Consider the following 144,179-nt stretch of genomic DNA (forward strand, 5'->3'; position numbering starts at 1 on the left):
AATCCCAGAATGTGCAAAATCTCCAGTCTGTGCTTCAGTGACAACAGTGGAGGATCATTTCTGGGTGCTGCTGGAAAGGCAGATGATGACGAGTATTACTTGATTTGTTAATGCTAAGGGCACAGACAGTGAGATCTGACTGAGTGGCCTGCAGAGTGCCACAGGACTGCATGGGGAGAGCCCTAAGCACTGTCCACTTTCTGAGTTGTTCCATGTCCCCAGCCAGTGCCACTTTCCAGTTCAGTGGGAGCCAACCTACAGGTCTCCATCTCTAGAGCGTGTGCTGGTGAGAATGGTTGGACTGACAGCTTTTGTACACTTCCAGGTACAAATGGAAGAAAGCAGGCATTCACAGGAAGATCTTATTAATTATCATAAAATTTAAGCAGGTTTAGGACAAAATGGACTAAGTTTAATACATTTTTCTAGTCTGCTCACTGGTTTACAAGTCCCTGGAAATTGGTAGCTTTTCTGGCTTGGAATGGATGGATGTCACTCTTATAGTTCATAATTTACCTTTTGCAGGATGACAAACTTTCTGTTTCTCTCCTTATTGTTGTTGATTAGGTTCTTATTTTTCACTACTCGTTTATCAGTACTACTTTTGGAAAACTGGATTTTTGGCAAGGTCACCAGCAGCTTCTTACTTCCCTGTAAGTTTGATTATTGCCTCTAGCTGGGCTCTGTGGAAATGCTGACTTTCCTCTTCTCATTTCTTACTGGACAGTCTAATATATCTGGGTTTGTACTGTCTTCACAGAATACCCACCATGGCCTTTTGTGTTCATCTCAGCAGCCCCACTATATCTTCTCAACCCTAAATTGCAATTTTGAATTTTTTTTTGAAGTGTTATGAGCTTCCTTGAGCCCTGGTTTACTCCTGTAAACCAGGATAATTTTCCCAGAGTTTTGCTTGTGATTTCATGAAGTTGTGGACATACTACAAAAGCAGTTGTGCTGGCCAAAAGCCATGCCCTCCATGGTGGTGCAGACTGTTTGTTGCTGCTCTCAGTAGCCCAGTTTGTTCTTCCCTGGCCAGTTCCCAGCCAACTCCAGTTTAGCTCAGAATTAGACATAATTGTACATTTAAATGCAGGATATAATGGAAGTCTTTCACCCAACCTTTGTGCTGAACTAGTCATTGTCTTTTTTTGACATCCAATTTGAGCATAGACTACTCAAAATATTCCTGCAGTGAAATGAAAAGATATGGGGGAGTAATTCCTCAGATAAGTTTCATAAAGGAATTCTTTCTTCCAGTGGCTGTTGGCTGGCTTTAAAGCAGAAAGCTTTAAAACTCTACCACATCTTCCAAAGCAGTATTCATCTCACCTAGGTGGAAACACTAAAATGAAATCAGTAACTGTGACCCATGGCCACCCGAGGTCACTTCTGCAATTGGTGGGGGTAGGAAGGATTGCCAGAGGGTACAGGTCTTTCCCTGCCGACTGCAGAGAGCCTGGAGGGGCCAAGATTAGGTGGGGAGAGTTGAGTCCTGGAGATGGCCACATCACTTGATGAATGGCTGACAGAGAGCTTTGGATGGAGCTAAGGAAAAAAAAAAAAAAAGAGTTTACGACAATAAGGGGCAGGCAGCTTAGGAGGAACACTGGGATGTTGTGCTGTGATACAGGGAGAAAATTAAAAGGGTCAAATCCCAAATCAAGCTTAATGTGCTTACTGTTGTAAAAAATGTTTCTATAAATTCGTCAGCAAGAAAAGGAAGACTAAGGAGCATCTTGACCCTTAAGTGGATGTGGGAGGAAACATTGTGACAAAGGATGAAGGAAAGACTTCAAGTACTCAGTGCTCTCTTTGCCTCAGGCTTTCACAGTAAGATCAGCTGTTCTCTGGGCACCCAGCCCTCTGAGGTGGAAGACAGGAGCAGGGAGCAGAACGAAGCCTCCATTGTCCGAGGGTGGATGGTCAGTGCCTCATCACCTAGACACACACAGGCGTATGAGGCTGAGTGGGATCCACCCAAGGATACTGAGGGAGCTGGTGGAAGTGCTCACCAAGGCACTCCCCATCATTCCCCAGCAGTCCTGGCTAACTGTGAGTCAACTCTCCAACCTCCAGTCAATTGGAAGGAGAGTCCAACTGGGAAACTACAGGCCTGCCAACCTGACCTCGGTACTGGAAAAGGTTATGGAGCAGACCCTCTTGCATGTCATCACATGACACATCCAGAACAACCAGGGGTCTGGCCCAGCCAGGACAGGCTTGTGAAAAGCATGTCCTGCTTGATCAGCCTGATCTCCTTCTGTGACAAGGTGACCTGCTTAACAGCTGAGGGAAAGGCTGCTGTCTGTGTTGACTTTAATAAAGCCTTTGGCACGGTTTTTCCCAGCATTCACCTAAAGAAACTGGCTGTTCACAGCTTGGATGGGTGCTAGGTTATAAACTGGTTGGGTGGCCAGGCCCAGAGGGTTGTGGTGAAAGAGATACATCCAGTTGGTGGCCAGTCACTAGTGATGTCCCCAGGGCTCAGAACAGGGGCAGGCCCTGGTTAATATCCACTGATGATCTGGGTGAGGAGACAGAGTGCACCCTCCGTCAGTTTGCAGATGATATCGAGTTGAGTGGGAGTGTTGATCTGCTGGAAGGCAGGAAGGCTCTGCAGAAGGATCTCAACAGGCTGCATCAGTGGGCTGAGGCTGGTTGTGTGAGGTTCAACAAGGAAAAATTTTGGGTCCTACACTTTGGTCAGAACAACCCCACGCAGCCCTAAAGCCATTCACACAGCCTCAGAGTTAGGGATTAGCAAGTTTTTAGCATTACATCTGAGGCTTCTGCCCTGTGCCTCTTGAAGCCTGTGCCAAAACTCCAGCTGAGCTGAGCATCATCAGGACAGAGGGTTATATATAGGTCACACAAATAGCATGAGAAAATCTCTCATAATTTGTTGCAAGTACATACCTTTTGGTTTTTCAGCCTATTCTTCTGATTTTATAGATCTTTTTAATGCTTTTGGTGCAAAAGGTAAAAATCATAAAACTTTCAAATTATCAGAAAAATATAATTGGCCGAAATATTTTCTAAATGTAAATTGAACATCTTCCTTTTGATTGTGGGCTATGCCAAAGCTTTAACATACATCTTTGATCTTATGGCAGTGTCTGGAGAAATTATGAGATTCTAATATGGAATAATAGATTTTCATCAAGACTTCTAGCTTCAGGAAATTGTTTAATCTCCATTCTCAGTGGCTGTTTCTTTGATGCAGCTGTGACTGAAAGGTCCCAAGTGCTGGAAAAACAGCTCACCAGCTCAGAACAAAGCTGATTATGTAAATTGTGCATTAAGATTCAGTTTCAATTTAATTTTATTCTGTAAATAAATATCCCATTAACATCCATCTGTTAAAAGTCAGGTAAAACATTTTCAAAACCTCCATTGCTATGGCAGATGTGACTGTACCATAAATAGCAATGGTGTGGTGGTATGAGGATGTCAAAGTATAAACTGTGAAGCACGTTTTAAAAAGTAATGAAGGTGCTAATATTTAATTATTAAAAAAGAGACCATGTCTGATTGAGACAGACGGGGCATCCATTTGTGTTGTTCTGTTTGCATTATGCAAAATGCTTTCTCTGATCACCATCTCCAAGACCACTAATAATTACAGCTCATTAATTCACTTAAAACACAAAAACATTTCAGCTGATGAAGGTCGTTACTGAATTATGTCAAAGCCTTTTGCTTAATATATTTTTATTTCAACAGCTTATTTGAGAGCAGTCATTTTCCCTTGGTCTAGCTGGTACTTCACTGGCAGCGCTGCTAATAGATTGTAGTGATCAGGAGCAGAATGATGAACCCTGTCAGGTTCCTAAATTAGTCTTCAAAGAGTATGAGAAGGTTCAAGTGCTCTTAACCCATAGCTATTTTTAGCTATTTTAAAAGTCAGAGATTTCATATGCACTGCAAAAGAGCACTTGACAAGAAAGCAACCAGGAGATTGGAGCAAATTTCATTTATACTGGAAGTATAAAACTGTGTGTTAGTCAGCTGATTAGAAACAGCTTCCTTATATTTTCTTAAACGTCCTGAAGGAGGAATTGCAACAGTTATACTTTAATTCCATAATGAGAATGGGAAATTATTTTCTATGTCACACACTGTAAGGAATGGTCAGGGGTAGTGCATTGCTGTACCAAGATGGAACAAGCAAGGAGAAATTACAATTCTACATGGTACAATCAGACTTGAGCACAATCTTCCAGTGCTTTGCTATTCTACCTAAGCTCCTTGTTTATAGAAATCTGCACCATATGTGCAAATCTTCCCTGCTTGGCAGAAGCTGGCCTTAGGCATAAAATGACATGCTTGTAAATACTGAATTGTTGATACAACAAAATGCCATATGCCATGCAAAAGCTGGCATTCTAATTCCTGGCAAAACCAGCACTACACTGAAACCTTTTTATTAGAGCAAAAAAGCAGAGTCTGGTACCAACTTTCAAGAATGGTTAACTGCTCAGTTTAAGTGTGTTTGCAAATCCAAGACATGTCGTTCCGATTGGGAACGGCTGAAAAGAACGACACAGACTCTCAGGGAGTCAGAACAAGAGGATCCTTTAGTTTATTGCTAGCAGGCCTGCTTTATAGACAGATACGTGGAAAGTACAGAAAGGAAACTCTTATTGGTTAGTAAACTGCTACATTACCATCATTGGTCAGTGGGGTCACCACCCCCCTGACTTTCTCCTGCAAGGAAAACAAGGAACACATAACAACACCTGCAAGGTTGTTTTGTATTCCTGAGGATTGTTTTAATTCTTTCTTATGTCTTTCCCAGACTACTTTCTCAGGACCAGCCTGAGAAGCTGTATGGCCTGTAATATGTACAGGCACTGTCAGAATTTAGCATCCATAAAGACAGGTCCTCCAGGTATCAGATATCATGAGGTATGTCCTCATTCCTGTCCAGTTTTCCAAAGAAATTGTGAGGTCGTGAGGACTGTAGCTGCAACTGAAGAATATGGCTGATATCACAGGCTCTTCTCATGCACCACTATGCAGAAATTCTGTTTTGACTGTACATTTTTCAGCTATTTCAGGCTTTTATCATCAACTGGATTTTACAGTGGTGTGGGTGTTGGGCAAGGAGCAGAGGGCCATGCAGATTTGATCACCTCCCACAGGTGGAGCTGGATTAGAAAAAAGAGGTTGTCCCACCATGCCACAGCTAGAGTTTTGATTTGGCATATAGACATCCAAATGGCCCTGAGATTTGCTGTATTTCAGTTCAGGAAGTTGTTGGATAAGAGCAGTGAAGCATAGAATCGTTTGGGCTGGAAAGGACTTCTAAGGTCATTGAGTCCAGTCAAGGCCAGTATGGATCTCTCTTGAATATCCATCCATCTCTCCCCTCCTCCACTACACCTAGAGGCATGTCTTGGACAGAAACAGCTTCTCCATCCTATGTCCTCCAAGATTCCAGGCTGCAAAGATACCAGAAGTCTGGAGAAACTGGTCTGTAATAAGGGAAGGTACACTGAACATCATCATTGCCAGCAAAGCTTTGCTCAGGTGTGCTCTGAGACACCTGAGGGGTTTCTTGGCTCTAATACCTGTGTGAAATACAACAGACCAACCCAATCCTGCTCAAGAAGGTGTGACATTCCACTTATGACATTATTCAGGCTGATGTGCTCTGCTAAGGTGGCAGCAGGGGAAGCAGCAAGTGACACTGCTAGAGAACATCTCCAGAGCTTTAGTGTTATCCTGACCAAGACTGCCCAGAGAAGTGCTCTTTTTCTGGAACTGACACCAACTATTCTGCAAGTGGAGAAAGCTCAAACTCTTCAAGGGAGTATAAAAAAAAAAGAGCATGGATGCACATAGTCCATGAAGCTGCTCCAGGCAAATATGCGGTCACAGACAAAGCATTTGTTGCACAATTTCTTTTACAACATATCATGTGGTCTGGTTTTCAAGATTCAGACACAAAAGTAAACTAGTCTTAAAAAAAAGAAAAAACATCTCTCTCTTCCTACTCTTGACAGCCCATGCCACACCTTGGCTCTGCCCCTCTGCTCATGATATGATACAGTGGTTATCCATTTTCTCACTATATCCTTAATCTCTCCTCAAATCCTTGTCTTCCGTTAAACCTCAAAAACCTTACCTGGAACAAGTTACCCATAGTCATGTAACACACATGTTGAAATTGACATTTTTCTGAAGAAGGAGGTTCCTGGGGACTCTTGGATATGTCACTGCCATTGCTGGTATTGGAAACTGGGCTTGGATTTCACATAATTTCAGGAAGACAGTTGAATACAAAACTGATCAGGGCTATTTCTCTTATATTTATTTTTTTTTGTCAGGGAATAAAGACTTACTATAGCTGATGGGTTTTCCATCTTGTGGCACACAGAGAGCAGTCAGACTTCTGGGGCTGGGTGGGCTTGCTGAATGCCCCTCTTCACCCCACACTCCCAGAGGGACATTTCCAATTCATTACATATTCCCTATCCAGAATGAAAATCTTTTTAAAAGAGGATTTTTAGAAGACACATGTTATTCTAATCAGATGCCTCTGTGAACTCTGCAGCAGAGAGGCCAGGGACTGTTGGCAAGCTTTATTGAGTATGACTTATATGCATTAGATTAGAAAGCACCCAATTTAGCTGGTTGTTTTTCCTGATTTGCTTGGCTACTCCATCTTCCCCTCCCTCTGCTTCACTGTGATGCAGATGCCACGAGGCTGGCATGCAGAACAGGCTTCATGTCAGCATATTCAGGGTCCTAAAAGCAAGATGTATCTACAATTGCATAGCACAATGATGAACAGTATTCCAGAGCTTCCTAATTAACCTATCTAATTTATCTTTGCACCATGTGGAAATCTTAAGTTAAATACAAGAGAGGGGTAACTCAAGGCCTCATATTCAGAAGATCAGCCTTGCAGTGTGCATGGACACTTTCCACTTGGATTGAAAAGCAAACTCAGATAAAATTGTTGCCATCTTCAGCTATTTGCTGGGATAAATGGCAGTGGGGAGAGATGCAAGTACCCAGAGAAGTATTTTGCAAGTGCAAACATAGAGATACAAATTTTACAGGCCAAAGGGAGGGCCGGACCTTGCCCTGTTTGAAATGTTTCCTCTTAATCTAGCTTTGAGATTTCTACCACTTCAACTTGTGGAAAATCTGCAGGGTGAGTGCAGCCACAGGGCTGTCACTCCAACACAGTGGAACTTGATGTAGATGTAGCTCACAAGTGCATAGGTGTAGAGGGCTGTGCTATGCTAGTAAGACCTGCCACCTTCTTTTAAACTTCCTTAGTTCCCAGCAGGACAGACTTGCTCAGACATGCATCTCTAATTTTTCTGAAAAGAAAAAGCAGACAGGTATGGCTGAAGGCCCTTGTGTTTGCCTGAATCCAGCTGAGTTCTCTGTGAAAAGGGAGACCTCATGTTAGAAAAGTTGCTATGTTGTGCTTCACTATGGGTTGCAAAGAGTCTTTCCACCCAAAGACAAAAGACATTATTAGTTTTGGTCTTGCAAGAAGTGATTTGGAGGATGTGTGATGATGTGAGACATGGATTTAGGCAAAGGAACTGATGACAAGGCCCTTTCCCAGGCAAGTCAGCTCTCAGATTTCAAAACTTTACCTCATCCACTCCCTCCCTTGAGACCCGGACTGTCCCAGCACAGCAGCACCCTTAGGGCCCTCCCTAAGACTGGCTTCCAGCCCTATGGTTATGACAGATGGACAGTCAGTGCCCACTTGCTCTGGGAGAGATGGGGTGAAGGCAGAGGCCAAAAGGCAGATGTAAAAAACATTTTATTTTTACAGTGCTTTAATAAAAGTTATCCCCAGTAACAGTCTCCAGGAAAGGGATTTAAATACATGCAAAACAGTCTGAAGACCTATCTGTTTTACCTTAGGGCTTGACATGCCCTGGAATTCTGCCAAGCTCCTCGACAACTTCCTGATCTTCAGAAAGGGGCTTAGCTGCCTGCTGCATTCAGCCTTGGGAAATGAGTCTCGGGGCTTGGGATGCAGCACTGCAGCCTCTCAAAGTTCGAGCATCACTTGGGATGACCTTCTTTGCTGGGGGTTGTTCATCTGCAGCCATAGCTTTCCTGTCTGCCTGGCCTCTGACCCTCCTGTTAATAACCTAAGTAATATGTGTGCCACGTAAACACCCCAGGAAATACTATGGTTAGGGTTTTCCCAGTCATTTGAGCTGTCTTGCTTCCTCAGCACCGCAGCTTCACCATCCCACATTTATTTTACCAGGTTTTGGTTTGCACTAATGCAGGCAGTAAGAGTGGAAACAAGGGACTCAGGCAAACACATGTATCAGAGGCAAAATGAAGATGAAGAGGCACAGCCTGTGCTTCATTAATTATTTTTCTGGATCACCTATTTCAAACATAATTCCAATTTATAACACATAAATATATAAAATATATATGAGCCATATATACATATGTGCATGCACATGTGTACACACATACACACACACACAAATATATATGTATGGAATCCAATATAATTAATTTCCATATCCTTTAAAGGTGTCCAGGAATAAATAAATAATAATGCCCATACAAGACCGGGGGGGAGGTTTGATGTTTACAAAGTATAGCTGTGTGCTCAAGCATGGAGCAATAAGACTGGCAACAGACAGTCTTGAAAACACAGCCCCAATAATACTTACATGGCACTTTGAAGCTTCACAGTGAGCTGAAAACACAAATAAGTCCCATGGACTGAACAGCTTGGGAGAGCTACCTGCCTCTTTCAAAGGGGTTATGAAGGAAGAAATACCGCCACTATCAGCAAAACAGCTTCATTTTTTTCACTGAAGAAAGAAATCAACGTGCTCAGTGCTGGAAACATTTGCTTCTCAAGTTTTAAGGAAAGGATTGGCTTACCCTTGAGGAAGGCAGTGGGGACCCATCACTGCTCTGGTCTCCAGCATGCAGAGGGTCTGCAGCCACCTGGGGACCTGCGCCAGAACCCCCAAGTGCTTATTTCCTTAGGTATAAAGAAAGCCACAGCAATTGCTTTAGGTGTAAACATCTACATTTCTAAACTATAAAGCTGGATGAAACTTCTCTGATTCCTCATGCTAAAACATTTGCTGCTGCAAAGTCCAGCTTTCTGCATAAAAAAAAAGCTGACAACAGCAAAAAATTGAAGAGATTCACTATCGTTCACACACTACCATAAGTTTACCTCCTCTATAGGAAGAGAGAGCTTTAGCACAGACAGTTTCCCATCCTGAAAGTGTTTACAAGACATTCTACTAATATCCCATTGAGTAATAAATGCATGTTTGTGTACTCTGCTGATACAGGATTTGAAGCAAAAAAGTTGAGTCCACAAAAAATTCAGTGAGGGAAATCAAATTGAAAAATAAATGTGACTATTTATGTATACTTATCTGTGATAAGGACTAAAGCAAAACTCTGTAGGATGACATTTCACTAATATAATACTTGCAGGAGAGCTCACAAGAAAATGGCCATTGGATAATGGCACAGATTTCTTCACCCCTTTTGGCTCCATGTGCATGGAGAGGCAAGAGCTCTGCACAGCCCCACAGTTCCCCTGATACTTCTGCTGATACTGAAAAGTGTTTCTGAGTGATCCATGTCTGCTTGCCATTTCCTAATATGAAATTTGCTTTTAGGTAGAAACTGTTGGAGAAATTAAGTTGCAAACAGCCAAGCTCAAAGCAATACTGCAAATGACACTAAGGGTTCTTTGCAGAATGTTTCAGAGCAATATACTCAAGTTTTAATGGCAGATGACAAAATAACATCTTTGCTGAATTTTTCACTTCTTCTTTAGCACCTTAGATAAACGACAACTTTTCTTACACTTCTTTCTCCTCAGAGTAGATATTTAATTTTAAATTTCATGGTATGTTGGAAAGAAAAAAACTCAAAAATGAATGACAAAATTGATCCACTGGGAAAAATAAAATCATGGATGGTCCCTCTGATGACTTCTGAGTGTTAGAGGTGTCCACTTGATTTCATGGATAATGCAGTTTCGAAATGGTCAGAGCTACCTTGCTCTATTACGGTCACTGAAGTTCAGGTATGGAGGTTTGGCTGAGTTTTCACTTCAATCCTTTTAAATCCAGAACAAAACAAACAAACAAAAAAAGAAACCATAAAAAGAAGAAGAAGAAGAAGAAGAAAAAAAAAAAAAGAAGAAAAGCTCAGGTAATAACATTTCCTGGATTTTAGCCTGTCAAAGCACACGGCTCAGAAGAAGAAGAAGAAGAAAAAAAAAAAAAGAAGAAAAGCTCAGGTAATAACATTTCCTGGATTTTAGCCTGTCAAAGCACACGGCTCCCACACTGCAGACTCACACAAAGTTCAGCTGAGTGAGCAGTAAAAGTGGAGGCAGAACACTGAGCATAAAATTAACAAATCATTTCAGTCTGACAGGGCTGAAGTTTTCTGTTTATGCAAAGCATGACCAGTACTCAGAAAGAGGGCACCATAAATGACAGTCCTCCTGGATGCCTTCAGTCTTGTTTTCTCACTAGTGACCTCGGAAAGCATTTGGATGTTCTCCTAAAGTGCGTGCCACAGCTCAGCAAGAAGTTTTGAGCTCAGAGTAGTGAGTGAAATCAATTGGACCTTAATGTTGTCAAAGGGCTCATTCTAAGAGATTTGTTCCTCTCTTTCCCAAAAAATGTATGAATTTTGGACCAGTAGTGGCTGGCACCATCAGTTTTAAGTCTTTGTGACAGGGAGTTTCTTCCCTGGCTAACTACAAACATCCAGCTCTTTATGGGGGACCAGAGACAATATGTCTTACAGAAGAAGTTATCTCTGTAATTAGTGCAGAGCTGGAGAAGGATGAGAGGATATTCTAGATGTCAGACTCCAGGAACAACACTAAGTGTCTCTTTGAGGCTATGTCCTTTAAGATGCACACAGCTGCTACTCAGCTAATTTTTCAATCCTGCAAGGTTAGTGAGATGTGTTCCAAGCAGAGGCTCAGGGTGATGCTGTTTCTGTGTGACAAGGGAGACATTTTCCTGTCTGATCCTCCCTGCCTACAGGGTGTTAGAGAGCAGGCTCAAGCAACCTCACTTGGAACTGTAGGGTAGAAACCATCATGATCTGTCCGTGAAACACCGTCCCTCTTGCTCTCTCCTTGGGCTCCTGGGCATTTCTGGTGCCATCAGCAGAGAAGACTGATGTAGGTCTGTACACCAGCTTCACTACAGGAGACTCTTGGGCGGGCTGACCAAGTCTGTCTGCATTCAAACGGGAAGTTTCCTGTGGAGGTTTCAAACTCCCAGTTTGAAACAGTGGTATCTCAGTGAAGGCAAGCAGGCACCTTCAAGGTGCAAGGTCTCTCCTAGTCCAGAGGTCCAAAAGCCGTCAGGTGGGACAGATGCTAAATACACCCATTTCTCCCTGCAGAGAGTTAAAGTGAGCTGAGAGATGATGGTTCTGTTGGCACCCCAAGGCAGGTGAAACAAATCCTTCCAGATCAGCTTCACTGATGGACAGCTGTGATGTTAGCAAGCCCCAGAGGGGGGTGAAAGCACTGGTCACTTCTTAGCAAAGAGAAAACCTCTCTAATATGGGAATATGTGTGTAGGTGTAGTGATAAAATCCTGTGTCTTACTGTGTTTGTACTGAGTGCCTAATTAGGAGCACATGCTGCTGGAGGGCAGAGTGCACCACCTATGCCAAGAGCCTCAGCTCCAGCTCCAAAGGAGGAGGGTAGGTGATTCCAAATATTGAAACAACTGAATTGTGATATGGTGTGTCACCAGCAGCCAATGGACAAAGCAGGTCCAAGATCCCTCACTTGCTCTTTGGTGGAAAGGGGGTGGTCAGGCTCTAGGCTTTCATCCAGGCAGACAATCTTCTGTATATCAAACCATGCTTCCTTCCCAGGACAGTCATGGCTGTGACCTGTAGTGCATCATTCACTGCCCTCATGTGCACACCTTGCAAGGGCATCATACCAAAGACAAAGCTATTCAGGGCAGTCAAATCAAGAAAATAATCATTACCTGTAAAACTACTGCAAGCTGATTTTCTTATTAAAATTTCAGTAATCTCTTTGCTTTTTTTTCCCTGACTGTGCTAAATCCCACACTTTTAGAAGCATCTCATTCCATTATATTTCCATTAACACTAGCCACCATATTAATAGCCTGAAAATACAGGTTGGTACATTTGTGCTGCTAATGAGCATTGCCCTCCCCTTCTCAAAAGACTTATGCTGTGAAAAATAAATATTAATGCTAATGCTTTGTAGTCCCCCCATGGACATATTTTAAAGACATCAGCAGGGTTTCCAGTTGATCACAAAGGTCTCATCTGTGTTTGGTTTGGAAACCAAGACACAGAGACTTATTATTGTCACTATTTGAGCACATTCACAGCTGGGCTAACAAAAAAAAATTGTCACATCAATGCAGGCTGCTACTCTGTCATCTTCTCCAGGCTTTCTGAAGGGTTTGTTCACAGGCAGAAACTCATTCTGGTGCCCCTCAGCAGGTCTTACTGACCCCTACCGTGGTGGGGTTGTGGTGGTACCCCTGCCCTGCAGTGACTGCACTTCTCCAGGTGGGTTTCTCTGCTCCACCTTATACTCCAAAACTGGCCTTTTCCTGCTGAAACCCAGCAGCCCCATATGGAGACACTGGTGAGCACAGTGGCCTGAAAAACTGAGGGAAGGAAATTTGTCAAGGATGTGCCATGCTGTGAGGAGGAAGTGTTGACACCAGTGGGAGCTGGACAAAGCCCCTCTGCTCTGTACAGTCCTTCCCTGTTAGTGGCCTTGCACACCTGCCTCTGTTCTTGCCAAGGTGTCAGCCAGGAGAGAATGCATGGGGCTCTCACTGGACCTAAGGATGGCAGAGGACACCAGTGAGGGGAGTGTTTCACCATGGACCAGCTCTGAGCCTCTTCTGAATCTCACCCCACTGGCTGCCAGCTGTGTTATGGGGCTGCCTCTGTCCCTGTCCCCACAGGACACTGGCCATTGCAGGCTCTGCCATGGGCTGTGAGTGCCCTGTTACAGAACACATAATTGCATCCCTTCAGAGTGCTGCTGAGAAAGCTGCCTTCACAGCCTGTCCTGCTGACATTAAAGGCAGCTTTTAGGGATGTTAAGATTTGGCTGGATTGGGAGCCTCAGAGACATCAAGATCACCCCTGGTTATGCAGATCATGCAGAATATAATCCCACTGAAAATTTGCTCCTAAGGAAGAAGGGTTCTTCCCTCCTTGACAGAACCAAGGAGGCAGAGGGGCTGAAGTGCCCTGGCATGCTGGGGTTCCCCCTGACAGCATGCCCACTTGCTGATGATTCACACCTGTGTTCATGGAAACAAAAGTTTATGGATTGCTTCAGTGTTTTACAGAACACTCTGTAAGCCCCAAGGGCTGGGAAAAGATCCCTATGGTTGGGCTCCCTGGTGGTGCTGGTGGTCTTGGGGTGCTAATGAAGCAATCAGAGGACAGAGAGCTCTGCTCTGGCAGTCACTGTGCAAGCAGCAGTGTTTACTTATGGTTTTCTAATTAGAGGGGGAGAAAAAGCAATATCCATGCCTGCCGTCTCCTGAGAGGAGATTGAATTTTAACATGTAATTTAAGGAAAAGATAGAGTTATCTTTTTTCAGGACCCAGACTAATCTCCCCTTTCCACAGGAGAGGATTAGGGTTAGGGTGCTGGGATTTGCAGTTTTAATCAGAGGAGACTTGACAACTTTCATTGTCTGCTCCAGATTACTCTGGTGTCTCCATATCCTCCCATTCCTTTGAATAATGAGGAGCCATGGACTGAATCCTATCTTCGTGATACTGCTGGACTTTTATGGCTTTGTGAAAATTGGCAGTAACTTAGGCTGCTGCCTCTCCTTTCAGAGAAAAATGAAGGTTTTGTTGGCATTGAGGTCTTGCCCTGCTCCCTTCAGTGACCCAAATGATCTGGAAAACTTAATAAACCTTTTTCTGCTGGTGGTGAGAACAGCAGGTCCAATCCTGCCTGATGAGATGGGAGACTCGAGGAGACTTGAGGAGACTCGAGGAGAGGAGAGGAGTCTGTCTCTCTGACCTCATGATAGGTTTAAGCCCACAGCCTCAGGAAGCCCAAAGGTTTAGAGGGGAAAAATAGTATTATTCAGGACTAAATGATTTAAGAAATTGATTAATTATTATAAATGGTTTGTTTTATGTGCAATAGTAATTTTGTTAGTATGGGCCAATGTATTTTGGCAAGTATCTATTTATTTACACAAAATGAAAATGAAATCTCATCCCCCTTATTGAAGTAGAAACAAACCTGGCCTTTTCTTGCCTCAGAAGTCTGTTCTGCTGAGTTCTGTGGCCAAACCCAATCTCACCTCTGTCTTTGCATGGCCAGTCTGCCCTGCTGTACTGACTTCACTGCTGCCAGTGCCCTCACAGGGCGAATCTGAGGGATCAGCTCTTCATTGTGCAATCAGAAAACCAATGGCTCAGCAATGACCAAACCTGAGATGAAGATAACTGTCTTGGTTGAGGAGCTAACATAGTGTCCATCTACCTGACAACAAAAAGAAGCTTAATTTTTCTTTCAGCTGGGATGGCTGGGAAAATACATTTAGGCTAGTGGCAGAGATTTTTTTCTTTTTAATCAAAAAAATGTATTTTTTTTTACTAGTTTCTATTATTTTTTTTTTGTGAAGAAGACAATTTGTGATTATGTATTGATTTTGACTGTGTTTTGCCATTCTGTTTTAGTGAAGTTTGAGGTGGACCGTCTGGCAAAATCCTTGGAGGGGAGAAATACAGAAATACAGAAAGACCTGAAAACCCTGACCTTTTCAATCTTCCAAGGGACCTTTTCAATCTCCTTTGACATAATCCTCTGCTGTGAAAATCATCAGAAGCTATGGGATTCCTTCTAATGGGGAAATTAAAGCAGATTTCAGAACTTCAAAAGTTACCGTGACACCGAAGTGCATTGCCACCCTCCAGCCGCCCCTGTGCCGTGCCTAGCCAGGAGCTTTAACCTGACCTTCAGCTGGCCTTGGCCCTTAACTCCCCTCTGCTGGCCACCACTTCACCTCCTCCTACTCAAGAGCACTTCAGCTTATGAGTGGCAGGTCTGTCCCAAAGATGCCAATAAGCATCCCCCAGGAGAGAGTTGAAGAGAGGAGGATGTAGGGGACGCTTCTGTGTGGGGTGTGTGGGGAAGAGCTTTCCTTCTGGCTCTTGGAGGCAGGACACATGCAGCAGGACCCAGCAGCTGAGGGAACTCATGGCTCCAGCTCTCTAGATTGAAGCATGGTGAATAAAAGACACTTTTACTTTGAGCTGGGTGTGAGAGAATCTGATGTATCACATGAAAACCTCCTGCTTGCTCGGGAAAATAACCCTGAACAATTTCTCAGGAGCAGCAGTGATCCAGAAAGGGAGAAAGCACGTGCATAGTAAAAAGAAAATAATGATTCCCTCAGCATTGGTGTATTTACATGGATTAGAGACAGATGTGCCTATGTTTGAGGTTGGATACTCTTGGCCTAGGGGTACAAGAATCTCCATCCACTGTATTCCCTGAAGTGTCCTGATATGGCCCAAAATGGCCCTAAGTCTGATATTGTACTTCCTGTGAGAAAACACCAAAATTTGTGCAAGACTCTCTTGTCATTGTTTTGGATTAATCTCAGTCATGTCAGTGAACCTGCTGGCATGAAAATTGACCTTTTTCCTATTTCTACTCCTGACCTCTACTGCCTGATGTAGGACTGATCAGCTTTCAGTCAAAGCCGGTATTTTTATAAACAAATCTGGAAGCAAATTGAGTTTGCATTCAGTCTCTTGGTCTATAATGTAGTTTTCATTGATGCAATAAGCTTGCAGAATTAATTTCTTCTGAGAGTCTTTATTTGTTAACAAGAGCAAGGCTATTCCAGTGAAGCATTTCTACTATAGCATTTTAAATACAGAGACATTTTAATCTCTCAGATGCTCTCATTAAACTTAGTGGCTTAAAATATGTGACTCCATCTGGACAGTTTCAGGCATAAAGAATTTGTCATTTGTTAAAAACCACTCATATCCTTCCTGAATCCACCCTTGGTTTGTCTGTAGCTCTGGGAAAACCAATTTTTTTTTTTTTTTTTTTTTTTTTTTTTACAGATGTCTGCAGCCTCCTGCATTACCTTGTCACTTCCAGAAAATAGGATTTCTCACCTACAGATGGTGAGGAGAGAGGAGGGTAGCCGTAAACATTAGGTTGAAATTACTTGTCAAGTTTGATCAATTCACAGAAAGACAAAAATCCCTTTTGAAAAGGCACAGTTGATTTTTGAAGATTAGTGGCGGTGTCCTCTCAGCTCCTTTGTTTGGGTAAATCATACAAGGGTGCAGTTTATTACCTAAATAAGGGATACATTTGCATGTAGATGGTACATAAATTATTTAATTCTGTGCTGGACGGTGCAATAAACAACCCCTCTCCTACATACACACACACAAACACAAACACACACACATTCACCTACCCAGGACTTATGGCACAGGGGGTGTTTTTTTACTTTGTGTTTTCTTTTCCCTTTTATTGCCTTGTAAGTATTATTATTTGACAAAGCACTAGGGAAGGAGTACATGAATCTATTAAAGTTAACAAAGCTCCATCGTGACACAAAACTCATGAAAGTAGACAAATAAATCTTCCATAATGTGGAATAGCTGGTCCCTAGCTCTTCAAGGAATGAAGAAGCAGTTGAACACTAATCTGAGTCCTGCTGTTCTTGGGGTGACTTCTTGTTGCAGCAATTTCTCCTTACAATTTAGCCATGCCATGATGTATTAATTACCATCTGTGTGCTCTGTTTAATGGGAGCATTAAGAGACAATACCTGTTTTGTTCCCTCCCAGAATAGCGATTATTCCTATAAATAAGGAAGATGAGTGAGTGTGTGAGATGAGTGTGCCTGTGCCAGAAAGCACAGAAAACAGTTCTTGATCTGCTTCATGCTTTTATGGCCCACCAGCACAGACTGCTAACAGGCAGGCAGTTGGCTCTCTCTGACAGGAAGAAAAAAAAAGATACGTTTCCAGAGCACTACTCTTCCTGCTCTGATTTTCAGCTGGTTTTCCTTCAGAAATGTAGTTTACACAGGCCTGCATCATTCAAAGTCCTTATCATGCCCAAGCCATTGGGCAATTTTGCCTGGGTACACCAGAGTTGGGGATGGCTCTGCCTCCCCACCAGCAGCTGCATCCCAGCCTGGATCTGGGTTCTGCTCTGCCCATGCTCCTAACAGACATCAGCAAGTCTTTCCCTCTGCCCTGGCTCCCTCCCAGAGCAGTGGGATGTCCATTCCCAGGGGAAGTCTGTTTGTGAGCCAAAGGGGCAGACAAGGAATCAGTGGTATGCCACAAAAGCAAGTGTCCCAGGCTAACCTGCGGCTGCCAAGTGGGTTTTGGGTGTAGAGGTGACCAAGATGAAGACAGGGAACTCCCAGTGGTGCCTGCAACTGAGGCAGCGAATCGTGAAAAAGAGTCAAAGACCCTCTTCATAAAAAATACCCTGAACCCCTGTCTTGAGCTGTGTGGAAATCCATCTGAAGTGTTATGAAAGCCTGCTCTGACCCACTTTGTTTGCTGATCACATATGAACAGCCTCAGGAAAAATAAAGCAACTCTTGATTCTAGTTGTTTTCTTCTTTGTCCATTACAATTTCATTTTCCTAAGATTAAGGAGAAAAAAATTGAAGACCCAAACAGCCTCATGTTTCTGAATATTTTGCAGCAGCAGAAAGAAACAAAATGAAACAACCCCTGAAATTATTGCATTTTCAAAAAGAATCATCATCTCATTGTGCAGATGGTGTGCGCCAGGCCCTCATTAGCATCTTGCACTATTTTTAGTCCCTCTTCTTGCTGCACATGAAATCTGGCTGTGTTAAAGGAGTTACCACAATGCCTGCCCCAAACATCATTTTGGTCCACAAAAGGCCCTGTGCCCTTTCCTGCCTGAGGTTTTAAGGCAAAAATGACTTCTCTGCAAATCAGTGTCTGCTTTGCAACCAACAGTGTGTTTGTCCCTGGGTAAATGGAGGAAAATTACGTCTCACATCTCCTTCCTCTATCATCAGCAATTTTTTGTGTTGTGAAGAAAGTTAATCATGAAAGGGATGCAGCTGTCCTGTTTGAACTTTGGTGAAAGAAAGGCTAAGATTGCTCTGGCAGGCCAGAAAAATGAGGACAATGAAAATCAAATTCTCTGTTTGCTGCTGAACTGGAGCCCAGTGCTAACCCACAGCCCAAGATGCTCCTTTGGTAACCTTTTGTTATTGCCAGCTGGTAAAGGAGTGATCTTCCTTGGCAATTTTAACGTATGGGAAGAGTGCAAGCACAAAGTACCCTTTGCTCCTAGCCTATGGGGTTTGGGATAGGTTTCAGTCTGTTTTTCCTGGGGATCTGAACCCCCAAAAGAGTGGAGGTTGATGTGAGCAATGTAAGGATTTTATTCCTTGCCTCCCAAAGTCGATGTCTAAATACCTGAAATGTATCACATCCTCAAAATGCCCTACCTCCACCTTCCACAAGAGAAGCTGTAGGTCACCTGGGCAAATGCAGACATCTCCCACGTGTCTAAAATCAAAGGGGGTAACACCCATGCTTCGTGCCCAGTGGGAGAAGCTATTTCTTGTAGTCCCTTTGAGTCTACTTCCATTTGCAGATACAGCAGGGAGTTTCAGGTGCCTCCACTCTGGATCAGATGGAGTTCTCTTTCACTTTTTTTCTGAATTATTTAGCTTGATGTCCCTTTCAGCTAAGATCCAGAGGAATGAATGGTAATGAGGCAGTAATTTGTATGAGAGACAACAGGTCAGCTGAAGGTATCCTGCTCTGAGAGGAGGGTGGAGGTTACTTCAATAAACCATGAATATTCATCTTGCATGTCTGGTCAGTTTTGATCATTCAGCTGAATTTTCAAGCAATTTCTATCAAGCTTCATGAGTGCCTGAAACAGGTTTTGGCAATAAGAAGGAAAAGAAAAAAAAAACAACACATGTTAAAAGGGATTGACAGGCAATAGGGTTAGAGATCCTGCCCAAATCTGAACTTGAAATACCAACCTGAAATTAAGTAATTAATCTGTGAAGGTCTTTGATAACTTATGTGGTAATGCTAAAGTATATTCCCTGTTAATTGTCCAGAAGAAAAAAACCCAAACAGACAAAAATCGATGCCCAAAGCCTGCAAGAAATGAGGAGCAGATTCAAGTTGTTTCCATTTAATGAAATGACAGAAATATTAGAGAATGTCAAGAGTCCCTTTCTTTGTTTCCCCACAGGACCAGCTTTGGGCCATACATAGGTCCAAAACTCTGATTCTTATGTGAATTTTCAAGCTCCTGATGCAAATTGCAGGTGGTGCTAAATCCAGCTGATGAGGGACAGTGGAAGCAGGAGTACAGGGACCTCTTTTTTGTGTGAGTGATGGTGACACTTTTCTCTTCAAACCAGTTGTGACTGTAGAAGATTAAATGTAGCAAACAAATTGTAAGACGAGCTTTAGCAGGCAATGCATTTTGGCATTTTTTTCTTTTCTTCCTAGTATTTCATTTCAACTGTCTCATGATACACCACCCTCTTCATAAAAGTAGCCCTCCAATGCAAGCAGGTGATACAAGCTGAGAATGTCAAATAGGATTTGCATGGCACAAATTGTGAAATGTTTTACAGATACCCACAGAAAGCTTTATCGCTGCTCTTTCATGTGATACATCATCATACGGATTTCTAGGAGATTATATACATTGGTTCAGATTAAGAAATTCCCTCTGAGGTACCACTGCATGTTAAATTAGAGCACTTCATGCAATGTAACATGTTAAATCAAAGTCAAATATTTGCAGAAACAGTGGCATATGAATGAAAACAAATACAAATATATGTCAAAATATGTGTGAAGAAAAACACTGCTTAGGATTTGTACAGTAAATAATCCATTCCTATGCTACTTTCTTTACTGAAATTCCAATCTGGCATCATTTGCCTGAGTTCAGGCAGGTTATTTGTGCTTGTCTTCAAGTCTGTGCTTGACCAATGGCATCCTGGCCTGTGTCAGCAACAGTGTGGTCAGCAGGACTAGAGATTGTCCCCTTGTACTCAACACTGGTGAGGCCACAGCTCAAATCCTGTGTTCAGTTCTGGGCCCCTCACTATACGAAGGACTCTTAGGTGTTGGAGTGTGTCCAGAGAAGGGCAATGGAGATGGGAGAGGGTTTGGAGCACAAGTCTGATGAGGAGCAGCTGAGGGAGCTGGGGGTGTTTAGCCTGGGGAAAAGGAGGCTCAGGGGGAACTTTATCACTTCTACAACTGCCTGAAAGGAGGGTGCAGCCAGGTAGGGTCACTCTCTTCTCCCAGGTAACCAGCAACAGGATGAGAGGACGAAGCCTCAAGCTGCTCCAGGGGAAGTTCAGGTTGGACATCAGGAAGAATCCCCCCATCCCTAGAGGTATTTGAAAGATTTGAGATGTGGCACTGAGGGACATGGTTTAGAGGCGGCCTTGGCAATGCTGTGTTAATGGTAGGACTCAATGATCTTGGACATCTTTTCCAACCTAGACAATTCTATGGTTCTGTAAGGATCAGCTTTGCACTGTCTATCCAAAAAAAAGAATAGCTTCAATTTCTCAAAGGGTTCATTTTCTTGCCATAGTAGCACAGTGATACTGCTTGAATTTTAAAAGAGGAAATGGGCTTTTGCAATTCTGTCATTGATGCTCACAGATGGACACACCTCAGCGTCTCAGAGAATAATCTAAGCATTTGGATTAAGTGACCTGAACTGTCATTAATGATGCAGCAGTCATCTTCCAGAAAACCCTCTCTTTCCTAGTCCTCTGCCAAGTTCCAGGGGTGCTCACCTTGCCAGCCCATCTCCAAGCACCAAGCACTCCTTAGGGAACTCCTTGATGTCTCTTTCTAACTCACTGGAACTGGAAGGATGTCTCTCAGTCTCTTTCTGGTTTTCTGACTGCTGTGTGATTTGTGATGCCTTGTGCTAGTCTGCCTTAGGGTTCAATGTGTCTGTCCTGGGAAATGACACTATGCTATGGCATGTGGCATCTAACACAAGGCTGAGGAGAAGCCCAGGATCACCTAACCCTCTGGGGATATGAATGCTTGTGCAATTATCTTGACATATTACAAAGGTGATTTGGGTTCACCTTTTCAGCTGGAAAATGCTCATTTTAAGAGAATTAGAGAGAGGGCCTTTAAGCATTGGAAAGGTATGAGATTGCTGCCTGTGGAGGAACAAGGAGAGTTTTGTGGGGTGTTTGGGAGGGGGGCAAGGCTGCTTGCCAGGGAAGAAATGTGGGAGTGGGCTAATGAGAGGATAGCCAGCTTTTCTTGTGGGTGGTGACCCCATACCCCATGACACTGAGCTGGAGCTGCAGCCTGAAGGCTGTGGTCAGAGGGACTGAGGATCATGCTTGTGGTCATGCATCTCCATGAACACAATCAAAATCTCCCCTAGATGAAGTGATCTGAATGTGGTTATCACCACTGGATGAGAAGAGAGCAGTAAGCCATGGGGATTTTAGTGATAATGAAGATGCTTCCCAGCATCACCACTGTAATTTCTTCCTTTCCCCAGAGAGCCTGAGGCTAAAAATTTTTGAAGCTCTCCTGATCACAGCCTCACATGGGAGCTAGCCACAAGCAGTCACTAACTACAGAGCCCTTTTCTGACACACTCCCACTTGAGTACAAATAAGTCCCCAGTCCAGTTCGATTAGTGCTTCTCTGATCAGAGACAACTCCCATCGAGTCTTTTAACATGCAATTATACTTTGAAAGGTCACTCTGGGAAAACTGTGCCATGAGGCTCCATGTTTATTGACTCCCTTCCCTGAGCAATTTGCTCAGTTTACATGTAATGAATAAAAGCTGTTCTTGGCTGCTGCCCAACCTGACTGGTCTAAAAGCCGAGCTGTGTCAGCCTTCTGCCAGGGCATTAACACCAAAACTAAAGGTTGCTCCAGAAAAGCCTCTTGACCTAGGAGTGTCTTTTTCCTATCACCTTTGCATTTGGACACATTACCATAATCCCCATTTCCCATAATCAGTATCAGCACTTCTCATTCTTGTTCTGAGCTGCTGCTGAAGTCCACTAGTAAATGCACCCAAATTAAATTTTGCTATCATTTGTCCCACTGTCAATTTTCACCTGCATATTAACTTCTAACTTAACTGTGATGGTTCAGAGATGTCTCTAGAACTGGCTGATGTGTCTGTTCAAGGCAGACAGGAGAGGAGAATGGGGTTTGTTTTGTTAGACAGTGTATCAGCCTTGCAGATGGGTGTAATGTGTAGGGTTAATTTAGCTCCAGGATGGGCAGCTGGCCCACCATGGCTGAGCAAGTGTCTTAACCTGACAAAGTTGGGACTGCTACGGCAGGATGGCTTCTGATGCTTGTGCTGTAGTCAGACCACAGACCTCCCAGCAAAGGCAGGGTGAATGTAATAGCTTTTCCAAGTCTGGGGCTGGGAAAGATCATTCTGATCTCGTGGCCAGATGGTGCAGAGGGGGTGTTTGCAGCAAGTCTGCACCTAGGGGAGTATCACTAAGTTTGGAGAAGAGCTATGCTGTGCCCACAGAGGTAAGTCATGTCACTGAGGAACTGAGAGCCCATCTCAGCTGCCAGCCTTCAAGGCCAAATGGGGAGTGCAACCTCCACTGCATGTGGAAACTTCCTAAGTCATGGCAGGGCTTTCACTTAGGTTGCAGTTTGAGTGAAGATGAGTGTGTTTTGCAGAAATAAATCCTCTGATATGTGGAAACATGATATTATGGCTCATATACAAAGATTTCTCCATATTTGAGTCAGTGCTCTCTGGTGTTTCTCTCTGAGCACACCATGGGTTCTCCAGGATGAACCCCCCTGAGGTGTTCACTGCAGGCCTCAGTGCCTGGAGATCTCCATGGCTGATGATTCAGTTGTGGTTCATCCAGGCTTCCAGGGGAGAGAAGAGCAATCAGGAGGCATGGGTGAGGCGTGATCCAGCACAGACAGTGGTTATGGTTATGTGCTTGCCCTCAGTACACTAAGGACATATCTCATGCAGAAATCCTTTTTTAACATGACTTCTCAGTGACTACACAACCGCCAACACATGCCAGGCCTGTGTAATAGGCTGGAAGGCCAATGAGTTTGCCATAATCCACAGCCTGGCTGTCAGCATCAGCCAGTGCAGACATACACTGCTGGAGGGCCCAGGTTTAATCTCCACTGGCTTTCAGCGTGGGAGTTTATCACTCACAGTCACTGTACAATTGCAGCAACAATTTACAGTCTGCCAGGAATCCAGCCAGTCCTCCTCATACCTGGGGCTGCCCCTGTCTTCTGCCAATCCAGCAGAGGAGCTGCGTGCAGGCTTACCCACAGGAAGCCGGATAAATCTCTTTGGCAGCTCTCACACTGGTCATACCATCCAGTGGATATTTATACTCTTCTTTTGCACTCCTGATTAAGTATTTCTTAGCAAAAACTCTGGAAGTGACAGTGCAGTAGCTGTGACATGCTGAAATTCAACCCTCTCTGCCTACTGGAATTATTTCCCAACATGCCATAAGAAACTGCTGCCCAGAGGCAGCAGCAATGTGTTTCTGCTTCACTCAGGACTCTTGCAGCTGATTTTCTTTTCATTCAGTATTTCTTTGAGTAATCAGGGTAGTCCTGAGACTGTCAATCTTCTGGATATCTCCCTCCACATCTCAATTACACAGAAACACACACCTCTCCTGAAGCTCACTTTAAATTATGACCCCTTTCAATAACAGTTTCTACTTTTAAAGATGTTATCAGCCCTCACTGTGTTATTATGGTATGTTAGTATATTACACAATTATTCATTTGTGTTACTGTAGTTCCCAGAAATCGATCTCTGGATCAGAACCATACTGTGGAAGTTGCAGTAGCACCCAGCCATGTTTTGAAGTCTTCTGTCATTGTCAGAAGCCAGAGAGGAACCTGTATCCTGAAATAAGAAATATCTGATGGTGATAAGAATGGGCCTAATGTTTCTGATGTGCCGGATCCTGGTTTAATTCTCAAAGCTGAGGGAGAAATTCACATTGATTTTGGTTGCTGTTAAACTGAACCACTCTAGAATGGTAACATCCAGTTTTGTGGCCCAGCTATTTGCCAGTTTGTTGGGAAAGAACCCAGACCGATCCCTGTGGGTGTATCTAGTGGTCCTGCTGTGAAAGGCAGAGGCAGAGATGTAAGGCTTGCCTGCATCATGCACTCATGCTGAGGAGCCTTGCAGAGCCTCTGTGGAGCCTTGCTGTCTCCTGCCCTGAAACCTTCTCAGCCTAAAAGTCAATATCAGTAGATATTTAGGGAACAGTCTCAGAGTCATCAAAGGCTTCAAGCCAGCTGCTTGGCAGCTGCTGTCTTCAGTGTCTGAAGCAGAGATTGCAACATGAAGAAAATTTCTACATAGACTGTGCTTCCCAGTCTGGATTCATCTTGAACAGGTGGAAGATGTAGTGCTTTCCCTACAGTCTGCTCACCAGGCAGTCTGCTCTGAAAACAAAGATCCTTTCCAGACTTGTTTCATACATTAAAGTGCTTGCTTTACTTTTTAAAATGGTCTCACTTAGCAGAGAAAGAAAGAATATCTGAGATTTTCCTGAACTCAAGCCAGTAGGACCTGACTGGCAGTGAAATATCTCTTGCTATGCAGACATCCAGTCTCAGCAATAAGAAAAGTGCTTTTAAGATCACCTGGAAACTCTGCCCTAAATCTCACATTTGCATTTGAATAAGTTTATTTCTTTGTCTAAAAGCTCTGATTTTTCAGTCTGTACTGCATGGATGTTGAAGCATTTCATCACTGTTGCTATGAAAGTTCAAAGCCATTTATCTTCAATAAGGTTATTTGATGCAATTTCAAACAGGAAGAACCTCTCTGTCCTGGAGCTTTCCACAAGATTAAGTGATGTATTCAGATAGGCAATGTCTCAGGAGGATTTTCCCTACCTGGAAGACATAAAGCTCATTCTGGTAGATGGACAGCAGGCTTTGCAATTGGTGTTTCCCACTTGCCTTCCACTACAGCTTGTTAGTTTCTTTCTTGGGGGCTGGCATCCTTTTGTGAAAGTACTGTGAGATGAGCCATCTTTGCAATGAAAGCTAGTCCTCATTCTTTCCTTTAAGTTCATCACTGCCTCCTAATCTTTCACATGTATTTTCTGGAGTGGCATAGCCCAAAGGGAGATAAGAAAGCTATGCTTTAGTCTCCTGCCTGTGTGGAGAGAGGGAGAAAGAATGAGTGTTCGTAGTCCTAGTCAGGGGTATGAGGTAGAGGTTTAATGTGATGCTTTGCCAAAGATTTTTTTGTGCAATTTTCAGCAAGTAGTTTACTGTCCTAGTGGGATCTATGCAGGTGAAAGACAGCAAAACTGTCTGGCATCGGGATCTGGAGGAATCCTTATCAGCTGCAGGGAGCTGGGTACCCACCAAACCCAAGGGAGCAGGACTGGAGCTGGGTGTTTGGACTCCAGATGCAGCACCCTTGTGCAGGACATTCACATGCAGACCCAGCTGATCTGATCAGCTGCACTGCTCCAGAGACAAGGTTCCCGGGAGAGGAGAGACCCTTGTGGCCAGGTAGAAGGTGCTGATGAGGAATGTCTCTACACAGAGACTCCTGCTGTTTGCAGCTCCCAGGAGGTCCGCTCACTTTCCTGGCAGCCCTGCTGTGACTGCACTCCGAGGGGTTCCTGCTGAGTACTTTCTGTCTGGATGATGAGCTCAGCCCTCAGCTCTATGTGCACACCTCTGGAGCCTGCAGGTGCTGCCCTGTGCTACCCTGCTGTGAAACCCTCTCTGTTTCTGCAGGCTCATCTCTGCAGAAGATGAATCATATTTGTGTGTGAAGAGTTCTGGTGCTGACACATGGCAATCTTTGTTTTCCACCCTTCACTCTGATGGTGTGAGCAGGCAGAGTTTATTGAACTAAAAAAACAAAAACAAAAAAACCCAAATAAACCCCCACACAAACAAAAAAAACCCTTACACTTGTGTCTGAACAGTTCAAAATCTGCAGCTCTTCCGTGTGAGAAGATGTTTCTGATTCAATTGCAGATGAAGCACATCTGAGTCTGTTCTGACAGACTCTTCTCCAATCAAAGTGTTTCTCAGGTGTGTGTTAGACTAGAAAAACAGATAAATCACCTATACCACAGCACTGTCAACTGGATTTAGTTCCTCTGATGCACAAAAGAGAGAGCCATGCAGTAGCATCCAACAACTTATTTTAAGTGACTCATTTTGCTATAACCCTAGCTTATCCAGAATTTACCACCTCTTGTTCCTTCAGTGGTTTACTGGCCTGTATTCACAAGGATGGTATGAACCAGAGAGTGTGGTATCAAGTCCAGTGAGGACTACAGCCCTACTTCTCAACAAGCCCTACAGCCAGCACTGGCACAGCAAGATCCTTTGTCATCTTCAAGATGATGAGACTCAGGATGCTTCAGCTGATTTATAAGGAGTCATGGATATATGATGTGAGCTTAATTCATAACGGGATCGAGCTGAAAGCACTAATGCTGTTTTACTGCAGATCTGACATTTACATTCACACGGTGTCTGATGGATAGTGTAGAAGAACCAAAGTAGGTTTTCTAGTGGGTCTGGTAGCAATCCATCTGTCTCAGCCTGATGAAATTATTGTTCCAATTTGCTAAACTAAGCACAAGAAAATCCATCTGTGAACAGAGATATGTAAAAATCCTAAAAATAAAACCACAAACCCAAAGCAAATATTTTGTCCATGTAAAAAATATAAAAAAAAAAACCAACTGAAAACCCACCAAATCAAGGAAGTAACATCACTCTCAGATAGGTAGGAAAACAGAATTTTGCAACAGCTGCATAGCAATTTTGAAAGACCTCATTTTCTCCTGCTCCACATGAGGGGTACTTCCTTACTTCAAAGACATGTAAGGCTGTGTTCTTCACGGGAAGGCAGGAATTCAGATTTTATGCATTATAAAGATGCAAAATATTAGAGTTCAAAATTAGGTTTAGAAGCTCTGATTTCAGATCAAATTTAGGAAGCCAAGCTTCAGCTGCCTTTCAGCCATAAACCGAGATGTAAAAAGTGTTATACCATGAGCACTGAAAGAATGCTTGCAAACTGAATTTCATTGTTGATCCTACTTGCCAGTATTTTAGGATTTATGTCCTGCCATGTGGAATATTTGCTTCACCTTTGCTTTATGGCAGTAAAAAGTTGCTCATAGGCTTTGAATTATGACAGAATTAGAATGCGTTCTATGGTAGAAAGTCCTTAAATATACCTTAAAACATTTGCACTTCATGTTGAGACACTTATGAAAGCTGGATTTAGGCAACCATATCTCATTCTTCCCCAAAATATGTCTTCCTTGTCTTTACTGGGAGTCTTATTGGGTAGATTTTCATCAGTACTCCAATGTATCCTCATTTCTGACATCAGCTGGAGCTGAGTCCTTGCAGATGTGGAGAAAACTGATAAAGGAGGTTACTTGCTTGGCTTCAGAAAGCAGAGAGAATGATTTAAACAATGGCATCCAACAGGCACAAATGGGAGAAGGCAGGAGGTGCCATGGGCTCTGCAAGCCAAAGGATGAAACCACAGCTGAGGGCTTGAGAAATGGGCTGAGAAAGGCAGCTATCAGATGAAGGGAGAAGATTGAAAACAAAATGAAAAGCTGAACAGTTGGTGTGGTCACAAGAAAGCTCTGGGAGAGGAACACATGGGGTGTGTGGAAGGTAGTGCTGGGGAAGTCACATTTCCACTATGCCTCCTTCAAAACTAAGGTGCTGGAAAGAGATGGAGATACCCATTCCAGGGAGCTGATACTGTCACACTCATCCTGCCAGCAATACACTGGTCCTTTGGCAAGGACCGTGCCACAGTATACCTACATTTCAGTAGATATTTCAAGAAAGAAAGGTGCCAACTAACAAGAAGTAAATAGACTGAAAAAAATGAACAACTAAGTAATATACCTCCCCCTAGAACTTGTGGTCAGGCAACAAGAGCATCATTACATTTGGCCTCTACCCCAGTGTACAAAGAGCTCAGGAAATTTAAACTAGAGGAACTGGTTTTATTGAGGTTTTATTGCTTTTGCTTTGTTTTAATTCAGCAGCAGAATAATTGTTAAAGGAGCTAGAGAAGCCAGTTTCAGTCCACAAAAACACCAATGATTTATTTATTGCTATCATTTAGGGAAAGGGCAGCATTTGCTGGTCCTGAATATTTAAAATGATAGGGAAAAAGCCATCCGCTCTGAAACCTGCATGTTCCACTGAGGCAGTGCAGATCATTATGCCACCCTTGGCCCCCTAAATTCAGAGGTGGGAGAGATGGGAAGCTATGCTCCAGTGCCTTCTTACAGGGACTGAGACTTCCTCAGACCTCAGCTTGTGTGGTCATGAGCAGCCTGTTGAAGAGACCCTCATCCTCCTCTGACCTGCTATGAAAGTCGAGGTGCATCTATGGCTCAGAAGGCATTTACCTGCATGGCATTCATCTCAGGAAAAATGCAATTCATTTTTACTTCATGCATCATTAATAGTAATCCTCAGGAGAGCGATGGGTGGGAGAGATCAGCTTCAGTGCTTTTGCCTACCCAAAGCTAGAGAGAGAAGCATTTTGAAGCACTGAAGGACTGTTCTTAGCTTGTTTCCACCCCTCCCTCAGTTTTCCAAGGGGCTCAAGCTATGAGCCTCAGTCTCTCTAGCCACTAACTGACCCAAACCACCAGATGCTTCTTGAAAAAGCATTTGGGAGCAGCCACACACATACAGAAGGGAAAACAGGAAAAGACAGTTTCCCATGCTTCTCATGTGTCACACTATCTGCTGAGCCCCCTCCTTCAACACGTCACCTACTGCAGTGGGATTTCACTGCTGCTGTTGGCTATGGAGGAAACAGGCTGTATATAGAGGAATTCTGCAGATGGGAATGAGTGACAGGAGATGGCCAGCACCTGCCTCCAGCTCTACTCCAAGGAACCACCCAAGGGAGAAGCTCTTAGAGAAGCTTGTGTCTTTTTGTGACCATCACTGTTTGTGAAACACCCTCAGGAGAAAAAAGTGACAGTCACCCCTCACCACTGCCCCACCAAATATATGCAAGGGAAAAAACATTGAGGGATTTTTTTTTTCCAAAGGAGTGCATGTCAAATCTCAAAGCCAATTTACAAACAGGTGTCCTATCTACATTGCTGTAAATCAATATTTAGCAGCACAAACTGAGGGTCTAACTGGCACGGAATTCAGTAGCAAGATCAGTACCCAGCTTACGACTCTTCTTATGCTTTATTTTCTGAAAACCTCTTTTTGAGTGCTTAAGGAAACAGCAGCCTAAAAGATGAATGCCTCAATGGCAGGGTATGGTTATATCCATCCTATGGCCTGACCATCTAGCAGCCTCTCCCTGTTGTTTATGATACAAGAGTGAGATTTAACCATGCTCACAGCGACCACCCACTAGCTGTCATTCCCAATTTAATGCAGGATGAGGCTTCCCAGCCCTCTGCTCAGCAGAGGGGGTGACTTTTTCTCCTCAACTTTCACTGTTTGGGTGAGAAAGTTGTTTCCTCTGAAGCTGAAGGGAGCTCTGAAACTGCCAGCTCCTGCAGGGCTTGGCTGAGCCCAAAATATAGGAGTTAAATCCCTGTTGCTGACATGGAAACCCAGGTGCTTTTGTCGCATGGTGGAATACTTGACCTTTCATCCTGCACAGGGGACTCTGGTCCATTAGACAGGCAATGAAGGAAAAGTATTTGCGTAGCACGGTCAGACCAAAGGCTTGTGCGAGTCACCCTGGGTGCACTTTCCATTAGCAAGTGTTGTTCCCAGTGCTGCTGGAGGGCGACAATAAATTGATTAGCCTCTTTAAAATTTCTCATAAAATTGTATTAGCAAAACGGTAAATACATGACACAGGGACCGTAACCACGGGATGTTTACATAATGCCCAGTGTGGACGAGTACTAAATACCATAAAAGACCTGAGACCCACCCCCCCCCAAAAAAAAAATCCTCGAGTTCTGGCTCTCAGAAGGCAGCTAGAGCACCATTGTTGTTGCTGTTGTTCCTCCTCCTTTTTCTCCTCCCCCTCACATTTCAGCTTCGGAGCTGTGAACTTTGCTGGTGGTTATCGCAATTCCTATCGCCAGGCTTCCGTTGTCAGAAAAGAGTTGAGCCAGGGAAGTGTTCAGCACAAGGCAATCCCCGTCCGAAATGACCGAGTCAACACACTCCAGAATCGACCTGGGGGTCGCCTCCCACTTGAGGCGCCTCTGGTTCCTGTTGAGCTCCAGCCGATAGGTGAAGTTGTTGGCTTGGGAGGGCGTGCCGATCAGCATCATCGTGGCAAAGAACTGGGGGTGGCCCTCGTACTTCTCCTGCTTCCTGAGGACCAGCAAAAACTGGTGGCCAAGGCAAGAGTGCATGATGATCCAGTCCGTGGGTGCGGGCAGGTGCATGTCCGTGGCCAGGAAGACAATCTCCGCGCCCTGAAGGATGCTGATGCGGTGGGTCTGCCTCAGGTGGGACACCACCACCTCCAGGTGCCCTTCCCACGGGCAGGAGAAGAGCGGGCACGTGCAGGGGACCAGCTGGGGGTCGTGCACGGCTTCGTGGTGATGGCAGGGAGGAAGGATGCCTTGCTCCGTGGATGCCTGCGCAGCTGCACAGCGGGTCGCTGCATACTACGGGAAGAGAGAAATTAAATGTGAGAGCAAGTGGACCAGAAACCAATGCAGATATGCAAGGTGCAGACCCCACAAACATCAGTCACCCATTCTCCACCAAGAACAGCACCAGTGGGGGTGCAGAGACCTCAGCACACCGGGGATCAGAGGCGGTCCCAACCTGGATCTGTGCAGCACAAGGAGATGGCAGTTGCCTTGTTCTCCAGGAGAACAGATAAACTGTTTGAGTCATGATAAATCACTTCAAATGAAAATGATGTATGTGTTTAAAGGGCAATTTCATTAGTTCAGGGGGAAAAATCTGATTAAAAGGAAAAAATAACCCAACAAAGCAAGGACAGCATGGGACATTTTATACAGTTAAGACTCTTGCTGCTCAGAACAAGGGAATGAAATATGTATGGCATTATTATTCTTTAATGAAACATACGGGCAAATGCAGGCATTTTTCCTGAAACAATAGGCTTTATTACATCCATATTTTGTGAAATAAATGTCAGTTTTTATTATATATGATAGCGTCACTATTTTTTTGGTCAATGTATTTGTGCCTAATTGATGCCCTTACTGCCATAAATCTTAAATTGCTCTCAAAGGTGATTGGATGGCAGATTTAGGGCATTTTTATACTAAAGTAAATTTGGATTAAGGTAGGGCAGCTCACTGAAAAAGCAGCAGCTCTTGCAGAAGAATTCCACGTGAGGACTAAAAAGCAAACTGCTCTGCCTCTCTCAAGTGGATGTTGTTGAAGAGAAATAAGTCTTACTCAGCCAAAAGTGTATTCACATGTAATGTTATTCAGGAAGAGTAATGTCTCTCCACAGTAACTGTGTGCATAGACAAACCCTAAGGCACAGGCATGCTGGTCATGATTCATCTTACCCAATTTTAAGCATTTACTTCACCCACCCAAGAGGGAAGCCTGGTTACCTGGGACTGCCTCTGCAGCCTGTAGAGTGAGGCAGGTCTTAGAGTGCAGGATTAAGATCTTAGCTGGAGTAGTCCAGCTTCTAAAGGTGACATTAGCTGATGCCAGAGACACTGAAAGCCAGTCTCTCTAGTTGTGCCTAAATTTTAGCTGTTTAAACATTTTTTCCCTCTGAACTCCTCCTATAAAGGTAAATCCCTTACATGCATTAATGTCCCTTATAGTAGCATGTGCATATATGCAAGTACATTTTGCTTTAACATATGTCCTATGAAAATATGTTGAAGATTAATGTAATTCCCTAAATACTGTCCCACATCTCCTTATTTTATGTACCCAAAATTACATTATAGTTCTAACATTTAGCAGTTGCTCTCCTCCATGCCACATCCAACTCATAGCAGATTTGAGATTTTTGAGCAGAGATTTGTTTTATCCAGGGGCAAGCATAATCCCATATAATGGGTGGTAGATTTGCTGCAAAGGACATATTGTCTTGTCTTGTTATGGATACCATGAAGACTTTCATTACAGCCTTGCTGTAAGCAGTTTTTCCCAACAGAACTTGCACATTTCTTTACAGGATGTTTTGGAAGGCAATCTCTTGGGTAAACTGTCCTAACTCTCAGATGACCAGGGCTTCCTTGCCAGCCAAGATGACAATTCCATCTGTTCTCATTGTGTCAGTAGCTGCCAAAGGTTGTGATGGATAGAGCAGGGTTGTGATTCCTGTTGCAGTGAAATTCATGGCTATTCCCAAGGCACTGGATGTCAAAGGGAGCTGTTTCTTCTTCCTCAGGCATTTGATGTGAGGAATAATGGACAAGTTAAGCCTTACTATTGAAACTGGCAGCTTTTTCTTTTGACAATTATTACTTCAGTAGTACTGTTCTACTTTTTCCTTCCTCGTATTTTATTTGTTTTGCTGTATAAAATTCAAGAATATAAACTTTCCAAGAAGATAATGAATTGAGGACAGATAAATGACTATTATTGTCTGGGAAATAAAACAGGTCATTATAAACTAATCAAGGTTTGTGGCTTTAGCTGCCTGCTTATCGCAGTGGGATTACTGGCTCACGCTTAATTCTACATTAATTTTTGCATCCCATTACGATGAAAGTTATGGTTAATTTAAACTCTTTTTGGTGAAGGAGGCTACGGCAATGGCAGATCGTAAAAGCCTTTTTAAAAAAAATCCCTGAAATGCTAATTGCCTCATAAAATGAATTCTAATCTCCCAATCTAATACAGTGGGTGTGAGCAATTACTTTCTCTCACCAAACTGTTAATGCAACATTAGTGATTATACTAATTAAAACTAATGAACTCGTACTCACATGCTGATAAACCTCTCAACCACTTGACAAGTTCCAGCCTTCTATCAGTTTTATTTAACTCCCCTTTTGGAAGATGAATCTTAAATTAACCTCTTGACTAACATTCAAAATTAAGTTTTGAAATTTGAAGCTTTATAGTCTGTGTATAATTCTTCTCCAAAGATTACCCAAGTCAGAGAAACCATTTCCACTGAGGATGAAATTGAATTTAGAAATGCATTCTCCTAATTTGAGAAACATGGAGAACAATGGTAGCTCATCCATCTAAACTGCATCCAAGGTAAGAAAGTAGAAATTTCTTCAAAAATCATTTTATGACAAACATGTTTCTATGGCTCAGGAACTGGAAAAATAAATTACAATGAGCAACTTATTACTCTACATACCTTTCTTCTTTACTAAACTTGTGAATTTTTGTGTGTGTGCACATAATTATGAATTCCCTATCACAACTCTCATTTCTGAAATATTTCCATGAATCACTTCAACAAAGGACTTCTGGTCTAACTTTGTTCATTTCAGGTTTATTGAAAATTCTGGCAACTCAGCACAAACCACGAACCATGTGATTCTTTGACTAAAAGAACCGTCTTCAAAATCTGTGAAATAATTGTTTGACTTCCCTGTTTCAAAATTCTAAATTTGTAATATTTTGAAAGAAATCTTTAATAATTCCCTGACACTTTTTTTTAAGTCTCAGAGAAAAATATTATTTTACATTTACTTTTGAGGTACGAGTGCAACTATTGGTGTGTTTGTGTTCTTGTTGGTCATTCATATGGCTGTGAATTGAAATGCTAAAATTGAAATGCAAAACAGGCAAAAATTGGTCACCAATTGAATGTATTTAAATGCTTGAATAAATATTTATGAACAGTTTTTCCATGTTTAATCTGCTTCAGTATTTACTATCTATCATTTATTGCCTGATTACCTAATAAAAACAGGTTTATTATATTGTCGTATCAGTCCAGTATTATTCTCAATTATCTTTTAGTCCGTTGCCCAATTTCAGTCAAGTTGAACTGTGGGATGGAATTCTCAAATGCTTTAATTTTCAACCATTTCTGAGAGAAGAGGCATCAGGGTAGAGCAACATGACCCTTTCATGTCTCCAGGGAGGAACAGCTGGCCACGTGGGCATTATTACATTGACAGAGAGGAGAGAACCTAAACAATGTCAGTTTGATCCCAAATGGATTGTAGACACCAGAGAACTCACATGAGACAGCGTCTTTATGAACAGGAGAAAAGGCTTCAGCCAGAGTGCTCCTCATTAGATGCAACATAATCCCACCATGAGGCACCAAACCGCAGGAAACCAGGCTCTGCTGCTCACAGAAAAATTTCTTTTTAATGATGCAGCTTATTACAGAGCAGTTCTTTTTAAGAACAAGTAATTTGGCAAAGAGCAATTTATAAACACACAGTGCTTTTCTTATGGAAAAAAACCCCAACCAAACCATGACCTGATTTGGACTGGGACACAGGTTGTCTGCTAAAAATGCAGCAAATTGCTTTAGATGTGACACATTTGTCCTACATTTGATCTCTGAGGGGTAGGTCCCTAACTCTGAAGACTGTCAGCTCCTTTTGCAGAGCCCTGGAGTGCAATTCACTTGATTCCAAGAGGTGCTTGAAGGAGCACCCCCTGGACACCCTCTCTACATGCAGACAGCTCCAAACCCAACCTCAGCACAGACCCACAGAGACTTTTCTGGTTTCTAGACATGGAGCAGAGGAACAACCCTATTTTAGTCAGGAAAGAGCTGTACCACCATGGGCTTCTCCTGCTGTGCTGGAGACAACGCAGCCCATGGGGAGAGAAATGGAAATTCACATGAGGGTGTAAATCTGTGGCTCCCTACCATCATTACAACTCCAATGACCTGATAGCAAATTCAGAGGAAGGATGAATGGTAGATCCAAGAGTTAAAGACCTCCAAGAGGTAAAGAATATGGAAACACATCTCTGAGTCTGCAGCTGCAAATCTGAGGCACTCACCCAGGAGAAATGGCTTTGCTGTGGCTCCTCATGCTCTGAGGGACCTTTTTGTGTTTGAACTAGTAAAGTCTTTAGACCAGCTATGGCAAAAATAGTGGAAACAGAGGCAGAAACGCACAGTGCACCTCTGCTGGCTGAGCTCATGGCCCTGTGGGGTGCAGACACTGGATACAACACTGTTCCTCAAGCCTTGCTTCTCTGCTGTACATTGGCACAGCTTCAGTAGGGAGAGCAAGTGTAGCTGCTGCCCTGAGCAGCTAAATGCCCTGCTATTAAAGTTCTGACTTAAAATGGTGAATTTGCTCAAGATAAACCCCACAGGGTGAGGGAGAGTTGAAAGCAGGGCTCCTACCCCATGGCAGAGGGCCTGGACACTGATGACCTGGAGTATAAGGAGGGTGAGTAGCACCACCACGTTGCAGAAGAATAAACACTGCTCAGGTCTTCAGAGTAAAGATTAAGTGCCACTTTTCAGCACTTCCCAACATTCCTCGGTGTTATACTGGAAACCTGGATGTCTCACTCATACTTTTACTTGCTGTAATGCACATAATGTGTAAAAACCAGGCCTTCGCATCCCTGTGAACAGTGCCAATGTGTTCCAAGAACATCCCAAGGAGGGACGACAGGGACTGGTTCACTGCCCAGTAAATAAGTGTTTCTGACAGGAAAGCAGGTGCTGCAAATATTCCAGACACTTTTCCAGACACTCCACACCCATGCAACTGCATTTTCTCCAGTGGTCACGCACTTTGCAAACACTCATCAATTCACCCATTCGCTGGGCTCTTTGCTTGGGGCAGTGGTGGTGTGTTCTGAAGGCCACCATGGTGGGGCTTCGAGCAGGGCCACACAGAAAACTGCAAAGATGAAACTAAAGCTACCAGACATGCTAGCCAGCCCAAACCAGAAGACAGTGCTCCCTCTCTAACCCAGCCCAACCTCAGCACACCCTGAGACGTTGCAAACTAATCCCCCTCCCAAGAGGAAACCACCCCTTCCATGCATCCTAAGTCTTTCCTCTCCATCCACAGCTTTCTTGGCTGGATTATGGGAGAGTTGGTAGGAGCTGCACATGTTCGTGGCTGCTGAAACCTTTGGTGGGAGCCAGGGATTGAGAGGGGCTGTGCTCACACCCCCTGTTACAATCCCACCAACCTGCCTGTGACAAGGAAGAACAGGAGAGGCAGTCACCCTGTAGGTAGGTAAACAACTGGAAATGAGCTGTGAAAACTAGGTGTATTTTTTTTGACGTTGACCTAAAGATTTCCGCAGGCAAGGAGGGCCCTGGGCCTGCAGCTGTGAGGTTGCTTTGAGTGAGCAACTTCCAGGGTTTTCAGCAACTTTCAGCAACCACGACAACTTTTAGGGTTTCTGCTGAAACAAATCAGAATTTTCTTTGCCAGTGAAATGTGCGTTTTATTCAGTTTTCTTTCTGTCTTCATCCTGTTTCTTGGCATCTCAGGGACTGACTGCTTCTTCTCAAATGTATGGAAACTGCCTCCAAAAATTTTCTAATCCTCAGCTTCTTTCTGCCTCACAAAAGCTTTGCCACCCACTAACATCCACCTCCATGTTACTTACACCCACCTCACAGGGACAGAAGCTCAAAAGAACTATAAAGGTGACATGAAGAAAGTAGTGAGTCTTTTAATCCTGGTCTTCATTTAATTTATCTTCTGCTCTTTTTTAATATGTTAATGAGATTTTTTAAAGTCTTTCAGATGAAAGAAAAGAGAAGGAAAAAAAGAACCCAACCCCCTCAACCTATTTTGTCAAAAGCTGTACTTTCATATCTGAAATTAAGAAATCCAAGCCCGGGCTCATGTTGGGGATTTATTTAAAATTTTAATTACACAAAATCCTGTTCATTACAAATCCATCAGTTGAATTTCTTAAGTACTGAATATTAGTTGCAGCTTTGGCAGTGGAAGGATTTGTTTTCCCTGCTATCAAATGGTAGTGAGAGGACAACTTGAAGCTCATTTTACTAATCTCACTTTGCAACATAATCAGGCGTGACTTGGTGACACAGCACATGGGATGTGTTAATGGCTGTCCTCATGCTAATTACACACCTCTGACTATGTAGAGAAAATGCAGCTTTAGTACATGTCCACGCTGTACCTCACACTTCTCCCTATCAGAAGATCCCAAATTTTAGATAAATCCACATATATATAGAGGTTTTTTGAAAAAGAAACAAAACAACCCATTGGTTTTGTGGTAGATCCAGCAAATATATGATTCATTATTTTAAATGTATTCCTGGTGAAAAGAGAAATGTTATTCTCAAATGAAATCCCCTTGCTTTCTTTCAAAAAATTTTTTTTTTTTTCAGTATTAATTGTCATGCACTCTTGAAGTGCAAGCAACCTTCTTCAATATATTGAAAACAATGTAATTATAATGAAATATAGCAGGATCCACACTAAAACATTTCAGTCCATAGATGCTTTCTGAGAGACACCCATGTGGACACTGATAAGATGGAGCAAGGTCAAGCTCTCCTGCTTCAAACCTAAGTTTGATGAACCCTTCCAAGCCCCGATGGACACCAAAACTTCCCATATTTTAAACTGAAGGGAGATGCACCACCTTGCTGACCCTCAGCCAAAGGTGCAGCAGGGTCATGGACGCCCAGGGAAATGATCCAAATTTAGCTGCTGTGTTTGATGGGTCTCACCTGACATCACTTTCCATGCTCTCTTTGAGAAATAAAATACACTGATTAGATACAAGCAAAACCGTGTGCACGGGTTTCCTGTGGAGCATGTGGCAGTGAAAGTAAAAAGCAAGGCTGGAGGGTGGGACATGCCCTTGGGACCTGATTTGCAACTTGTATTCCCTCTGCTGAGCACAGTGCAGAGACAGCAAACCATAGCAGGGTGTATCTAATGCTGCATTGCAACTGCTGATGCACTGCGGTGTGCAGACATTTACCATCTTCTTTTTGGACCAGGAGATTTTATGCCTTGATTTAAGCAAGGGTTATGCCTCTAAATGCCATCATCCCCTTTGGCCACACAAGGCAAGTACCAGAAGCCAAGGCACACCCTATCAGCTCTTTCTCCACAAGGGCAGGGTGCAACCACTGTTTATCAGCAGCTTGCTCATGAGACGCTGCTGATCCTGGCTCTGGGTGAGGGAGTGAGCAGCCTGCATATGCACAATAGAGATAATCAAAAATGCAGAGTTATCTGAAGATTTTCTTCATCCTTTATCCACTTTGTATTTTGGATGAAGCCTGTTCACAAAATGCAGAGACATTATAGGCTTTAATTAAAAGCAAAGTGATAAAGCACTTCCAAGCTGCATCTGCTATGTCTGATAGGGAAGGCAGAGTTCACAAGAGCCTTATATCTGACCTGTTGATTTTATGGTTTGCATTCACACTGAAAAAGAAATTAATATGGAAAAGAATTAAGAAAAAAAAGGAAAGAAGAAATTATTGCCCACTGTGCTCATAAACTTAGAAGTTCAGACTGCCTCTAAATAACTCATCATCTGATATTCATTTACAAGTTACTACAGTAACAGCATGTCTCCAAGAGGAGCAGATTTGCTGGTGTCATCTGAGATAATTAGACCAAATCCACCCTGAGACAATTGAATTTCTCTCCTTCCACAGTCAATCTCCAGCTATCACAATTATATGACAAGTAAATCCATTAACTGCTCTTTCAGAGACCTACCCCAGGAGTGCCAAAGAATGGCACAAGCATTACTGGTCTGCTGGAAGGAGAGAAAGAATGAGGTGGTGGTTGCTGAACAAGCCCGCAGCCTCTCTTGGTGGGACCAGTGTCTCCAATCCCATCTGTCCACACCTGCTGGCCAAGGATTTGCTCTGTGGTCTATGTCACATTGCTCTGACAGCTCTCACAGGACAATGTGCAGCTAAGCCTGTGCCAGGCTGGTCACAGTGGAGTACAGACAGAAGGCTGGGGCCAGGCAGGTGTAGTGAGGAGGGAGTACATGGCTCTCAGTGCTGCCATCCCTGTCTCCCTGTCCTGTCTCATGGGCTCTGCTTGTGCCTACAGCCCTGTAGCATTCACTGAGTAATGTATGAGCCATAAAACACTCCACATTTTTAGTTAAAACTTTCTCCTGAGAACTGTTTTTGAGGAAATGGACAGTGTCTTAAAGTCACATCTGTCTCACTCTTACTGAGGCATTGCTCAACCAGCAGGCATCCCAAACTCACCCACAGTGGCCTGGTGTGGTGGGATTCATCCTCGGGTTATAGAAGAGGGGGAAACAAACTGTTTCTAGCTCAGAGTAAGTCTCTGTTCCCCTTCACATCTCTTCCCCTTCTCCACTAGTGACTTTCAGCTTGCCCTTGCTCTGGGTACCTTGCAATGTAAGTGCAGCACTGAAAGAAACATCTCCCTGTTACAAGACAACTCAAAATTCATTCTTTTTCCTCTGTCAGATGAAAGTGTGTCTTGAGTTTGTGTAGTCAGGCAAAAGAAAGGGAGGGGAAAAACCACAAAAAACCCAGAAAATTCATGTGAGCTGTTAGCTTTGGGCATGAAAAATAAACAGCAAGTCTGGGTAAATTAATTTAGTTTGTGTAATGTATGCAAATGCTTCATTGACATATTTTTTGCAGTAAGGAAAGGGACATTTCTCTGGGAACATTTGTCTTGTGTCTCAAATATTCTTTTAATTTTTTGCAAATCATAGCCTGTTCCTTCTTCACCCTCCCTCTCAAATTCTCAAAGAATAGTTCTTCTAGAAGTTTTCTTCATGTGGGGAGGATGAAGGTAAAAAGAAAGAACAGAAAGGGAGGCTAAGCTTAGCCTGGGAAGACAATGTTCCATTGCTATTAATAGACTGAAAATTTAAAAGGTTTTGTTACAAAAAAAGAAACCAACAAAAGAACGAAAACCAAAATCCACAACAATCTTCTAACACTCCTGCTTACAGAAAGCTACTGTCTATCCTACCCAGAAGAGGCTGAGTCAGTCAGTCTCCATGCTGTGCCTCCTGCAGCTCCGCTGTTTTGGGGAGAACCACCTGGCATCCCCTGGCCTGCTGGCACCTGCCTTCTGACCTCATGTGCCAACAGCAAGAGGGAGTGTAGGACCATCCTGTCACAGAAGGTTTGGGGTAGAAGGGACCTTTGAAGATCATCTAGCCCCAATGCCCTGCCATGGACAGTGACATCTATCACTGGACCGGGTTTCTCAGAGTCCCATCCAAACCGGCCGTCAGTAATTCCAGGGATGGGGCATCCACAGGTTCTCTGGGCAACTTGTTCCCCTGTCTCACTATCCTCACAGTAAAGATTTTCTTCATTATGTCTAATCAAAACTTGCCCTCCTTCAGTTTAAAACTCTTAATTTCTTGTCCTGTTACTACAGGCCCTGGTAAAAAATGTCTCTCCATCTGTTTTATCAGACCCCTTTATAAACTGAAAAGCTTCAATCTGATCTCCTTGGAGCATTTTCTTCTCCAATCCCATCTCTTCCAACCTGTTTTCATAGAACAGTTCCAGTCCTCTGATCACCTTCATGTCCCTTCTTTGGATCTGCTCTAACAGGTTCACAGCCTTCTTATGCTGGGAACCCCTAGAGCTGGATGCAGGAGTCTGGGCAGGGTCTCACAGGAGTGGAGTAGGCAGGCAGAATTACCTCTTCTGACCTGCTGGTCACGTTTACATTTATACAGACCAGGATAAGGTCAGATTTCTGAACTGCCAGTGCATATGTGGAGTCATATCTCATTTTATGTGGACAGGCACCTCCAAGTCCTTTTCCTCAGGACTGTTCCAAACCCATCCATCACTCAGCCTGTATTGATACCTGGGATTGTTCAGGTGCCGACCCTTGCACTTGAACTTCATGAGATTCAGAAGGCCCTGCTCCTCAAGCCTGTCAAGGTCCCATTGGATAGCATCCCTTCCCTCAAGTGAATCAGCTGCAGCACTCAGCTTGATGTCATGTGCAAACTTGCTGAGGGTGTGCTGATCCCACTGCCCAAGATATTAAATAGTATTGGTCCCAGTATGGGACCCTTGTGGGACACACCAGTCGATACTGGTTTCCACTTGGATATTGAGCCTTTGGCTGTTAGTCTTTGGATGCTGCCATCCAGTCAATTCCTTATTCATCTAACAGTCCATCCATCAGAACCCTACCTCTGTCCAACTTAGAGGTAAGGATATTGTGGGGGATTGCATCAAAACCCTTAGAGAAGCTGAAGAAGATGGCACCTGTAGCTCTTCCCCTGTCTGCTGATGCTGTCATTCCATTGAAGAAAGCTACTAAAATAATCAGGCATGAATTGTGAAGCCATGTAGGCGATCTCTAATCACATCCTTGTCTTCCACATGTTTTGATATCTTCCAGGAGGATCTGCTCTGTGATTTTACCAGGCGTGGAGATTAGGCTGACTGCTTGGATATCACCAGGGAATGACAAGGTTCTTCTTGGGGAAAACAGGCACAATCAGAAATGAGAGACCCATTACCCAGCAGAGCTGCAGTCCCTAGAGTCTAGTTATTTTTAAAGTCAGAGATCTATTAGCATAGACTGTGAAGCTCTGGCTGTAGCACCACAGGGTCTTTCTCTCAGCTCTGGTCTCTCTGGTTCTCCATTCTAAAATTTCCTATTTCAGTGCAAGTGGAGCACCAGGAAAAAGGGGCAGAGGACCACATTTCTTATTCAATGCCATCTCACTCTTTAATGTCCCTCCTCACACCCTCACTTGTCTTTTGGCAAGGTTTTATGTTTTAACTTCAGCCAGGTCCTCCCCATGCTGACAGCTTAATACATGTTCTTATAAACTTGTCTGGCTGTACAATACTCTATAACTTGCACATCACAAAAGCAAATAATTTTACAACTATTCTGATACACTTACAGGTTTTGAGGATTTGACAGTGGGATAGATTTTTAAAATATATTTTCAGCTTTCTATAGGAAAAAATAGCTTTTTAGAGAGCTTTCTGTGTCACACATTATTGAACAAGATGACAAACCACTCATTTCATCACATCGAAGGGGTTTCAGCCTTTCTTTCCCGGGACAAACTTCTCTCCTTCTTCCCAAAGGGCTGCACAGAGGAAGTGTGGTTTCTCAGGGATGGGATGGAGGGAACATCTGCTCCCCATCTCTCACAGTGCAGTGCTGCCTACCCGCCCCCGTGCAAGAGAGGGCAAGAGCCTCCCTGTCCTCCGAGGGTGCCCTCAGGTCACTGAGGAGCCTGCTGCAGTCCCTGCTGGGATGTGCCCCTGCAGTGAACAGCATGGCTTTGCTGCAAGGAACTGCAGCGGTCGGGGTGAGCAATAGATCCCCCTGGTTTCGGATGGGGCTGGGAGAGCTCCGGACACCCCTCCGGGATCAGGCTTAACAAGCAGGAATGGCTGTGTGGTGTTTTGTGCAGTCTATCTTGCCAAAATCATGAATAATGTGTGAAGTGACTGCTAGAGGGACACCCACACTCCCAGGAGGAGCCGCTCAAGTGTTTCTACAATTTCACCAGCAGCTACTTGCTCAGTGAAGGCACCTTTGTCCCCCTGTCAACAGAGCTTCCATCTGTTTTTATACCCCTTCATTTCCCTTTTGCACCCTATAAGTATGCAGTGATGGCTCACCCTGTAATTTCCAAACCACAGTGAGTCCATGCTAATTCAGAATAACATCTTTTAGACCCATGGGGTTTGCAAAGACTTCAAGGATAGAGATAATATTCAGTGAAAGAAACATCTGTGACAAACAACTGGCTAAATTTCGGGCAGGATTTGTCTCATCTAAATGTATGTGTCTAAAAGATCAACATGTTCAAATCTGACCCGCTCATCTGAAGCTCCCTTAATAACAGAGATAAGATGTACCTTCACAGAGAAATTTGTCATCCCTATCTTGAACATGTCCATCTTCATGAAAGATGGAATTACCATGAGCACCTGAAGGAGATGTTCACTTCTCTTCCTAAGCTAGAGGTGGGGCTGGGTCACTGGCCCAGAAGTGGGAATCAGGCTTGCAAAGTTTCGCCATGTTCTGTATATCAGGAGAGTCACTCAGACTCTGAGTAGCAAGGGTGTCAGGACACAGCCACTGTGACTGTTTAATGGGTGATTATGAGCTGCCTATTTGCCTAATGCAGAAAATCCCTTGAGCTGACACATTTTCTTCCCAGCTAAGGGATGGTCATCCTAATTTTCAGGCATCTAGATTTAACAGTGAAATAAAACTAATTTACAGCTCTTGCCATTAGGAGGACAAATCTTCATCGCTGTCCTTCGGGTGAGAGGCACTATAACAAATGAATGATTACTGACCCATGATACCTATTAGAGATCGCAGTTAGGTCATCTCATTTGTTGTTTTAACACAAGAAATTAAAAGCCTAGCAGGGCTATGACAAAAATTGAATTGATAATGAGACGAACACTGCCTTTACCAGAGGCACTTTCTAGAATTATATGTGGGAAAAGCTCTGTGACATCAGGACCTTGAGCTGTGGGTCCAAATTTTTTGAGCCTAGTAGGACTTTTCACTTGCACAGGCTTCCTCCTATTGCTACCTGGAAGTGCAATCCAGCTGCCACATGCTGGAAGTCATAGAGACACAGGAGCAGTTTGCCATGTTCTTGCTTGGCTCTTTTCCCTCTGCCACTGCCTGCAGTGAAACTCCCCACCAAAGAGGTTTTGAATCAAAAGGAGGTAAATGCATAGGACAGTTTGCTCCCAACAGCAGCCACCAGATTCCCGTGTTCTTGGTCTGATGCTGATTGAAGACCGGTCTCTGCTGTCAAGTAACAAAGCCTGTCTCCTTCAAAAGCATCCTCAGTGCAGGGAAACCAATAGATTCCAAGTTTTAGGGGAAATATTGAAGAAAATTGTGGATAACCTGACTTTGAGCTGTGTGAAGGCAAAATTAGACTCTAGAATTCTGCACAGTCTCAAACTCAAGATGCATACGTTTGGCTTCTGCTCAGCCCCTCCTGCCCCTAAACAGTTTGTGGGGCCATCACACCCGTGTGGCTCAGCAGCACAGCACCCATCCTGGTCTGAGTTTGTGCTCCAGCTGCACTCTGGTCAGCCTTCCCTGATCCAGCAACACTGCTCTCCTCCCTGCAACCTACCCTGACTCTCCGGCCCTTCCCAACTGCATGACACAGTGCCCTGGCCTTGTCTCATGCAGTGATGGAAAGAAAATTCTAATAATTGCCTGCCACTTAATTAACTAATAGTTAGTCTTCAGCTGACTTCTTGTTCTTTTCTTGTTTCTTTTCTGTTCCCGTCCTAAGATGGAAAATTGTCCCATTGTTTTTCACTCTTAGAGGTCTGTCCACACTCTGTCACAGAGTAAATCTGCAGACACAGAAAGTACCTTCTCTGCTTTGCTTTCCACATGAGCTTTCTTCCCATTTATTTCTGCTGCCTGTTTTACATGAAGATCTGCTTTAGTTTTTGGGCTTGCTCCAGCACCACTCGCTAAAATTATATCAAGTATTGATTTGTAACAGATATATTACAGGGCAATGCTAGTGAGGATACATTAAGTAAATGGAGAAGCAGGCCCATGCTGCTTTCTTCTTTTTACCAGAATGGCAATCAGCAGAAGCAGAGTTGTGCAGGGTCTGCGACAGCTGTGGATTGAACCAGCCAGAGATCATCCAAATTAATAGACTGTGGAGAAGCCTCAGTGCTAAGTGCTGTGGGCCTGGTAGTGCCCTTGGGTACAGAGTACATAGATGGTCTTGTGAAATGAGAATGGTTAAAGGAAAAAACCCTGGTAATTCAAGGCCCCTTAGCGTTCTCATGATCTGCCATACTGATCCAGGTTTCATTTTCACTTATTACTGCTCAATATTTAATTTCCTTTGTACTTAGAAAGGTGCCAAGCCCAGGTGACAGTGATGGCTGGCTACTATTTCTCAAGTTGTATAACTCAGGTAATGAAGTAGAAAGGACACTACGAGAGAGAACAGCAAAGGGGAGAGGCATAGTCACTACTGCAGGTGGTGGGCATTAAGTTGACACTGGTAGAAGATGAGAGGACAGTGAATGTTTCAGGATGAGAAACTGAGGTTAAAAAGAGTGTTAAGAAGAATTCTTTGCATTAAAATAGGGAGCAAGGTAATCTACAACTCTTTCTTAACAGTCACATGTGAAAATGAACATCGGTGACAGTGGTATTAAGCTAAACTGACTTGCAAATGCCCTTTTGCTGGAGTTCCTTGCTGCTGACCTTACACAGGTGACTGCAGTTAAAGGAATGCAGGTGGAAAATTTAGAAAAGGCTGCATAAAATGGCATTGGTATTGAGGTAAATCATCTGTAGCCATAAAGTGTCAGAGTTACAGCTAAACATATTTCCCAGTTTGGTCTGGCATTGCCCTGATTCTGGTTTCACTTGGCTATTTCTCTCCACTGCCTATAAGGGAACTTGGGGGTGACGAAGCTATGCTCAGATGCAGATATCATGTTTCCAGTTCTTACACTAAAGTGAGATGAATCTCATTTTGCTCCTGCCTCTGAGCTGCCTGGTAACCTTCAAGCCCTTTGATTCTTTTTCTTCCTGATCCATCTCTCTGGCCCCACACTGTCTCATCCCTAATTTATCAGCAGAGGCTACCTTTATACAGGTGAATAAAACAAATCAGGGGTCATTTCCTGGCCCTGAGATCAAGTGGAACATCTCTTGTCCATGTGGTTTAATTTACCTCTCACACAGAGTGGCCTCTGCATTGTGTCTGGTGGAAACTGTTCCTGGTCTCTCGAAGGCAATTAAGGAGAATGCTTGCTGGTATGTGCCAAATCTGGGGAGGATGCTGCCCATCACACTGCATGGATAATTGCAAGCTGGTGTTGAGGCCTTGGCCTGCTGTGGCCTTGCAGATAGACCCCCATTTGAATTTCCCACATCCAGAGGTGGCTCAGCATGTGCAGGCGAGAGGTAAAAATCCCCATGAGGGGAGTTTGTGTCCTGCTTCCCAAGCCCTTGAAGGTTAATGGCTGCACAGAGACTGTCAGCCTTCAGGGACTTCTTTCGACACCTTTCCTAAGCACTTGGTCATTTGAAAGTGAAATTAATAAGCACTTTCCTCTGAAAGGCTTTTTCTTCTGGCATCTTATGTCAAGATGCAGTTACATGTCAGGTACGTGTTTGTTTTCATAAGGCACTATGTAAAAAGCCTCTCTTCCTTCAAGTGTACATTTTGTCAGCAGCTTTTGGACTGATTTCAACTCCTCAGCCATACTGCAGCCCTTCTATGTCTAGAAGAGGGCATTCAGGTTTTACCTTCCCTGTCAGCTGCAGAGTCACACCACTTTGCACACTGCCCTTGAAATCAATGTGGTTGCTGTATTAGAAATACTTAGCGCATAAATTGTAGGACATGAGGCAGTGCGTGTAACAAGGCATGATAACCATGCACTGAACCTGCTGTACAAGCTCATTTCAAAATCTAGCACAGACTCCTCGCTCTTCCACTTGCTTGGTTCAGAGCTTGAAGGAAGGGCGTGCTTGTGAGCATGCATTGCTAACCACATCCCAGCTCCAGTCAGTCAGAAGTGGGGCTGAGCTTTCTCACACGTTGTATTTTCTAATGCTGATATGCCCACACTGCAGGCTTGATGTTAAAATGAGCTTTCCCACTTAATTTTTTCACTTTTGCCTGAATCTGAGGATGTTACTGGGTGGGCAATGGTTGAAAACAATGAAACAGGAATGGAAGTGTTGTACCCCCATTTCAGCAGATGCCTCCACAGGACTTGATGGTGTGCACAGTGATAAACAACTACAAAGGGACATCTTACCCTAGGGTAGTGAGACAGTGAGGGATAGAACAGGAGCTAACTGTGCCAGCTTACGTTTGCCCAGGCATTTGACCACGGAAAGGATTCATCCAGAAGGAGTTTTGGTTTCCAAACCTACCAAGAAAGGCTACATCTAAGCACGTAACATTTAAAGGTTTATCTTCTGTTTCACAAACCCAAGCCTATCAAAAGACAAACTCATTTACCAGGGAAAGACTTGCTATGCAGAAAAAACCTAAAGGCTCCTTAGACATGCCAAATTGGTTTCTTCATCTTCAGGCACGAATATCAATTAAGCAGAGGTTATGTCCTAGCTTAAAAGCAGAGTGAGATTTATGTGAACAACCAATTTCAGTTACAGGGAATTAATTTTGGCTGTATACTGTAGTCATAGGAAGGCATAATTTCCTTTTATGTAATTTGTTTCCTGAAACTGGCACTGGAGCAAGGGTATCTCAGATAAACTTGGCTTCTTGTTATATATCTGAATCCCATCCACACAACTACAGACACCTGGTGAGAGGTCACATTCAGTTGAACATGCTCAGCTGTGGGTAGGTGACATCATGATTCACTGGAGGCTCCTCAAGGTTTTGTAGACCTGGCTGGTAGCAGAGCTGTGGCTCCAGGGAGAAATGCAGGTGCTGAGTGGCCAGAATGAGTCTTGTTTGCACTGGAGTGGTACATTTCTCATTTGGCAGCTTTACTGTTGCACCATCCTCATTATTTCTGCTCTTGCTTTTTCTCCAGCACTGAGCATAAGAGGTTTGAAAAAACACTGTACAGAAAGGGTGAACCACTGTAAAACCAAATTTTTAGCTGAACAAAGCCAGGACAGCTCCACTGCAGCCATTCCACAGAGCTGAGCTGCTAGGAGCAGGAAGACATGGGGACAGAAGAGGCTTTCACACTTTGTGTGCTGACATGAAGGAAGATAAATTTAGGATTGAGCCCTAGTTTCTGTGGATTGTTTTTTACAAGAGAGAGAAAAACCAGGCTGTGGTTCACTGTTTCCATAAGAGACATAGGTATTGAATCATGTTTTTTCTATCCCAAGATACTTGTGTTTTTGCCTGCATGATGACCTTGCTTCAACAGAAAGAGTGGAAGGTGATCACTGCTTCAATCTGTTCCACCACTAGGGCACTCCTGTGGGAAGCAGCAGATGCAGCTCCCTCCCTTCTGGGAGAGACTTCTTACTTGTCAAGTTGCTCTGTAAGCAATGGATGAAACATAGACTGAAAGCTGCTGCTAGGGAGTTGTGTCTTTTCCTGTCCTCCAGACTGTCAGTCTGTGTTGGGTACACCCCCAAATTAAATACAGGATCAGTCCATCGGAACTGTCTGATTTTACACCCAGGGAGGTACAAGTGGGAGACACAGAGCTGAGCAAGATGGTCTGAGGGCATCAGCCCTGGGCAAAGAGGCACACTGGGTACATTTACACATTTTCAGTGGCAGCTTTGGTGTGCAGGGACTCCTATTGACTCTAAGTGATCAGGTGAGCCTTTTGGAGTCAGAGACCAAATAGCATCTAATTGTGTTTCAGGAGCTGGATCCTGCCCCGGGTCCCCAGCAGGTCATGTTCATGAACAGGTAAAGGAAATAGCACAATTTTCTCCCACACTGGTTAAGCCAGCTTCCCTCATGGGAACTTATCCATCCCCTACTTACTGGGGGACCCCTGAAAACCTGGAGTATCTCAGTCTATTGACCACTGAGAATTACTCTGCACTGTAGGGACAGGTACTTACGTAGCAACTACAGGATTCAAGAAGAAAAACACCATCTTGGAAAGAGATAAAATCCTAGATGGCAACGGAGAGATTTGGAAACTGGAAACTCAGCAGCACTGAGAACATGGCACATGTTTGCACAAGTGCAAACCTTCCTGGCCTGATGGCTGACCACTTGCCCAGCAAGGATTCTTCAGATGTCTGATGGAGGCACTGAGCATTTTAATGCTTAGCCTGGCAACACAATAAATCCCAGATATTCCTTGTTTGTTTCAACCAATAAGTAACTGTGTTATACATCAAAGTTGTGGATAACCTCGTTACAGAATCTCTTTGTGCATAGCAAAAGGTGCCTGAACAAAGTGACCTAGAAAAGGTTTACTGTTTCCTCTCTCCAATACATAAAGCCAGTATGTCCAGTAGAAGGAAATCTGTTTACTTTGTTCTCGTTCTCCCTCTGGATTGTCATCTCTCCAGCTAATGAGAATTAAACACTTTCATTGTTTGTTGGTGTTGAAGTTTACCACAAAAGCATATGGGTAAAAAACACAGCCAAAGTTATATTTCACCTGTACATAAGTGGAAAGTGATGTATGTAGTATATCATGGTGTGGACTCTCTTTAAGAGCAAAGATTCAGATTTTAGTAAGAGCCACAGAAAAACATCTTTGAAGATGTGAACCATTCTGGCAGAAGAAAGTGACAGTCTACTGGGCTAGTGTGTCTACAATGCCAAAAAGAGAAATCTGGTGAAAATTTTGTGTTCTGTGTCTCAATGTTTTGAGATCACTGAAGGGGTTCAAAGACAACAAGTTTGATGCACCTTACCTATCATCTGAGGTTCACAGACACCTGCTCATTACAGTCAATACGGGATCTCCCAGCTGCCAAAGCAGCAAGGACTCACCTTGTGATCTGCTTCAGCATCTGCTCTAGGCATGCCTATATCCCTCCACTGGGTAAAATGGGGCTCTCCATTTAGTCAGGCATCCTTTATATTTGGCAGCAGAAAAAAGCAGTGTGCAAGAAGGGAGGAGTCACTAAGGGTGTGGAGTGAAATCACATAAGGAGTACTGTGTCCAGCTTGGAAGGAATTAACTTTCTTCACAGAGGCCCTTATGGTGCTGGGCTTTGGACTTGTGACCAACAAATCTGTGATTTGAACACAAATCAAACTGTTGGTCAAATACAAACATTTTTGTTATTGCTGAGAAGTTCTCACACAACAAGGTTTCCGTTTATCACTCTGGTTTCCCCCAACAAGTTTAATGGCGTTGGTTGAGAAATTTGGAAGGAACACACAGGCAGGACAGATGACCCCAGCTGATCAAATGTATATTCTGGATTTTCATATTCATCAATAAATCAGGCAGAGGGTACTCTTTTCAAAGCAGTCTTTGCTTGGAGACCAGCTAGACACCGGTCTGCTGGTGGGAGGTGACAAGTGACTGTACTTGCATCACCTGTTCTTTGTTTTCTCTCTTTATTCTCTTATTTGATTATCTTTATCTTAAGATGTGAGCTTTTCTCACTCTGATTCTTTCTCCCATCCTGCTGGTCAGGAGTGAGCAAGCAGATTGCAGGAACTTAGTTGCTGGTCAGGGTTAACTTACCACAAAGTGCAAAAAGACCAGAGGTGGAGCGACTGCAGCAGGAGGGAAGTGGTAATTTACACCCCAGAGCCAAATGAGAGTGCCAGTAAGAAAACTTAGCGGTGTTTCTCTCCACCCAGGCCCTCTGTAGGTGAATGCAATAGGAGAGGAGTGATCAGCTCCTTAACCTTTCCATAAACATCCCTGCTATGAGGCTATCTCAAAACAGAGCAGATGTGGCGTGATCACAGGCACGTTCAGCATCGCTTATCTCACATGTATCTCCTCTAATGGGCTTCACCCTACAGCTCTGCCCTTCCCTCACTGCTGCTCCCTCCCCACTCTGTGGCACTGAAACTCTCATGACCCCATAGCCCACAGTGACCCTCCAGCCTGCAACTTGCAGCCCAGGATGTTCCCTGTACTTGCAGCCAAATCTTGGTCCATTGGCCAACACTGTATCAACATATCTTTAGATCTTTCTGCCTTTTTTGATCGCTATTGTTATTTCACACAGGTTCCTCATGGTGTGGGAGCACCCTGGTGTTTTCTGACCTTAGGCTAAACTTCCTTATGACTGCTTTAACTTCTTCTCTGGTTTTGTGTGACACGAAATGCTTAGGAGCTCTGGCAACCAAACCTGTCATGCCAACGCTTCTGCAGCTTACTCTCAATTCACCTGATGTCTTGTGGTCCTCCCCAGCACTGAGGTGAAGCTCTGATAAATCAGATGTGATGGGTTCAGCCTCAGTGACCAGGTTTGGGAGCCTCTTTTTGTACAAAGTGCACTTGTGGAAATGTGGCAGCCCACTGCTTCCAGATAAATGCAGATAAATAAGGAAAGACTAGAGCAGGTTGCCCTCCCCTGCCTTAGGATGTGATGAAGGACACGGCATTAACAAGTCTGCTCACCACCACGATAACATTTCTGAGCACGGAGCCAGCACTGGCACCCTCAATGTCTCCTTTCCCTACCTCCTCGGAGACAAATTGACCCTGCCTAAGTAAGAAAGGACTTTCCTAATCACATTAGGATCAGTTTAGATGGCAGAGAGGGTAACAAAATTAGAGCTTTTAAACCATTATCTCTTCTTAATGAACATCTGCGTTGATATAAGCCCGCGGAGAGTTAAGGAAAGCTGAGCTATGTCTGATCTCATTACAGCTTTGAAAAACAAAATATGTGATGGAGACCTGGTACATGGCTGTAAGAAAACCATCAGTCTTTCTAAAAGTGGCAAGAAAGGGCTCTGCTGAAGCACAGAGTGGCTATATTCTGATTCTTGATTTAAAAAATAAAATGAGCTTTGATACTGTAAGTCTTTTCCTAGGTCCCATACACAAACTAACATAATACCTAGTCGAGTAATGTGTCTATAATTTCATATTGTATGTGTCATGCCACAGTGTTTTAATCCTGTTGTCTGCATCTTGTTTGATGCAGTAATTGTTGTTGTATTTTACATAATCAGAATTAATATGTTGTATGGAGATGCCAGGGAGCGTGTCTGGTCTGCTTGCTACTACAGCAATAGCTGAAGCGATATTGTTATTGTACTCAGAGGGAAACATGAACTCTCCAGAAAAACTGGACTGGATGAAACAGTGAGTAGGACTGGATTTTGGCTAATGTCACATAGACACCTGTGTGGTGGGTCATACAGTGGTCAGGAGTTTTACTGTCCAGCATATTTTTCGTAAGAAGAGTAGATGGGAACTGCTCACATATTTGTTAGAGTCACAGGTTGTTTAAATTGGAAAACGCTTTTAAGATCAAGTCCAACCAGCATGGCCAAGACCACCACGAAAGCAGGTCTGTAAACACTACATCTACATCTCTTTTAAAGACCTCCAGAGATGCTGACCCAACCACTTCCCTTGGCAGCCTGTTCTGATGCTTGACCTTACCTTTTTAGGGCAGAAATTCTTCCTGCTAACCAATCTAAACCTCATCTGACACAACTTGAAGCCATTTCTTCTTATTCTGTCTCATGTTACCTGAGAGAAGAGACTGACCCCCTCTTGGCTCCACCCTCCTTTCAGGCAGCTGCAGACAGAGGTAAGGTCTCTCCTGAGCCTCCTTCTCTCCAGGCTGAACACCCCCAGCTCCCTCAGACACTGCTCATGAGCCCTGTGCTCCAGACCCCTCCCCAGCTCCACTGTCCTTTCCTGGACACACTCCAGCCCCAGCATCTTTCTAATGCTGAGGGGCCCAGAACTGAACACAAGATTTGAGGTGCAGGTCCACCAGTGCTGAGAACAGGGGTATGATCATGGCTTAACATAAATTAGAAAGAAAATAGGACTTCCTGTTGTCTTATCAAAGTATAATTTACTGTTAAGAACCACTGTCCTTTTATGCATCTATGTACATATGAAAATAAAACTCCTGATCATCCGCACACCTGAACAATTAGCTCACTGCCTGGTTCTCTTTGCACTGCCCTAGCTACATCTCTCCAAGGTGAAAATGCTGTGGCAAGAACTACCCTAACTAACTGAAGAAGCCATTTGTATTTATCTTCAGGAAAGAGGTTGCTTTCCATCCCTCTCTTATTTATACATAACCCACCAGTCTTAGATGTTGATACTGTGCAAACATCAATTCTGCAACACATTTATGTTGGTGTGTGTAAGGGCATATGTGCTGCACGCAGACACACACACACACACACACACACATCTCCTCCTTTCCTCCAATCTGCCAGAAACCTAAGTCTAATTTTGAAATGTCACACCTCACATATAATCCCCCAAGAGTTTGTAATGTAGATCCCTTCAGCAATCTGGTTCACAGCACATCCCTAAAGCAAGTAATACTGGTAACAGACTGAGGTGGGAGAGCAAAATCTTTTTAAGCCAGCCTCACCACTGAAGTCTTTTATGAAACTACTGTCTCCATGTACAGACATTTAATTGCTACCTAGCTTTTGGCCTCATTAAATTCCAGATAATTAATCCCCAAGTACTAGATATTCACTCTGCCCCAAGACATTTCGACAGGTTTTCTTAGCAGTGGCCCTGAAATTATTATTTCCTGCTCTCAGTGCTGAACATGCTGTCTCAAGCAGTTTGATGCATGTCCATTAACAGCACACCACTTGGCTATACTAAGAGCAAGAAAAAGACAGGAGAAAAGTACAAGCCTTGCACTATCATCAACTTTTCTGTGAATTTGGGTGATGAGAAAAATGCAGATTTGTCTACTTGCAGGACAATTACCCTGTTGCTCTCCAGGGAGCTCAGTTTGCAGAATGGCCAAAGAGCCAGGCTGAGCTCCAGAGCTGCTGCCATGCACCTCTCATGCCTTGGGATTGTTACCTGCCCATCCGTAGGGGAGAGAACAAAACCCAGCCCCTACATTTGGGCATTGAAACCACTCAGACTGTTCATTCTCCAGTTCTGATTCAAAGGTGGATAAAACCTCTAGGAAATGAGCACAGCGTTCTTCCAGTTGTTCAAAAGGAACATTAAACTTAGCTGCAATTTAATCCTAAATAAATTCCACCACAAACTTAATTTAATCAAAACTCCTCTCTTCCTCTTAAATAATCAGCAGAAGGCATTTGCTGTAGGTCTCCCCTGCATGACCAGCAGCAGCAGAGGCACAGCTGGAAGGCAGCATCCCACAGGCACTACCCAAGCACCGCCCTTGGGGACAAACAGAGGCATCCTGCATGAAATTTGCACTTTTGCCCTCAGGCATTCAACAATGCCTTCATTTTTTTCTGTTTTGTATAACAAGTTGAGTACAATCTTGAGATGATGCAGCTCAGACTTGAAAGTAACTTTCTTAATTTATTTTCTATATTGTTTGGGCTGACAGAAGCTGGGATGTTCTCACAAAGCTCATGGACTTGGGTTAGATAAGAAATAGTGTTTGTCCTTCAAAGGACACCTTTTCCTCACTATAAATGGTATCAGCTTACATTTACTTCTCTCTCTCTTTTTTTTTTTTTTTTTTTTTTTTTTTAAACACTGTATTGCTGTTTGTTGTATGAACAGGTGCCTGGGCTGATTATCTCCAAAACCAGAATAATTAATGGCTTTCTGTAACGCCAACATCAAATGTATTTTGATCAGCTTCAAAAGAGCCCCCTTCTTTCAGCTAATGGGAAGTGTGAACCTCTAAGTGCTGAGCCCGTGAGACTTTCTCTGACTTCAGAAGAGGTTTCATCTCTCATTCCACAAAATTACCAAGAGCATCTTAATGAAAAGAGACTGGAGTTTTCTCTTTTCTGTGCTGCAGATCTTGCTTTAACTTCAGAAAGGCCTTGGCTTTTCCAGCTCTAAAATGTAGGTGGCAATATTTATAAGCCAACTGGGAGTTTCTACTTGAGGGACATTTTATGGAAGCCTAGCTATTTGCCAAAGACAAGCATGATATTTTCCAGCTCAATGAGCCACAGACACTATACTGCATGTAAAAAAAAAAAAAATAGTACAAGAATATCTAGTACCAGTCCCCTGAAACAGGAACTTCAGTACTTAATTAGAACAGAAGTAGCATTAAGGCATTTTAATTCTGGTAAGGCTGGGCAAAGGAAGCAGAAAGCCCACAGCTGATCCCCATGCCATAGGGTGACCAGGGCTGCCTCAGGAATCTGCAGGAGCAGATGCTCTGCAGGGAGGGTGCTCTCTGTCCTCTCCTGGATGGGGAAGTCAGCTGGATGGGTCAGGAGGTGACTGGGGGAAAAGTAAAGGAGCAATCCAGCCAAATGGGGCAAGGGCAGGATGCTGCAGCTACCTGTGGGAGAGCAGTGGGGAGAGCTGGGACTCTGCTGGAGTAAGTGGTGTATGCAGACATCGCTGGCTTTACAGAGTGCTGAAGCATCAGTCAGGAGGTTTGCAAGCTGGGGTGACTTTCACAAAGCCTCAGAGGGCAGAAAGTGCTGATCCAGCAGTCAAGATGAGCTGTAACTGCACCTGTAAAAGCTGGTAGGGAGAAGAGCACAGGGAAAAGGGGCTGTGGAGGGAGCAGGCTGATGTAGTAAACATCGAGGGGAATGTAAGGTACTGAAAAGCTATACTAAATTGATACAAACTTTTGCTGCTATTTTGTTAACATTCAGGAAGAAGAAAACACTGAAAAATGCCTTCCCAGCTTTGCCAAAGCCTTCCAAGGTAATCAAATGTAGCCTTTTTTTTTTTTTTTTTTGTGCTGACAGTACCATTTCTAAAAATATCATATTTTGCCCATAGACCTGTGATCTCTATTGACTAAAGTAATTGTGTCCAAACCAGAGGACTTTCTAAAAGACGTCTGGGAGCTGAAGTTGTGGCCTTGAGCTGCTGAGGAAAGATGCTGGGTTTGGATTTGTTCAGCTAGTCTGGTGAGGTTGCCATAAGAGCCTCTTCTAGCTTTAAAGGATGTGAATTTATGTCTGCGAGGCATGAATATTTCACTGTGCCCTCACCAAAGCTTCACCCTCTGTTATGTCAGTGAAGTTTCAAATAAGAGCAGAAATGGAAGAGCCACTTAACATGTGCAATTTCCATCTCATCTGGGGAATTATAGCAGAAGGAACACTAGAAGGACCACGTTGTTGCTGGGTCCCGATGGGTGCAAATTCCCTTTTTAATTAATATTTTTTAGTGTGTATGTGTCACTTAACCCAGGTCTGAAACACAGAAATGTGCTGTTCATGGCAACCATCTCTTCTCATCAGATCATGACAGGCCAGCAGCTTTATGGAAGCTTTTGGTACCTGCTCTGTCTAGAGAAGAGTTGATTTATGGTTGGCTTAATGAACATTCTTCTATTACATATTGATTTTCTGCATGTTTAATAGTTTAACTTTGAAATGATGTGAAGGCTATAACTACATTAAGCCCATACAAACAGCAAAATGCCCTGACATAATAAAGCAAAAAATTGTTGCTGACCTGCAGCTGGTGCACTCTCCCTCTGAGAGCCAGCCTAAGCATCATAGCCAACATGTTCTCTCAAATAATATTTCTCACAGGTGTGCTCATAAGTGAGTTAATTAAATACCAAATTGGTTATTGTGAGTGCATTTACTGGGCATGAAAAAATAATGCATCTCTGACATTTCCCTCTGTAAATATGTTTTAAATCATTTGTTGGTAGTTAATTACCATACTGCAAAAGGCAAGTAGATATATTCAGGCAAATAGATATATTTTGGATGCTATAAGGCAGCTGCTTTATGGTAATTAAATAACACCAATTGATTATGCTTAGATAAAAATTGTAGAAAATCAGGAGCATCACATAAAGGTATGGCATTTATTGGTTCCCTGGTCATAGCTCCTGGACTAGTGTAGGCACAGAAGAGACACCCACGTTAGTGACAAGGGCAGCACAGAGCAGGAAGGCGGGAGCTGATTGCAGGAAGGTGTTTTATTCTGAAGATGACCTGTCCACACTCCCTGTTCCCTGGCCCTGAGGTCTGGGGTGTTTGCCAATACTGCAGAACACCACAGGTCCCTTACCACCATGGGTAGCACCCACATGTGAGCCACAGAGCACAGATGCAGGCTTGAGATATCAGGGGGCCCTGCACCCCTGCTGCTTTTGTCCAGAGAAGGATTTACCCCTTGAGTGCATGAATTTATTTCCTCCTTCACCTTAGGGACAGAGTTTGAGGGGTAAAGGCATCAAAACAAAAGGCTTCCTGCTCTTGCCCCTCTCTTTGCTTTACAGCTAGGGCAACCACCTCCTGTCTGGAGATTTGGCCGTGACACTGTGTTGCATCCCAGCTGGCCTTAGCCTTATCCTGCACACTGAAAGTGAAGATAATGCATAAAAAAAATATCATATGGAACTATGACAGCCTTGCTACTCATTTGCTGTGGTGGCAGGTATCAGGAAAATTGAATTCCCTGGCAAGAAAAAGGAAGATTTTTCCTTTGACTGTGAAGTACATGTCCGTCTTCTATTTCCTGATATGCTCCTCTATTCTCATTTGACCCTGTCCTAAGGCAGTGCACAGTACACCCTTGACATTTCTGCCTGTTAAGAACTTCTTGAAGATCACTGAGGTGACAAGCTTTTTTTTTTAATTTGCCATTTGATATTTGGACATATTGTATGAGAATTAACTCCCCATAATTAAAGCCCAGAGACTGGATGGCTGCATTGCTGACACAGACTTCCTCTTCAGGTTTGACAGCTCATGATGCTTAGGACTGAATGAGACATAGTCTTATCACTGTTGTGCACGGGAAACCACCAGGAAAACCCAAAGTGATGAAGTCCATTTTTGTTTATTGGTGAAGATAAGGCTGGTGAATTCTTCCACATATCTATTTTTTTATCAAGTCATTGCTGTGGTGAAGCCTAGATGATTTTTGATTGACCTCCCCAGGCCAGGGAAAAACACAGACACACACATTTCCAAAGCACTACCTTCAGCTTTGATCAAGGTGGCTGAATTTTACTCTGGTTGTGAGCTGAAAAAAAAGGTGCCACCTTTGCTGTCTTTTTTAGGGAAAAATTCCAGATGTTGGCAGAGATCTGGCCCCAAACCTCAACACACGGTGACAAGGGAGGTTAGGGGGCTGTGCATGCCTTGTGGCATCTACTTCAAACCCTCATTTTCTGACCACCTCTGTCTCCTCCCGCAGTGCCAGGCTGAGGGGGCATCCTCTTCCTCCCTCCTGAAGCCGGGCAGCGATGGCACACTGCGCAATGCTGAGGCGGCATGATTGCTCCTTTCCTTCTCAGTGGTGGCTGCATATCAACCATGGATTAATGAGCCCTCTAAGTATTACTTAATGCTCCTAAAATGCTTTATATTTTCTACTTACATTGTAATCATCATTAAGGGATTAAGGTAAAAAGAAAAATTATAAACTTAGATGCCTACAGTTAAGCTCCAGCATCCTCATTTTGTTTGTTGCCTGTTTACAGCGGTAAGATCAGTCGAGCATATCCTTTGGTCTTACTGACACCAAAAAGATTGGCAGCTTCACAGTATTTATGGCAACAGCATCATTTTTGCAGATGGGCCCTTTGCACTCACACAGAAAGTGAACCTACACCACCTGATTTAACTGCTTTGGCCTCCACCCCAAACCCCTTAACTGATGTCAGGGAATATTGTCCCTCACTAATTTACAGAGAGACAAACCAAAAACACAGATTCCTGCAGAGCATCCCAGCTAGATGATGGCTCCTGCAGCTCCAGCAGCACCATGGCGTGCTGTGGCACATGGATAGACCCATGGCCTGATAGGTCAGGTTTGGAAGGCAGATAGACCACAAGGCCTTGGCAGGATGCTGTGTTGAAGAGATCCTGTCTCCTGCAGGGCTTTTTATTTCAGGCACAGCACCCACCTGATGCAGTTATTTATCCCCTAGGCTCAGTCTGTCTTGTATCCAGCCTCTGCTACATCTCTGCTCCATCTATTCTTGCACCCCAGCTCCAAGACCTAGAGGTCCAGGAGACAGGCAGCCTGCCAGGGCTGTTGGTGTGCCCAAAGGTTCTGTTTGCACATGGAGGGGAAAGGCAGCTTTGGGTACAGAGGAAAACACAGCAAACTCTCTGTCGCTGTTCCCAGTAACCTGGGCTCAGAGCCCAGACTGGGTCAGTCATCGCTGAGGGATCTCGAGGGAGCTCAGGCTGATTTTGCCCATGAACTCAGGAAGAGATGGGTGGGTCATGGGGGAATCTTGGTGATACCCACCAAGATGTAGGGTTGTTCCCCACCAGGGAAACAAGTTACCCACAAAAACCAGACCCAAGTTGTAGGACTTCTTGGTGGCAGAGGGGTAGATTTTTGCTCAACTTCTAACATTCAGCTATTTGCAAGTACCAGGTAGCACAGGTCTTCCTGGAACACCTGAGCTGTCATTATGGGTGATCCAGGGCTGAAGGAGGCTGCAACCCACTGTGTGACTTGCCTGTAGAGAGCTTCAAGGTCCTTTTCCACAAAAAATAACTCAGAAGCTACTTGGTCTGCAAGTTTCTTCTAAAAGCCAAGAAGCAAAAGTTACTATTACAAAAAGTGCTGAAAGGCTGCTTTTGGCAGATTTTCCCTATGAGTGAGTAATGAAAAGATTTTCCCTTTCCCAACATCTGCTTCATCAGACTGAGTTCTCTTGCTACCGGCTGTTCATTGGCCACTGGCAAATTGAAGTTGCTTTAGTTAAAGCAACAAATAAGCAAAATATCCAGACACAGCCTGGATTTATCTGTGAGCTGGGATGTTCTTTTCTAATCACTGGTTTATTATTAAAAAATAATTAAAAGCGTAAAAATTATTAAGAGATACCTCACCAGTAAGCTCATGTTTAGCTGCAAGTATAAATTATCTCCAGTAGCCTTGCGAAGCTTCTGGCTGCTTTCAGATCTGTTTTCTGATAGTGCCTTCATCTTTTACCAACAGCCTGAAACAAAATTCAGTCTTTATAATCAGTTATTTACAAATCAGTGGTTATGTTTGTGCAACCATTCACGACCTTAATATTTTTGAGTCTCTTCTTTGAAATACTTTCTATGGCAGAAGAAACTCAGTAAAAATTTCATTTTCCTTCAAAGCTGTATCATTTCCCATGTGATTTAGACCCTTGAGATTCCAGGCAGGAGCAGTAATTGGACAAAGGGTTCCAGTTTGGCTGTATGGGGGGAGCCAGAATAAGTGATAGTGAATTACTGCAAACATTTGCATTTGTTTTCCTGACATGTTTTTCCTGACAAGTTTAAATCTTGACCTGGGCATAGCCATGAATTGTCTGCAGGTAGACACGTACCTATTTGTAAGGAATGTGCTCCTGCTGCATTGCTGCCTTCTTAGAGTTTGCACTCTGCTGAGGCTGGTGTGTGGCTGTGAAAAATTTGTATTTTCAGCCACTCCTTGAAGCACAAATAATGAAAAGTTTAAGCCAGAGTTGATGTCTTGAGGGAAATATTTAAATGGGAAATTGCTTGGCTCAACAGGGGTAAAGACATCCCCAAAAAGCGTTTGCCAGAATGATGACAGAGGAAACTGAATGAGGCAGACAATACCCTGACCACATCACAACTATTTTCTAGGAATGTGAGGAGAGAAAATAAGATGTGAACATATCTTCCAAGTCAAGAAACCTGATACAAAACATTTTTGAAGGAACTGTGTCTTGGGTTTCTGTCAGATACCTTCTGGTGAAGCTTGCTATGGTGGTCTAGGACATTCCTGATTCCAGGACCAACATAGCCAGTGCCAAGGCAGCAAATGAGAACATGTACCTGCATTTCAGCTGTCTCTCTACTCTGACATATAAATTAAAACTATTTTAATAAACCCACAAAAGCCTGTGAAATGGGTTGGGGGTGGCCTGAGGACCAAGCTTTGCTTCCTACTCTGCTGCCACTGCACCATGGCTATGACAGCTTTTAAGGAACCAACAAAGTCATGGGGAATGACAATATCTTCCTCCAAAAAAGCCTCCCAACAAAACACAGGTCATCCACAGACTTCAATACTGAAAAGCATGAGCTAGCCTAAAAAGGCTGGGAAAGTCAGCATTTCCTTACCTCTAGTGACACTATCTCATCCTAACTCACCAAAATCTGCGCTATACCTCTGGCTTTCAGTGATCTAAGACAAACAGAAACAGACTCCATTGAGCCTGTGAGCAGAAGCCAGGCAGGGAACAGAGACAGCACCACATAAGTAACCTCTCTGCTTTGTGCCTCTTTGCACAGTGAATTAACACAGCTTGCACAGCCAAAAGCAGGTCTGAAGCATCAGGGATTCTGCCATAGGGGGAAAGTAATCATGAAGCAGTTAATTGAATAAGCCCAGGATTATTTTTTTTTTTTCTGCTGGAAGCCATTCCATAAGGAGAATGAGAGGAAGATTTGTCCAAGTGGATTATTTTTTCATGTGACTTGCTCTATATTATTTTCTCCACTCAGCACTCTTCAGGAACATGTCTACACTTGTGCCATCCTGCAAAGTCTCTTCTGGTAGATTTTGAACAATCTGTCTTTTCATTCTCAGAATTTATTTAGTATTGCTTGCAATTACAAATAAGGGTGTTTGTCCCAAAGCATATTTTGGAGTATGTCTTTTGCTATCCCTCATTTGCCACAGTGACCTCCTTTCCTGTCCAGACTGATTTAATTAGCTGGTGATATCTCTGGGCTTTGGACAGCCATGAGGATTTGCATTTCTGATGAGTTTGAATTACCAGATACTTGTATAACTGGCATAGCTCCATAGTTTTTCACTGATCAATCTCCAGGGCTGAACATGGATTCCCAAGTGCATCTCACATGACTTTCTGCTTGCCTTCATTCTTTTCAGATACGTTTTTCTGATACAATTTTGGCTTGGTCATTGCTGAGGCAAACGTTCAAAGATTGCTCTCGACGCCCTTACACTACTGCACTTCCCTGTTCACACCAAGTTCTGTTCTTATAGAGTATTGCAGGGTCTGAACAATTCAGGTGGGAAAGGAGTTCTGGGCAGTTCTGGATGTGACCTCAGAAGTTGCACTGCAGCTGGTTTACAGTCCTGCTAACACAGCTCAGGATGAGGCTGGTCTTTGCCCCAAGGGTACCTTGCTGGCTCATGCTCAGCTTATCTACCAGGCAGGTGCCCTTTGTCCCTCTGGCAAAGGTAGTAAAATCCATGCTTTGTTCACTCACTTTGCCTGAAATTCTGTCGTCAACAAGTTCAAAAAGTAATTTCCTACTTTTTTCCTGGTGATGAGTTCCTTCCAGTAGAAATAAATTGAAAGTTCTCAGCATGCAGTTATATTTTTTTTTTGCTATATCTGAAATGTTCCCTGAAAGCTTTCTTTTTTGGAGTGAAAAGAAAATTGTCTTACCTGAAACTGTGTTAAACAGAAAGCATAGTATTTGGTGTTACTGTGCCCAAACTTTTAGATTTGTCTTAAGGAGACAGCTATCCTGCTTGGTTTTTTGGGTTTTTTTTGCATGAGTCAAAGGAATTGTAGGGTATCAGTGGGATCCATTTAATTTAACTTCAGCTGGACATGACAAAAATTACTAAAAATTACATATCCATCCCAAGTTAGTCTTAGAGCTTCTTTGAGGACGGGGAATCTCACTGATCCTAGACTCCTAAGGATGCTCCACCACAAAGAGAACCTCAGCTCTCAGGCAGAAAAAGCAGGGAACTCACAGTACTGCCCTCCATTTACAAGCAAAGCTGATCTTCCTGGACTCCCCTGGCCTGTGGTGTGCTTTTTCACACAGGGGAGTCCAACCAGCATAGATAGCACATCTCTGTGTGCAACCAGGTGTCCTCAGCTGAGCATTGCAATGCAGCACTCAGACATCCCTACTGAGGAGGAGGAGGATGTCTTCAGCCTGCCCTGAACCCTTCTAAAGGGGTGGGAAAGTTTGCTGAACTCCATCAGGTTTTTCATACGGTCCTTTGCTGGATCGAGTTTGATAATTTTCAGAATAAGTATGTCTGAATAAGTGTCTGATCCTGCAAAACATCCATATTTTTCCATCTGTCCCCCTGAGTGCTCCTGCTGAGGCTGGGGTACTGCCATGATCACCCCACTTCCCACCATCCTGCTGTTCCCATTTCAGCCTCTCATTTTCACAAAGGCTGAAGGTGACTGTAACCATTCCCTTACCCCAGCTGCCCTATGTAGTCCTTGTGTGGTGGTCATTTACTCCATTTTTACGCTTATTACTTTGCTTATTTTCCACATGGTGGTTCCCAGGAGTGGAAGAACATTTTCATCCTCTGCTGATGTGGTTTTCTGCTCTGTAGCATCCGCCTCCTTGCTCATCTATAGCATTTGTGTTCTGCACAAGGAGATGTTACCAATTTAACATTTTTCTGTCTTATTTATGCTCCATTTCTCTGTTTCTCTTTATATTTCAGCTGGCATTTGATGTGAAAGAGTGTGTGATCTTGTGTTTAAAATATTCAAAAGGACCTGTGTCTCTTCTCAGCTATGCATTTACTGGGAGCTGATGGGCACTTCATCAGCTACTCTGAACCCTAATATTTCCGTGTGTGAAATTCTAAAGCTGTTTGAAATGACTTATTTTTTACTGAGGAGGCAAATCTGAAAGTGAAAAAGGGTTTCAGTTTGGATCAGTTCAGAATGAAACTGCTCTGGAAGAAAAGACTGGAACTGAAAGCAGTGCATCTGGTATGGAAATAGGTGATTAATTTCTTCTCAAAATAGTTTCAAACATTTCTGTCTTTTAAAAAAAGAATGCCAAAATAAACATACAAAGTACTCAAAGGTCTCTGCTGTTCTCCTCCAGTGACGCTTTCATGGTATTGCTGAGACGAGAGGGGAGAGCTAAAGATAAATCCATTAATGTTATATAAGATGCTCAGAAATGCCTCTAAATTAATAAAAGTACTTCGAGTTGTACACTTCATATGTTTCAGGAAATTTATTAGCAGTGCCAAGATGCTCTTCCCTCTTTGGAGAATGCTGTGGGAGAGCTGAGCAGGAGCACTGCAGGTGGTTATTAGCAGCAGGTCACCCAGAGCAATTTTCAGGAAGTCTCCATGCTCAAGTGAAATTTTCCATTCAGCACAGCCCACAATAATCCCAAGGGACAAGAGCTTTGTGTGAGGTTCTGAAAAACAGCTGAGCCCCTGCCCTGCCGAGTTGCTTGCCCTTGCGGTGTGGAAGCAGAGGGGACGTGTGTCTACTTCGGCGGTGCTCACATGAAACCGCCAGCTTAAATCCTGCTGAAAGTGGATTTGCTTTGCCATACCAAAGCAGAGGGCTGATATTCTCTTTTGGAAGCTGGTGGGATCATGTCCATGCCTCACTGTGCTGGGTGGACAACAAGAGCTGTGGCTCCTTCAGTTGGAATGCTTGCTCAAGCTCCAGACCAGCGCAGGATGGCAATTAAATTTTTCAGGCATATAAAGCCCTTGGCTTCCTTGCCAGCTGCATCCATGGCTGGTCACACAATGTTTCACCACCTCTGGAAGATCTCCTGGTCTTGCCTGTGATCATGTTGAAGTGAAACTTCATCTGTCAATAGCCAAACTGGTAGCATCAAGGACTGAATGATTGTGCTTTCTTCTGAAACAGCTTGGAGGAAAATAAGACATCCAAAGTTGTGGTGAATGATGTTTTCCTTTCAGCAGGAGCAAGAAAAGCCCCAGATTAACTTTTTTAACAACAGATGGGGCGAATCTTTTGCTTTAAGACTTCGGTACAGCAGGGAATGGGAAGCACAAAAAAGAGCAAGAGCAGAGAAGAAAAGATACGTAACAAAAAGAGGCAAGCTAAGGAAAAAGAGAAAAATAATGTATTCTGATAAGGTGTTTAATGACTTAACATCCGTGCTTTTTTTCCCAAATACACCAGATGCATACAGAGGAGGGCTGGGAAGTTACTGTCATGTTCAGCTAGACCCAAGCAGCTCCCCCTAGCTCCATCAGAAGTTGAAATGGCTCAGTGCTGCTCAGTTCTCCTGCAAAAATCACAGCAAAATCAGGCCAAGTGTACTGCCTAAACCTTGTTCAGCTCTCCAAAGGAATTCTCTCCTTTTTGGTGGCTCATGTGCTGCCCAACACCTGTTGCCGCTGAAGATGAATAGATCACATGGACACAGGTCGAGGTGTGGTGAAAGAAAGAGGAGAGTTTATTTTTCTTCCCGGTATTTATAGGCTTCTGACCACGGCCAGGGATTGGATGGTCAGGATAACACTTTCTCACTGCACTGGCCATGAGAGATGCCCATCACAAGACGTGTAACAGAAAGAATGTACACATATCTATGTTTACAGTTACTGTCCTGGGAAAGTCTTTAGAAAACCATGTCAGCAAGCTCAGAAGCTGAGTTTTCAGGGTGACAGACACCCACCTCCAGGGGCTCTGTACCACTCTGTGCCATGCCATGTGTGCCAATGCCACGGGAGGTGCCAAGGGCAGCCCATCATGGCCATTGCTCCCATGGTCATGCCAGAGGAGCAGCAGGCCTCGACACCCAACCCCACTTCTCCAGTGGAGTATGGCTGTGTCCTCTCCTGCTCCTCACTTCCTCCCTCAGTTCCCAGTAAAGCTACATAAAGACTGTCTTCCCCCCACTGCCACCCTGTGAAATTATTGCAGGACTCTGTTTTTCTCTCAGTTGAGGGATGCCAATTTCCTGTTGTGAGGGGAAGACTTTGGAGGTGCCAAAAGAGACATGAAGTCTCAACTCTGAGCCAGGCAGAACAAGAATTATGGGCTTTTAAACAGCATAGGAAGCACCAAAGTCCCAGGAAGGCAGGGCACTGACACAGCAGCTCCTCTCCCTCATTTTACCAGAGCTCTTGGGATCTTATGTGTTACCTTTAAACTCAATTTCTTGCATTATTTAAGAACCTCAGATTGTTTCTGAGAAAAAAATGACGTTTTTAAATGTCACCCAGCTATGTATGCTGGGAGTTCTTTGCTACCTGGTGAGAATCTTAATGGTTAAACAAAAAAATTATACTCTCTGTAAATTCTGACTTTGAGGCAAAATTCATGGTGTCTGGGAACCTGACTGAGGACATTTTAGCACCTGGGACTTGCAGGACCATATTCAGTGTGACTGTTTTCCTGGGAAGCAGACTGAGACCTTGACACTGATTCCATGTAATCAAGCCTTGTATTAAAACACTGCTTTTTCCTTAGCACCCTCTGTGTTAGTCACAACAATTCTTTTGGGACAGTATTTCTCCCAAGAGAGTTACCTGGGCTATTACGTCTAACCCAAAGGGCTGCACTGAGAAATTCCTGATATACTGAGCCATATCAGAGTGGGTGGATTAAAAAGTAATATGTGGCAGTGTCTGGAGGCTACACCTCATGGTGCTGTCAAACACCTTGTCAAAGGGAAAGAGGTTTCTCTAATATTAAAATAACAGCTCTGTCTTCCATTGATAACATCTGACTTCAAATGTCCCACAACCAGGTCAGATTTAATATTGAATCAGAGAATCCTAGAATAGTTTGAGTTGGGAGGGACCTTTAAAAGGCTATCTACTTCAGCCCCACCACAATGAGTAGGGACATCTTCAGTGAGATCAGGCTGCTCAGAGCCCTGTCCAACCTGACCTTGGAAGTTTCCAGCTACAGGGCGTCAACCACCTCTCTGGGAACATTGCCAGTGCGTCACCACCCTTATCATAAAAAAACTTCTTTGTTATATCTAATCTAAATCGATCCTCCATCAGTTTTAAACCATTAACCCTTGTGCTATTGCCTCAAATTCAAAATCAAACATGGCTGGGAGAGGACTCAGTGTTTGCCTGCTCTATCCCACCTCCAGAGTTGTAACATAACACAAAGGACCAGCTAACAAGGGTAATTAACTTTCCACAGTGGGCTGGGGCTGGCAGGTGAGGGGAAGGAAGCCTGAGCCTATTAACACAGAAACTTCTGAGGTGGGGGCTCTTTCCCTCCCTCTCTCAAGGAGACACCGTGGTTGTGAGACCACGCAGAAGCTTGGAGCTGTCCTGCTTTGCAGCGCGCTTGCAGGGGAGCCCTTGCTGCCCTTCGCTGTATTCCGTGGTCGTGCAGGTGAATGCATCTGCAGGATTAAGGTTAATGGATTGCTGGAGAGGCGTTCCTGGGGCCAGGGAGCAGCAGCCAATGGAGAACTCTTGGGGAGAGCTGCCTGAGTGTGCTGTGCCTCCTCTCTGCAGGGCACCCTCCAAGTCACATCTCAGGACAGACCGAGGCTCCTGGGGTGCTCAGGGTATCCCTTCAAACAGGGCTGAAGGAGGAGTGACAAAGCCCTGCCTCTTGCTACCCACATCACCACGAAAGGATTTGAAATCTGAGGTGCCCAGTGCTCATACAGCCCCAGCCCACAGCTGGGGTGGGAAACAGGCACCTTGCCAGGAGCCTGGGTTTGCAGGTAGCAGAGAGTTTTACAAGTCCTCTCCCTGCAGCTGTCACAATCCTGCTGGACACTGGGGCCAAACGGCACTTTGTCCCCAAAACACAGCCCTGCATGGGAGATTTGGGGTTGCCTGGCTGAGACAGTGGCATGTGGGGGTTGTTAGCAGCAGGTTTCAGAGTTGCTCTCCTCCCTTGCACCAAATAGATTTCATGGGGGTGTAATGCACCCTAGCACTTTAATCCTCCTGGGGATAAAGTGGATTACAATGCTATTTGGCTGGCCACTGGGTGCAGAGCCAAATTGTTATAACAGGATTCAAATCCTTTCCCTAAGTCAGAGTAGATTTGCTTGCTGATTTAAAAACTAGCCAAAAGACAGCTTGGACCCATAAACCGTGTTATAACCCTTTCAGAATATAAGATTGAACTATTTTATGACCTTGTTTGAATATTCCTTTTTGTAATTCATCAAGTCCCTTGAAGTATTACAGAGGTGGAGACTGGTGTTTTTTCACAAGAATATTGTAAACACACTTTTTTATTATTTAAAATAACAGTTTTCACACTCCCCAAAGAGTTAAAAATTGTGTGTAAAAAGCTAGTAACTCCTTGAATAAGGAAGAACTGTTTTATCTAGCCATATGCAGCATCTCATGAAGCATCAGCGCCTGTCTGGAATGTGATTGCACTGCTGTCCCCTGCCATGTGAGGATGGCTATAGGGACTGGGACTGATGCTAAGGAGCGAGGATACCCCTCCTCAACTTCACCTTCTTTCCAGTTTGCAGTTCTGGGGAGAATTGTTATTGAGAGGGGACAAATGTACAGGAATTCACTGATCCTCACCCTCTGTAGGGTTGGAAAACCATGCCTGTTTCTTCCACGTAAGTGGGAGACCTTTAAACTTCCCCTGCTTGCTGGGACCTGCAGACAGCAGCATAAATATTGCTCCTTTAAGCTATGGTTTTGGAGGGAGCAGACACCTGGCTAGAGAGCTCTGTTGCCCAGCTGTGCCTGTCCAAGGGAAGATGTCAGGTTGACCACATACTTGAAGAAAGACAGGTTGCAAAGTAATGGATATAATATGATTGAGGACTAAGGTGACCTATAGAAGTGTGGTAAATAAGTGGTTTTCTCTGCTTGGCAAGTGAATTTTGATCCCATCATAGCACTGTGCTGTGAGACACTGCTATGTCTGGGAAAGCTTTGTAGGAGGACAAAGAACAGCAAGCAGCAACAAGGACAAAGGCTCCAAAACAAACACCCCCTCCCATCCATACTCCTGCCAAAATGACACAACAGAGTGGGACAGTTGCAAAATTGTCTTTCCTTCTTAGAGTCACCCATGTCAGCCTGTCAAGTGCAGGGAAAATAGCAGCAGATCAATAGAGGTGTCTCTGCTGACACTTTTACCATCTTGCCCTTTAAGAAACACAGAAATGTTCATCAGCCTTTCCAATTAATGAGCCTTTCAGGGGGTTTCTCCCTAAGTGTGTGCTTCTCTACCAATCTCTGTATCTCTAATAAAAGGAGAGGTAAGTAGCTGGCTCTGGTCATTGTCAGAGGTCCAGGGTGTGATGATGATGACAGCATTCTGGCATAACTTTACAGGAGTTCCCCTTTGGGCTAGCCCCCTTGTCTTGGTCTGTGACAGCAGAAGCTGGTGCAAACTTCCCTGTAGAGCACCAGGTCTCCCCTGTCCTCTGCTGCTCACTGAGTGCTTTCTGTGATGCCACATCTCTGACACACACAAATGATCACCAGCCACGAATCCTCCTATGTGGGCTGAATCCCACTACCATCCCTGAGCACTCCCTTGGGTGGAGGAGTGAAAATGGAGGTCCTGCAGCAATTGATTTTAATGAAGTTATGTGTGTTGGCACTGATTGAAGACCTGGCCTGTGTGAAGGATGTCAACGTGCATAATCACACCAGAGTGTGATGCCTGTCATTTATCATTTGCACCAATCAGCCAGGAGTCCCCTTGCAGCAGCACTGTGGAGATACAGAGTAAAGCAATCCCTTTGTAAAGGGCTTACAATTTTGGAGTAAGCACAAACATTTAAGCCTTGAAGAAAAGGGAGAGAAATGACATTGCTCCCAGCCCTTGTTTCCTAGCAGGTTTGTATTCATCGACCACGAACCTTAATACAGTTTTCACTCCACTTGTCAATTGTTAAGATAGATTTGGGGGCTGCCAACAAAATGTTACAGTTGAAAAGACCCAGCTAGAAATAATAGACTAAGAAACATCAAAGTAGTCATAATACTGTAAACCACCACAGAGGAATAAGTTTGGCCCTTTCACCTTTCATGGTCCCTTAGAGGTCTTTTGAGAGCAGCAACAGCCTCCCTGTGCATCCCTGGAGGAGAAATGGGCACCCTGAGAAGCAGGTTCACCTGGCTTGACTCTGACCCCAGGTTTTGGACAAGGTGCCTTGCTTGCCCATCACCAGCAGGCTCCAGCTGGCCCTCAGGCTGCTGTGGGTGGACAACTGTTTGTGTCATGCTGGGCACAAAGGGACCTGATCCCCACCTCTCCTCTGGATGCTGCCACAAAGTGGTGATGTGTTCCTGATGCAGCTGGAGGGAAGCTGAACACCTGGGGAGCACATCAGAGTCAAAGCCCACCATATTTATGTGGCTAGTTGTGAGCTGGGCACCCTGGGAGCACTTGCACAGCGCTTTTCATTCTACAGTCAGAGGGGTTTATCAGAGCAGAGGGTTTCTCGCAGCTTGTTCATCTGAAAAGTGCCTCAACAGGCTCCTGTGGAGACACCTGTGCCATTGGGTTCCCAACAAAGCCTTATCAGGGAAGCAATTCCCACCCAGGTCAAGCTGGGGCTTCACTGACACACCAGACCTTTTCCTAGAGGGTCCTGTTTGTTTCCGAGACAGTTTTGCTTTCAATGCTTGCATTCAAGTGCTGCCAAGGCAGTACTGAGATTTTTTGTCTTTCTGCCACGCTTTTGGTCTGAGCAGAGAAGAGCTTGGCCATGGGGGACTTTAGCAAAATGAAATGCCCTATGTGTTTAACACAGCTGCAGCTCCTACCACAGCAAACGCGCAACTCAGCAGGACCTGAAATGATAAACTTGGGTCTAGTCTTAGGTAACAGTGGAGAAATAGTCACCCCCCTGTATGCTTATGGGACTTTATCAGACAGTTCCAGTGGCACTGAAATTTTGTTGGGACCTGTTGTGTGTTGGCAGCCTTTTTTCTGTTTACCTTTTTTTTTTTTTAATTATTAAAATTATAGATGAAAGTAGCAGGAGACAGTCACATAAAAGGGCTGAGCACAGAAGAATTCACTTACAAAAGCTCAGCTATTCCTTTTACCCATTCAGACAACCAGACCCTGTCAGATGATGACAGGGCTGTGTGTTTTTAACTTCCCTTGTGAGGAGCGCGGTGCCGGGAGAGGCGAGCCCGCACCCAGGCGGTTCATCCCCCGGGAATGCCTGCCCCAGCCGGCAGTGCTCAGAGCACAGCCCTGCGGGAAAATCCTGCCGGAGCCGGCACCCTGCTAGAAACGCTCTTCCTGCCTAAGCACAGCCTGAGACGGGAAAAGCGGCTGTGGGAAACGTGCCCTTTTTTTGTGAGGTGATGCTGTTCTGAAGAGGGGTTTACTCCATCAATGGACTTCCCAGGGACCAGGAGCTCGGGAAAGATGCTTCCTGCGATCCCTCCAAGTACCTCACAGCGACCCTTGCAGAGCCAAAAATAAGTTGTCCTGAATTAAATTAATTTCTAAGCTTGCACCAGGATAGCGGAGCTACCTCGTAAGTCAGGTCAGCAAGGGCTTCACAAAAACAGAAGCCACTTCATTAAAGTTGGTCATTCACTAGTGTGATAAAGTAATTAAAGCCTCCTGATTGCTTTCTCCCCCTGCTGCTCCTTCTCTACTACAAACATGAAGGCTCTGGTAGAGATGGAGCTGTTGACACTTAGTCAGTAAAAATTCAGAACTGTGCAAGAAAAAGAAATGTTTTTATGGGGACTATAAATAGTTTTGCGTTAAAGCAAACGCGTTCTCCCTCCTAAAATAGATTAACCTTGCAAACAGCTTAAGGACAGCTTCAGCGCCAGAGGAATGCCTTCAAGTGCCCCCGGGAGACAGGAGCAGCCGGCTTTCCCCCGAAAGAGCAAACGACAGCGGGGAACATCCCTCTACTGCCACCCCCTCTCTTCCTGGTCCCCACTGCCTGGCAGCATCTCTCTGTGCTGGGGTGTCAGCCTGGGAGACCACACAGCATCCTGCTACTAGAAAGGGACGTCAATTCATCCGACTAACTTCTCCAATCATTTTTACCAAACGCTTGCAACATGCACGCTCGTTATGTGGGTGAAAAGGATGAGGAAACTTTGGGGAGGGGGAGCCGCGACTTCCCACCATGGCTCGGAGCAGTGGGTTGTTTCTCCTTTGCTCCAGAGGGAATCACGCATTCAGACAATGCAAACATCCTCCCTGCAAGGGCTGAGAGTGTTAACAGCACTCTCCCCTTGCTGCCAGAGCGTAATTTCATTCCCTGCGGAGAATCACGGGTGGCGGTGGTGGGGAAGACGAGGAGATGTTAGAAGAGAAAATATGTTTTTAACTCACCTTGAGGCTGTGTGTTGGGTTGACGACGCAGACAAGTTGCCCGGCAGCTGAGAAAACCCTCTTTGCCTTGTAGTGCTGAAACCGCAGGTGGATAAGATCTAAGACAGCCCCAAAGCACTGGGTGAAGAAAAGCATCACAACTTTTGGCGTTGCTGCTGCTGCTGCTGCTGCTCTGCTGCTGCTCTGCTGCTGCTGCTGCTGCTGCTGGCAGTGGGCAGGGGAAGCAGCCGGGGAGCTCTGGAGTCCTTGAGCCCGGGGTGGGAGTGTAGTCAGCGAGAGCTACTCTCCAGCGCAGCTTAGCATGCCTTCATATTCATCATCAAAATAAGACGGGAAGAGGCTTGCAGCAGCGGGGTGGCCAATGGAAAGGACAGGAATGTTATCCTTGAGGTCCGGAGACAGCCAATAACAAATGCCTCCCCTCCAGAAACTCCCTGATGAATTGAGCCTGGTGGAGAATGTATTATTGAACATTACCATACATCAGCACATTGCATTTATCTTGTGATTACAGCCAGTCATACGTACGGCTGTGGAGATATGCAGGCAAAATTGATTGCTTAACATCTCCATTTATTAATTGCCTTAATTTAACAAAGGAGAGCTTGGATAGCAAAACTACGTGTAAAGCGTAGGGAAGAACCCCTCCGGTGGAACTGTTAGAAAGTAGCAAAAATAGGTTAAGCAGACTATGTTTTACTGAGGGAGAGAAATCAAATATGCAAGGAGAGTTACAGTTCCTTGCAGGGGTTAAGCAGAAGTAGAGCTTGCTACATAAATAGATTCTCGTCTGTGCATTCACAGGCTTCAATTTGGATTTTCACTGCTCTGAAGTTTTCTAAATTTTATATCCTGCTACTTCACAAGAGTCCCAGCACACAAATAACATTTTCCCCATCATTGAAAATAGGAGAGGTCAGGTCTCAGGTCTGGTGTAACTTGGAATAACTCCATTTAGAGACAGCAATGTTTTCCTGATTTACACTTGCTGGTGGATCAGGTCTGTTGGACACAAAACATGGTAATTACTGGATGCTGGAACTATGGGAGCATAAAAAGGCACAGAGCATGCTTCTAAAAATAATGAAATACGTGATGCATGAGAGCACACACACACACACACAGAGAAACTTGCACTGAGGGAAAAGTGGCTTTTAAATCGACAGAATAATTAAACATGCAGAAGGCTTTTCCTTGTCATTCATCTGCATATCAGTGAGCAGGAAATTACGAATTAGCCATTAGATAGTCCTAGGCATTAAAAAGGAATTAGGGAAGTGCAACAAAGATAAACATGCTTTTAGGTATTATTACCAACGTGTATCTCCCTTGGTGGGCAGGGATCCTTCTCAAGCCATTGAGTCTCATTAAACTTGAGTCCCTGTAACCTGGTGTTCTGGGAGGTGACTGCTCTGAAGCAGCAGAGGGAATCAGAAAGCACATTCATTTCATGGGACAACCCTGTGTGATACGTTGCTCTGCTTGTTAATAAATCAAAGAGAGTTAATTTAATTAGCTCTCTGCCAGAACTTCCTATCAGGGTGCTATTTAGGCTTGCTAGCTAAGTACTCGGATGGCTTATTTAGCCTTGGTAATCCTTTTTCCCTTCAAAGCAGAACAGAGAAAAGTAGCTTTTCATTAATTTTTTTTTCTTTTTTTTAAAAGTGAGCCCCATGCTGGGGGTGAGGCTGCTGCTGTGGACAGAGCAACCCCCGTACAGCAGGGGAATTAGCCTGGGACTGTATTGTCACAACTGCCTGTTCCTAAATCAATACTGCAATCCTGGCTCTGCCAGACTGCAGAGACGCTGTGCATGGAGAAAAAAAAAAGAAAAAAAAAAAGAAAAAGGCTTGAGTAGATAAATAAGTGAAAATTATGAATACTGGAACAGCTGATTACACAACCCCCAAACACACGTTAAGAATGGGAGGAATATATATCTCTCAGTTCCTAACATTGGGTTATAAATGAGAACAGGAGATAATTTTTTGCAGCGCTGAGTGACACTTTGAGAATATTTTCAGACAGACTTGAGGACAAGTGAGTGAATCGATTTGCTTAAATGTATTCTTTCTCTCTCTGTTCCCAAAGTAACTGTGAGCCTCCAGCAATTTATTATTTGTTTTTTTCCTGATTTGTAGTTAGTAGCTACACAAATCTTGATACCAGGAAATTTCAGTCTACAAGTTACCAGTGCAAGTATTCTGCCATCAAAGACATAAATGAGCTAAAGGTCCTTGCTATTTACTCTGGTTATTGCCACCAGAATCCCTGGAGATCATTTCTGTTTGACTAAATGCTTAGACTTGGGGAGCACCACCATATCCATGGGCAGCAGAGATGGAACCCCCCCATCCCCGCACTCCTGCTGAACTCAGGGCTCTGGCAATGCTGTGATTCACCCCCCTTGAGACCTGGCTGCCTTCCAGGATTGGCAGGAGGGGTATCCCTGATCCCACATGCACATAGGACCATCCTCAACCTGGAAATGTGTTCATGAGTCTGGGCAGGTGTACAAAAAGGGTTGTCATTCTCCAAAGAGACAAAAAGACGAGAGTCAAGGATGGGTGGGCACTTTGCAGTGCCCAAATCCCTGTGTGCACGTGTGCCCATCATACTTGCTACATGTGACCTTCTGAGAAGCATCTATCTGCCATCAGTGTCTGTGGGGGAGGATGAAAATGAGCATTCAATGCAACTGAAAGTAACTCAGTGCAGGAGTTCACAATCATGGTGGCACATCTGGAAAATATTGTACTGCCCATATTTTGTCCAGAGACTCCCACATGGCACCTGCTTACTGCATTTCAACACAGGACTTTTAGCACCTGCTTAATGAGGGACCCTACACCCACCAAGACCCAGCAGCTGGCTGTGCTCTTGCCAACAAAGCATCAGCAGCATCGTTTGGCATGCAGGTGTGGATCCAGCTCTTCTGCTTTCACACACGAAGGCTTTGGACCAGCATAACTCCTTTAATCTGAGTTCATGGTGGTCTCATCCAGGCTTGGGAGTCCAAGGTCTGTTGCCCCACCTGGCCTTACACCATGGAGCAGGTCCATAATGTCCTTATTTAGCTGTATGGATGCAGCCAGAGAGAGGAGAAACCCGTTCACCCGCAAGGGCGCTTGGTGAATCCCAATTCACTGCAGGCTGCAAATTTCTGGTGACTGCAGCCCTTACTTCCAAGATGGTTAGTTCTGTGGCAGACAAGTGGGAAGTGGCAGAAATCCATGAGCTAAACCACCATTAGGATCCAGATTTTGCCAAATTAGCGTCTCAAGTGGCATCACTGTAACATGCATGGGGTTATAATGCTCTAACCGCTGAGCTGCTGCTGCGGCTGCGTCAGGTTTGAGCGACAATAGGATCAGCCAGACACAAAAACCAGCTGCAGAGCAACAGCCTCACAGTTTTTCAGGCCAAGCTGCCAAGGTGAAAGGAGAATGCTCATGGGACACCTCAGGTGTCCAGGCACTGTGTGACTTGGCAGGATGACAGCCTGGGAGATGTGCTGCTCCATCCAAACCCAGCATGAGATTTTGGGTTTTAACCAGATTTGTTTGTCTTTCTGACTGGGCACTTTTGGGAGTCACCTTCCTACATGCTGCTTTCTCTCTTCAAAAGCCATAGAGAAAACCTAACCTGCCATGGACAACATCAGCATTAGTCTTTATACCAAGAACAGGAGAGCAGATGCTGCTCAGGGTATCACAAGTGTCCATTCAGGCCCCTTACCAGCCTGCCCATGTTTTGGAATGCTGGTAGGATTTCTGGCAAGACTGGCTGATGCAGGATGTCCTCTGGCTCCACTCTTTGTGTTTTCCTGAGAAAGGAATCAGGCCAATCTAACCTGCCACCTGGCTGGGACATCTGGCAGTTTCCTGCATCCTTTGGATGTAAACAATGTACAAAGCTTCATGTGCACTCCTGGCTCTCACAGCAGGTTTTGAGGAGAGGTGTTTGCACTGTTACCATTTTCCTGTTCACACCAGTGCAGTTACAAGGAAGCCAGAGCTGCTTCCAGGCATGGAAGAGAATTATAGATCTCCCCCAAAAAATGCAGGGAGGGTGTCCCTCCTCTCATCTTCTTGGGTGACTATGGTTATGGGAGGTAATAATATAAGCAGGTTTTTTTTTTCTCTTATTTAATAATCATCTGTCTTTTTTCAAAAGCCAAGTGTTGTCAGAAGTTGTTTTCTTTACCAAAGATCTTTATCTGTGGTGAATTATTTTGCCAAATAGGTTTTCAGAAATCCATTTTGACTCCATTCATCGATATAAGCAATAGCTGCCCAGGAACTGTACGCATGCTTTAAGCAGAAACTGATCCCAAATGTCTCAACAGTTTTTATTTTCTCAGAAGAACAGCTTTCATTGGGCAAGAACTATCAAAAACCGCCTTTTAAGCAGTTAAATAACATGCCAATTAAGATGTCAGTGATAAATGCCACAGACAATCTTACAAAACTTGTGAGAAAACAGAATTTGCTGAACTGTAACCAACTTTCCAACTCTGAGCTTTCTTCCCAGTGTTTCCTGAGCGCTGCCTTTCTGCTCCCTCTGGGCAGCTCACCTTCAACCATGCATGGTTCTTTGCCCTCAGAGCTCTTTTTCAACGCTGCAATCCAACACCATCACTGGAATAACTGGGGATGCATGCTGCCATTTTTTAACACTCTTGGGCCACGTCTCCCCCATCTGTCACAGAGCAGAAGTCGTTTCTGCACCCCCTGGACACCTGCAGAGCATCGTCACTGCACAGCTGCTGGGCTGGTCTCTTCCCTGTTAATCTTCCCTTTGGCAGAGACTTGAATTTCTTCCTGGTATTGGAGGGCACCGATGTGGCAAGATGTGTTCTTCTTTTATTCCTCTCAAAGCCATCCTTCCTATATTAATATTAGCACTACATGAGTTCTCTAGTTGTTGGGTCAAGAGGGAAATTCTTCATTTCTCCTTGGGGTACATCTGCTGCCGAGGGAAAAATGTTGCTGCTTCTACCCTCTTAATTTTGTCCTTTCACACAGCTGCATTAGGTATTCTCTGCCTTCCTCTGCTCGCTTATTAACGGGGGAGTTTATGGCAATATCTCATGCCACTTCTCTGCAAATGTTATACCCGAGAGAGCACCTCCTTTAACTCTCACCAGCAAGCCAGCAGCTCAATAAAGGCACTTCACATTTTCATGCTGTTACTAGATAAAGTAACTGCCATCATTTCCTATTCATAGTGGTTGCCTGGTGCCCAAATTACCATAAAGACCTATTGCTTTCAATTGCCAGCCTAACAGTGCCCACCGGAGACTTCTGCTGCCCCAGGCCGTATGGGCTGGCTGGCTGGACCTTATCTGCCTCAGTCTCCTTGCTTTGGAGAGAAAAACCTCCTGGAGCCACAAGTGATGGATGGAGGAGGCTCCTTCTCCTGCCGACAGCCTGAGCAGCAGCTTGTTCAGAGGCAGCCTCTAACTCTGAGGAGGTTCTAAGGGATGGGGAGCTTTTCCATGGCTGGGAGGCCTGCCTGAGAGGCTGTCCCTGCCCCTCTCTTTGCTCCCAGAGCTGTGCTGAGCCGGGGGAAGTGGCAGTCGGTGAAGCAGGCAGGCTGTACCGCAGCTGCTGCCCTTTAATCTCCTCTGTGAGCTCTCAGCTCCAGTGCTGGTGTGTAATCAGGATGCTGGAGGCCTCCCTAGGAGCCTGCCAGAGTCCCAATGGGCTTTTTTCAGCCCAGCTGCTTTAAAACACACCAGAGACACACTCACGGGAATGTGCAGAGGACGGACAGGTAGCAGGAAGGAGACGAACTTGCTGTGCTCATGTCAAAGGGTGAGAAGATTTTCAGGGCTGCAGAGGAGCCCTGATGAACCAGGTACGGCTCCCCCAATCTCCCCCACCAAGGAGAAGGGCATGTAGAAAAAGAGGTGGAGGGCTGTATCCAAGCGACTCAGCAAGACAGAATGCTAAATCCCTGCACTTCTGGGTCACAAGAATGATAAATTATTCAGGCTGGGAATGGTTGCACAAACGCCTAAATTTCAGACCCCTTTTCTAAATTTCAAACCACTTTTCATGAGAGTCTGTGGACAGATTACAGCAGTACCTTCCCTTGTGGTCCTGGTGATACCAGGGGCCACATTCACTATCAGAGGGTCGCTGCCATCTAAAGGCTCACAAATCCCTCAGATGACCACTGGCCAAGAGGCACATGTAGCCTTTCCAAATCTGTGTTTAGTCATTTGAAAAATGTGCCTGCCAAAGCCGTAGTTTCTGAGGTTTTGCTGCAGAGCTCAATTAGCTAATGGTGCAGAGACTGGGGAGCAATGAGGATGAGAGGCAGCATTCAGTGCCAAGTGCTGTTAAGATGATTACCATGTCCCAGCATGTCACCAGAGGCGCCCATCCTGCATGAGCTGCACCCAGGAACAGCTTGCTTGGAATGTGTCCTTTCACATCTGCACAAGTACCAAAGGCATTCTGGCAGCTGGTGGCATTTTTCCACCCTACAGCTAGCTTAGGTTGAGCCCACAGAGATCAGAGATGGTGCAGAAACTTCCCAGAAACTACACAAAAAAAGATGCTGAAGAAGGACCTCACCTGGAGGACCAGATCTTCTTCCTGTGCTCACATGTGGTGCTCCCATGACACCAGTGGCATTTGTAGACAGGTATCTGATGGCAAAATTTCACTCTTAGACTATTTATTTCACCCTCAGGATACTCTCAGGAGGAAAAACCGAGGTGGCTCCCATCTGTTTCATCCCTCCCTGAAACCAGTTCTGGGGCTGTCCTTCAGCTCAATGTACCCTTGTGATTGTGCTGAATGAAGTGGACATAAAGCAGACCAATGATTGCCATTGCCAGCTGCCCAGGGCAGTGAAAGCCACCCAGCTCCCTCTGGGCTACGTTCCGCAGGGACTGTCTCCCTGTGCCTCTGGATTAGCACCTCACAAGTCAGACACGGGCTGAGGAGTCCAGGATCTGCATCACACAGCCCATCTGGCCTTGGATAATGTGGCAAACGCCACAGTGAGAAATGCTGGGGAGAGTTTTCCAAATATGACCTTTTGTTCTTTGCATCCCAGGAGGAAGAGCAATGCTGTGCCGTGCTTTAGGCATGGCTGGAGTCATGAACAGGACAAAGGATGTTGGTAAAGCAGTGGAGAGGGGCAGAAGGTGAGAGTTAGGGGGGCTAGAGTTCTGCCTATAAATAATTCACATTCCTTGTGTGGTAGAAGAAGATATATCTGGAGTTATTAACCTTGGTTATAAACCCTTAATTCACTATTTCTGTGGAGCAAGACAGCACTAGTTCCCTTCGTGCTGGTGGGCATGTCATGCAGAGTCCCTCTGGGCAGGTAACTCCTCACCGTTACAGGCTTTCAACAGTGCTTGAAGTAAATTTCAAATATGTAGCACTGGAAATGACAACAACCGAATGAATACTTGCAGCCACATCACATTCTTGCTTTCCCTGGGGAGAGCAGCTTTCAATACTGACAGTGTTGCCTGTTTTGGGGCACAGCCACACGACAGACCTTATTGCGTTTCCCCCTGTGTTTGTAAATTTAACTAAATTAATTTGATTTATATAGTCAATAAACAGGTGCTTCTGCCCCATGCTCTCAGACACAACTGTCAAGTGGACGGCTCCTGCAGCCACTTCTCCACCAATAATAATTGACATCTTTTAGTGGAAAACAATAATTTTAAGGGGCAATGGTCCTAATTGCATAATGTCTTTATGGTGGCTCTGTTTTCCAGAGAACAACTAATGTTTTTCACAACGAGATCAGTTTTCATCCCTGGGGATACAGCCACCTCCTTCCTGGAATGCTTTTCCTGCTGGGGGACGCTCACTGAAACCAAGAGCAATATTGTCAGCACAAATCCCAGCTGACACCCTGCGCTCCTGGCTGTGATACAGCCAGCTCCCGAGGGGCCAGCAGAGCCTGACCTTGGGCAGAGACCAGGGCTGAAAGCTTCCAGCCTGGGATACAACTCTGAAAATTCCCTGAGCCTGCTCTCCAAGGGTTTTTCCAGCGAAGAGACTACTTTGAGTGAAATGTCTTGATGTGAAAACATCCCTCTGCTGGCAGTAATAGCTGAGGGAGCCTTCCCAGTGTGATTTATGTGCAGTAGCACTGGGACTAAAACTGTGTGTGTTGATCCCCATGGCACACCACACTTGGGCAGTAATTCAAAGCCTGATTTCCTTTCTTTGGGGGCTCAGTGTGCCAGCTGCTTTTCGGCATTTCTTACCAGGAGTCTAAGCCCTCAGTAAAACTGAGCATTCAGATGGCTCAACACAAAACCCTAAAGCAAGTTCTCAAGACTATCCTGACTGTGTCTTGACCTACTGCTAGTAAATAAACAGCTCCTGCAGATCTCTCAGCAGTAATTAGCCAGTGGACACCAAACTGCTCCTCCTCAAGCCCTTCCATCACTGCCACTTTCCCTCTGAGCTGTCGCCTGCAATCAAGGAAAGCCCCAGTGAGCAGATGAGCCCTGACCTCCGGCCTCGAGGCCACCGTGCTCTGGATCAGGGGGTCTCAGGGGGCTTCCTTCCAGAATGCACATTGGTTCACATTTAAAATGGCAATTTAAAAACCATGATACAGCTAACACTGAAAACACGACTTGTTTGAAAGCAATCCCTGTCACGCAGCATAACAATGGCATGCCTCAGGGTTTGCCTTGTTTAGTTGTTTTGTTTTTTTAACATAAAGATATCAAATGATCAGCTGACTCTCATGGTGTTATTTCACCTCTCCATAAGAAGCAAGCCCATCAGACACACTTTTCTTAATTACTCAGCAATCCCACTGAGATTCATTTATCTCCAAGGTTAAAATATGCCAGGCACTAAAAGTACAAACCAAATGATTGTATTAAAAGTTTGCCAGGAGGAGTATCAGCTTTTTACGGGTGTAAACTTCCCTGTTTGAACGATTCAGAAATGTGGCTGTGATATATTCAGTTTAATTATTTCTTTCAATGGCTTTATAAATGTCTTCTCTACTATCTACAAGCAGTCTACGTCTCTTTTATATACGACATGTTTGTTTTTAACCAAAAGCAAATCAATAAAGGGACTCCACTTTTTATTTAATGTTACTGTTGGATGGCTGCAAACAACCAAAAACTCCATGAATATAAGCTGAATCATAAAAATCCAAACAGCTACTTAACAAAGCATAAAAAATAGATGCCAAGCCTTTGTTTTTTGGAATTAGGTTATAAACCATGCCCCTGCATCTGAAATGCAAACTGTTGAAATGCAAACAGCAGAACTGGAGGATAAGGCATGAAGCAGCATCTTCCTGGCATGGTGGCTTTGAATCAAAGTCCAAGAGGAGTCATCCTGCCTTGGAGAGCACCTATCAGCTGTCCTGGCCCATGGCCCATCATAAGAAAGGTGGTTCAAAGCACAGTCTCAAAGTTCTGACTGGGAATTATTTTCCCTCAGATTTTTATTTTTCTTTTTTGTTAATCCCAATATCATTCAGCCCCTGATCTAGTGTGCAGCCCAGGGATTGCCACTTTGTCTCCATTTCTGCTGTACCTGCTGAGGGTGAAATGTTCCAGTGCACAAGCACAAAAGGGACAAAGTCATGAGGGAGAACCTCATCCCTCTGGTGATCTTGGCTCCTGAATACATTTCCTTTTAGCAAAGGAAATAAACACACCTTTCTTCCTCCAAAACAGCACTGGAGGAGGCTTGGCCACCCTGTGTCTCTTGGTCCTTTGGTGCCTGCCTGAGCCTGCCTGGGGCTGAAGCCCTTCAGCAGGAGGGCAGAGCTGTGGGCTTGGGGACAGCATGGTCACATCCCCATGGCAAGCTTTGGCATAGAGCCAGTCTGGGTGCTCCAGGGTGAGGCAGGGGTGGGAGGCACCCATGGCACACTGACCTCACCTGCAGGGGCACTCAGACCACACACAGGTGTCCTCAAGCCCCCTGGGAAATCCAGCCTTTCCCAGCCTGTGCATTTCTCACTATCACTGTCCCGTTCATCTCCCACTGCCAGTCTTGGAGCGGTGATTTCTTGCCTCCTGTCGCTTGTCGGGGTCCATCCACGGGTGAGAGGGGCTTCTCTACCTCAAAGGCCAGGGCAAGGAGAGTGGGGGAGGAGGAACACAGCACTCAGATTAATTCACACTTAGCAGCTGTTGCCAGTATTACTGGTTTCCATCATGAGGAAGGTGAGCAAAGAAAAAAAACTTAAATGGCTTTTGCTTCTTGTACATCTGATTTCTCCACTGTTTGCAGATCCCATCAATTCATTTCTCCTGAAGAAGAGAAAGTCCTTATAGATGGTTTTCCAAGGCTTTGTGATTAATGTAATCGGAGCCCTGATGGGTGTTGATTTGTGTTAGAATGTCAGTCTCATTTGTAGGTAACGTGGGACAGAGCCACTCCACTTCACTTTGCTGGGCTGTAGCGCAGTCAGATCTGCTCGAGATGCACTTTGTTACCGGCAGAGGTGCCCTCAGGGCTCTACATCAATTTGCAAGTTCTTAGTCACTGCTGCCTCTTAACCCTCTGACCACCAGGATATTTGCATGTTCTAAGTTAAATAAGCTGTATTCGGTGGCTGCCTGGGGTGAATAGCAATTTCTTTAGTTAGTGGATCCTAATTAAGCAGGTCTGAGTAAGGCAGACGAACATATCCTGGTAATAGTGTCATTGCACATTGATATTTTGGCTGAGGATCTCGGGGATCTATATGTGATATGCAGGGGACAGGGCAGGGGGGCAGGTGGACAGTGAGTGGGAGAGTGTCCCTATGTGTGTGGGCACAGGGGTAGAGAGACCCATTGCTGCCTACAGCAGAAGCCTGGGCAGGGCCTGGAAGTTTCTCTCATTTCAGTGCTCCACTCCCATTTCCAGCTCCAGCCTTCTCCTGCTTCCTAGAGTCAGAAGTACCTGGGGAATCTTAGTTAGTTAGTTCCTTTTCTCCCAACCCACAAGCATCAAGAGATCCCTCTGCTCTCCGGGACATCTGAAGGATGCTGAGAGCCTTCTGCAGGGCTGAGCCAGGGAGCGCTGACCCTTTGACCATGCACTGACCCTTCGACAGCAGCACCACCCCTGGCGCTGGCAGACAGGGAGGGAGAGGGGTGTTTTGGGCAGAAGGAGGCAAAACAAATGGAAATGAAACAGGGTAAGAAAGGAGCTAAGGCTTATGTGTGACTAGATCTGCCAGACTGGTGAAGAAAATTGTCCTTGATGTTTTCCAGTGAAAAGCAGCTTTTGCACTCAATACACGTTTGCAAGTACATGATTATTTTAATGATTTTTTGTGATCTAAAAAGTTTTGATTGCCAAGAAACTCCCAAATGCTTCTGTTTTGTAACCTATGGGTTTCTCTCAGAGAAACTTGAAATTCAGCACAGACAACAAAAGTCTCTAATTCCACAGGGAACAGAGACCCCCATCAGCTCTGGCTGCAGCCTAGAGTAAACCCTGCAGACAGTGCTCAAGAACAATCTCCCATCCTATTTGCTCAGTTCAGTGCCAAGGAAAACTTTTCCCTTGTTTAGGGCTGCAGAGCAGGCTTCCTCCTGCATCCTCACAAGAGGTCGTGGCTGTTACACACCTAACAAAGGGAAAAGGCAATGACACCATGTCCTATGTCAAGGTCAGCTTTCTTCTAGACTCTTACAGAAAATATTGAGATAGGAGAGAAGTGGACCCCCCTTGCAGCAGTTTTCAACCCATTTTTCTGCTTGAATCACATTTTGATGAAAGCTGGGTCAGGAAAAGCCCAGAAGAGAGGGGCAGTAAAACTGGGATGTGTAGCAAATGCTAACAAGAGAGCACTAAGTTAAGTTAAGAGGGTTTAAATGGGCAGCTTACACGCAAAGTGTTTTAAATCCGATGGTAAATGACAACTATGTTCCTTTGTGCCTTATTATTAAACCGTGTTGGATTAATTTGACATTAAGTGATATTTCTGTCTCTCTCCTCTGCCATGCACCTCAACCAGCAGAGTGGGACCAGCTTCTGTTTGTAGAGGCAAGAAGTGGTCTTCTCTTCCCTACTGCTCTCCTAGACTGTTTTCCTAGATACTATATGGGAAAAAAAAGAAGTCTGCAAATGGGAATATCGACTGCTCAGATTCAGCTTGGCTGCTTCTGTTCTTCCTAATCAAAATCTGACTGTCTTGGAGAAATTTTGTACTCATGAAGATTGCAGTGTGCTGCTACTGGACAGAATTGTGATGTTCCACCTTGGAGAACACAACAATTAAGAGACAGCTCTTCGGGACTTCACATTTTCTCAGGTGCTCTGGGATGTCTTGGTATATTAAGGAATGATGGGCCTCAGCTGCACAGAGAAACAAGCATCCCTTAAAAAAATTCACTTTTATTACAGCCACACTGAAGAGTGAAAGGAACAGGCCTGAGAGCTGTGTTGCTCCTTTGAAAGTGACCCTAGGACTGTAAACCAAAAGTCATGGGTTCTCTGCAAGATTTTCCATTGATCTCAGTCATCTGGACAACTTTCAATTATTCTGTTCTAGACCTCAAAGCTAGACTAAAAATAATAATAAAAAAAGAAAATTAAAATAGCAGCAATTCCTGGAAATTCTCCTGAGCTTTCTGGTACGGTCCTAGTAACATGTATCAGGAAGCAGAGAACGACTGCATAAAGCATTTGACATTGATTGAATATATAGATTGGTGGTGTCTCAACCTCTTTTTAATCTTTCCATTACCTACAATATTTTTTTTACAGAGAAAGTCTTATTATTTAGAAAACAATTTCTTGCAGCCTTCAAATAGACGAGAAGCTGCAGCATCTTAATGGAAGGTAAATTGCTGGTGCTTTCACAGCCAGAGCCTCTCCCTGGTCTGATGGAAAGATTAACCATTTAGCACCTCCTCTGTCTGAACACTACTCTCCATCAACAGGAATTTGGCAAAATTTGTCACAGTGTATTCCATACTGGGAAAAGCTGCTCCACATTCGCTGTAGTTATTTCATGCCAAAGGGGACTTAATTTTTAGTGGTGTGGAAATCCCATATGGGGAGAGCATCTGGTAGGGGAACAACTGGCAGGGAGCCAATGGCCCTGGTCCCAGTGGCTGCCACCCCTGGTTGCCAGATGACCACCCAAATTCTGGTGGTCTGTCCCCACCTTCCTCCCCTGAAGCAAAAGAGCAATCATACTTGAGCGCCAAAATCGGATTCCAGCCGAGGTGTCTAGGTGGGAAAGGCAATTCCTTTAATCCACTAAGCTACTTTAGTTCCCTGTCTTTATCTGAAACTCACAGACAGAAAGTGTCACTGGGAGCTGGATTGGCTGAACTGCTTAATGCAATCAGCATTTTGGGTGCAAATTGGGGTTTTTTGGTTACCTTTTTAAAAGGGAAACAGCCTTACCTTTTTAAAAGGGAAAAAAAAAAAGAAAATATTTTATTACAACACTCTTTTGGATGTTGGAGGCAGCATTTTGGAATCAAATCCTCATCAGACAATCTGCAGGTCAAAAAACCTTCTCTGCATAGGATGGGGAGGACAGAGTGGTGTGGGGTGTTTAGGCTGCAAGCCTGAAAGTCTGTCTGTTTTTGCAAGCCAAGCAAATTCAATGCAAGTGCTAGAAAATGTGGAGCTGGTTAAATCCATGGGACTGCCAGCAGACACAGTGTGACATGTTTATTTTGCTGTCTCTCCCTGTTATTTGGTAAACCACAGAGGCTTCCCACACCTCCACCCTGAATCCAGCTGTCACAGATCCAATTTTGGGAGTGCACCGGCATCGCAGCACTTGGATGACTGCAAGAAGCACGATGCATAATGAAAGTCATTTTTGACTTCAGGCTTTAAAAGCTCCCTCCAGCTCTTCTTGTTCTTAGATTTTGGCATAGGGGAACTCCTCTGACAAGAGAGAATGCTAAAACTCACCTCCAGCTCTTCCTGTGGATGGGCAGCAGGTGTGAGGCTCAGACAATCCTTCCCTCCCTCTATCCTGCACCCTTGTGCCATCTCAGCCCAAAATGTCCACACAAAAGTCACAGGGGGACTAAGGAGAATTTGGGAAAGGATGAGGAGCTGGCATTGAACAGGGCAGGGGCCTCTCAGCCAAAACTGCTGCAGCAGCACCCTAGCCCCAGGGCTGAGCCTTGGGATGTCACAATCCCACCCTAGGCTCCTGCTCAAAGACATCTCAAAACCTTGACCCAATGTCCCAGAGTCCCCCATTCCCACCCCCACCACACCAGTCAGCTTGACACAAAACTTAAAATGCTTCATTACCCTTCATGAGGTTATTAAAGGCAATAAAGTGGGGAACTCTGGCAGGGGAGGGTTACTTCCAGTGCCACTAAAGTAGGGAGGGGTATAACAGCTGAACAATGTGCCCTCGTAAGGCTTTGAAAGTCAAAGGCAGGGGCACCAGGAAGATTCGTTGTTATATTTGCCTTTGTAATACACTCAGGCATTTTATTCCATAAAGAGGCCCTTCTACATTTTGCTCTGACATCCTGACCATGTCCAGGGCTGTCCTCTTCACTCACAGGAACAGGAGACGGCTGCTCTTTGGTAGCTTCACACTTGCCTGTGTTTTACTGGGGAACAGCATTCTGCCCCATGCCCATCAAGTCCATATCCAAACAGTGGTTTTACCCAGAGTTTCCCTTCATCCATCTCTCCTTATCTCTTTTTCCATACACATGGGATCCTGTTGCTTTTGTCCTACTTTATTTTCCCTCTTACTCCTTTTTCCTCTGGAAATTGACATTTCTGAAGTTTCTAGCTCCTCTTTCATCTTCAGGTCAGATCTTTATTCCCTCCTGGGTGACAGCTGCCAGCCTAGGGCATAGCAGAGGAGACAGGACAGTGGTGCCCTGGAGAAGAGACCACCTGGAGAACAAGTTCCCTTTTGTGCAGCCCTGAGTCCGGCTCCAGACCTGAGGACAGCACAGCTCTCCCTGTGTTTCTCTCATCATCCTTACAGGGGTCTCCAGCTGTTTCTTAATTTCATGGCTGTTACAATCATCCCCCCAAAACTGAGATGTACCACAATTTTTAGAGCAATTTCATTCCACAGCCCCTCCCAGGGGATGCAGGTAACTGCTGGTTAATGGCAATAACCACGTGGGTGAGAACCAGAAGTAAATGGAAGCCCCTCTGAAAACAGGGCAAACAGATGTTCAGAGGGCTCACACTCCTCATCATTAACTTCGGAATGCAAATGTCTGATAATTCCTCATTTTATTTCCCAGCCTCACACTTAGCATCAGGGGATCCTGCAGGGTTGCTTCATACATCAGTTCTGAAGGTCACAGCAGTGGTGGGAACATACCCAAACAGGAGAGTGAAAGGAAGCAGGGGACCACTGTTGCAGTGGCTGGGCTGTGGTTGGAAACAAAAGAGTGCCCTGAGCAACTGAGAAAATGAAATATCAGGGTCTGAAAGCAAAGAGGGAAAGGGGGAGACCTGTCCTGGACAAACAGGACTACTGAAGTTGAAGAGTAACTTTAGATGGATTCCTGCTCATGGTGTTCAGATTTTTATTGTAAAAAGACACAACATTTTTTCCACTTAAAAATAATACTGTAAAAGACAATTCCCTGAACCAAACATGACTGTGTTGGGAGCTAGCTCACTCCTGGAAAGCAAATTATTTTTCTCTATGTAGGTTTTTACTACCTGATGAATAGAAATTTCGTAATATCTGCTCTAAAATTTTCTAACACTTGCACTTCCTTTTTCAGACATTTGTTCGTACTCTTGTCACTTGGTTTTCCTTTTCATTTTTCCCATCTTCCCAAGCACTGCCACTGTTCAGACCCAGCTGACAGAGTTTAGGGTCACAGGTTAGGATGTGGTGGTGAGCTGGAAGGGGATGAGGTTTTACACTCTCTGACCTTGTCACTTAGATCCCCACACTGAAGCTGACACTCACTTGGGATCTAACTCCTTCTGCACAGAATGGATCCTGTGAGACTAATATTGGTAAGGAGATTTTACTGAGGACAACACATGGACAGTTTTGTGGTGTTGTGTCTAGAAGGTTCCTGCACCTACTGCAGCAGCTCAGCTGCCCTCTGCTGCAGAAAGAAGGACCTGGCATTGCTCATGGAAGAAGGTACAATGGAAAGCAAGAGCCTAGAAGGCACAGGACATGGAATGGGTCCCACAGACCCCAACATGAAGGAGTGGCTTACTGGCCCTTGATGCACAGCAGGAAGCAGCACTGCTGATAATATTAAAGCCGGATTTACAATGCAAAGGCTTAACTAGTGAGCTGTATTTCCATGCAAATGGATTTCTATGAATGCATGTATGGAAAAACAGCAGCATGGATGAGTGGAGCAGAGCTGAGGCAGGCAGGCACATCCAGCATGAAGAATTCATGATGTTAGTTGGGAGACCAGTGGAAACTCCTCTCATGTTCTCTTAATGTCTAGAGTTTTGCTCAATAAGCATAGAAAACATGCATATTTATTCTAACCTTTAGCAGGATAGGTCAAATATGTTTTTGAAGACAGCATGACCACAGCAATATTCCTCAGGGATAATACAAAGGCACCTCCAAGCTTTCCACTTAACAGACCTCTGTATATCATCATGGACACATTTGAAATGTGGCCATTTAATAACCATGAAGCAACTGGAAATAATAAATGAGAAAATGTCTGACTAGAGCAATATTAATTATTTGTAACAAAACCACTGTTTGCATTGCAGCCAATGTGATGTTGTACGTGTAACATTAGCTTTGGTTGCTGCATTAAAAGGTCAGCATGAAATGAGGGGTAGAAAAACATTTCTGGTTTGTGAACATGTGCTGTAGACAATCAGGAGTGAGTTAATACAGACCTCATCCTGTTTAAAAAATGTTTAAAAATGTTTAAAAATGTTTAAAATAGCACAGGGGTATGTTATTCTAATCACCCACTGTTTACAAATTTCAGCAGATACTGGCCAAAGAGAAATCATGTACATGTGTACAGACTATTTTTGATTAACAGCTAAGGCCCATTCCCAAAAAGACCACAGGCACAGAAAGGCTCTAGAGCTGTGCCTAAAACCAGGATAACGTCTTGGCTGGGAACAAACCTCCATTATCCTTGAGGAATAAGATATGCACAGTAATCAGGCAAGGGAGATGTCCCATGTACAGTTAATTTTGGTGAGGCATATTGATCATTTCACAGTAGTAATGAAGTGAGGCAATATTTAGAGGTCTCCAAGGGTTTGCTAATAAGGAAGGTTTTGCCTTGGTGCTTCAATGAGATGCATTAGAGGCAACATAGACAACACAGAAAAACCAGTCCACGAACCCCTAGGTGATGATCCCTGCTATGACCACATTCCCAAAGTGCAAGACTCTTATCAGTATTCAAGTGTGCCTAGCAAAAGACCATGAAAGGAACCTCTGAGATGTCAAAGACTGGTCACAGAGGAGTCAGGCACACAAGGATTTCATCTCTCCTAGACACGCCCAGACTTCGCAAAGGGGGCGTATGCAGTATATTAAACATGACGCCAGCGAGAATTCAGGCAAAATAAAATCCAAACATCAAAAATACCGGTATGCTTGAATGCATTTTTGTCATATTGCCACTTTCATGTTATAAATTCTCTGCCTAGTCCTTTTTGAGAGCATCTCATGTGAAACAAATGTAATCACCCATTGAGTGTGACATTCAGATCATGGGAAGCAGGCACACACAGAGTCAACACCTCTGAGCTGGGTGTAAGGATGGAAGTTGGTCTCACGAGGGACAGGGACTGCTGGGTAAGTGACTCCAGTGATAGACTGATATCCTTCCTGAATTACTAACACCAGACACTCAAGGACAAATTATTCCTTCCCAATCTTTCTCTTTATGGAATATTTCTCTTCTCTCAAAAGATGTAACGTGTGTGTTAAAAGGGAGCTCAAGGCAGTAGGTAACTTCTCGTGCAGGGAATGATAATGCTTTCCAAAACAAATGTTTAATATTAAGTATGGGCACCTTGCTTCATGGGTAAAACCTGAGCACTTGCTGCTAAAAATGCTATGAAGCACAAGGGCAATCTGGTCACACTGCCTTTTACTGTGGCATCAAATTGTATCAAGCAGAGGGTTTATTCCAGTTCACTAATATGAAGAGATTTTTGATCTTGTTTGTCTCTTTAGGATAAGCAGATGACATTAGAGTTTGCATCAGATTTTTCCTCCCTGATCAGTGGAACCTGCCTCCATCAGATAACTGTGACAAGTTTAAGTTATGTCACAACAGAACAGTGATAATAAACACTGAATCTAAATAAGATTTTTGACAAAGCTTTCTTACCAGAAGAGGAAAGAGCACAGTAATTCATACTCGCACATACACTCAGTCACACATACACAGCCACTGAATCTTATTATTAATGGAGATGTTTGGCTTTGTTATTTTTAATGCCTAAAATATCTTCTTTGTTGGATGGCTAACTTTAATGTCATATTGGCCTCAGATTTCTCCCCAAGGGGACTTGCAATCTGTACTAACAACCCAGTTCAAGAGAGAGGCCCATTTAACACTCTTATTAGCTCAGTACAAAGATTAATTAAGCAATGATCTCTTCCAAACAGCTCCTCATCAGTGTTAATAACATGTTTGTTAGTTAACTTCCTAAGGCTAGATCTATGATGGGGAATGTTCTAGTGTGCTGGTTAACTGTTTTAGCAATTGTTAAAGGTTTTATTATCGATGTAAATTGTACTTCAGGATTTGTAACAGGAACAGTGTTCATAATTTTTTTATCTGGAAAAAACCAAATAGTAAATTTTACCATGTAGATAGAAAGTCAGTCATTTAACCAGTGGGGGTCTGACACTCAATTAGAAGGAAAGTCATATTGAAGATAACTATATCTCTAAGATTGTCTTCACAATATTTTTTACAGTATGTTTTAAGACATGCCTAAGACTTCTGCAGGCTTTTTGAATGTTTTTGTTTACAACAGCTTTCTTCTGACATATAATAACCCTTCCATGACTCCTTTTTCCAGCAAGCTTCTGTGCAGCTGCCAGCCCACAAACAGCAGCACTTGCCAGTGCTGGAGGGATGGAGCAGGCCAGTGGTGACAGCTAAGAAATAACTGGGAGCAGGCTATATATTGCTCTGTCCACCACTAACCCAGGTCAAAAGCTGCATGAAATTTAATTTTGTAAGCCTGGAAAGAAACTTTCCCAGCTCTTGATCAATGAATCACAAAGCTACCCTAGTCTTGAAAAAGGAAGAGGGAAAAAAACCCCAATAGTTCAAATTAATTTAGGGTTACATTGATTTCTCCTCCATCCCTTTATGGGACTGTGTCAGCATCTAATAGATTAATGTCTGCAGATAAAATATTTCTTTTGTAGCTGTGGATCTTGTGCTTTTGTGCCGTGCTTAAAAACAGCGACATCACGTAAATCCTCCTAAAGATGCTGATTGCAAACTTGTTTTGGACACCTCTGCCCACAGGCAGCCTGAGGTGTGACAGTCCCTGGGGCCATGGCCAATGTGTTGGTGCTTCTCACTGGTGCACTGAGCAGCACACTGAGCCCACTGCCCCTCCATGGTACCAAAACCACCACAGGACACCCCACAGGCTCAAGTATGATGGCAGTAACTCCACTGCCTGTGTCCCACAGCCAGATCAGACAAATTACCCTTTGGAAACTGTAATAAATATATATATATATGTATTCCAGTAACAATCAGTGACAAAAGCCAAGAGAACTCCTGCTCTTTAAATAATATTCCCTTTTGATACAGAAATCAATACCGTGCTGATTAGGTACTTTCAGAGCAACACAAAATACTTCTAAAGAAAAAAAATAACCCCATGTGATAAATCCTCCTCTGCTGTTCTTGGGTGAAGAGCTGAAAACCAATTTCTACGGTTCAGAAGCAAGTGGGGAAGGAAAACATCTTTCCAGATATTGGATGTATCACTTTGGTAGTACATCAATTTTATCATGTCATTCTCTTCACACTTCACATTGGTTTATACAGGTGAAAATTAGAGTTGAATCTCCCATACATAAATGTGATATTTCCTTTCTATCCAGATGTGCATGGTTAAGCTGAGCCTAGAACTGATATATGCCTGTTGACAGAAAAAAAAGTCTGACTCTCAAACTCTATCCAGTTGCCTTATTTATTAACTTCCCAATACATTTTTATAGGCTCCAGCAATTTAAGCAAAAGCAGGCTGATTTATTCTCTTACTGAATGTGAACAGGATTAAACTGCTTTTCCTAACGTGGTGCTGAAGTGGGACCCTAATTTGAGCATTTCCTTATGAACAAATCTTTTGGTTATGTAGCCCTCCCCTGATGACATTTCAGTGTAAATGGTGATGCCATTGGTCCTGTGTTCCAGGAAAAGGCTCGTGGGTCCGTTCAAACCTGTAGATCAAACAGAACAGCAGAACAACTCTGTTTGTCATAGGTTTAGAAATGTTTTAAAAGTACTGTTTGTCCCTCTATTTTTTTATTTTTTATTTTTTTTTTAAGCTTCAGATCTGCTAAGGCTCCATGCTTCCACTTTGGCCAGAGGATGCCATGATTTACACCAAGCTGTCATCAGGCAGCACTCCCATTTTTTATGTGTAGTTATGAATGCAGCATTAACTAGACCAAACAAGAAGACAGGATTGTGCATCACACACTGCATGCACTTTGGACTCTATGATGAATAGGCAAGGCCATATTAATAATTTGTGCACTAAGAAAGAAAAAAAAAGTGTGTAAGATTATAGCAATAAAAATGGAAATTAAAGGCATGAATACAGCAAATAGATTATGCTATCATTCCAGAGCAGACAGCAGAGAAGTCACAGTTGCCCATTTATATTTTGACAGTTCATGCATCAGATGAGATTTTCAAAGAGGGGTGCCACTGTTTGGGGAAGTGGAGAACAGAATAGTTGCTGCTAAGTGTGGATTTAACAGTGCATTTATTATTTGCACAACTTGCTTTTGGATAAGCTGGCAAAAAAAGCCATTTCCCTAAAGAAAAAAAAATAGAAATTCAGATCATGCAGGAAAAATGTCACAGTCAGGCACGATATCTGTCAATTTATCTCTCTCTTACAGTGGTCCAAAACAGACACCTCAAAGGGAAATTCAAAAGCCATCAGAGAGAGTGTCCTGTTTTCTACCAGAGCTGGGCACAGGCTGACAGAGCCTGCTCAGCAGCTCTTACAGTCTCCAAGAGATGAGTTTAAGCCCCCCACATATGACACCCTGAAAGATTCAAACATGTCCAGGATGGTTCCCAAATGCAGGAACATGTCTGAGTCTGAATGACTGTGTGATGGAATCTGGTTCACTCCAACATGAGTTTTCCCCACCAAATGCCCTATGTGATTTGGCAGCTGGCTCAGGGACCTTTCCCAGCAGGCAGCTATCCCATTTCAGGAGTTAGGACAGCTTGTTCGCCCAGAAACAAACTGCTGGATACCAGGAGCTCACAGTGCCTTCTCCCCTGTGTAACAGTTCATGTAATAGAAGCTGATTTAGACACAGTTTACCTCCCAGAAACATCTGAATATGTTCAGAGGTCCAGATTGCTTAAATATTTTGAAGGTTTTGGCAAGTTTTAGCTTCTGCCACATCCTACAGCTTGAACTCTAAACCTAATTAGGCACTGTGAAGAAAAGAAGAATTTCTAATCCATTGTTCAGTTCTGCCAGTCTTTGGTTTTACTGAATATCAACTGAGCTTTGTCATAAGGAGCAGAAAAAAAAAGTATCTTCCATGCTTCTTTTTCTGGACCACTAGTTCACATATTAATCCTTTCCTTTTTAAGGGCACCGTCCCAAGAATTTTAATATCCTTGATATAAGATCTTACATGTCTTCTCCAAGTCCTCACCTGCTTTGCAATAAATTTTCTGACATTAGGAAACTACTCATTGTCCATTTTCTACCTCTGAATGCATTTTTTTTTTTCTGTATATTCTTCTATTTTTGGCTTTACACATATCTTTCTACTTCAGATTGAATTTTTCTGTGAGCTATAGGTTTCCTTCTGGCACCAATATCACAAACTTAAGGCACTACAAGGTATAGACATTGATTAAATTTTCTGCTTCAGTGTTATGCCAATATGGTGGGTTGACCCCAGCTGGACACCAGGTGCCCACCAAAGCCACTCGATTCACTTCTCTCAGCTGGACAAGAGAGAGGAAATATAATGAAAGGCCTGTAGGACAAAATAAGGACAGAGAGAGATCACTCACCAATTACTGTCATGGGCAAAACAGACTCATTCAAATAAAAAACTTATTTAACTTATTATCAGTGTAGAGTAATGAGAATTAACACCCAAGTTTTAGAACACCTTTCTCTCACTCTTTCTTTCTTCCTGGGCTTAATTTTACTCTTGAATTCTCTATCTGCCTCACCTCAGTGGCACCGATGAATGGAGAATGGGGGCTGTGGTCAGTTCATCACTAGTTGTCTCTGCTGCTTCTTCTTCCTCCTCCTCCTCCTCAGGACTAACACTCTTCCTCTGGCCCAGTGTGAGGCCCTCCTATGGAAGACTTCCATGAATTTCTCCCTGAGAATTTTACATGGCTGCAGTTCTTCAAAAAGTGCTCCAGTGTGGGTCCCCACAGGGTCACAAGTCCTGCAAACAAGCCTGATCCAGCGTGGGCTCCTCTCTGCACAGGACCAAGGTGCTGCCAGGAGGCTGCTCCAGCATGGACTTCCCGCAGGATCAGCCTCCATTGGGCATCCCTTGGCTTCAGTGTGGGCTCTTCACATGCTGCCATTGCCTCCCCAAGGACATCCACAGGCTGCAGGGCACAGCTGCCTCCCCATGGGCTGCACCCAGGGCTGCAGGGGAATCCCAGCTCTGGAACCTGGGGCACCTCCTGTCCCTCCTTCCCCACTGACCTTGGAGCCTGCAGGGCTGTTCCTCTCATGTATTCCCACTCCTATCTCCATCTACAGTGGCACAGGCTTTTTTCTTCCCTTTCCTAACTCTGCTATCCCAGAGGTGTTACCACTGTCACCGCTGGATTTGGGATAAACTTCTGTCTGCTTCTCACAGAACCCATCCCTGTAGAGCCCTGTGACCAAACCCATGCTGAGCAAACCAAATGGAGTCACTTTTGGACATCGTGATGCTGACTGGCAGAAGGACTTGAAATGAGCTAAATGAATAGGCCACATGGCAGCAAACACATCTCTTTGGGTTTCCCCCCAGTTGTTAACTGTAATTTGCAAATTTTCTCATCTTGCTTCTCAGACAGCTCCTTCCCAAATCACAAATGTACAGGGAGGTCACCCACTGTGAGCTGTTTGTGATGAGACATGATCAGTTAATCCTCTTTTTTGCCTTCTGTTTCCTCATTAATTTAAAATTCATGTCATTTCTTTATTCTTCACTCACTACAGCTTAACTTTTTCTTACTAACCTTGTGCGAGACGTTTCCTAAGTCCTCTGAAACCTCTTGCTAGCACAGTTTGTGCATGCATTTTCTGCATTTTCTGTGTAAACAAGGCACTTAAAATTGTACACTTACAATCTGGCAGCACATTGCTCTGTGCCTCAGCAGTTTGTACAGATATGTATTCTGACACTTCAATCTTTGTAGGTAACACCTCAATTTTATCACTAATGAAAGAAAGCAAGTCTGTGATAGATGCACCCTCAGCAGTGAAAGCAGATATTAAGAAATTAAGCTTTCCCAGAAGTTTATCTTCTCCCTTTCATCAGTTGATTCCTGCTGATAGGGCAGAGGCAATAATACCGGCTGTACAGTACAAAAACAGACTTCTTCCATAAAACTCTGGGCATTTGGCCACTAAATACTGCTTCAGCACTTGTCTCTCCCACATGATTGGTCTCCTTTATAGAGTCTGATGGGACAAATTTTCAAATTTTCTGGAGGCTAGCTGTTGAAGAAACTCCTCACATCTTGATGTTTGGTCACATTGCTTTACTTTGGAGTTTAGGGTTTTGTTTAGAGCTTTTTATTATCTTTTTAACAATTCATTTGCCGTTCTCAATTGCATCCAAATCCAAATTGCATCCAAAAACACCTTGGACACCCACAGTGCCCACAATCCCTTATTCACAATGTGTGCAGTGAGACCAAGCATTTGGTACCATATCTTTGGGCCTCCAAGTGGCATTAAAACAAAGACTTGTACAGTAAAAACAGCTGCTTTGTAAAAGGATCCTTAGAAAAACAGACTTTGACTGCTACTGCAAAACAAGAGGTTCCTGAACTCTTTTATCTGGTAGCAAATTTTGGTATTGAATACACAGGCTGTGTCCAGCTTCAGCCAGCCTGTTCCCTGATAAATGGCATCCTTACAGCAGGAAAAGGAGAACCCAACTGTGTCAAAGCAATTCAAATAAAAGCTTTAATCTTCCAAAACTGTTTAAATTCTTTTAAGTATGCTTTTGAGTACTCGGTGCAGATGGCCCACTGTCAAAATCCTTATCTCCCCCCACTAGCTGAAGCAGCAATAGCCCTGAAGTAGTGTTTGGGATAATGAATGTGACCCTACCCCAAGATACAGGTCATGGTCCCATTTGTGTCTCGAGGCTCTGAAAATCTGCTCTTCCTGAGAATCTGTTCTGGCTGCAGGAGCTGGGCCCAGCGTTTCACTGGGATGAAAGCCTGGTTCATCCACCAGCACAGGCACAGCTCGTTGTTCTGCAGCGCCACGTGCCACTGGCACCTCGGGGATGCTTCAAACTAATTTATCGTCCAACCAGGCACAGCATGGGTTTAGCAGCAGAGAGGGCAGACGTCTCCAAGCTGGTTCAGGGACCGCTTTCAAGTCTCTGCCACAGCTCAAAAGGAAAAACTGAGTAGGGAGAGATGCTTCTCTGTGTTTTCAGACTTGAGGCCAGCACACAAAGGGCACCCGAGGCATACATTTAGCCTCACTGCTGGAAACATTACAGGCTCTTGTGTATCCTCCTGAAGCCTTACAAATGTGAAATGGACAAAAATTCTTCCACCCATTCTTTTTCCCCTCAAAATCAAGCTAGGAGAGCAACGGGGAAGAAAGAAAAGATGCAAGAGACCCATCACAGAAATGATAATCAACACATGGTAGGTGTGGAGGGTCCAAAGATGGAAGGTCCTAAAGTAAGGTCTGCAATTCAGACAAGTTTCACACCTTTTTCTGAAATTGGGATGTAGGCAATTCTCCTTTTCTTAAAGCTATTGTAAAACTACCTGATGACAGTTTTTAACTTATATTCCGTGCAAACTAAACATTACTTTTAGTTAAAATGATGGAGACTAAAATACTCATACACAGGAGCTTCATACTTACTGGGCTCTACCCATACAGTAATTTCTGACAGGTGAAGGGAAATGCTTGAAAAAGAATCTTAGGGCTTCCCACAGGAACACCTAGGTTTTCTGCCAGTACTGTTAACATACTTCTGCAGTTCTAAGTACTGCAAATTGGATTAAAGAAAAGGTGTCTAAGAGGCAATTTCAGCACTGTTCTTTGTATAATCCCAACAAATGATGGTACAGGTCAGCACTGGCTTTGATGGAACACTGTCACTTCAGGAGATACCCATAGTAGCCCATCAGACCTACTTTATTTTGAGTTTCCTAGGATAATGTGAAATACTCTTCTCCAAACTAAGTGCATATATACACCTTGACTTTTACAGGAAGACAGTTTAAAGCACGGTGTAATTAAATGCCACACCATTAATCTATTTTGTGTACTGTGGTCTCAGATAAGGCTGTTTCTAGCTATCAAACATTTTTATGCCTTTTAGAGACAGAGGTTAAAATAGGCTTTAACATAATTGGTAGCAATGATCTAATACTTTCAGCTTAAAGGCAGCATTATTGTAGCTATAAAACAGAGAACACATTTAAATGCTGAATAGAATTGGTTTGTTAACTCTTGCTCGGGTACTACAGCATTTAAGACACGTCATTTTTTTATAAGCATATAAAAAATCATCAATGACATCACAAATAAGAGTCAGCAAGCTAAAAATGTCCAGAAAGTGAAAAATAGAAAATGAAGTTTTGCCTGAGTCACATAGCTTAATAGGAATAAAAAAAAAATGGCAGAGATTTCTCAAATCATTTTATATGAGTACCATACACTGCTGTGTAGGCACTTAAAAAAATAGAACTAAAAACAGAAATAAAAACTTCCTCACATCTTCAACAATTCTTTAAATGTAGTGTAAGAACATTTTACTGAACCCCTAGGTACTAGGTGTTACAGAAAGCATTATAGTAAGAAATCTCTGTATTTGAACTGCATTGCTGTTCACAGTTAGGCCTTTGCCTGAAGCCAATACAACTGCAGCAATCACAGATGTGAGACAGACCTGCTGTTAGCACACTCAACATCCCACCACAGTGTGCTGGCTCCAAGTGGAGAAAAAAGGATAAGAAACTGATATAAGCCAACTTGTCAAAAGATTTAGTGGTTTGTAACTCATTTTCAACCTGAGTGAGAACAACAAAAGCAAGTTCGTCTTCAGCGACCCAGCATCAATGTATAGCTATGGATTTTTTTTCAATTCTCTGTGAGCAGAATTCAAAGAAGCAGCTCAAGTTTAAAGCCAGGAAAAGTATAGAGGTATACACAAAGACTTAGTCTGAGGTTTTACAAGTCTTGGTTTCAAGACTGGTATGATCCCAAGATCCCTCACAAATTTTGTAATAAAACAATTCTTACAAAATTGAGCCCAGATTTGACAAGTCCCTAACATGCCTTGGAAATCTTAATAAACAGCAAAAACATCATTGGTTAGTGCCTCTACAGCTAACACACAAAACCTCCTGAAACTCAGCAACTGTGAAACACCCTCAGGCTGCTACATAGGATTGATCTGTCCTGATAACTAACAGAATGCAAAATCCATCACAGAACATCCTGAGTTGGAAGGGACACCCAAGAATCATCAGTTGGACTCCTGGCCCTGCAGAGAATACCCTGGGAATCACACTATGTGCCTGAAAGCCTTGTCCAAATGCTTCTTGAGCTCTGTCAGGCTGGTGCTGTGACCAGTAACCTGGGGAGCCTGTTCCAGTGCCCACCCACCCTCTGAGTGAAGAACATTTTCCTGATATCCAACCCAAACCTCCCATCACAGCCTCATGCCGTCTCCTCTGGTCCTGTCAGGATCAGTGACAGATCTGATCACTGATCAGAGATCAGTGCCTGCCCCTCCTTTTCCCCTTGTGAGGATGTTGAAGACCAGTGAAGTCTCTGCTCTCCTCCAGCTGAACGGACCAAGTGACTTCAGCTGCTTCTCATATGGCACCCCCTCAAGGCCTTTCACCATCCTCTTTGCCCTCCTTTTGGACACTAATAGTTAAATGTCTTGTTTCTATTGTGGCACCCCAAACTGCACACAGGACTCGAGGTGCCGCAGTGCAGAACAGAGCAGGACACTCCCCTCCCTTGCCAGGCTGGTGATGCTGTGTCCAATATAAGCCAGGACACAGCTGCCAGGGCACTGCTGACCTGGCATTGACCAGGACCTTCAGGTGCCTTTCCATGGGGCTCCTTTCCAACCTCTCATTCCACAGTCAGTATATCCATCTGGAGTTGTCCCATCCCAGGAACAGAATGCAGCACTTACCCTTGCTGAACCTCATATGGGCAGCAATTGCCTATCTCTAATTTATCGAGGTCTCTCTTCAGGGCCCCCTGCCTTCCAGCGGATCAATAGTTCCTCCTAATTTAGTGTCACTGGCAAGCCTACTTAGCCTTTAATGACAGTGACGAAGAGCACAGGGCCGAGGATGGAGCCCTGTGGAACCCCACTAGTGACAGGTCACCACTCTGATGTCACCCCATTCACTGTAACCCTGTGTACCTGACCCACGAGCCAGCTGCTCACCCATTGCATGGTGTGTTTATCCAGCTGTGTGCTGGACATTCTTTCTGTCCAGAAGGATATTTGAGAGACTGTATCAAAAGCTTTATTGAAATCCAAGAAGATTACATCAAGTAGCTTTCCTTGATCAACCAGGTGGATTACCTTCTTGTAAAAGGAAATAAGGTTTGAAAAGCATGTTCCCACACAAAGCCCTCCTGGCTGCAATGAATGACTGTGCTGTTCTGCAGGAGTTTTTCAACATGCACTAGCTAGCCCTTTTTGAAAGGAGCCAGCATTTCCAAAATGCAGTTAGTCTCACAAATATAGACACCTAAAACTGTAATAATTTCTTCAAGTGGGATTTTTTTGTTTGTAGGGTTTTTTTTTTTTTTGTATTTTTGTTTTTAGGTTTTTTTTTTGTAGAAACTTTCTCTTTAATTAACAAGAAAGGGAGCCTTAACTGACTGGACTAGATTTTTGTATTCAGAAATTACATTAAAGGAAACCTATGTTAAAGTTGGAAAAGAATTAGAGTTTGATCCAAATCCACACCAGAGGCTACTGTGATAAGAAAGGGATTTGGAAAAAAGAAGGCAAACAGATTCACAACTATTTAACAAATTTCAGAAGTGTACTGAGGGACCAAGGTGGTGGCGGAAATACCCATTCATAGTCAGGAAAAAGATTCACAGACAGTTTTCCTCAGTTTAATATCAGTTGATGTTATAAACTGCTAAACCCAGACATCTTCACATTATTACACTTGATGCACCATAAAACAGGTTTATGTTACAGTGTAAGGTTCAATATTACAAAAATTGCAGAGACCCCCCACACAGAAGTCTTAATTTTTCACTCCTATTCACATCTAAACCCAATATTCTTAACTGTGTACAAATGGAGTATTTCCTTACATCTTCTAGAGCCGCTTTACAACCACCAGTTCTAAACAGCAACACCAACACACTGGTAGTGAGAAATCAACTCAAAATCAAGAAGTGCCACTGCAGCCACTTCCTCAAGTCACACACACTTCCTGCTGGAGAGCTGGCTGTGGAATTTTGTTGTCCTCTGTCTTTTCCTGCCCGGGAACTTGGCACACAGTCTTTCGTTTGAATAACCGTAGACTCAACCGTAACAAGTCACTGTCCATCGCTGCGGAATTTGTGTAAGTTTGTTTTGTTGCACCCTGTTGAAATTGGAAATGGAATTTAAAAAAGGGAAGAACTGAAAACAATGTCTTTTAACATGCAAGCTGGGAAATTAACCTCAAGTACTCTCAGTAATTAGAGGTTTAATCATACTAATCATACCACTAGAAAAAACTTGGAGAATTATGATTTTTGTACCAGCATACAAAATCGTAAAACTTACAGCAGAAGTTTTTATTTTAACTTGGATTCTTACAATTCTTACAAAAGCACACAGAACCTTAAACAGGAAAGTTATTCAACAGTTACCTTTGAGAGAATATTTTACCTAATTATTTTTATTATGTATTCTCTAAATATAGAAAATGCATCTTCAGAATTTAAACCCCAAAATTATAAGAAACAGGACCTAGCTCTGGTCTCAAACTTAAATTAATCTCTCATTTTACATAAAAAATAAACACCCTACAACCTCTATAAATAAAAGTCAGTTTATTATTTAAAGGACCAGATCTGCTTCAGAACAACAAACACAAAAGTTATCTCCCAAGAGAAAAGCTCTGCTTAGGAGCATGTGTTCCCACCCTTGGACCCAGCACTGTAAGCAGACCACTTGCCTTTTCATTCTTCATGAGCTGCTTCCGAATTGCAGAATCCCTGCGGAAGCACAGCGCTTTGCAGCAAGGACCCAGATTGCTGAGAAGGCCGGCTCTCTCCTCTTTTCGCCGAAGTGCAGCCATGTTCAGTGCTCCCAGCTCGTGTTCAAAAAGGTTTTCTGCATCTAGAAAGAAGTGAGATTTGCAGAGATCTATATAAACATGGTATTTTTGAACAGCAACATACAGTCATATCAATTTTCTTAACATTTTACTATTTGTATTTCTGCCTTCTAAACAATATCAAAGTTTGGAAAAAAAATAATAAAAAGAGTATTTCAGTTTATAAAATCATATGAATAAATCCTTTGCCATTCAAAGGGAAGGATGGATATCCTTGTATTTAGTTTCAGCACTGGAAAGCAATATTGAGACAGCAATCACTGGGAAGCCTAAAAATGAAGTGACAGCTTTGGACAAAAGACAGGGTATGATTTATGGTAAGACGTGTGATGGACAAAAGGTGTTTGTTTACCACTTGCATTAATCATAAAGTAGCCCAAGTTTCACTTCTTTGCAAGACACCAGGTAACTGTGCCAATGTCAACACTTTTTTTGTATGGCTATGCAGAAGTGAAATACAATTACCTAGGATAATTTTTTCATTTGTGGTGGATGAACCTGGAGAACAAGTCAGCAGCTGCCAATGGATCACCCCTTCCTACCGGCTCACCTAAGGCATTTAACAGAACTCAAGGTGACAGGACCAGTCCTTCAACACATTTACCAGAAGAAACAGTGTGGAGAAAGAACACTTCTAGAAAAGATGGATCCTGAGGTGACTCTTGTTCTGCAACAAGATTCATATGTTTCTAGGAAATGCAAAGACAAAAAGAGCACACAGGGCTGGACCAGAGCTCATTGATTTACAGCCCATTTACAGTAAATGAGAAGATTATAATGTAATAGAAAAAAAGCTGGAAAAGTATGTGGCTGAGTCGAATCCAGCTGCCTCTACATAGTAAAGCTCGTGTTCAGCAGAGAATTTAACACCTCACTCAAGATGTGAAGAGCCCTGTGGGAAAATACTTTTAAAAGCAAAGACTGCTCTAGCAGTTTGTCAGTGTGAACATAGAAGAGGACAAAGTGGCATTTTTTAAACCACTCAGAACTTGGATGAAACTCGGTAGTTTTTAAACTACTTTTTAAACAAGGTGAAAAGAAACAAGTAAGTTACATGAAATGAAGGGCAGGTTAAAGGGAACTGCACTGAAGTCAAAGACAACCTCAATGGACAATCAAAAAATGGAAATAAGTGACAAGACACAAAAAGGTCACTTCAAAGGTAAAACAGACAGCTTGCAGAGTCTTCTCAGGTGCCAGATGCTTGCTGAGCATATCTGGCAAGTAAGGATGTCCATATCTTTAGAGGAGCAACTGCATATAATAGAGGGCACGTCAGCTAAAAATCTCAATACCATCACATACTACAGATTTTTGTTTCCAAAGCAAAAATAATTTAAAAAGCACACCCTGAAACCAGGTATCATTTCCCGACTTAATGCATTTAATAGTATTACCAGAAATATTTCAATTTATTCCTCAACAAGAACAAAGATGGGAACACCAACCTCAGGAATAAGAGACAGGGAGACAAATCATACAACCATGAAGTCCAGTGTGAAAATGCTGCTTTTTCACTGTTACACACTGAGCACATCTAGCGCAGATCCATTCAGTTTTCAGGGCACCATATTTGTGTCTTTCTTTAGACTACATGTGCTGTGGCTGTGTAGTCTCTATAAAGAGAACACTCATCTGGCTGATTGCAGAGGAAGTGCAGACACTTGAAAGCCTACTAGCAGTGCTGGAACTCTGATGTTGACAGATTGCACACACACACCAAAGGGAAACCAAGAGAGGCACTTCAAATCCCCCATCCTCTCCAGAGTAAGGTTCTGCTGAATCCAAGTATACTTAAGACAGTCCAGAGGCAGCGCTGGAGAGCCTCCTATTATCTCTAAGGACTGTATTTCTAGGGTAGCATGAAAGGATTACTGAGATTATTTCAGGTATCATTTTGAACACCCAGGTGAAATGATCCTGCAGTGCAGTTGCTGTTGCAAGGAATCCCTGGTAAGAATTGTTGAAGTATACAGCAAAATTAAGGCTTACAGGGAGAGAGACACAGTTCACACCTTGACTATATAGTTTGTATACTGAGGGAAAACTCAGTATTTTATTTGACTCAAAAAAAAAAATAGGAGCAATAGTAACAGCTCACAGTTAATACAGTTATACAATTTAAATGGCTCAAGTAAACAGCGATACTGATGGAGATTAGCACAACTAAAAGAAGTTTAGGATTTTTTTTTTCTCCTCACTTATCCGAGACTGTGAGGTTAACAAGACAACAAGAATAGTGTAAAGTGAAAGGTATTGTTTTAAATTAAGAACTAGAATTTACTGAGTAAAAAAACCCATGAGCTCTGCAGATACTGTTATTTGTAAGCCACAATTTTCTAACGTTCAGATCCTGCAATAATTTGCTTAGAGGTCTTACAGAAAGCAAATGTGTCATAGTCCCAAAAGAACCATTCTACCATGCAAGTTGTTACAAGCAGGTCAACTGGTTCCTGGGATGTGAAAGAGAAAAATAATCTTTTTTTCTCATGGAAAAGCCCTGCTAACGCTCAGAACTGTAGTAAACAGTACTAGTACAATTGACGCCTATCCCATTTATCATGCATGTCTTGCAACATACACTATGTCCAAACCTGTGAATTATTGTATTTCCCATTTTTAGTAGAGATATAATATACATATTTCACTTAGTGCCTTCATTCTGAGCCAAAACCCCTATCTATAAATTCTAGAAAGGATCCTTAGAATGAAAATAAGAAATCTTTATTTCTTTCTTGAAATACTACTTCTAGTTCACTGGAAAAGACATTTAGCTCTCTAAGACAGAGACAAGTCAGGCTAGGAAAGCATGAATTGTCTCACAAAAAGAATATTCCACTAAGATAAAAGCAATTTTGTTTTGTTTATTAGTCTAGACCTCCTCACCATTGCTGCAATCAAAACACTAATCTGACCAACACGCTATTGTATCACATTTCTGTAATTTTCACACAATACTCATTATACACTTTCTGTGGTCTTTGAAACCTAAAATAATGAACTAAGGCACATTTCATAAGGACTTTCTCATTACACATAAAAGACAGTTTAATCCCTGCAGAAGTTACCTTTAGGTTTTTCTAACACTCTCTGGCATGTCTCTTTTATTTTGCTGAAGAGCTCTGGTCCTGCCAACCGCTTGGAAATGCCAACTCTCAGCATAACAGCACCTGGTGTGAATTTTAAGAGCGCAGCCCCAGGCTCACGTGGTTCTTTTGGCTGCTTTGGCATAAGACTGGACCAGTCTACATCTATAACATCCACTGGATCTGCAAAAACATTGACAAAGAATGAGTTATCACATCACCACCCCTTACCACAGCTGATTAATTTCACACGTTGTGCACATGCCTGTCTCCTGAAAGCAATATATATATAAATATATATATATATATCATATTATATATATATCATATTATATATATCTATATCATATTATATATATATTACATGAACATTGTTCTGCAGTCCTCTTGGACCCTCCAGGTGAGAATGTCAAAACTCACTCAGATGGGTGGAAACACTCAGATGGGTGGAAAACAGGAGAAATACAAAAAGAAATAGAAATAAAAAGCTATATGGATTAAAAAACCCAACCCATGCCTAATATTCTGCTTTATTTTTATTGCAATCCCTTTGTGAAATCAGATCCTGCTTAGGCAGCACGTTTGGACATATTACTTATGCATTCAGAAAAGTCACAATACAACTGAACATGATAAGATGGATTCAAATTAAATGCTCAGAAAGCTAGTTCACACAGCCCAGATTACCCAGCTGAACTTAGGACAATTAGACAATTCCATTCTTCCCAGTGCACTTGGAAAGCATTCAAGCAGAGACAGAATCTGCTCACAGACTGCACTCCTAATTCAGAAATACTGTCAACATCACAATAGCAATATATGCACACTGATCTAATCTTTATATTCAAATAATCACAAAGGGGGTTGATATACTTTTACCAGGCATCTTCTCATCCTCCTGTTGATCCTCACGCTTTTCAGCATCACCTGCCAGAATTTCATCCAGTTCATCATCACTGATTGGCTCGTATTCTCCAGCACCAGACCCCAGTGACTGCACATCATTAGTCTTTGTTTCATCCTCTCCTCCTACAGAGACAGATATATACTGTAGCTTTAAAGCAGACTTATTTGTTTTCTAAACATGCTGTACACTGCCTGAAGACAAAAAGGTTTAGCAAACCAAACTGTTAGCCTTTAGGAACAAGTATATTCAACATAAAAACTGGTATTAACCCAGAGAAACAGTGAAGTTATTCCTCCCATACACAATGTGGCACTCTGAATTTTACACAGACTGGTCAATTTTTTGGTGCAGTATTAGTCAAACTGCTCAGAGAAGGCCAATTTCACAACATACATGCTGATTATCTGATATGTGTAGTTTAAAATAATAAAAAGTTCATGAAAATCTAAGTGCCACAAAGTCTTTCAGATGCTTTAGCATATTAATCTAAAATCAAGATTCAATCCAAAGGTCCTAAAATAAGTAACAAAACTCCAAAATACAAAAACGTAACAGGTATCCTTAATGAAACAATTATGTACAGAATTATAAACTCTTTGCAGCAGTCACAGGAAGAGCTTTTAGAAAAACCATGCCAAACTTCTTGTAGTCGTTACCCTCCTTTCCATCCACATACCACCTGCATACACAAATATGAGTGCTTTATCTGGAAACATATTCCTGCGAACACAAGACACTCCAACACTGAATTTTGCAGTTCACAAAAGGGACATCCTCTCAACCTCCAAGACTGAAAGATCTGACTTAAGCATTTAAAAATTCCATTGCTCTAAACTCAGGCTTTATTATGGCTCTCCACCATGAGTACTTAGCAATGAGTCGTGCCACACAAACTGGACAGAATTTACAAGGATCTTCTGCTGTGGATGACTATTCTGACACCTTCCAGCTCCTTTAGCCAGAATGAAACTGCTTTCATTATAAGTTTCCTCCCCGTTCTTTGGGGATTTTTTTTGGCTTGCCTTTGAGGGGGAAGAAAAAGTAGTCACCTCAACTAACCTAAAAATCAGCAAGGAAAAAGCAAGTAAAAGACAAGAGCATAAACAAACTACTCAGACCATCTGGCAATGTATTGGAGGAAGCATATAGCATCTCAGGCATTATTTAAGCACACTCCTAAAGCAAACACATAAGGTTCAAAACATTAAGATAATTTAATAATATCCTGACATATTTTGTTAAGACAACATACAACAGTTATTTGCCCAAGTAAATACCAAATACCTCCCTAACATCATCACATTTGGAAACTGTACTTAGTTTCCTAACAAGCTTTTAGTTTTTAGGAAGAAGAATAAGGTGATCTGCACTAGATTTCATTTTATGTCTTACAACTTTCAATATTCACTGCCTGTGAGAATCCACCTGCTGCATCCACACTGATGTACCAGACACACTAGTTCACCAGTATTACATGCCTGGATCCATTAAAAACGTACTGTATTACAAAATTTAAAATTATACAATTCATAGTTCTCAATATGCAAATTACTTTATATTTTGAATTTTAAGTAAAAGTTTGATCATTTCTAGACTCTTACCACTCATGTGGAAGTGTACTTTTATATTAATTCTGCATTAAAAACTCAACAAGCTCATCAGCTGAATGAAGCAATGTAAGGAGGAATTACAAAGTAATGAAAGACAATGAAGTATACTAAACCTTAGAAAAGAATAACCACAGAATATAGAGTATGCCTTAATAAAATGGAATGCCATCTAATATTTTATGAAATAGATTTTCCTAAAATAATTAAGAAATCCTAAATATACCATAACTCCCTACAGATGATAACCTGCAGAGAATTTATAACATAACCTTCGCAAAACAGACAAAATACATTAAAACAAGTATGCTGAAAGGCCAGACCTAAGAACATATTTAACATGCACAGCTTATATGGTTACAGGTGCCCTCTTGGAAACAGGTAATGTACCCAAAAATGGCCTTTCATTTCTTTTCTCAAGGTCCTACATGGTACTCTCAGATTTATCGCACCATGCTTTTCCTCTAGTTTAGAAATTGTTAATTCCAGTTATTGTAGCAAAAGCAGATTTTTCCATGCTCACTTCAAATACTATCTTTGTCAAGTGCTTCCACTCCACAGATAATCTCTTTAAATGAAACCTTCTCCATAGGATCTCTTAACTCTAAAGACCACTTTGTGAGTAATCAGGCAGGAGACCTAAGTACTAAATATTCTTCACCACCCTCTTGAGACAGCATTTAATTCAACTGCCCAAATTAACAATGAACAATACAGGTAATTCTTACTAAGAATGGCAAACACAATGAGCATAACCATAACATACACCAGCTACTCTGGATTTGGACTCTTGTTTCTTTTATGTTGTTCACATAAAAGCACTTCCCAACTCCCTATTATTGTAAAGCTCAAGCTTCTAATGCATGTGACGAACTGTAAGGAGTTGGTCAGTGTTTGCCCCTTACTGACTTTATCAATTCTAAGCACACTTCCCCCAGCACCACTAGAGCCAGCAAAACAAAACTGCATTTTCTGTTGATACTACTGAGATCGCCTCAGATAAGGTTAAATCAGGAAAGATCTATAAGATCACCTTAGGAAAGCTATTTTTGGACTGCTGTGCCAAGTCATACATATGTTTCACCTACTAATCAAACAAACAGTTCTATGATAATTGGGCTCTGGCAGAAAAAAAACCCCAAGAAACAGCTGCAAGTCCAGAGTCTTTTTTTTTCACTCATTACCTGTCACTCCCAAAATAAATAGATCTTACAATGATAAAACAAGGCAATCAAATGTTGGTGTTATCTTTTAGTAAACTGCCTATTCAGAAACATTACATTTTGGTGAAATTATCTGAGATAATTTATGCTTTTTTGCCTCAAGACTCCTCTAGAAATTAAGAAGCAGGACTAACACAATTAACAAAAAGGAAGATGCTCATCAAATTTCTCTCATTGTCTGCTTCCACAGCAGAGAAGCTGAAGCCAATAAGCCTTTCAGTAAAAACTATTCCAATATATCTCAGTTCAGCACTATGCTAGAAGAGAAAGAAAAAAAATATTTGTTACTGCAGGTTCTTTCCCAGAATAGCTCACCTTCTAAACTCTCTACCTTTTCGGCCTCATTTCCATCTTCAAAACCTTGTAAAGGTCCTAAATCTTTGTCTGTTTTTTCCTTCTCTGAAGTCGCTGAGTCCCGGCAAATACCATCAAACTCCTTTTCGTGATCTCTGTCCAGTTTTGTTTCACTGTGCTTTGATTCCTTTTGAGAGGAGATGTCAAGAGTTCTCTCTCTCTCTCTTTCAGCAGTATCAGGCAGCTGTCGGTCCCTCTCTCTCTCCAGCTCCCGTCTTTTCTCCCTGTCCCTCTCTCGCTCCCTGAGTCTCTCTCGCTCCCGGCTCCTTGGCCAGTCTTTGTCCACATCTCGGTCCCAGTCTCTCTGTCTCCCCTCTCTCCTGTCTCTCTCTCGTTCTCGATCATGTTCATGTCGATCTCGCTCCTGAAGCCTTTCCCTGCTATCAAAGGACCCGGATCTGGAATGAACCTGACGATCTGACTCAGGGGAACTTCTTCTTGAACTGTGGCTTCTTGAATCTTGACGATCTGGATAAGAGATTATACATATATATATATACATATATACAAGCATGACTATGACACATAAATGTAATACCATTTTACTAGACCAAAGCATTTTAAAGATCTGGGTATGAAAATATACTTCTCAAAAGCATCCTCTTTAAATTAATAATGCTTTCAGATTGCCTTAGAAGATTTAACCTTACTTAAAAACATGAGATAACTTTTCCCACTTTCAAAAAATAATTTTAGTAGCTACTTTCTTTGATGCGAGAAATCAACTGAAGGTATACAATCTTAACTCAGAAATTTAGCCATGGGGGGAAAAAAGAAAAGAAAAAAGAATCACTTGAAAAATTTTATAACATGTCTTCTAAAAGCTAGGCATGCCTTAGTTAACAAATTATGAATTCAGAAAAATAATTTCAGGCATCTAACCATGAGGAGAACAGAGAGCCAAAATGCTTTCAGAAGAAGGTATTTTTGTATTGATGCTGTTTCAGTTTTAAAACATTTTACCTATTGTTTTCTCATAGCAACTAAACACATAAAAAATGTGGCTATTTTGATTTGCAATGAAGATGATTTCCATGTGCATTAAAAGTATGCCTAACAAGAGCCATAAAAAATTTACCTCATTTTGCATAATTTCAGGAACTTCCATACCAAAATTAACATTACTAAATGAATTAAATGTATTCAATAAATTTAAGAACATTATTTAGATGATAGAACTACCTCAATGTTCTGCTATCACAAGCATTTTCTCTAGGTTTTTCTGTCCTACAAATTACTTTATTCCCCAGACAGCATGAACCAAATTCAACTTAATGTTTGGTGTAAACAAAATGGTAATCCTGGCCACTGAGAATCAGCTTTTCAAATAGGTTGGCACTCGCAGGACCCTTAATGCATTCCAGTTTTACAATGAAAGGCAGACAGCACCTCCTTCTCCTGTCACGCTAATTAGAGCCATGAAGAACCATCTGGGACTTGTACACAGAACGCTAGGTCAGTCTCACTAAAATATCTCTTATTACCTGAAGATGTGCTGCGACTGGGTTCTCCTCGTTTCAACTGATCAATTCGGGACTTCCTTTCAGTGATTTCTAAGCTTTTCTTCTCTCTGTCCCTGTCCCTATCCCTGTCCCTAGAGCTACTGTGCAGGATCCTCTTCCTCCCAGTCTGATCATCCCCACTGCGATGTGCTGACTCATTGGAGGGGGATCTAAGCCTGCTGGAGGCATGGCTCCGATTGCTACCGAGGCTGCTGCTGCGCTTCTGGTCCACAGGCTTACGGTGTGGTCCATCCTCTATAGTAACATGAGGTGCTTCCACCTTTTCTGTCCTTGTCCTGTGACTCTTCCTATGGGAATCCTCAGTGGTTCTTTCTGGAACAACAATGTCACCACGTTCAGGAACATCTTCATCTGACCAGTCACTAAATGTTGTATCTTCTCTTTTTGTGGGGACCTCTGCCACTGCTTTCTCAGGTGGTGCTTCAACCAATTCTTCTTTAGTTACAGGAGGGGTTCTTGGGCCTTTTTTCTTTTTATGATGTGGAACAACTTCTTCATCAGAAACTTCAGAATCACCCTTGGATCTCTTTCGCTTTTTCTCCACATTTTTCCGTTTTTGACCCTTCTTAGGGGAAAAGACCTGGCTTTCCTCAGTTGCTGGTTCATTAGCATACCTTTCCACCCCACTGTCTTCATCTTTCTTCTTCTTTGTGGCCTTTTTCTGTATCTTAGACTTCTTCTTGCTGTCATCGTGCATTCTATCAGAAGCATCTCTTTCTTCAGAAGGACGGTGTCCAAGATTTTCCTGAACCCTGGATCGGGAACCTTCTGAAGCATCTGGTTGCTCTCTTTGTTTATCTGCTGAAGAAACCCTCTCTTTAAACTCTGGTTCTTCATAGCGCCGGGAACTTTCCTTTCTGTCTGATTTCCGCTCTTCCTCTTTCCAGCGGCTCTGCCGTTCCTCCGTGACGTGAGAGGGGCTCAGTGACCGGGATTCCTGTGGCCGCACAACCTGGCTCAGGAGTCTGTGCTTTTCATCTGAAAAATGAAAAAAAGAATGTATCTTTATTTTGTAGGAAGGAGAATGTGTGAGCATTTGCTGTCTTCTGCATGCCAAAAAAAGTGTCCATTAAAACAAATCACCCATTACTTCAGTTAGATTACTTAGGTTTTTCTACTGCTGCAGCAGCAAAAGAATTTCCAATTTGGTAAACATTCACCTTAAACAGGAGCTGTGGAAGTCACTATCACCAGGCAGACATAATACATAGTGACAAAATGAAGATAAATGACAAAAAAAGATGAAGAAAAATGGTAGTGCTCATAAAAATATAAGGAACACTTACAAAACTTTCCCTGTGTTTTTTCTATTTAAAATTCCATAGACAGAGGATAACCTGGGTCCAGCTGCAAAGAAAGCCCAATCCTACTTACTTTTATCATCTCCACTGTTGTAAGCATCACTATCAGGAGAATGATCACGGCGACGTTTGGGTGACTGACGGGGGCTTGGACTGCTTTCGTTTCTGTGACGCTTCCTGAAAAAGGAACACGCACCATCAAATTTCTTCAGGATGCTTTGTGTTTACCATCAATACAATCCCTGAAGTCTAAGCACTTCATACAGAAGACATTTAAAGATGTATTGAAGCTCTGTCGTTTTCTAAGTTGCCATTCCAAGTAACAGCGGTGCACTTAAAGGAAGCACAACGCATATAATGGGGATATTTTTCACGCCTTCACTGGTAGCCTTCTGGTGTAAGAAATTTGGTAGTGCAAAGGGTAATGCATGTTCCAAAGATATTTAATTAACAAAGTCACAAACCCTGACCTAGATAGCTGCTCTTTAAATTTCAGACTTTATAATGTACCACAGTTTTCTACTACGTTTCCATTGATGACTGTATTATTAAAGGCAAGACAATGCAAGCATACATAAAAGGGAAAATTACATTGTCCGACTCAACTCTTAGCTCATGAGTAGTTCTATGATTCAGCATGAACAAAACACTGGAATAACTTCACCAGCACAGTACCAATTTGTGGGCAAGCAGCATGTGCCACACAGATGCAGGGGAGACAGCTCCAGACCAAGCCTATCTATATACATAAACAGGATGTCCTCTTCCTTAAGCTACTCCTCTGTTTACTGACTTACCAAATTCAACAGTAAAAGACTGCCTTTTTTATTTTTTTCTTTGACTGAAGTAACATTTAGATCCACTCACTTGGATTTTCTTTCCTCGTGGACATCTCTTGAGCCTCTTTCTTCTCGAATATCTTCTCTCTTATCCCTGCGGTCTTCCCTTCCTTTTTCTTTGTCATCCCAATCTCTCTGGCGGTCTCTTTCTTTGTCTCGGTCTCGACCTCTCTCCCTTTCGCGCTCCCGCTCCCGATCTCTCTCTCGTTCTCGCTCCCTTTCTCGTTCTTCCCGCTCTCGCTCCCGCTCCTTCTCCCTCTCCCTCTCTCGTTCCCTTTCCCTGTCGTGGTCTCTGTCTCGGTCCCGCTCACGGTCCCTGTCTTTGTCCCGCTCACGGTCCCTCTCCCGTTCCCGAGCACGATCTCGTTCCAGCTCTCTTTCTTTCTCCCTCTCTCTTTCCCGGTCTCTTTCTCTTTCTCTCTCTCGGTCCCTCTCCCTTTCCCGCTCTCTCTCCCGGGCCCTTTCGTCTCTCCTGTCATCAGACCGATCGACCCTTCGTTCCTCTCTCCTCTCATCCCGCTCGAGATCATCACTCCGTCCTTGGTGTCGTACCGGCGAGCTTGCTCTCTGATCTGCAAACAGAAGCAGGTTTCATTACTGAGTACAGCTGAACAGATGTACACTGCTTCCGCTACACTAATGCAAAAACAGCCTTTGTCTTGACAATCTAGATCTAGGTTTGCATTAAATGAAAAGCAACTCCCTGCAGAAACTGGAATGTTCCCTTTGGGGAGGAAGGAAGAAAAAAAGCAGAACTAATTTTGAAAGAATTTTTCAACATTTAGGAAGCGGGCTTTGCTTACTTAACCAAAAGTTGCCAAAAAAATTTTATTATTTCCACCAGACTTTTCTGAATGGCTTCAAAAGACAAAGGTATGCCTCACAATGTAGCTATTACAACTGCTTTATACAGTGATTCCAAATCTGATATAAGATCTTAAAAAGGTGGGAATGGTATGCATTAAGAAATGTTAAGACTTCTGTACAAAGATTTTACTTCCTGAATCTATTAGGAGTCAAGTGCTTTACAATGATTCAAAATATTTACAACACAGAGCAAAAGTTTCTGCAAAACTAGAAATAATGGCCTGTCTCATGACAGAAGAGATCCCTGCACAGAAACACACAACCAAATCTACAAAATAGGGCAAAGATGAGTTAGGGGAAGCAGAGCTACCGGAAGTTTTCATTTGTGTTCTCTGCAGAGTCTTACAGTTTAGAATCTGAGCTTTTTTTTTGTTCAGACAGTGGATTAGAGTCAGAGGGAAAACTAAACATGTTTAGTGAAATGACTGATCAGAAGGAAAGTGAAATCTGATTTATCCAATTATATTTACTTTCCATAGACTTACCTACATATTCTTCATTGTATTTTGGATATTTTTTAAGTATTTCTCTAAGTTTTGACTACTTCATAGCAATTTCTATGCTCATGTTTAGCAGTATTTGAGCCACAACAAATCAATAAAACTATTTTCCTAAAACATATAGATATATATATAAACACTACCCAAAAGAGGAAAAAAATGGAATGAACACAGGTTGATATTTCTCAGCACATTAATCTGAGTGCACTTCACTGTAAATTGAGACAATGTTCAGTAGGCGTGAGCAGGCAGTTTGGACAGAAGTAAATCAATAAAATGTGAATTTCCATCAGTTTAATCAATTTTCATCTCTGAGTGAATTAACAATGATTTAGTGCTCCCCTGTTACCATGTAAAATCAAAAGCAAAGCTGAGTGACACTTCTGCCTTTTTAAAAAGGTAAACCATCAATCCACACAATCACTTCTGTGAACAGGTTTCACATTCTTTTAATGGGGCCTACAACACTGTAGTGTGATTTACTGTGCATACCACCAAGTATTAGATTTTAAAAATAAGTTCTGTAACTCCTATTTGTTATGTCAGTTTTGGTGAGAAAACATCCAAATGAAAGTCTTACGTGAATCAAATACTGCAAGTGTATTAGACAATTAAATGCAGATAGTCAGCACTTCTTATGTGACTTCATTTTGTGAAGTGCTGTTCCAGTGGCTTTTTGGAACACTCCCGTATTTGCCTTAGTTGAATAAAGATGGCTCAAATTTGCAAGCTTGCATTTTAAAATCATACTTCTTGCATATCACAGAACCAAAATCTATCTCAATTTTTCTCAGAATGACAGATACTAAAACTATATTATATAGTCTAATTAGGAAAACTACCTTGAATTGTAATTCTGAGCATTTACTATTACAAAAAGTGATCTAAATTTTTAAGGAAGAAGACAATAAATTCTGAATTCACGCTCTATATTTTTCCCCCCAAAAGGGAAACACAACCCATTCAAAGCAACTTTGCTCCTAGAAATTTACTTTGTTATGATTACATGCTTTTTTTCCGAAGTTTCTTCTTGGTTTAGGGTTTTGTTTTGGTTCTTTGGGGGTGGATGTTTGCTGTTTTTCTTAATAAATTAAGAACTTGCTAGAATATGAAGGGCACAAAATTATATATATGTAGGATTTATTTGGGCTGAGGAGGTGAAAGAGATGAAAGCTAGGCTGCAAAAGCCAACCCCCATCACACATTCAGTCTTGGGATTTTTCAGCTGACATGAAAAAGGAAACCTGGAGTTTAGGTCTGTTGAAATCCTGCCTTGAAGATGAGAGAGAATCTGAAGCTGTGCCTTTCACAAGAAGCAGCATCAACAGATCTGTTTCAATAGGCTAAAAAGTATCTTTCCAAGTGGCATACAAAATATCTCTTCAAGAAACTGAAATTACAAAGCAGCTAGAATGTATCTATCATCTCTAAATCAAAGCTGTAATATTTTCTAAAGAAAATAACCTACTGTAATTTTATGTTTAGTCTTCACAGCTCCTCTTTTAATTTTCATGCTATTTTCACTTCCCCGACTTCTCCTGTTCTTTTAATTGGTGAGCAATACAAATATATTCCAGAGTGTAAGCTAAATTCCTTCAAACCAACACAAGTACACTTTCTGGTACAGAAGTCTGACATCTTGTATACTACATCAAAGTAAGTCTTGCATGCTGTTTTCCTGATCACTGGTATCTGTATCAATGCTCACCACCTAATTATTACTGACAATAGGAAAGCACTCATCACCATGAAACTCCTCAGACAATAATTTTTTGAATTAAACATCAATTTAAGTTGTCACTTACTTTAGTAGCAAGCAGTCCATAATTGTCAGTGTAATTTAGGCCTTCCCCAAAACACACTCAAGCAATTTACAGTAAAAAAGCATAATGCTTCTATACAGACAAACAGAACCAGTAACAAAGTGCAATCACGACTAAGCTTACATGGACTCTAAGCTCAACATGCTTATGTACCACGAAGTGGAGGAGGTAGCAAAACCATTTTACAATGAAGTTGTACAATGAAATCCCTTGAAGCTTAGTTTGTTTAAATACTAGCTGTATGAATAAACACAGAAGGTACCAATATCTAGCCATAGGGCTGGAGAAAAGGTGATGGCATTCACGCATACAATGCCAATGAATGACTGTACAAAAGTTACCTTCTATCAAGAATAGGAGTAATGTTGGGTGTGGTGTCAGGTGAGCTATTTATGAAGCACTGCAGAACAAGGTAGAAAAAGGAGGGAAACACACACTCATACATTTGACTACAGATGTGTGAGCAAAAATAGACATTAAAATACCTCTCTCTCTGTTGTCACGCCTATCCCGTTCACCATGTCTTCTTTCAAAGGAGGAATCCCTTGCTTGATCCCGACTGTCATAGCGATCCCGATCAGTGTAGCTACTCCTCGATTCCCAGCTGTCGTGGTAGTTCCCACTACTGCTGTGACCATCAACCTGGGATCCTCTAGTACCCCGACTTCCTAATGGAGATGTAGCAATACAAAACATGAGCTCCTACACGTAAGGAAATCCACTGATATTTTATACCAACTGATGTATTAACTTCTAATAAATTTGAATCAGCTGCTCGTGGATTTAAGATTGTAACATCAAACTCTACTTAACCAACAACTCCAATTTCATACTATAACTGTCAAGTTATTATTTGTAAACTGAAAAATCAAGACTTTCTAAATTCTGATCCTCTGGTCATAGTATGAGGTCTCTTGACTAGAAATATCAGTCCAAAAGCCGGTTCGCAATTGTTCTGACTAGGCTATAAGCTAACAGACAGTGCAGCAAAAACAGGAAGAGAAAGCAGGGAGATCATTCTCCCTGTAAAAACTATATGTAATTTTCCTAGTCAAAATATCACAAAAAGCCTGAAAAAGCCAAATAAATTACAGATTATTAAAAGTTATTACTATTATTATTATTACCAATGCATCAGACTTCAGAAACTAGTTTAAGGTCATTCTTTTTGGAAATTGGATGGGGCAGGGTGGTGAGGCAGGGAGAGGTGGGTGTGTGTGAAAGATGGTTTTCAGGCACCTAAGACATGCAGTTTTTGAAAGAGTAAAAGAAACCCGCTGCCCAGTGCATTGAGACACACTACCCACTATGAATTTTCAACTACACATCAGCCCCTTACTGTTTTTTGTAGCCAATGGAAAAACCTAGGGTTGCAGAAATATTAAATAGTGATGTAAGGGTTAGGCTTTGTTTTAAAATGGGATGGCAGAATACCAATGTTATGCCACTTTAATGAACGGAGAACACAGAAGTGCTATAAATTTCAACAACTTTTAATTTAATGACGAGAGAATTGAACACAGCTTTAAAAGCATGAACTATTTGGCAGTACTTGCTATCAAATATCAAACAAGGTAGTATGAATGCAAATATTCAATCTTCATCGATAGGGACACATGCATTTTTTTAATTATACAATACCTTTGTCAGATAATTCTGGACCTCTGCCTCGACTCCTGCCAGTTCTATCACTTCTGCTCTCATTTCTGGAGTCACTTCTGGAGTCATTCCTGGCTTCAGCACGAGAGCTCTCCTCTCTGCCATGGGATCTTCCATAGCTGCGCAAGTCGTCTTGATACTGGTCATCCTTTTTATGGGCATCACGGCTCTCTCTGTCTCTGTAGTCATGGGAGTCTCGTGTGGAGCGCGAGTCTCTCTGCTCACGACTGTCTTTGGTATCCCTGCTATAATCCCGGGCATCTCTGGAGTCTCGAGTATCTCTGGATTCCCGTGGCTCCCGCCGGTCTCTGGTGTCTCTTGTGTCCCTCCGATCTCTTCCATCACGAGACTCTCTGTCATCCCTGTGGTCCCTGGAGGTACTCTGCTCTTGGTCATAATCACGATCATCTCTCGTTTCTCTTTCTTTTTCTCTTTTCCCTCTTGTTTCTGTAAAATTTTCAAAAGAATGTTATATACCTGGCTTAATCAGAGAAGGCAAACATTTAGCATACAAATAACACTAAAGTAACATACTCAAAATACATTTAGTGAATCAGAATTAATACATAACTAGGACAAGATCATGCTGGACTATCCGTTTATACATTCAGTAAGTTTTAAAGATCTTATTCTGAATATGAATCTCTACAGATATTAACCTGTTCAAAACATGGTAAGTATAATAAAATAAATGTCAAACATCCTACAGAGCAAGCGCACTTCACTAATTTTAAGGTAGGGTCATTCCTCCTCCAATCAGAGATTCCTCTTATTTTCTACACACACACACAGAGACACTTCCAAAGTATTTGTGGTATATTTAGACCACCTTCAAGGCCTCAATGCTCTGCTAAAATCTGTTGGTTTGAGTTTGGGGGTCTGATTTGTTTTGGGGTTTTTCTATTACATATTTTTAATAATACTGCCACTGGAAGGTAAGTTTACAGCCAGTCTAAAATAGAGCTGACATGTCCTCTTTGTAATCTATCTCTGGAGGCAAACAGCATGTTTGCTCATCACATACTAGCCAAACAGAGGGAATGACTGTTTCTTTGCACACACCTCGCTAAATGTCAATTACAAAGACAATAGAAAGCAATCAGTGGGGACTGGATTTGGGCACCTCACAGAAAAGAGTAATAGTATTTAGGTGTACCCTGCTGTGAAAATAACTTTCCTACTGACACTGCCATTGCATTACACAAGGAACACCTATATAGATCCCTACCAGCACCTTTACAGTCAGTTGAGCCTACATAAGCAATTCTGCCAGGGGTACTCTAATACACAGTACCTGCAAACAGCACCACCAGCACAGGTAGAGTAAACACAGCCAGTATTTTATTCACCCCCTAGCCACTGGGATGGGTTCACACAATGCCACAATTTGAAAATCAAGATTCAAAATGCAATCTGCAAACAAAAAGAAACGATTCTGAAGTGCTATTTTCATTCATACCGTCCCGCCTTTCGTGGCGCCTGTCATGAGACTGTGAAGTCCGATCACGATCGTGTCTTCCTTTGTCTCTTCCAGGAGATCGGTGCCTCGAAGGACTTCGCTTCCTCTGAGGTGGAGAGGAGGAGTGTGGGGGATAGGGGGAAGATGACCGCCTTGCCGGCGGGGAAGCTGTCCTTTGATAGGATGGAGAAGGAGTTCTTTTGCGGTGTGGGGAAGGAGAATGTCTTTGAACAGAGGAGCCTGACTGTGAGGACGAGGAGTGATGTCTGGAGGATATGGGAGAATGATGCTGACCTGACGGAGAAGCAGACCTGCAAGAGGAGTTAGAAGAGGCATATGTGCAATAATAATTTCACTTGAAAGGTTCTTAATGTACCATACAAAAAAAGCAATTTAAATAATTTTTGTATTCTCTACCCTCTGACTGCTGAAAATATGTGCTGTTTCTATAAAACATCAAACTTGGCTTCCCTCCAGGGTGCCAAGTGTATGTTTTCAAAATGCACTTACCTTAAAATTATTATTATTATTTATTTAATGCCCAGGAAAAATTTGTCCAATTAAAATTGTATTACATAGCTACCAGAACGTAGGGAAAAGGAAGGAGGAGTCAGAAAATCTATCGTTATCTTCTTTCCGACCCCCAAACGAGAACCATTGTTTTCTTCAATATAAAATAGTTTCTGGAGTTCATAATAAAATTACACAAATAACTTTTACAAGTTGTAACTAAGTTTTTTTGTTCACAACAGCATTGAATTTTTTTACAAAGCAACAGTGTCTCCTTCTTATATACTTCTAACACCTTTTAATGTAAGGATTGATCTTTAAATAATTTTTATATCCAGAAAAAACATATGCATACCTACTTATAATGTTAGCAAACATGAATATTTACACAGACATGGAAAACTCACATCTGATAGAATAAGAAAATGTATACAAAATACTTCTGATCTTTGCAATTCTGTCACCAACTAAAGATAATTTACACAACAGTAAAAAACTTCCTCATAATATGACTAATGTGGACAAAAACACGCTTCAAGTCTTTAGGCTCAGTAATTGGCTATTTTTCCCTTTATCAGCATCAAAGTGATTTGCAAGTTCTTTTTCTCATGTAATACATAGCGTAACTTCCAACTCCCTTCTACTTCACAAAACTCCAGAGATGACAAGGAGAAGAATGTGAGTTAAAAAGCCACACTGGGACAACATATCAAAAATCTCACTGTTCCTGAGGAAACAAGCAGCCTGCATGCCGCTAAGATGACAATTCAAACACCAGTGAAACAAATGACCTTAGTAGGAATTAGTAGTAAAATTTCCAAAGCAATCCATGTAAAATTCTGTCAGCAATATGACTGACAGAATCCAAAAGGCTTTCATGACTTACTGTCTTTAAACTAAGACTACATTTATTTTTCCCAGTGAAACCATTATTTTGAAACACAACACGGCTGCCAAAATTGGCTTGCACAGAAGGCTTTCAGTGGTACGTAGACAAAATATTTCAAATCCCCGTCCCTGCTTCTAGCAGAAGGCCATTTATCTTCCCTGCTTAACAACACTTGATACAAGCAGGAACGACGGGCAAAACACTGCATGTCATGCTTTAACCCCGTCTACCAACTATGTACCACACTGCTGCTTGCTCACTCCTCCACAAAACCCCAGCAGGATGGGGAGGAGAATGGGAAAAAGGTACCACCTGTGGGTTGAGATAAGCACAAATAAAAAACTGAAATAAAGTAAAATATTATAATGATGGTAACAATAATAGCAATAAACAGCTAATAAAAAAACAGCAATAAGAGAGAGAAGAAAACAAAGAGAAACGGTGATGCACAACATATTTGCTCACCTCAACTGATGCCCAGCCCATTCCTGAGCAGCAATTGGATTCTTCTGGCCAACTCCCCCAGTTTATACACTGAACATGATGCTCTATGATACAGAATATCTTTTTGGCCAGTTCAGGTCAGCTGTCTTGGCCATGATCCCTCCCAGCATTTTGTGCACCTGCTCACTGGCAAGGTGTGGGAAACTGGTAAACATTACTTGGCAACAACTAAAATATCTGTGTGCCATCAATATTATTCTCATGCTAAGTCCAAAAGACAGTACTGCATTATCTCCTAGGAAGAAAATGAACTCTATCCCACCCAAAAACAGGACACTGGAGTAAGTTAAAAAACAGGGAAAAGAGTACAGAAGAGATATTTTGCAGACTCTGTACTACTGCTCCAGGAGGAACTCTCTCCCCTATGAAGAACCCAGTATAGCAAAAACGTCCATCAGTGACATCCCCCATAAAACAATCCAATGTTGTTCCACCTCAACTTAGTCACCACAGAAGTCAAACAGTTTGCTTACAACTCTTTGGATTGCTGAATGGATGGGGGTTTTTTTGCTTGTTTTTTCAGCATGCAGAAATATATATGGCATCTAGAGCTTCCCTCACTCTTCAACAGAGGTGAAGAAAATAAGAATGCCTTGCCTTCCTTTATACAAACATGGAACTACAGTTGTATTTAGCACTGACATTCTAAACCTGAGCTTAAACTCTTTCAGGCCAAAATAAGGAGCCTACTGTACTTTTAATGGATGGAAAAGTATTTTTTTCAAAGCGCCAAGAACTAACAGATATGACACTTTCCCTAAAATACCCTGCAAGAAGCTCTGTACAGCATTGTTTAGCCAGCTGTTCCTGTTTCTCAAGAAAGATGTGCAGAACCAGGACAGGTGAATCACTTCACCCAATCTAGAATGGAGAATCTCTGCCCATCTCTAAGGTAAAAGATTTTTCCGTGTTCGACCTTTTAAAAAGGCAAAGGTTAGGGAGGAAGAAAGTTCCCGTAGGCTCACAGACTGACTGTATCTCATATCAGACTTCTCAAGTTCTACCCAAAGACAAAACATTTCAGAGGAATTGATAAACGCAAACTTTCAGCATGACTTGTGTTCTTGATGTGACAGGTACCCTCAATGTAGTAATTTGGCAAAAAAAAGTCTCAGAGCTCAAGTGTTTAAGACACAAACACATTTACAACAGACACATCAGCAAGTAGTCAAACCAAGAGAGGAAGTTTCCAAACCAGAACTATTAAAGGAAATAAAATCCACAGAATTGACCTCCCACCTGCGAGAGGGTGAGAAGTTATGTTTGTGAGTGGTTGACTTGGCTGGAGCTCGGGAGGTTTGCCTTCTCCTTGCAGCAGGTGGTGAGTACTCCCTGGAAGGGGAAGAATTACTGCCAGAGTGATCTGCAGGACTAGGAGAACGTTTCTGTCTACGGGAGCTTTCAGACGGATCCCTAGGAAACAAACAGCAGCTTGTTTAACAGGTTTAAGATGGAATTTAGCACATTTCTAAGAAACTACAAACACCTCCAAGGCAGAACCTGTGATTACCATATCAAGGTATGCTATGCAATCATTTGTTCCACCCATGATTTCACATATGAAATTATGTTAAGGTAGCAAAACTCAAGAATACAAGATATGCACTAAATTTCTTGTAACACTGGACTGTAGAAACTAAAACATGGTAAAACCAAAAAAGCCTTCTTATAATTTTACCTAACATTTCTCATGGTGGTAAAACAGAATTCTTACCAATGGAGAAATATTTTGCTACCTTATTAAAACATTTCCATCATATCTGAACTTTATTTAAGCAGCTTCAAGCTCTAACACATTTTTAAAGGCTAATCCCAGTAGCAAGTGAATGAAAGTGATCTGTCAAAACCTTCAACTATTTCACTGACTGTACCTCATGGAGATTTGACATGACAACTTCATTTTTATTATGTAGGGAAAAAAAAAAAGACAAAAATCCAACAGTGAAATACAAGGCTATAGTCAGCAGAGTAATACCTGGTTATAGTACAATGTTAAGACAAGTACTGTTTTGATCCTTTCAGCACTACCTAGAATGCTCTTTTCTACTGCTTGCGACTTCCTTCCAGTAGTGGAGCATGCAATCATGAGAGAAATAAAATACCTTCAAATAAGTATGGTGGAATTTATTTAATCAATTAAAAATACATGATTCACTGCTCTTCCAACCCTTAGTCTGCTAGGCCAGTTACAAAGTAAGACTTAAGAACATGTACCCTACTTCCATCAAGAAAATACAGGACATAAAAATGCAGGTCATGTATCTTTCAGCTTAAGTGGACATGTATGCTTCAGGACATAATGGAATAGTCATAGTAGTCCACCATTTAATATATAAATATAATATATAATATAATATATATAATATATAAATATATAATATATATAAATATGCATATATACAAAGGTGAAAAAATTCTAAAATGTCAGTAGTCTTTGACTACTTCAAAAATAGTTTCACCTACTGAAGATTAGGGAGAGTCTAAATGCACACTGACACCTTATAAAGACATTAGTCCTCTAAGATTTCAGAAAAGCATGCAATCAGACCAATGAATGACTTCAATAAAGATTTTGGCAAACAACCCATTCCACTGGTGAAGATCCAAATTCTTGAGAAGTAATGAATCCCTCAAAGGGGCATATTACAAACTTACTAAGTTATGTAATTAAAACCTACCAATCTGTTATAGTCTATCAACTCATCTATATAACACACTGAAATTACTTCACTGAGTGAAGAAAAGATTGTCAGGAAAGTAATACTACCCTTATTATTCAGTGTTCTATAAAAGATAACTTCAAAAGCAAGGGTACAGTTAAAAGCTATTAATGCAACATAACTTACCTCTGCTTCTCCTTTTTCTCCTTGTGCCTTTCAAAGTCACGCCCTCTCTCTTTTACCTCCCTTGCCTTTTCTTCTGAACGTTCTTTTGCTTTATGTTTTTCTTTGTGTTTTTTCCCAAGGGGAGTTTCCTCTTGTACTGGAGGAGGAGGGCTAGGGGTACGAGGACCTTTCTTTTTACTCTGGTTACTTTTAGAACTCCTAGAGAGAAATTAACAGAGCCGGGGGGAGGTACAAAAAAATGAAGAGCTGACAACTATTTCAAACAATAATTTCTCAGACACTGACAGGAAAGTTATAACATAAAAGGCCTAGAAGCTTTTAGGACAGGATTTACCAACTCCCTTAGCAAGCACCATTCCATAGAAGAACTTGACAGAAAGGTGAATAAAGATGGTTAAAATTTATGTTGAGCTCTTAGATTTATAGCCTTTTTTTCTGAAGGAAGTGAACAAAAATAGGAATTGCTCTTGTTCAGACAGAACCAGTTTTCAAAGATAAATTTACCTTACATGAACTGCATACATAAGAAGACAAAAACTGTATCTTGTCTGTTTAGAATCCCATTTCTGCAATGCAATACCCCAACCACATACACAAAATCACTTGCAACTACTCATGTTTTCAATTTAATGTTAACTACCTGACAGAATGAAGCATCTAAACATTCTTGAATATGCACCTCACAATATGAAACAGTATGTATTTTCCACATAATTTACCACTAAGGTAAATCCTATCAACTAAGTATCACTGCATATGTCAGTAGCATACGATCACATTTTACACCCTTCCTGTAACAGAAATGTCCTTCTGCGCCTGTTTTAAAGGGGATTTTAACAAGTAGGTTAATTAGGGGATTTTAGCAAACACAGATGTGCTTGGTTACACTGCTGCAGTGATTTCTTTCCTATCTAAAAGCTGCAAACAACAATTCAAAATGTCTTGTGGCCAGCAAGAACTTTAGAAGCAGTTTTTGGACACTGACTTTGGTGGCCCAGCATCCTGTTAAAATCTCGAGTTTTTTACATATTTTATCCTTAATTCTTCCTTGTCTGCCTCCCCAACCTTCACTTCTTATCCTCTCCTGAATTCTGAGAAATTTCCTGCCTTGAAATCTTGTATCTTGTATCTATTGTAATATGCAATACCAACAGAATGTGCAGTTGGTCGAATTTGAAATATTTCAGTTTAGAGAGGCAGCTTCACAGGCTGCAGCATTTCAAACAAAAGCGTTTTCCACTTTTCAATGCTTTATATTATCTCATCACCTCACAAAGATTCTGGAGTTTCAAAGAGAAAAGATCTGCCTGTTAACCATGAAAATAATCAACTGACAATAACATCCATATAACAATTTTCTGCATAAGATGATTCACAATGCACAATTTAGAGATCTTGTCCTAAATTTATACAATCAATGGCACTGACAGGAAGGAAAATGCAAAACATTATTTATGAAAACTCCAGTAATAAATATAAGCGTGGTTCTCTGTTCTCACTCTCTTGCAAGATGCATCTACATACTGACCTCTGCTGCTCCAAAAGCGGTGAAGAGACAGTAGATGCTTTCTTGTCTTTCTTACTAGCTGATGATGATGATTTGGGACTGGATCTTCGTTTTGGAGATTTGCTAGACTTTCGTGGTGATGGTGATGGTGATAATTTAGATCTTACCACCTCTGGAGAAATCTTGAGGGAAAGAATATAATTAGCCAATAAGATATTGACGCTCAAAAGCGTAACTGTATGCCAATATGTATGTCAAATATTTAAATTCAGCAAGTGAGAGAGTATGACAGCCAAGTACATTCTCTACTTCAACCTCATCACATTGCTTGCAAAGACCACAAAAGCAAGACAACAGATAAAGTGTGGAGGAAAAGAAGGTGGTACACTTTGCGATACATTACAAAAACCATAACTTTAAGTATAAAATCAGTATGCTCACAACTAACACTCACATTTGTCTGAAAAAGAAAGACATCTTTAGAGGATTCTTTTTCATCTTCACCCAAAATTTTAGAGTTTCTAACACCTATAGCTTTGTCTCTCTCACTCTACTCTGTTATTACAAGGCAAGCTGAAAAATGATATTGGGAAATGCCTGGTGTTCTTTTTTACGTATCTTCTCTGTTACAGATCTTACTAGTTTTTTATCATTAAAATGCATTAAATCCTACTCATTTAATAGCTGACTTCACAAAGGAGAAAAGTTGGTTACTGTGCTGGATGACTGATCAGATACCCCTAATACTCAAGTCACATACTAATTAGATAGGTGCCAGTTATTTACTATTATGTAACACAATAGTGCATTTGTAGCCCAAAAACTTTAAATCTTCTGGGAAACAATTAGAAATCAATGAAGTAGCTGATGACTTATTTTTTTATTTCATATTTACATAATACAAACCTCTTTTTTAATTACTATTTCCTCTCGTTTCTCCATGTTTTCCTGTTCCAATTTCATGAGTTCTCTCTGAATCTTTTGGCGCTTCATTTCCAAAGACAGCTCATGATCATAATCATAATTAACATCTCCATTATCAGAGTCTTTATTGAAAGAAAAAAAAAAGTAAATAGATTAGTAGACAATTTCTTGTGAAAAATATAACCATTACATTTACCATACTAGATGCCAACTGTAAATACTTCCATGACTTTTAAGTACTATATGAATGGACCAAGGAATAAATGCTGAATTTCTTCTCCAATTATGTGTGCAAACCTGAAGTAATTCCATTTAGTTCCATACAAACTGAAGTTCAACTTTTAAACTTTGTTAAAAAGAACAACTTCTTTCACGGACATTTGTAAGAGGTAGTAAGGGAAACACAGTAAACCACTTATTTATGTTTAAATAACAAAATATTTAAAACTGTGTGTCTTGACAAGGAGCAAAAATAAGTAGAGCACTACTTAACAAGGGAACTCACATGAAACATTCATACAGTGACACACGAGACTAGAGGGGTTTATTTAACACAGCGTCTTACAAATCAATTGATACACTCAATTACAGGTGTGCATTGATTTTAAGACGAGTTCTGTATGAACCCTTTCATTGGATAAACATACACTTCAAGAGTTTACATCTGCTTTTACAGATTATTATCACTGGTTTTCACATTAGAAAAAGTGCTATTTCTCTCACTCTTTTATTAAGTCATGGACAATTAATATCTTAAGCTTCCAACCTGGCAACTGTAATCTTACTGAAAATTGAATTTACTCACTCTTATTATATTGATTTAGTTTATACTTTTTTTGTTTTGAGCTAATACTCAAAAAGCATTTTGGGAAAATATCTGTCAGAGAAAAGACAACTTCATTAAAAAGTTATTAGCTTTCACTCCCTTCCTACATACAGGAACTATATAAAAGGTTTCTCAAGAACTAAAATCAGTCTGCAAATTGCCTCCATGTGTCATGAATGCATGGGAACAGTTCAGAGAAAGGTGCAGTTCCTAATAACATAGGTCCTTTCCTGGTCTATCCATCTACTTATATAGCATTCAGTAGAAATTAACAGACAGTAGTTCTTCATTCATAAACTGAAAATTGACACTATTTTGAAAAAAAAGGCTGAATTCTTAAGATGAAAGTCTCAATGTCCAAGACTTAAGACATTCATACCATATGTTTATATAGACCTTGTGGTTTCTATGTTCCAAACTTTTCTGAGTCAGGTTTTATTTCCATATACACATGCCATAAATCAATTTTTCTTAAGTGTGTTTAAAAAAAAAAAAAAAAGGCTACCAAGGAGTGAATACATATAATGGCTACTTCTCCATTCCACAATACATTCCATGTATTGTGCTTAAGACACAGCAAAACAGAACCTGCAACACTAAGCACACAGTATTGAAAAGCTCCCCTAGTTATTGACCTTTCCAAGGAGCTCCATCCTACATCTTGCAGTGAATTTCATTGCAAATATGTTCATTACATCTGAATTCCCTCATATGGGTTCAGAATTGCCATTTTTTTCTTGCAATGTTGAAACTACTTCTGAAACACAGACGCTTAGAAAACTGCAGAAACACCACAGTTCAGAGAAGTTCCTGTAACTTCACTATCAGGTGAAATTGGACACTAACAAAAGTAAAACTTAGGAGAGAAGAAAACTACCTACAGCAACAATGAAACCACCTAGTAGGTACTAAAAAATCCTCCAAACCCAAAAGCTCCCACCCACCAACTCATACTAAAGTGACTACAGAAGGTAATGCAAGACACTTAACATTCTTAAAGTATTTTTAGAACACAAATATTTCACCAATGTCCACCTTCAGCTGTTGTTATTCTAATGGAGACCTTCTTAATGACAGTTTACACCATTACAAATTATGCAACAAAAACAGCTGACTTTTGAATTCAAAGGAATTACTTTCTTTTCAGAGTGACAATTTCCAAATTACTATAAATGCAACTTGGATTCACCTAGCGACCTTCATGTGACAGAATCACCATGGAGTAGTCCAACCCAGGTAACTTGTTAGTTCTCCTCAAAAAACAATTAATGGCTACTGCATGAAAGTATTCTGCTTAGAAACCAAATCTTGAAGCATTCTACTTGACACATAGCCCAGAAATCTCACAGTTCTTTGAGGTGTCAGGGGACTGTCAGTTCAATACCTTTCACGTACCTTCTCTATTTGTTTCCCAATCCCCATTTTCCTCTTCACTTTCTGGTGTTCGCTCCTTTGTAATTTTGATATCCTCCTTTTCTCTGTGTCTTCCTCGTGAAGACTCTTTCTATAAAGGGAAAAATGCTGCATTAGAGTAAACAACTTTATTTTAAAAGAAGCCTGAAGAAGCAGGTGTTTTTACATGGTATTTTGGCTGGACTTTTTTCATAGTACAAAAAGCATTTTCCCCTTTAGCCTGTTGAACAAATACCTTCCTAAACAAGCAGAGACTCCACAGGCTACATGTTTTAATGCAATTTCATATAATCAGAATGCTAATAGCAGATGAGGAAAAGAGAAGAAAGGATTCATAAAATAAGAAGGCTTAAAGGCAGGGCAAGAGTCAAGCACACATTAGAGAATAAAGTTTAAAATAGGCACCATAGAAGAGATTAAGTTCTAAAGACCAGAAGTTTAATGAACATTTAAAGAATATAATTTTAACAGCTTGAGAAAGAATTCTCAGCTGTAAATAAGAATATTTATATGCAAGGCAGATAAGCCTCAGAACCATTTTACTCTTCAGAGGATAAAGAACGTGGAGGGCAATGAGATAATAAAATAAATAAACCCAGAGACCCTTGGATGGCAGAAGGGGAAAAAATGCTAAAGCAACACAATCGTATCAAGTTCCATTGACAGCTTTGTGTTTGACTTTCACTGTCTCCAAGTAACAGTGCACTAACTAATGCAGTACCTCCCATTTCCCATGTGGCAGATGGTGCTGTGAACACTCAAGAAAGCCAGATACTATCCTTACAAGAAAAAATATAATTGCAAGTCAACTGATGCTGTGCTGCTCTTGTGCCCCTCCCTCAATTCCAGAATAAAGCCACATAGCTTTTACTTTTTTTTTACTTATAAAGCCACACTTCTGCATCTGCTGAAGCAACATTCTCTAAATGATCTACCCAGGCTCAAGTGGAGTACAGGACAAGGTTTCTTCACTACTAGCAAAAGAAGAAAATTCAAGCTTAGAAGTATCTCAGGCTAATTTATTAAATAGGAAACCAGAACAACGAAGTCTGTCCCACAGCCCTGTTGTTCTCACCTCACATAGTGCCGTCTATTGTTTTTCTGGGGATTCTTTCATGTTGGTATGAGCGAGAAACACAAAGAAAAGGAGATGCCTAAGAATTTCACTAGCTATTCCTTATTGGGACTTAAATCTTGATTTAATTTAAAACTTTAACATCACCTTAGAAACACATTAAGTAAACAATATAAAATTGCAGACAGTCACTCAAAAATGAGTAAAATTCAACTAGTCCTTTTTACTCAGTAACAATGTTAAAATCTTATCTCTAGTTTATAATGATGTAAATCTCTAAAATGATGCAGAAGGTTGTAATTTACTGAGTCATGTTGGTTGCTGACATCAACCACAGAAAAGTCTGCATCCCCTAAACCATTGTCTCAACATGTACTAAAGGCATTCAAGTCTAAGGGCCAAAATTCAGAATATTATGCCCCAAAGCAAACTACTTTAAAAGAAAATTACTCAGATGAGATCTAAAAATCTGTCAGTATAACAAGCCTTCCCTGCAACCATTCTCTTCTTTCATAAGACTGTTCTCATTTATCTACCCCACCCTCCATGAAGGCCACATCTGTTCTACTGAACTGCACAATTCTGCTACATATTTCAACTAAGTCCTACAACAAACTAACAAAACCATAATTTCTTAAATACGAATACTAGTTCCTCCTAGTAATTCAACACTACCTCTTACTAGCAAACTGAAATATAAACACTAGAACAACCTCTCCATGTCAATTTAAAAAACTTCTCGAAGACAATTCATAAAATAACTGGTCATCAAAGAACATGTAGCAAGTCAATGCTTCAAGTTCAATTTAATAACTCAAGTTAAAAATACTACCCAACCTCTATGTATCATGCCTACCTCCTCAAACTCATAAGCCAATATAAGCATCTTCAAAGAGCCTGTATTTTCTCCTTTTAGTGGAAAAAATCGGTAGCGGCACAATCACATTTCTACAGAAGAACTAAGAACAAAAACAGCTTTCAAACAAATACTGAATATAGGATAAGCATGGTATTTCACATTAATGCTATTTAGTTGTCAAGAAGAAAGATTTTGACAACATTGCATCTTGAAAAACAAGTATCAGTTTAGAAATCGAGTATATTTTTCCTGGGGCATGCAAATCAAGAATTTAAGTTATGCTGGTTTAGTACACATACCTAATTTTTCCTCACTGAAAAATCTTCAACATACTCATTTTACTTGTTGCACTTGTAACTAATTTGATTCCCTCATACTCATATGGGAATGAGATATTTCCTTCACGTCCTCACAGACCTGTTTTGTCTCTCCCTTAACAAGCCAAGAATAAAGTAAGACAAGTTCCTAAGGGCCAATAGCATGTCTTTCACTTGTACTTGAAGATGCTGTATGTATATCCACTTCAGTCATTCTTGTTAACTATTTCTCTGCAGACTCTGAAAAAATGCCATTTACTAGATAAGAAATATTACACTTTGAATTTATTGTAGCTTGTCCTAAGAGGAAACAACAATTTAGCAGACTTTATCTACGCTGTTTTCAGGTATATGCACACAGATAAACACAGTAGGTGTTGGATAGATGTTTACAGTTTCATGCTGATGTTCAGGAGAGATGCCACGTGAGAAAGAGAAAAACGGATGACATTATGGCTGACTTTTGAGATATTTTATTTAATTTAATGTCTATTCAAGTTGAAGTTCTATGTCCCATGTGATCAGCACTCTACAGCACAAGACCTGATGTCTATTTGAATAAATTTCCCACTACTGCCAGAAAAGCCTGGCCAAGCACAAAAGGACTCATCCAATCTGTAAAACATGCTTCTAGCCAAGAAGTGTTCCTTTGCCAACATGGATGGAAAGAATAGAAGACTCATACAACCTACAATTCTTGCATTGCAGAAATCTTGGTTTCAACTGTATCAGGTTGCACATGTACATGCAGCAGCAATATAAACTCATTCCAAAGCACAGATTCCTTTAAACCTAGAGTAAGCTATGCATAATACAGCTACAATGTAATACTGTGCTTTTGGGCAAGCACAGTACTACTTTGCTCTAGGTATAATATCTTTATAGTGTAAACTACTACAACGCTACAGAAACGTAAGAAAATGAATCTGAAGTTCCCCTGACATTAAGAGGTATTTGTTCCCATTTCAGAGATGGAAGACAATGCTGAGTCCTATTTCCAGTGGAAATAGTTAAAACCTACAGTGACAAAACCCACAGATATGAAACAAGTGATACACATTCCTTATGAAAACCTTCCTAAATGTACATTAAGTTCCTCCCACTGTTTCTCCCAAATCACACACACCTTCCAGGTTAAGACTTTAGATAAGACTTCATACACACCGATGTAACTGTCTTCTCATAATACAGTGAAAAATTAAAAATAAAAATTTCCAACTGAATGCAGTGACAGCAGGAAGCTCATCTAATTATTTGTATAATAATTCATACACTAACATACAGCACTGAAGGATTTCCAAAAGCAAATCCAAGAAACACAAAAGCAACCAAATTCAATGTAGGTGTCCACGTAACAGTATACTGTCTCTGCAAATAATAGTACAAAGCATGAAGAAATAAAAAGGGATATAATCTATAAACTGCCCATATATGAAGTTTCTTCCTAAATACATACAGATTGTACTAGTCATCTTACATCTCCAATGAATACAAAATCTCTTCGGAAAATATTTTATACTAGTTTTTACTGTCTTAGCTTCTTGTGGAACCTATTCAGCTTTGTAAGTCTATCTTCTGGCAACCAGGTAGAGCTGTTATATATAATGTAAATAGCATTTCCCCTTGTCATTTTTAAATTTGTCACTCTTTCTACTGGGATAAAGTATGAATATGACGCATCTAACTTACATTCTCTCAAACATACATTATATGCATTCATCCCATGTCCTTTCTTCTCTCCAGTTTATTTCTCACCTCTTTGCCCACTTCAAGAAGACCTTTGACTGTATTTTCTTGCATACAGACAGATGATGACAACCAAACAGCATTTCAAATAAAACTGAACCATGAATTCTACAGCATAGTATCAATCATTTCTATTTCATTTTTATATACCTGAATGTTTGCTTCTACAACTGTGACTTCACTTTGAGCACATGGTTTCATTGAGCTGTCCACAATAACTTATTTTTCTACTGCATACTTTCAGTTACTTTTTAAAAATTCATTCATTTTTTGTTTTAAATACTTTCTTCATTGTGCATTACCTTGCACTTGCCAACACCAAGTTTCATCTGCCATTGTACTGCCAAAAACTACCTTTCCCAACCCCTGTGGCACTCCTCAGACTTCCTCAGATACCCAGACTTCAGTAATCTCAAGTACTGTTTTCAAATCTTCTGCAAAGTTTGATATTTGGGATGTCCAACATTTTTTCTACATTCTTTAAACTTATAGCTCTTTAATTACGATAGCGTTCTGTGAAATTCAGTTTCAAATTAACCTAAAATTTTCCCCTTAGCTGGCTTCTAAACCTAAACTATTATACCTGCTATTCCTTGACTATCTATACATTGCCTCAAAAGCCTTGTTCAAAACAGGTTTGACCTATGCCAGGCAGTTCTCTCTTAACCACTATTCTCCATCGAAGTTTCAGTCTCGTAGTCTGGTGAAGCACAGATTTTGTCTGCAGGAATGTTTCTGATCGGTCTCGTTTTTTTAGTTTTTAACGAAAATCATGAAACTTCTTACGGAACAAGCTACCTTTCATTATTTCAAAGTTTTCTTATCCAGCTCTGCTGTTACCCCAAAAGCTTTAATAAAATATGGAAACATCACATATCAGTTCTCCACCATAACAGCAGCTCTACCGATGCAGCAAGATTTTTCTTAGCAGTTCAGTCACTTGAGTCTTCTGTCCTTTTAGATATCCTGGTTCTTTGCAAAGCAACTCTTGATGACTGTCCCTCTTCATCTATTTGTTCCAGAATATTTTCTTTGATATCCTGTATTTTGAGAGTTGCCTCCATGGAACTAAACCAAAAGTTCAGCTGTTTCCTCAATCTTCCATTTTATGAGATTGAAGCAGAGTATTTTTCACTCTGCCATGTGCTTAATTTATAAATAATTCTTTGATACTTTAACACTAATTCTCCAATTCCTTTAGATTCTTGCTTCCAGTTCACTTTCACTTAGGTTTTAGCTGTTTAAGAGTATTTTATTATTGCATTAAGAGAACACTATAAAAAGCAAGGTTAACTAACCAAAAGTAAGAATTACATCAAAAATAGAGTTGCACCAGGACAAAAGTTACAGCAAATTTTTAATGACGGTTGGAAAAAAAAATTTTCCCACCAACCATGTACTCAATAACTGAACAGTTTATTCAAACTATTAGTAAATAAAAGAAACACATTTCAGTAAAAAGATTGAGAGTTTACACAAATTAACAGCAACTGAAAACATGATTGGAAGGTAAGTCATTCTGTTAAATTTAATGATAGCAGCTGCTGCTGATTTATTTACAGCTGACATAAAAAATTCATTTTACACAGCAAGTAGGAACAGACCAAGAGGAAATGATAGAACATTGTTAATACCTGCAGAAGCAAAACTGATTTTTTACAAATAAAACCTTTTAAAAATTATTCATATGAAGATGGTCTTTAACACGGTGCAGGAACACAGTGGTGCTATTGCTACACAGGTACAGGGTCACACTATGAACTCTATCCCTATTTGTAACATGGGAAATGGATAACACAATTTAAAACTAAATAAATTTTGGTATTTGAGGGCCACAGGGTTGCAGAAAGATGTTTACAAAATATGAACAATAATGAATTTTTTGCAAAATCCATTAAGTGAGCAGTTGGGGTGCCTGATGAGTATGTGAGGAGGAAGACAAAATAAACCAACACAATAGTAACTGCATGGTTTCATCAAAAGCAAATTTGGGGTGAACGACTTAAGTAGGGATGCATGTATACAAGGGATATGAATAAGTACTGGGGGAAATATAGTGGATGACTGAAACAATGGTTAATATACTTTCTTGGTAAAAATCAAAGAGTCTGCACTGTTATTAAATATCTGTTTATCAGTATTTATAACATATTTTAAGTCTGTGGGATTTATAAAAATCTTTGGGAACCAAAAGACCAGGAAGTACTATAAAATTGCAAAACAGTACAATTGTTAAGACACTTCATAACAAAAACCGTGATATGTTATGTACAAAATGATCAGTTCCTTAAAACATTCTCAATATTACAAGTCACAATGGTAAGGTTTCTAGAACACACTGCCCAATTGCTACTGAGGGATTCTGGAGTTCTGCAAACTCCACTCTTACCCTAACAGGAGAGGATGATTCCTCTGTACTTCGTTTCTGTGGCTCTGCCTCAACATCTTGACGTTTGTTCTTCATTCTTTCCCGAAGATCTCCAGTGGGTCTTTCTGGTGACCTGCATAATACAGAAACATAATATAACCAGTTCTATGGGACTATTTTTAAAGGAATATTATATTTTAATTATTATTTTATTAGTATATCCAGAAAAATCTAAACCTCACACCCAGAGGCAAGGTGGATGAGTAAGAAAATATTCCATTTTAAAGGTCTTAAGCATTGTAAAAACCCCAATCCTTTCAGAAAATCAAGGAAGACTTGACTCCAAGAAGAAAAATTACTTCTATGTATATATGGCATGACTAAGTTACTAATCTAATCAGCTTCAGGTGATCCCACCCAGAATAAATAACCTTTTTCTGAGCATCATGCAAATGTGTTTCACAATTGCTCCTAACAAATATTTCAAGATTTAGCCTTCTCCACAATCTTATCTGCAACAATTTTTATATATACTACATAAATATGTCTCTCTCTATATTACATATATATATTTAAAACCACAATTAATGCAGAATCAAACTACTATAGACTAGCAATTACAGTCACAGAGAAGCACAACTCTGAAGTCTGCAAGCAGAGATAACATAACCTAAGCACCATCCTCCCATGGTCTAGGTAAGGCTGCCACACAGGAAAATACTGCTGCAAGACCATGAACCAGAAATTAACTCTTGGAGGCCTCTTCCATTTTCCATCTTGCAGTAATATAATAATTTCACTATTTAATTACAAAATACTGGATGAACTCTACTTGTCATGCATCTTTATGACACAGTGTCTATAAAAGATATTGTTGTGATGTGGAATGGGAGGAAGAACATACTACACTACTATAATTTTATCACCTCTTAGTATGGAATCATGAGTTCATTCACCCCTTATGGGTTAAAAGAGGACAACCATGGCACTGGTGGGGCACTGGCGCAGGTTGCCCAGAAAAGTTGTGAATGCCCCATTCCTGGCAGTGTTCCAGGCCAGGCTGGATGGGGCTTTGAGCAACCTGGTCTAGTGGAAGGTGTCCCTGCCTGTGGCATGGGCGTTGGAACCAGGTGACCTTTAAGGTCCTTTCCAACTCAAACCATTCGTGGTTCTGTGGTTCTAAAAATTCCTAAGCTAAGGGAATGTAGGAGCTGTTTCAGATCATCTTTCAGTTCAAGAAAACAAATTTTCTCTGCATATAAATTTGGCTCGATACTGAGTTTAGTACTTCTGTGATGACTGTCAGCTGTAATTAGAGAATCTTCTGTGAAATGGTTGTATACAAGTACTACATCTGTGCCTATCAGTTTACACTAAAGAATCATAGAGATACTAATGCTGTCTTTTGATTAGAAAACTTATACGTAATATATGAATAATAAAATTTGCACTTTTATTTTTTATTCAGACTGAATCAGTTTCCATTGAGAAAGTAATTTCTCTCACTCTTCCTGTCACATTATACATAAAGGGCAAACTGTCTTTCACAGTCAATGCATACAAAAATTTAATTTAATACCATTTCATTTCCAATCTGCACATATTTGAAAAAGCGATTTTTTCTATTTCCTCTTCTGCACTGTTTCCTATATTTAATTCTTTAAACCTCATCATAGGGTTAAATGTATGAGGACCTAGAGGGACAGAGACTAGTGACTGCTCTCATTTTTTAATGCATCTAATTTTCCATGAAATTGTAAGTACAAGTCAATCTCGATCAGAGGAAATGTACAGAAGAGTAAAGCTCTGCTTTTTTCATCACTAAGGATCAAATAATAGCCAGCATACAAATATAAATACCTTATCTTCTTTGCATGCATGACTATATGATCTTTAAAGTGTCTAGATTTAGTAAAGGTTATGATTCAAAGTATTTTTCCCCTCTTCCCCATATTAAAAAGGCAATTCTTCTCATTATAAAAACCCTCTGAAGCATACCAACCATCAGCTACCTCAACAAATCAACTGTCTTTCAGCATTAAAGTGCAATTCAACACCTTAATTTTTAATAATATTTAAGCTACAAATACAAAGGATTTGGATTAGTGAAACTGAAAATTAAATTAAAAGGCAGAAAGATTATCAATAATCTTTTGTAATGCTGCTCCTTGAGAGGTGTATTTTCAGGAAAAAAATCCCATTAGCTGAAGGAGAAAGCAAGAGAACTTGCACAGAATGCAGCTCATGTACCTTACAGAGGGACATCTGATATTTTAATAGCTTTTTTTTTTTTTAAGTTATAGGTTGGAGTAAAAAACCAAAATATCCAAGTCATTTTACCCTCAATTAATAAATTTTTTCTTCCCTCCAATACTGAAAAAAGGTATTTTGCTAAAATATTATTCAAAGCTACTTAAATATTATAAAAGTTATGAAAAAACCCACAGAAAATTTAAAGGTACACATTCAGGGCTGGGGTGTGTTGTTTGATTTTTTTATTTGGTTTCACTGTTACTGGGTCGGCTTTTTTTCAGCTTTAGGAGAACACAGAAGCAAAGTCATGGTAATCACACTATTTCTCTTTCCCCAAAGACATCATAACTTTCCAAAAACTCTAATAAAATAAGACTGACAATTAATCAAACTTTAAGACATAATTACTCAGGAAGCCATGACGATTTTCAGATGCTTTGGCTAAATGCACAGAAAAATAAGCTGGTCTTCTAGCTGATTTTTCTCTTATGTGTACCACAGCTTCATTTCTACACAACTTTCGCCCAGCCCACTCCAGAAGGGATCTCTGGTTATTCCAGGTCATGATCACTGTTGAACTTCAACAGATCATGACAATTTACCTCTGCAGTTTTAAGATGCTGTGGCTAGACTGCAACTGCTAGAACCTTTCACACAAAAGGCATTATGCAATTTCTTTTTAATATTTTGAGCCAGGCCTATCTTTCAAATAAGGCCTAAAATGCAGAATTTCCTCATTTCAAATTTTAAGGCAGTTAAGTAATTTTACACAGCATTACTTCTTGCAACAGTTCAGTTCTCCATGTTCAACAGCATTTAGGAAATGCACATTCATAACAGTGCCTTCATTTGCTCCTGTACTTCTTACAGTGTCAGAAACAAGTATCCAGCAACAGGCACACCTTGCAACACACCTACCTGAGGATATCTGTGCTTACCTGTATGAGAGCACACATGTGCATAGAGGTAGATGACCAATATTTGTTATGTATTATGTACATACTATAACTGCTCAAGAAACACTGTCCTGTTTTCCAGTTTCTCATGCTACGATATTTGAAACTTTCAAAATCCATACATTCTTTCCTAATATGACTGCTGGCTTGGTTTGGTTTTTAAATGCAGTGTGATGACCCCAAATAAAGAGGATCAGTACGACTAGGAAAAGGGCCCAGCAATGGCACAGATCCCAACAACTGCATGAAGGAGCTAGCCAGGAAGCTGCCAAGCAGCTAACCAATAATCTACAAAGGCAGAGAGAGCAAAATTCCTTGTGGGATAGCATGTTTACACACATCTCTTAGTTCTCTTCTCCTTAATTCTGATGTCGGGAAGACTGGCAGGTCTAATATTGAATTCTTAATACTATCATCAGGTAAAACACTTTATGTAAAAACACATTAGGGTTTATTTTTATAGAAAGATTAAAATTCATGCTGTGAGAGGCAGCATTAGTGCTAAAATGGAACAATCTTTCTTACATTTTAGAGTCACGTTTTCCTACTGTCCAGTGATATTTTGAACTATGCGAGGCATTATGATCAGATAAATCCATTAAAAACAGGATTTACTTCAGACAGATATGGAAACTGAGGCAGAAGGATCAAAGGCAGAAAGGCAGCAGGACATGCTTTGTCCTACCCAACTCCTTGCAAAGCAGATGAGACTTCCCAGGCAAACGTGGCTGAACACACACAGACGCGCTACCATTTGGTTATCCCAGATACTTGAACAATAGTATTGCTTTAACTGAACTGATGCAGAAGCAGCATTAGTTGGGCTTGCCTGAAGCCAATAAAATTGCATTTGAAGTGCCTGGATAACATTTGTGAAAATCTCTCTTATGTTAAATGGCATGAAAATGCCAACATTTTATTATGTACTTATTATGTACCAGCTTTTTCTATGCCTGGCCAAGAGCTCCTAGTGGAAACTTTTGAAGACAGGCACAGTTCTCTCATTTGTCTGTTTTGGGGGGTGTGTGGGGGTGGTGGGCTTCCTCCCCCTTTTTACTTTTAAGAACACCTTTATTAAATGCTGAATGTGCCAAGCAAATAAGTAGGAAGATTTGTCCTTTGACCTTTCATATAGTCCCAGTAAAAAAGTTAGCAATAAAAAGGAAATCAACATTTTTCTTAAATGTCAGTGGTGACAGTGAAGCAGAAACACAGCTTTAATCATTAAAAGAAATGTCACCTTTCTTCAAATGACCAAGTAGAACCCAGTAGCACTGAGTGTTCCAAACACTGAAAGCAAGGAGAAAGTGACATTATAACAGTTTTAAAATTTAATCCCTACCAGTAAACCACTCACTTTATTAATTTGGAACATTCAGTGCAGAACAGAGTAAAATCTTTTACACACCAAAAGAAACATTAAACTCAGTGATGTATTTTGTATCCCAGCTGCTACCACCTTAGAAGCAGTGGAAGATCAAACAAGCAAAGCCAAGATCATCGTAAAAGCATGCCACAGGAATAGGAAAAAACGACACAGAACCCTAACCTCATGCCAACCTTCCTTTTGTTGCTTTACTCTTTAGTGCTTCAGTGTGCCCATCCATAATCTAGAGGTTATACTGGCAGTCTATACGTAATATAGGTAATATTGGCATTATGTTTGTAAATTATGAAGTGTTCACAAAAAGAGATACTATGCTAAAACTGTAACATCTTTCTGTCCTTTATAATAAGAATACTACAAGCTTACTGCCATACTTGGTTTCAGTTAAGTTAGGTGTTATGCCACACGAAGGACAGTTGAAAAAAAATAAAATTTTAGTAACATATGAAGAGACATACAATAAAAAATATTCTCTTTTGAAAAATGAGGTAATTTTTTGGGTCTCCTCCTACAACAAAGGACATTTTTCTATATTTGACAGCTAAAGTCACAAAGCCATGTTTTGAAGAGAAAAGTTTTCTCACGACAGGAGAGAAAGGATAGACATTGATCACACAACATAGCAAAGTCAGAAGGGCTGTGAGTGTGAGCACTGCTGTAAGTAATTGCAAACCAGCATTTTAGTACAGGACAGAAAGCTGCAGTGACACTATGCCAAAACAAAAAAGTACTAAGGTACTTGAACTTCCCATTTCAAGTAATGAACAGTTAATCTGCATCCAGTTGACTCTATTAATTTTTTTCAAGCTGTGTACACACAAAAATCCTGCACATTGCCAAAATAATTGTTTTAAGCAGCTTCATAAGGCAATTGGTTATTGATAGAACATACAATTAGGCACACCACAGCATTTCACTTTAAAAAAAACCAAAACAACAAAACAAAAGACAGAGTTGCAAAAGCTATTTTCCTACAGCATGTGAAGAATTCAAAGTGAGTTCTTGATTTACCTTCTATAACTGCTGCTATAGCCTTTACCTCGTGGTGAAGGGCCATGTACGAATCTACATGTGTTCCCATAGAGGCAGTTGCCAGTCTTCAGCCAGTTACGGCACTGTGTCTAAGAGACAGACATTACTGGGTGAATTTCACACTCCTTTCTGGAAATACCATTGGTGTGAGTGTGGCAGAACAAACAAATGACTCCACATTAAGTCCCATTTATCTGTAATTTCTGTCCACCAGTAATATAATTGATTAAAAAAAAAATCAACAAAGAGCATCAGGTCTGGCAGAGAAAAATTTAGGTTGGTGGAAATATTATTAATATGCACAGTACTACTGCTCCATCCAGAAGCTGGCACAACACATGGTATTTGAAAATTCTAGTATTAGCATGTTGAACATCCATGTGTTAAGGAGTTCTTTTCACCTTTACTTAACCTGAGTAACATCTGAATATTGGGTGCTTGTGAGCTACTCTTTCCCACCACATAAATCCTGAAAAAGAAGATGCTGGGGTGGGGAGGAAAAGAAGAACACTTTTACAACTCACCTCTGCAGTACTTCCAGTGCTGGGTCCAAGCCTTTCAAACACACTGGGTCTTCGGGATGTGCTATCGGATATGGTCTTGGTATTTTCCACTGTGACCTTCCTTCTAATTTTTGACATTTTGTACTACTTCAACCAAAAAAAAAAGCAAAACTGTAAAATCCTTCAGTTTGGGGCTATTGACACTGAACTCACATGAATAAAACAGTATGATATACGCTGCAAAAGTTGCTGCAGAGGTGATGAAGAAAGAAAAAGAAGTCATAAATGAGTGAAATGTATCTAATAACAAGGAATGCTTCTGACTTGAAATAGTCAGCTGAACACCAGTAGTGATAACTTTCCATTTTATTTCATGACCTGCTTTGCATTCTTCAGCTTCCCCTTGGGAAAGATCATACAACATGTTATTCATTTAGGCAGCAAACACCACACAGGACAGATGCTTTCTTTCATGATGTATTTTTGGTGCATGAGTGAATAGAACCTTCAATGTTATTTCACCAACCTCTCAGAAACCAGTTCCAACCACTAAAAATGCCTCCCACTTTTGAAACAAATTTCAAGAAATAAGAGCTTTATTTTTCCCCTCCTTGTTGTGTATGACAACCTACTGAAAACCATCTTGCTTTTATCCACAGCCTGTGTTTGTTACTGGTCTGATTCCTACAACTACTTGGAATTACATGAGTTTAGAAAAAAAAATCAATAATAAAAATAATAAAAAACTACATAATGATGATGCACTTCTTAAGCTGCTCAAAAAGTAGCTCCTTCTCATCAAGAAAAACATATTTTAAAGGAAACACAGCATAACTTTGATAAACAAGAAGCCACAATTTATCTTACCTGAGAAAGGAAGGAGTTATAGAAAAAAAACCCCATATTTAAAGAAAAAAAAAAAAAAAGAACATATATATTTAGCACTACAGACAGATTGTACAAAAAGGGCAAAATGGGACTCACAAACTATTGTCCATTCTTTATACTCTACTTGATCTACACAAAAATAAAATCAATTTGAGAACATCCGCCAGGTGCTTGACAAATTATATACAGCTCAAAAAAACACCTCTGTTGTACTGCAATGTGCCATCACCCTCATTAATAGATCATGATTAGCCAAACACTAATCTCCTAACCTTCTGCTGCTGTCTCTTCTGCTCACATGTCACTGCATTTAGAACACACACACACACACACACACAGACACACTAAAGTATCTCATACACAAACAGGTTACAAATGACAAAGTTCATCCATAAAGCCAGAATAATACACATTTTAAACTAACATCCACCAGAGAGGATTGATACACAATTTCATCATCTGATCAGCAATATGTTCCCACAGTATTCATATAGTAAGGTTACATTTCAAAGAAACAAAGTATTATGGTGTATAAACGTGGACACTTCATTATCTGAACCCTACAGTTAGTTCCACCACAAGAATTCCCTAGGAGTCAGACACCTGTTCAATTTCTACAAACAAAATGCTGTGCTGACGATCTTGTGAAGCACTTCAGCTCCTTTATAAACAATGGAAGAAAGCAAGCTTACACTGTGTATTTGAAATTTCTCAGTAGACCTCTGCTCTACTGACTCCTTCTCCAAGCCTCTGATTATCTGAAGAATTTTATCTCATAAATAAGGTTCAGATAATCAAGACATGAACCAAGATGTTCAGGGAAGGTAGAAGTTAACCATATGGTGTATACCAAACATTAAAAGCAATGGTTAACATCAATTAGTGTAAGCAGACAGTCAAACATCAGAATTTCCAGTAGTATGAAATTATTTGGGTTAGTAAGAATTGTGGAGAATAGAGATTTCCAGAAAGAGCTAACTGAGTTAGAGAATTGAGTAATACAACAGCAGATGAAATGCAAATAAACATAATGCAACGCACAGAAGGAGAAATGATTCTGTTTAAATATTTGATGAGACCAAATTAGTCCAGTCTTCTGAGAAAAATAATTAGGAGTCATTGTGGACAGCTCAATGTGCAGCAATAGTTAAAAAGTCTGACAGGATAAACCATTAAAGTTAGAAAGCAGAACAATACCATATCTCATCTAGCTGAGCACCCTTCCATTTCAGGATTCTCACAGAATTTAAGAAAAAAAAAGACTAAATTTCTACAGTTTCACGCAGTCACACCCTTTATATAGAAGATATAAAAATCAACTGACACATGCAAAAGCATTTTTAATAAAACAATCATATAATAAATGCCTAATTTGGATTAAATATTTACAGTTAAAAGAGCCATATCTGAAATAAAAAGGGTTAGATAAATGACACTGGCAATGGCATAGGCAGAAGGCTCAACATATGAAGGACAGATGAGTCTATCTAATATGCAAGTACAGTACACACTGACATTGTAGCAGCATACAGAAAAATCACATTAATTTGCCTCAATTCCAATGTATTTTTATTTTCAAAGAAACAGAGGCAAAACTTTCATTTTAAAATGTTAATTTTTCACAGCATTTAGTGCCTTTTTGGAATTAACTTGTATAGGAAGTTATGATGATGACTAGGCTTAACGGGATTGCCATAAACATGGAGAGGACGAAGGAGGCAACATCATCATAACTGAAAAGATAATTTAATTCCAACCACGTTTTTCCCTGTATTTTGGCATAAGGAAATTAAGAATACCATTCAACCATGAATCTTCTAAGGTTTGTCAAACCCCCTATTTAAAAAACCCAAAACAGCAACTTAAAATGAGAAACAAAAACCCGGGCTATTTCTTGTAGCAATCTGTGAATTCTATCCTCATAGTCTGGCCCATATCTACCAGTTTGCAATTAACAACAGGTCCTTTATTAACAGAAGAGATATTTCCTGATAGATTACTCTAAGGAAACAAACACACCCTGCATACTGTGAGTGCACAGCATATTACTTTCTGTATGCACATATTAACATGAGGTCCTCACTCATGTAACAAGAACTGCAAGACATTCCACTGCTAAGTGAATATAGATGTTATCAAAGGCTGCAGGATTAGAGTCCAGACACATTATTCTGAGGCAAACGGTGGAATTTCATTTTGTCAAACATTGCATTTGAGAGACTGTGTATGCAAATGCACTCAGTCCCATTTTCATTCTTTGAGGACCAAGTGAGTTGGAAAAACAAAGAGACTATTAAAACAGTATTGAAAATCTCAGATGGATAATGGACAGGTTTTGCGTTTCTGAAAAGGTTCCTTACTCATAAAAAAGTACTGTTTACTGTTCGAAAGGGAAAAAATTACATGTTTAATTTCCAAATTTCTCAGATTGCACATTAATGGACAACCAAGAACAATTTACATGGAACATCCCGTAAAGATTTGCCTTCTGAAACATTTTCACCTGCTGTTTTACCACTGATGATCACAGTCCTACTATCAATCCCACACTGATGGCCAGAGCAGTGACTTTCTATCAGATGTCTGTGCCTCTTAATTACCATCTCCTTATCAAACACTAATGTGGGATTAGACAGCTGTGAGTACCAGTGTGGACTGAGCCTTAAGCACTCTCAACATTTCAAATAATTCCTACCAGCTTATAAAAAAAAATTAAAAATTTTCTAAGTAGAACATTATGCACTTCTCTATTTCAGGTACGTGACATTGCAGTGCTGACTCTACTTAGGGGCACTGAACTTTCTGCTACTTCTGAAACAGAATGAAGTTTCTGGAACTAAGCAAAGTTAACTTTATCCTCCTAAAATAAATTCTCTACCTAAAATTTTAACTGCAATTTATCACATTTCCATGCATAAATAAGATCTATGACAACCCTTATAATAAATTAGAAATATTGTGACACTAGGATAACTC

At 41.9% G+C, this 144,179-nt stretch overlaps 2 protein-coding genes across 5 annotated transcripts in view; both read right to left on the reverse strand.

The window, feature by feature from the left end:
- Positions 1 to 29,929: 29,929 nt before the first annotated feature.
- On the reverse strand, positions 29,930 to 71,883 carry SIAH3 (siah E3 ubiquitin protein ligase family member 3). The gene is made up of 2 exons (XM_015630955.3): positions 71,516 to 71,883; positions 29,930 to 30,748 (listed from the first exon to the last, which is right to left on the reverse strand). The coding sequence occupies exons 1-2, from the start codon at positions 71,648 to 71,650 to the stop codon at positions 30,155 to 30,157; spliced, it is 729 nt and encodes a 242-aa protein (XP_015486441.1). The 5' UTR covers positions 71,651 to 71,883; the 3' UTR covers positions 29,930 to 30,154.
- Positions 71,884 to 100,002: 28,119 nt separating this feature from the next.
- ZC3H13 (zinc finger CCCH-type containing 13) overlaps positions 100,003 to 144,179 on the reverse strand; it is a 46,017-nt gene continuing 1,840 nt past the window's right edge. The window contains exons 1-19 of one of the 4 annotated variants that reach the window (XM_015631352.3): positions 140,337 to 142,749; positions 139,792 to 139,901; positions 134,206 to 134,317; positions 127,802 to 127,910; positions 125,563 to 125,702; positions 124,678 to 124,838; positions 123,150 to 123,347; positions 121,543 to 121,716; positions 118,401 to 118,711; positions 116,924 to 117,388; positions 115,768 to 115,950; positions 112,121 to 112,664; positions 111,327 to 111,430; positions 109,914 to 110,930; positions 108,391 to 108,897; positions 105,212 to 105,367; positions 104,321 to 104,521; positions 101,091 to 101,254; positions 100,003 to 100,511 (exon numbers count right to left, since the gene is read on the reverse strand). In XM_015631352.3, the coding sequence (XP_015486838.1) occupies positions 100,341 to 100,511; positions 101,091 to 101,254; positions 104,321 to 104,521; positions 105,212 to 105,367; positions 108,391 to 108,897; positions 109,914 to 110,930; positions 111,327 to 111,430; positions 112,121 to 112,664; positions 115,768 to 115,950; positions 116,924 to 117,388; positions 118,401 to 118,711; positions 121,543 to 121,716; positions 123,150 to 123,347; positions 124,678 to 124,838; positions 125,563 to 125,702; positions 127,802 to 127,910; positions 134,206 to 134,317; positions 139,792 to 139,901; positions 140,337 to 140,453 (4,944 nt within the window). In that variant the 5' untranslated portion in view covers positions 140,454 to 142,749 and the 3' untranslated portion in view covers positions 100,003 to 100,340. Of the gene's footprint in view, positions 100,512 to 101,090; positions 101,255 to 104,320; positions 104,522 to 105,211; positions 105,368 to 108,390; positions 108,898 to 109,913; positions 110,931 to 111,326; positions 111,431 to 112,120; positions 112,665 to 115,767; positions 115,951 to 116,923; positions 117,389 to 118,400; positions 118,712 to 121,542; positions 121,717 to 123,149; positions 123,348 to 124,677; positions 124,839 to 125,562; positions 125,703 to 127,801; positions 127,911 to 134,205; positions 134,318 to 138,633; positions 138,723 to 139,791; positions 139,902 to 140,336 lie in introns of those variants that run through there. The other 3 variants (XM_015631361.3, XM_033514696.1, XM_033514693.1) reach the window with 3 other exon arrangements.

The sequence above is a fragment of the Parus major genome, chromosome 1 (genome assembly GCF_001522545.3).
Source record: "Parus major isolate Abel chromosome 1, Parus_major1.1, whole genome shotgun sequence".
In the NCBI taxonomy this organism is placed as follows: domain Eukaryota; kingdom Metazoa; phylum Chordata; class Aves; order Passeriformes; family Paridae; genus Parus; species Parus major.

Excerpts from the sequence above, each read along its gene's own strand:
- SIAH3 (XM_015630955.3), bottom strand. The coding sequence starts at position 71,650 with ATGCTTTTCTTCACCCAGTGCTTTGGGGCTGTCTTAGATCTTATCCAC. Across the intron at positions 30,749-71,515 it reads ACCCAACACACAGCCTCAAG|TATGCAGCGACCCGCTGTGC; the intron begins GTGAGTTAAAAA and ends CTCTTCCCGTAG.